The 115,238-nt window shown below is 40.0% G+C and overlaps 2 protein-coding genes across 2 annotated transcripts; one reads left to right on the top strand and one right to left on the bottom strand.

Annotated features, from left to right (window-relative positions):
• Positions 1-265: 265 nt before the first annotated feature.
• On the top strand, positions 266-1,850 carry VGLL2 (vestigial like family member 2; the record flags this gene model as incomplete). Its single annotated transcript, XM_026041843.1, has 2 exons — positions 266-778; positions 1,784-1,850. Coding segments are annotated over 2 exons (554 nt in total), but the record flags the coding sequence as incomplete, so codon positions are not given.
• Positions 1,851-13,805: 11,955 nt separating this feature from the next.
• Positions 13,806-86,249, bottom strand: ROS1 (ROS proto-oncogene 1, receptor tyrosine kinase). Its single transcript, XM_026041851.1, has 44 exons — positions 86,081-86,249; positions 84,099-84,152; positions 82,237-82,296; positions 81,564-81,590; positions 78,780-78,840; positions 77,956-78,104; positions 76,547-76,685; positions 73,628-73,829; positions 72,843-72,919; positions 70,573-70,695; positions 69,359-69,543; positions 68,128-68,225; positions 67,092-67,603; positions 66,413-66,625; positions 65,300-65,410; positions 64,586-64,767; positions 63,396-63,587; positions 59,949-60,049; positions 58,258-58,472; positions 57,774-57,937; positions 57,036-57,198; positions 56,126-56,388; positions 55,268-55,331; positions 54,473-54,675; positions 53,498-53,709; positions 52,534-52,817; positions 51,586-51,762; positions 49,067-49,284; positions 48,252-48,396; positions 45,135-45,367; positions 42,539-42,715; positions 41,378-41,552; positions 40,849-40,966; positions 38,412-38,599; positions 37,737-37,829; positions 36,917-37,052; positions 36,344-36,506; positions 36,006-36,070; positions 33,365-33,494; positions 32,244-32,341; positions 31,472-31,675; positions 30,184-30,318; positions 24,793-24,956; positions 13,806-13,951 (listed from the first exon to the last, which is right to left on the bottom strand). Exons 1-44 carry the CDS (start codon positions 86,201-86,203, stop codon positions 13,806-13,808), a joined length of 6,942 nt encoding a protein of 2,313 aa, XP_025897636.1. The 5' UTR covers positions 86,204-86,249.
• Between the last annotated feature and the right edge of the window lie 28,989 nt (positions 86,250-115,238).

Genomic DNA, 115,238 nt, shown 5'->3' with positions numbered 1-115,238 from the left:
TTTTTTTTTCCCCCCCCCACCAAGAGAAACCTGGAGCAACTTACTGCGGGTTCCTGAATAAGCCCTTGGTCTTCCATGGTCTGCTAGATGTTTAACTGGAAGGCATCTGTATTTGCACAGAGCAATTCTTTGTGCGTGGCATTTGCCTGGGGGATAAGGGGAACCGGAGGCCCTGTTTCTGAGTGAGGTGCCTGGCAAGGGGCAGGGGGCTGGGGAAGGATATGGGTGCTCCTGCTTATTTTCCCCTCCCACTGTCTCCCCCTAGACGGCTCCTTCCCCATGAGCCAGCGCAGCTTCCCGCCGTCCTTCTGGAACAGCACGTACCAGCCCTCATCCGTCCCCGCCACGCTGAGCAGCCCCCTGGCAGCAGCCGCCCACGGCGAGCTGCCCTTTGCCACCGCTGACCCCTACGCGCCGGCCTCGCTGCACGGCCACCTGCACCAGGGCGGCCCCGAGCCCTGGCACCATGCCCACCACCACCACCACCACCACCACCACCCCTACCTGGGCGCGCAGAGCGGCGCCTACCCCCGCCCCGCCACCATGCACGAGGTCTACGGCCCCCACTTCGACCCGCGCTACGGCTCGCTGCTCGTGCCCGCCGCCTCCGTCCGCCCGCACCGCCTCACGCCGGCCTCCGTGCCCGCGCCCGTCAGCCCGCAGTGCGAGTTGGGCAAGAGCGAGGCGGGCGCCGCCGCCGCCGCCTGGACGACGCCGGCACCCTTCCCCAGCGCCACAGGCGACGTGGCGCAGAGCCTCGGCCTCAACGTGGATGCAGGTAAGGGCTTCTCTCAGACCCCCTCGGGGGGACCTCTGCTCGCTTAAGTCACTGTTTAGGTGAGAGGGAGGTAGCCCTCGTGAAGGGGGATCCGTGGTTCTGCTTTGGGGAAATAATGCAGGGGAGAGACTCATGGGAGACACTGGAGCTCTGGCCTGGTGTGCCCCTTGGGAAGCACTTGGGAGGAAGGGGAAGGATAAGGGAACATCAGTTCCCCCAGCACCTTTGGTTTGCTGCAAATGTGCCCTGAAGAAGCGAGTCTCTTGTCCTGGTCCTAACCTTGCTCTTGCATTGAGGAGTAGCAGCAGGACTGAGATGCCTCAAGGGTTTGCTGCCTCCATGGGCCTCCGAGTGCTGACACTCAGGAGCCCATGGAGCCCTCCAGGGTAGAAGTGCTGACACTGGGGTCGGGCTGGGTTACTTTTTCCTGCCCCTTTTTGGAAGGAAAGCACAACGGTAAGCAGGTGCTGCCCACTGAGGTGCCTGGATGCAAGGTGGGGGCCGTGGTGGGGAGGAATGGGGTGGTGACAGGGACACAGGCAGCAGGGGCAGGTCGTTCCGCAGACAGGAAAGCCGGCGCTCGGAGGCATTGCTCCGTGCTGCAGTTTGGCTGCTCCATCCACCCTGGGCTCTTCACGGTGGCCTCGCGCTTGGCAAAACGGGCCGTGTGTCCGTCTCTGCTTTAGCTCGCGCTCTTCTCTGAGCTGCTGTCTTCCAGTGCGGAGGAGTTTCTGGTCTCATGCAGCAGTAATAAAGTTTGTCTTCCTCTGTCCTAAATGCCTATACCTATTTTTCTTCTTCCTTTTTTTTTTTTTTTTTTTTTTTTTTTCTCTCCATTCTCAGGTTTACAGCCTCAGGATAAAAGCAAGGATCTATACTGGTTTTAGAGCTGTCCTTCACTTCTCTTCTCTCGGCTCTCCCCTGTAGATCTCTGCCTGTTAGACATGGTGACATTCAGAGCTGAAATCGGGTCAGTTTGTAACAGCTTCTGGTCTTGGTTTGCAGCTCGACGTTACTCCTTCTGTGGTGGATCCCTTCTGAGCTGATCTGCTGCCTCCTGCCCCCCTTGCCCTTTTCCAAGCCCACTGTGGCCCTGCAACTCGGGAAAAGACAACGGGACTTAAAACAACCTGGCAATGCAAGGATGCTACTTTAGACTCGTTTTGGAGAGGGAAATACTTCTGTTGAAAGAGGAGAGCCAAAGACGTTGAACTTTTATTTAAACAAACTCTGCACCCAGGACTGCAGTCAGACTACTTTAAAAGAGTCAAATGACATTGCAGATGGTGATGCAAAACCACTGGTCTTCTTACAGGGGACAGAGGAAATTTATTTTTTTTTAGTGGTGTGAATATTTTTTTATGGCAGTGAAAATTATTTCTTGAAAGCAAAATGGGAAAACTATTTAGCAAATTTGAACTGGATTTTTACTTTATAGAAGTAAAAGGAGAAGAAATTGGGAAAACATGGACATTCTTGGACAATCAAAAAACCTGTCAGATCTTTCAGCTTTGTGGTTATGAGTGGCAAGTGTCTAGCTTGGGCCACCTGCCTTGGGCTTACAGAAATGCAGCTGTTCCAGGGACAACTGTTCATACTCCAGAAATATGAAAACCAAGGTGGCACTTCTCAGAGTTTGGCACAACATTTGCATCGGACATATATCTGTTGGTTTTTTTTTTTCTATGAGAAATAGTTTATTGTGAAAGAAAAATCCCATTAAAGAAGGGAAAGGGGAGAGAAATGTGAAGAAAAAGCTCCACCCCAACCCGACGGCCTTTAAGGGGAACACCAGAAAAAAAGGCACATAAGGGACTGTAGGTCTGGATTGCCTCTAATATTGCTCTTGTCTATGTGTTGCTGTCATTTTGTCACTTTAATTTTTTTGAAGAGGGAAATAAGATATCTATTTAAATGTAGGAAAGCTACATTAAAAGTGTCTTCTTCTTTCATCCTGTGTGCTTTTATGAGGAATTTGAATTAAACAAGAGGAACGAGGCAAGCTAGAAACGTCAGCTAGAAACCTATAGAGTGGATAAAGTGAATTATTTTATTACTTTGCATTGAACAGAAACCCTAWCTGAAAAAAAATAACCAAATATTATCTCAAGGAGAATAAAATATAGCAATAAAGGCAAAAGAAGAAATAAATGCAAGAGTACAGATGAAATTTTAACTATTTAGGGTGGTAAATAATTAATGACAACAATGCAGAAATGGCAATTACTCCCTCTACCTAAATGCTCGCTTTTTATCTGCAAAGAATATAATCTCATCAGCAGCATGTTTTGTTTTGTTCTTCTTTTTTAAAAAAGAAAGTAATGTATTTGAAGACTGACAAAGTTCAGTGTGTTCAGCTGGAGAGTCCTAACATCACCTTTTTGACACTGGGAGAAGCAGCTGCCCTGCAGTAAGAGATGCAGTAGAAAATACATTTTTGTGCTATGTCGGGTGAGTTTGTCACATCCCGATGCTCTGGCACAATGCAGCAGCGAAGATTTGCTGCTAATGTGCACCGCATTTGGCAATGGAGTTATGAATAGTTAACTTGCCTCTCCTAGGTGTCTAGGCTAACTACACCTATGGGAAACAATAGGAATCTTGATAGTGTGAGTGAAATAAAGCAGCATGAGTAAATATTAGGGGAGCTGGCAAGGAGCTGCTCTGGAATACAGCATATGCAGAGCATCCCCAGCCAGAGCCCCTGCTGCAAATGGCAGCAGGTGACTTGCTGTGACTTTTTCAGCCAAACATACCCAGGAGAATTTCTTCCTTAGTCTCCAATTAGACAGATCCCAAACAAGCTGCAAGAGGGCAAGTAAAGGACTTCAGGATTTATAGTGCCAGTTAAACCAAAAATGTTCAGAGGCTCCTGTTATGACAGCAGCAGCATTTTGCAGAGGAAAAGTAATGAAAAACTAACTTTGTTGTTGCAGAAGCTTAGGGATGACAGTAACATTTTGTTAACACCTGCTTGCTGTTTTTTAGACTTTGAAAAGTTTTTTAAAAAATCTGACTCTAGTGCTAACTGTCCTCCATTGCAAAGGTTTCTTTTCTTTTTTTTTTTCTCCTTTCTTTTTTATCCCCTCTCCTTTACAATTCCTGAGGAGGAGGACTGGATAATACAGCCAAAATGTATTTGGAAACGTTCAGTAAACAAAAACCCACCATTTACTTCATTGGCATTTACAATTCCTTTCAACTGTGACCATTTTGAGCATGAGAATTAATGAAACATAGATATGACCACTGGTATCACCACTTGCTCTCCAAGGTCTCATTTATTGCTATATTGTAAAAGCAAGTAAACCCCGAAGTCGAGACTGTGACTTGTCGAGACCGTAAAATAAAAAAGTTGAGACCATATCAGACACTTTAGAAGTCACTCTTAAAAAGTGCTCCTGCTCCGTCAGGAGCAATCTGAAAAATTACATGCCCTGCTCCGGCTAACCCTGCAGAGATTTGCTGCATGTAGGTTATTCTGCAGACCCATGGGTGATTGCCCCTCAGCACCAGCTTAGCTGCTTAATCATGAATGAGGCACAAAAGGAGCAGTTCCTTCATATATGTGTGTGCATATCTATTATGTATATATATATGTATTTGTCTTTTATGCCTCATGCTGGTCATTCAAGAGAAGAGCAGGACCATAAACGCCCAATGCTGCAGCTCCACACGGAGCTTCCCTGTGAAGGTGGCGCCTGGATAAGCGCCGTGGTGCTTGTGCTGGGAGAGCCCGCACACAAACTAGCCCGGCGGCAAGAAGCCCGCGTGTCTCCTGACCTGTGTGCCGAGCCTGGGCGGGAGGCAGAGCCGGGGCCTTCGTGGCAGTGCTGCGGCAGCGGGATCGGGCAGAGCATCTGCCGGGGCTGAGCGTGAGCAACCTTTAAGGGTTTGTAAAGCGAGCTTGGGCTAGATTCGCTGCAGACATTTCTTTCCCGTGTGGAAAATAACTGAAGCTTAGCAAAGCGCAGGGAAGGCACAAGGTAGACACAGTTGGCTAATGCGAGCTAGCTTTAAGATATTGTTTCCTACTTCCTGCCTTCTTTTCCAGTGCTTTTTTTCCATGTGAGCCTCTGGAAGAGGAGGCAGGGAGGAGAGGCAGGGGCTGAATAATCCTCTGCATCTCCTGCGGATTGTGCGCTGCCCATCTCCAGAGAAATGTATCTGCCCTGTCTCCTCCTTAGGTCAGTAGGGGCTGCCATCCCTTCTCACTTTCCCCTTTGAAGTCCTATTTAAGTTCATGACAAGCTCTAGCGAGGGCTTAAAGGTTGGTCCCTTCCTAGAACGGATGAAAATGCTACGGGTGGTTTTGGGTGCATCAGGAGTGTGTGAGTGACAGTTCTCATGCACCTTTTTCTGGACAGGGGTTGTAATTAACATGCCCTTTTGATGGCAGGAAGGCGAGCCAGCTCCTCCAGGGCACTGCGGTGTCCTGGCTGGCTTCCCTGGCCTGCCACCCAGAGGAGCAGTCGCAGCAGGAGAAGGAGATGGACTCTGCAGTGTGATTATTTGCAGGACTGAGGTATTTATTTGATAGGTTAGGTGATTTTTCATAGGGAGGTAGGAGAAATAAAGGGCAGTGAAAGAAAAGGGAGGGAAAAAAAAAGAAAAAAAAAAAAAAAAAAAAAAAAAGAAAAAAAGAGAAAAAAAAAAAAAAAAAAAAAAAAAAAAAAAAAAAAGAAAGGTGAAAATTAAAAAAAAAAAAAGAAAAAAAAAGAGAAGAAAGGAGAAGAAAGAGAAGAAAGAGGAAATGAAAATGTCATTCCTCATCTCAGATAGCCCTTAAGTTGTCCTGTGTCACCTGGCCCAGGTGTGCTGGGCAGCTTGCTCCTCATTCCCATGGACTCAACCTCCTCCCCGCTCCCAACTTCCTCACCCTTTTCCTCTGCTCCCAGAGTTCAGGGTGCAACCTGCCTCCACACCTTCCTCCATCTGCCCTCTCCCAAACCTGCTCCATCGACCTCATGCAAAAGGAAGCAAAGGGAAGGAGCTAGGAGGGATCCAGACTTTCCTGTCAGTGCTGCCCGCACGTATGTGGAGCGTAAATGTTCATGCAAGCAGCAGAATCAGGCAAGCACAGACCCTCTCCAGAGGAACCAGCGTGCTAGCTTCCAATCCCACACTATACCCCTGCAGAAGGGACCAAGTCCTACAGCCTAATGCAGTGGAACAACTATTTTTTTCCACCAATGAAGTCCTAAAGACAGGCCACGACAGCGCCAGCCGCACACAGACACAAATGATTATTCTCTCTTGACAGACCTACACAGCTCCCTCCGTGTATTTAACTGCAGCCGCACTGAGCTGGATCAGGAAAGAGACACTTGATAGCTGCTGTTTCCGTGGTTGAAATATTTGTGAAGTTAACGCATAATCTGAAAGCAGAAGCTAATAAATTATAGGGTGCTAATTGGGGCCGGAGTGGAGCCGTCAATCATATTATCCTAAACACACAGAGACCCTCATAACCTAAAAAGGCAAGAGAGGCTCCAGCCTCAGCTCCCAGTTGTCACTAGACATGACCTCCAGTGAGAGCACAGAGAGCCAAGGCAGAGAGTTTATTCTGCTAAGAAAACGCAAATCCTATGTTGAAAAAGGCACTTGGGTGTGTTTTTGTTTGCCCTCCGCAGGAACATATTTCCTAGGGCACCTTATGGTTTTGCTTTTCCACTTACCAATTTTGCCATTTGTGCAATTTTTAAAAATGCACAAACCATAGGAATATATAATGCTTATATTTGCATAGCCCTTAGAGTAAGTCACACATTTTTAGCCACAGCTCAACACCACTGCAGATAAATGTAACTGCTAAAAGCCATGTTATTGCTCATATTTTTTGTTTGTCTGTTTCTTATGCCCAGAAACATATGCATTTCTTAAAGGTGTCAGGTGCCTGTGATTTGAGCTAGAGCATAGTTGTGCAAACATGGTACCAATAAGGCAGTCTCAGCTCCAGTCACTCGATTGCCGTGGTTTCCTATGTCATTTTCACCAAGTTCCTTTTAATTTACTCATATGATATAAAACTGAATCAAAGAAGGACAAAAAGATTTTTGGTGACATTTTGCCCTGAGAATTAATTTCTATCTTGAAACAACAAGCAGGTATTTTAGAAAGCTTCCTGGGGGAAAATGTTGAAAAAATTAGAATCAACGCAAAAATGAGAAGTGGGAATCCTTGTTTTTAATGTTGGTATGACCAATGCATGCCTGCCTGACAACTGGACTGAAATAAACTCCTTTTCCCTCTATCTTTGCCTGGCTGCAAGAGCACAACACAACTAAGCGTGCAAAGACTTTTGAAGGTCTTTCTAAATGTGTCATTTCCCCCTCATTTTTGACACCTTTATTAATTATTTAATGTTAAAATTGACTGCTGGCAGGGAGCAGAACCAGTAGTCCCTTCTCATCTTGCTACCATGAAGACAAATGTCAACGTCTAGCCAGGTGACGCTGCCACTAAACCAAGAGCCACCTCTGGGTAGAGTAGGCAAGAGGACTTGTTTGACATCTGACTGTGGTTTCTAATGGGTCTCCATTCCCTGACCTCTCTCTGCAAAACAGGAGAGCAGAGTTGTTTGTCTAAGCTCATCATACTGTTGCAGTGTAAAGCCTTAAAGAATGGCAGCATGAAAGGAACAGGAAAATAACCTCAGTTTGCCTGTTCTCAAATAGGAACCAAGTAGCATATTAAAATATATTTGAAAAATGATTATCAAGTTATTATTACTTTCCAGCAGTAAGCATGTGGGAAAGCTCAGACAAGGATTAAGCCTGTGTCTGATGTACACTGCCTGCTCCTGCCTTCTTTCTGAAATTAGCCCCTGGTCACCTGCACAGCCTAATCTTCTCTCCTGTCAGTCAATGGTAAAATCCTTGCTGTAGCACACAGGTATCGGGTCAGACATGTCAGGTTTACATTTTGGAAAGCTATGTTCATGAATTAGAATCACGTAACTATACACAATAAATGAAGTGTATGGGACCATATGGACCAATGAACTATTAAAATCTGTGAAAAAGTGAAAGCAATGGGTGTAACAGTAATTGCACAGCTGTTGCTGGTCTCTTCCCTGTGTGTAGCATATTTATCAGCTCCTGAATACAATGTGGTGGTGTGAGCTACACCTTTCTTAATATCATAGTACTCAGACTTATAAATATCAAGCTGCTATATTGATTCTTACAGATTCTATCAAAAATGCTTGTATCTGTACTCTCTGCTAGCTGGACACCTTGTGAGTAAAAAGTATATCCCTCAGGATATGCATTTCTGGCACAATGAGTCTTATCAAAGCTTTCCCCAAATTACAAATCCTCTTTGTCCGCAACTATAGAATGGAGATAACGAAAGACCAGAAGGTACAAGACTGGCATCTGTGCCCACATGTTTGTGTACGTGAACCATTCCCCTAAATATGTTTGAATAGCTTCAGGTAGAGGAAAATTCTAGAATATGCTTAGTGCCTTCATCAACAGAATTAAAAAGTATAGAATAATATCTTTGTCGTGATAGCAAAGACAAATAAACTAGAAAGCACAAAGTTGGCATCATTCTACTTGAAGAGCACATAGGGCTGGATGTGTGAGTCAGTTACCATCCTTAGGGGTCATTATGATGTCAGATCAAAGAAATGGAGAGGTGTGGCAGAAGATACAATGTCATAAAGGTTAATTCTGTAACTTTTGTCTCTGTGTTAAAACAAAAAAAAAAGAAAAATGTTTAACATATTTGTGGCTGGAAATTTCTGAGAATTTACATAGGGTTAGTCCCTTTGAATGGGTACTAGAAATTGGGTGCTTGAAGAGAAAGACACCAGAAAAATTATCCGAATAGTGAGTTTCTGATGCTATAAATTAACATTGAAACTCCACTGAATTTCCTTTAGCACAAACAAATAGGTAGGTGTTGCTGCTTATCATACTACATAGGGGAATAAAAGTGTTTCAATGGTCTTATCTCTAACAAACACTAAATGGATTGGGCTGTCAGGCAAATAGAAGAAGAAAAACAAGAAGAGCCAGCTATATCAACAGCATTGCAAAAGGGCCTGACAGCCAAATAGACAGTCGTTATTTTACAGTAGAAGGCAGTCATCCACATCCTCCAAATTGAAGATGTCATCTGAAGAAGAAGTTAACACATTATAAAAAACGTTATCTTATACAGTATCAGTCATGTCACTGACAATAATGACAATATTTTGGCATAGCCACTTGGCCTTGGAAGCACTGGGTTTCTTGTTATTTATTAGAGTTAAACCATAATGCCAATTAGAAGTGCCAAGTGTCATTATAAATAGAGCCATGATAGTTTGAAAAATCTACTCGGCATGCAAGCTCCTGCAGCTTACTCCAGCACACACACATATGTGAGAAAACTTTAAAGAATCATCCAAAATGTGAATTAGAACTTTTTGGTTGCTAGCAGAGCTGAAGAGGCTCCTTCATGGACAACTATTCCTGTATCTGTTATAGCTCAGACTAGCTTTGTGTAGAGAAGAAGTAAGTCTGAGTATAGAAGGCTTACCCTCAGGATAAAGGTGAGGGGCAACTCTATTTTGGGGCACCTTGTGAATTTTATTAGTCTTGTTATCAAGCGTGCCATGGAAGCTGAGGAAAACCAGCTTTGCCTGTGAGGAACCTCCTGCTCTCAAGCCAGGGATCTGGCTAGAGCTTCTCAGGGAAGTAAGGCTACAGTGCACACAACAATTTTATATTGACAAGTTTCTTCCATAAGGTATCTGTTTATGATTGTAGGTTGTTGACTGTAGTCAGAAGCAGAAAGAACCAGGCAACTGTTTTTAAGCAGACTGGGTAACTGGTGTACTGAGTCAAATGTGAATATGGGTAGGTATTGCCTCGTGTAGGGGCTGAACACAGTAGACCTGCTATGCCATAAAACAGAAATGTTGCTACTGCAAATTTTACTTTAGTAAATAAATAATACCTACTGAATCTACCCCAGTCCTTCACTTTTATAAAATATTTTACAGATATTAATTAATTACCACAGCAACTACAATATGCATTAGTAAATAATACTCATTGGCAATAGTAAATATTCTTTATCCACTCATATGAATGTCAAATTTGCCCTTGAGAGATTAGACAAGTCATCTAAAGCCATTTAGATGTCCATGTCTGTTGAAGTATGGTTCAAAATTCAGTGCTTGACAGTTGAGAGCCTGGCACTAGTAGGTCGCCAGTGATATCACATCTGAAGCATGTTAACCATCAGGGCTCTAATATCTCACCAAGTGACTGCGCTGGCATCAAGCAGTAAGGAAGAGTCTGAGATGAGACACACCCCTGGATGCAGCCCAGACACTCACCTGAGCTTGCCTGATTAATCAAATAAGACAAATACCTAACAAGAAAAGGGAGATTAAAAACTGAAAACCCACCAGATTCTTAAAAGTGAAAAATCAATCTCATGCAGTTCAATCTAACTAATAGCCTTTGGAAAAGACACTTCTGCCTCACAAGCTCACAAAGTGCTCTGAACTGATCCAGAAACATGGAAAAGGATGCTCCAGCTGAAATAGTCTAACTGGATTTCCAAAAGACTTCCTACGAATTTTCAACTAAAGCTTTTTAAGTAAGCTAGATTTTCCATATGTGGAACTCCTCTCAGCTGGATACATAACTGGCTAAAAGATTAGAGAGAAAGCATAGACATAAACGGTCAGCTCTGGGAGGAAAGGGATTTGCCAGGAGAACGTTGCAGGAGGGACTTGCATTATTTGGTATAGTCAGGTGGCATTTGATGGGAAGGAAAGGACACCAGGATAATGAGGAGAAGGCTCAGATGTGAGGAGTTGCAGAAGGAGTTCACACACCTAAGTACCCAGGAAATAAAACCGCAGGTTAAGTTCAAATATATTATGATCCAAAGAGAAAATGAAGTAACGTGTCAAAATTATAATCAACTTCACAAATAAAAGAGTGAGTTCTGAGATGGCCACATTCACTCAAAAAAAAAACCCAAATGAGATTATGATATAGAATTTCTTAAAAAATATAATCTCAGAACTCGGATCAAAATGCATATAAAATAGAGGGGACAATTAAGAAAGGAACTGAAAAGAAATGAGAAAACAACCTTATGCCTCTGTATAAGGCATCTTGAATACTATGTGCAGTTCAGATATCCACCTCTGAAAAAGGAATTAAATTTTTAAAATGTGCAATACAAATAACCCTGCATAATATTCCCCCTCAAATGCTAGGTGACAGGAGAAATATTCACAGGACAGAAAGCAGCCTGGATCTCTGTACGGATAACAGTTTGGCCACTCAAGTGTGTCCATGCAGAACCTCACAACATGTCAGTTTGTAACCAATAACAGAAGAAGGAGGTGTCTAATGCTCTGAAAAGCTCTGATAAACCCAAGCCTGATCCATTTGACAGAGAAAAAGAAGTGCACCAGAGTCGTTCATAATGAAAATGAAGATTTTGCATATAAAAGGTTACTACTTAACCTTCACAAGAGTGTGAGCTACAGTTCCAACTTTTCTTGCACGTAGTCTTTTCTAGAATTTCATTAATAGCAAAGTAAAGCACTCTCTTGACATTGAGGTTTAAAAGTATCTTCCTTTGGATCTTAACTTCTCATATTGCTGGGATGTTGCTTTTGCATTGGCTCACATTGACTTAATTACATTTAGAGTAGCACTGTTATTCACATTTCTCTCCACTTCCAATTCTTATTTGAACAAAGATTTTTCAACACCATGCCAGGCATTAGCTCTGGATGGTTGATGTTTGTGAGGCCACGGTTTTACACTGCACTGAAATAACCACAATTTTCTTATAATGACTAAGTCAGTGCTTGCTGAACTCATGCCAAATCTTGAGAAGCTGAACACTGAGAGGCAGTTTCTCCACTGCTATTTATCAGCACAGCTTAACATATTTAACTTGATTTACAGCAGATGAAGATTGCACCCATCTACTTTATAACACTCTGTGAATGAAGCTTTTATTAAGACCCCTTCTGACTTGCTGACAGCAATCGCTACACTCAGTGCATTTATGATTCAGACTTCAAATGTCACTTGCTGATTCCTCCACTCTCTGCAGAAGGAATCTTCCCAGGAGGGGCTTCTCCTTTTATTTGGGTGTCTTTCTTTGGCTAACAAGGGAAGTGAGGAAGAATTCACTTTCTATATGGACATCATTTCCTCATCTGGTCTCACTGTCTACCTTAGAGAAGGTAAAAGACACCATATTTTGTAGTTTGTGTGTGTATAACACATGTTTGTATGCAGTGAACATATATATTGTATATCTTCTGATCACATTAATGTTGCCATGTGCCACTGACTCAGCTCACCTACCAACCCAGTTTCCCCACGTTGAATCAACTCTTGCATGACTATTTTCCAACCTAGACCCACTCAGAAGACTAAATCCACTCAAGTTATCATTACCATAGACATAGTCAAAAGACCTTTCAAAGGCACCGTCAAGACAAACTTCTTGACAGGATTCAAGATATACACGAAAGAAAAAGAGATTGTAGGAGTTCACATTGATGTTGAAAATCTTTGTGACTTGTTGACTGAGCAGTTTTGCTGCTGAGTGGAATTACACGTGAATGTGAAATCACTCAGGTGTGATGGCTGCAGAACTTCCTGGTTTCTAACTAATACACGGTGCTGCTTAGCAAACGTTGCTCCTGTTTAAGTTATTAAAATGAAAGGAATGGTGGTGTAATCAATCAATCAATCAACACTTGACAAGGATGAAATATTATACCTTTATTTATTTATTTGTTGGGCACTCATGGTATGACGAGCATAATTCAGGAAAAAAAGTGCTAAAAGGGCTGCAATTGTTACTGCCAATTCCTGTTTGTAGATCATACTCTTTATAGATGACTATGACAACTGATAAATACAATTATAGTCCATTTAATGGACCTTGTTGGAATTTTACAAGATCTTAATTCAAAGTCATTCTAATTTTTATTTTGCTTCACTAAACTCCCCAAAAGGTTTTTGGGGATTTCCTGTTCCACTGCGCTGTATCTCCACTTAAGAAACTTCTGAATCCTTCTGAAATTCATTGTGGTGGGACATTTTAAATATCTATAAATAGTGTTTCTACTTCCTGCCAGTGTCTCATATTAACACGTATTTGCATAAAGCATGATTCTAGATTACTGACATATTACTATTCATGAAGAATTCTTCCCCAAACCTTATTGTTGCCTTCTATTTAGCATTCATTTTTCTGTTTTGTTATGATATACTTTTATGTGATGTCCAAACACATCAGGAAAAATCTTTTCCCTTTGTCCAAAGGTGCAGTTTTATAAAAGGTGAGAGGAGAATAAAAAAAAAAAGGACAAGAAATGTGAGAAAAGAGGCTCATCTAGAGTCATAGACTAATTGCTGTGCAATTTAACATACAACATGATTGAAAAGCTTTTTAAAAAAAAATAATAAAATAAACTATTCCTAGCAGTGAAAAACTCAGCTACCTTTCTTCAGTTGTTTTCTGATTTGGAGCTCATAAAATCGCAATTAGAACTTAAGATTTTTTTTCAGTCCTTAAACCCCCCTTTTTTTTTTCTTTTCTTTTTTTTCTGCACAAGATTAAATATATTTCAATTGTATTTGTTCTCATGAGCCAGTGGGCCCTGCTGATAGAATTACATGCCAGGACTCCTTTTCAAGCAGGACAGTATGTGTGCCAAGATGTACAAAAAAAAAATGAGGAACATGTGGTGTAGTAAAGCTAATCAACGTAACTGCAAAATCATTTATCATCTGATTACAAGTTTTATTCCCTTAAACTATGAGCTGTGAAACACCCAAACCATAATGTTTAGAAAATCTGCATGTATGTAATCATCTCCTTATTCTCCTACGTATCATTCACTACCTTATGATACTTTCTAGTAGTCTAAATACTTCAGAGTTTTTTATTTTTTTAATAAGTCTTTATAAGTACGGCAAAGTGCACAGTGTTTTTCTTTACATATGCCCTATTTTGTAGAACTTTCTCAACAGACTTAACTGAGTTCAACAGAATCGATGATTCCCGCATCTTGGCTGCTGTCTTTGACGAGTACCAAATAATTTAAGCCTTCTTGATTCCTTGTTTCCATTAATGTGGCTGAGAGAATACTGTCCGAATCCACACATGGAGCATCACTATCTGCGTTTAGAACAAAAACAGACCAGTGATATACAGGCAGTATTAGAAAGCAAAGAAAGTCAGACACTTAGTGAGGAAAGTTTTTCTAGTGACCATATGAGGAGTGACTGATGATTCAATGATTTATTTTCTGCTATAGCTTGCATGGATTATACCTTTAACCAAGTTGTTTAGGGATGGTTGGTCATTACCATTCAAATACTAAAGCCATTAGGAATATATGATTTGCTTCTGGTAGTAAGGATGGCCTACATAAAATCAATGTGATTTTAATCTGTACCATAATACAATAATAATAATAGCAGTGTCTTGTAATAGAAACTGTTTGCTACCTACTAAATAATAGTAAGTTCTCTTTCTAGAAGATTTACAATATTTTGTCTATCTAGAAGCTTAAACTTGAAAATCCATCATGTTTTTCCCAGTTCTAATGATTTTTATTTGCTGAATCTATAACAAGGAATATCTTTTCTTTTTTCTTTTTAATGCAAAAGTAATTAACTAAAGGATCGAGTTATTGTTGTTGTTATTTCATGTATTTATTCTTAGTAACACATACCTTTTTTTATTACAGTCCCTCCTTATTTTACTTCCCAACTGGAAAATGAAGCATGTGACACTCAGGGTCATCTACTCATAAGAATAACAAGCATTGTACAGTTGCACCAGGCAACATACAATTTATTATGTCACTATAATCACTGCCTCCTCCCTCCCTAGCAAGTTACGAAGTCAGAAGTCTGTTCCAAATACTAGAGTCAATTAGGAAAGATTATCAGGAAAAATATGAAAGAGAATTTTAATTTAAGAAGCCTATTACCGAGATGAGGATTGGGATATAGAACAAACTGTATTCACATACCGCAGTGACTGACAGCTACAAAAAAATCATTTGATACTCACTTTGTCAGTTCAGGACTATTATGGCAATATTTAGTAATTCAATCCTCAGCAAGTCTTCACCAACCAGCTTTTCTTTGTACTTGCTTTTTGTTTAATAAACCTTTTAATGGAAACCCTCAGGGGCAAGCTGCTTTGGAAAAAGGCACGTTGGCAAATGCTGAGGGCATATTTGTAGCGAACTCCTAAGAGATAAACCTTAAAATAAGGACCCAAGTAAAACCGGGTATTTACAGACCAGACATATGCCGGCTGACCTGCCTAAGTATAGAACACTAGAGGAGCATTCAGATTTGTTTCCTGTATAAGTATCTGGAACTGATGAGGTGATGTTTACACAAATGTGAGTATGAGGTCATTGAGATATTTTTACCAGATATATAGATACATTACTAATTCTTTCCCCAACAGGTTTGAAGAACTACAGAAAATATAAAATATTATAACCCTGTTTTAGCCTTTATGCCACTGCATTTCTCATTATACAGAAAAAAAAAAGCTAAAAATCAAACAACTTGCCTTGCTTTTTGCTTTTTGAGTTTTGCATGCAAAATAAGCAAGAAAGACTATTTTTCCGGAATATGCATTTCCTCCTTCAAACACAAGAAGAATATAAAGAGGGTATCCTTTTCTCCTGTGATATGACACAGATAAGCTACATTGCCACTTTCACAATGAGATTTTGTTTGCATATGCCCTTTCCTTCACTGCTGTGTCTTCTCCTGCTGGCAGAGCACCCAGGCACCCAGGAAAGCTTAGTGCTACGTATATTGCTGTATACGCCGCAAAGTCTGTGCAAATATGTCAAATTATGGAACACGAGGCCTGTCTCTCGTGCAAGTCAGCAGAGCGAGCAAACGATTTTTGTACATTTACTTGTATGTTGTATGGAGAAGAATATACTAAAAATGAGCAGTTGAGAGGAAAAAAAAAAACAACAACAACAAAATACGTTGCTGAATTTCCCCCAAAACATGAGAAATAGAAGCAGCACCAATGCGAGGAAGCCATAGACTATGACCAGCAATGGAGAGAAGTCTGAATAATCTTAAAAATCCCTTGCCAAAAAACATAAGGATCTAAAGGAAGGTAGAGAAGCTGATGTGGTGAGACAGGTCAGCATATTCATTAAATATCATTATTTTCTTTTCAGTTTTAACATTGCTAAAATTAGTTGATTGATGTATAGTCATGCTGGGTTCTACGTGATTAAATGCAGGATAAACCATGTGATGTGATCCCCTCAGATTTCACAAGCGAAGCCTGGCTGAGCCAACAAAACGCTCTGAGAGGAGGCCTCCAAGGAGCACCTTCATGGAATCTGAAGTCGTGCTGGGAAGTCAACTCCAAATGCTTAAACCCTGCCGGGTTATCTACACTGAAGACTGCTGCACAGTGTAGAGTTACCCACATTAGCTTTAAACAACCTCCCTCAGGACATGCAGAAGGCCAAGTCCAGATCTACACAAGCCAAGCACACCGAAAAGTAGATTTCCCGAAAGCTCTACTCTGCTCTCACAGGTAGGTTCCTTCCTCAATGAACCCCAATGGCATGTTCAAAACTCTGCACTGCAGTTGCATAGATACCCATCTCAGGTGTTCATTGCACATGATCTTGACCTTTCTGGGCATTTTCTGTTTAAGTAAAACATCCTAGCCAAGCTACAGGTAAATTAAATACAACACACCTTCTTCAGTGGTGGGCAACAACTGAACTATGAACAACTATGGTGTTCTCTAAAGAACACCATACCAAGTGGCACAAGAAACTATGACTTCCTGGTTCATGCTAAAGAGGTGTGGAAGGCTTTTGTGTTTAATCTCCTCCAAGAAGAATGCTGCTGATCTAGAAAATATGTATTTACCACTTCAAATCTCAGCCTCTCAATCAGTTGTACCAAGCCAGCAATTGTGCCAACCAGGCCTCTCAGATGTGTCATGGATCCCACCTCAGGACAGGAAGCAATCAATCACAGAGTGTGTTTCAGTACCTGCTTGGTACACTGTGTGTACTTACTAAATGTTTTGAAGTCCTGTGTAGAAGGGTGCAAATCTTTAAGATATCTGCCTAAGTAGATGATTTGGGGAGAGTTTTATTTCAGAAGGCGACAACATATTAGAAAAAAATGTATCAGTACAAACATTGATTGATATATCTAGAGATACTATCAAACAGATTTAGAGATATTACTACTAAAACTATTTTGGAGACAGAACCTCAGTGAGTGCAAATTAATATAGCTCCATAGGAACCAGTGGGACTCCAGTGATTTACACTACCTACATATCTGCTCTGAGATGTTGATAATTCTAGGTAATACATTCACATACTCTTCTTAGCAGCTTTATAGGGGAAGGATCACTCATTTCAGAAGTGCAGTTACATTTCCTTTTTTTTTTCCAAATAATATCTTCTTTTTTTTCTCATACATGTTAAGTTCTGTCATTTTTCCCTTCCATACACTTTATGCTAGTGAACAAGAGACTTGTTAATTTATGAGAATAGTAGAGAGTGAATACATTCAAAACAAATGCTTACTTATCTTTGTTTAATAAATATTAAAAATGAAAAAAAAAGATTATCAAACCCTGATTTCCTCAGCTCAGCTATGTCAGTCAGAGCAAGGAGACAGTTTTAGGGATGCAATATTTTATTGAAACCTGTTGACCACCTGGAACTCCAGGTGCTGTGTTTGTACTTTTGCAAACTTCCAGTAAGAATATAATTAAAACAAACATATGTCCGTTTTAATACTTCATTCTGTATTATATATCAGTTGATATATATCTGTCTTTCCTGTCTAATGAAGCATATCATCTCACATAGCTTGAGGGTGACTCACTAGGCTTTGCCATAGGCGTGCTAATGACCCTAAAAGTAAGGATTTTTCTCATCTTGTATTCTCACAGCACTAATCTGCTTAAAGCATTGACTATCTTTTCATTTATCGTAATAGATTTTCGAAAGATAAATTTGTGGATAGAAATCTGTTTACAAAAAGCTGTCTTGAGGAATTAGCCATAAGGGACAGGATATGTCTGCTAGAGTAGTTTGTTATCATTTATTATTTGTTTTACTTCAAAGCACCAAAGCTTGCTTTGCCTCAAAGCATAAAAGATCCATTCTACATTTGTGATTACAAAATACAGTTTTATAAAAAAAAAAAAAAAACCTCCCATTCTCCAGGGCACAGTGTAGGATTCATTTTGCCTAGTTTTATTCATTCAGATCTTACTTTTCCAGTTTAAGCACTTTGCTTAGGTTCTCTCAGTAGAGGGAAAGGAGGGATAATTCATATTGTGAAGATGCTTAATTTACACTCTTATCTTCAACAATATTTACTAGCACAAAGTCAGAGCATGTCCTCCACATACACCCATAGTACACTCTTGTCAGCTGTTACTACTATAACATCATGTTGTCTTATGGAGTTATTCCTCAATCTACAGCAAAGTGTTACACTACTTTTCTAGCAACATCACCCTGCTCATGTGTGCTCTCAGGAAGCTAACAATATTTGTCTAGGGGACAAATAAGAAATTGCCACTTCAGCAAGTGCCCAGTTGCCTGCAGTGCTATAACCACTTGCTGTTTTGGAAGGAGCTTTTTTGCTGACCTCTGCTGGCTTTGGGTCAGCCACTCGCTAAGGAAATGGGGAAGAGGATTACTGACCTGCAGAAAGTACAAAGACGACTAGATACAGGGTTTAAGAACGGTCTCTTATCTGCACATCTGCTTTGGCAAAGTTTCCGTTTGTCCAGGTGACTACTTCAAATCCAGAGAAGTGTGCAGAATAGTTTTAAAAAGCAATTGGTTTTAGGAAAATAAACTGATGACACTTATGTGGGGAACAGAAAACAAGTACTATTCAGCCAGCAAAGACAGCAGAGATGTAGTTAAAGGTGAAATCACTAAACCCAGATTTTAATACCAAATCCTCCTCAACACAAAGGTTTGTACCAAGATTTTAAAGGATGTAGTGACTTTTTACTGAGCACTCTACTTGCGGAAAGAAAAAATACTCAAAGTGATTGGCTTTGGAAAGAAAAGCAAAACAAGGAGAAATTACTGAAGTCTGTTGTGTTTTCCTTCATTTTTCAAAGTGCATCTCCAATTTATGGCTTAAAGCAGATCTTTTTCATGCCAAATGTTTTTTCTTTTGCTCTTTTCTTTTTTTAAATATGTCTTCTAAGTAAAACAAAATGCTGTGGGCAATTACAACCAGCTTTCAAGGTTTTTTTGTTTTTTTGTTTTTTTGTTTTTTTTGTTTCAGTTGCTATTCATGTCCATTCAAGCCAAAAGCATTTCTCTCCCAAATACTTTCTTTTCTGTTCAAAGAAAGAACTAAAGAAAAACTGATTCATATAGTTTTACTAAAGAAACGGACCTCAGCACATTAACAGCTGTTTTATAATATTAATTTGATAAAAAAAAAAACAGCACAGAAGAAATACTTTTGGACAACAGACTTGAAGATGGAAGCTGTATCCCATCCACAAAAGGGCTACAAGATACCCGCAGAGCTCAACCCAACAGGCTGTCCTGGATCTCCTCAGGCTTCTTCCAATTGCTTTACATTTGCTCACATCAGAGGAGTCACTTCCAGCAGTAGCCAGGTAGTGATGTGACAAAACTTCTGAGCAGCTACACATTTTCTTTCTAGATCCAAACAGGGTTACGGAGAGCATTTAGCAGCAGAACTGGCAAAAGCAGCCCTCCTGGGCCACCAAGGCAAGGCATCGCTCGACCCTTTAATGCCCACTTGCCTGATGTAAGCAAAGAAGTTTGCCAGAGGAAACAGGTGTTTCCATCTATAAAGAGAACACATTTGGGAAATGAAAAAGAAATCATTGCTGTCTTGCAAGGGCATAAAAGATTTTTTTTTCCTTTTTTCTTCTTTCTTTTTTTTTTTTTTTTTTTTTTGTACAAGAGAAAAAAGCTCTCTCTGCAAATAGATTACTTTCACAGAAATTTTAGGACAATCATATTAGTATGCTGATTCATGGCATTTATTTGCTCTTTTTGGAAGCACAGTCTTATGTTTCAGCAGCAAATAGGGGACTTGGATGATTTGGGAGTTGATGCAGCATTTACTTTATTATTTCTGTCTAATTCAAAACCACTTAGGTAACCCTCCAGCTGGGAACTGCTTCCCTCACTCAAAATACATTGTTCAGGATTCTTGCCAGCCTATAGTCAGTGCCCTGGGAAAGCTCCTAAGAGCAAGGACAGCTTTGCAGAGCTCACATCTGCCCCGATGTAGAGCACCTGCAACAACCACTGGGACTGGATTGGGCTCCACTGATAAAATCAAGCAAAAACAGGGAATAGATGGATTTAGATGCATGACTGATATCCCTCCCAGTTGAAATCAGCGAGGGGAAGATGAGGAAGTACCCAGAGTCCCAGTAGAAATGCAGAAAGCATTGAGAACAGCTGGGGCTTTATAAAATACTCCCTGCAGTGCTTGTTCTGCAGTCAGATACTCAAGAGAAAGGGACTGGTGCTCCCCATGTGTGATGTTTGTAAAACTGGGGTTGGCTAGGGACCACTGCTGCTACAACCAGCGTGCTGCGCTGCTGCCTGATCTCCAGATCCTGGAAGAGGTCCTGCCCCCATAGCCAGACACCTCGACCATTCCGGTCTCCCACAAAGTCTGTCTGGTGTCCTTTTGCCGTCTCTGCTCTGTCCTGTTAACGTGATGCCCAGGCCACCAATGTGCTGTCCCTGTTAGCGCGCCCACACTTGCAGCGCCCACACTTGCAGCCGTGTGTCACACTGCGCCAGCATCAGCACTAATGAGAAAATCTGGTGTTTTTCATCTCTCCCACCTATGAAATAGTGCTAATAGCATGCGTTGACCTGCTAACGGTGTGGCTAAATACAGGTATGTGAAGATTCAACAGAATTTGGAAGATGTATGATCCAAAATAAGGCTAAGTATCATAGTTATTTTAAGGCCTATCATTTCACTTTGCTTGACATTTGGCTCTTTCTTTTGGAACCAAGTCTCTTGGTGAGAGCAAGCATTTCTTGGCAGGAGATTTATGACAGGAGTTTCATTACACACAAAGGCCAATGCCTGCATAACATTTTTGGAAAATGTTGTCTGGGGCAACCTATCATGGAACTGTCTTTTGGATTATTTATTTTGGCTGCAATATTTCTACTACTACTAACACAGGAGGTACTTCATTTAGTCCCAGATAAAAATGAATGCAAAATCAGGGTTATTCTTATCAAAAATGCTTATCTATTATAAAGCATTTTATACATTGCAGACCAAGACATATTCCATGTCCCCAACTATTTACAAATGGGTAATTAAGGAATGCATATTTTAGTCCAAAAGTCTGAATGAAACTTGAATTGCCATTCTTGCTTAAATCAACCATACTTCTGGAGCCAGCATTTCACTGAAATCCTTTGCAAGAGATTTACACTACAGGAAGACAAACAGTTGAACTAGTCTCTGGTCTGAGAGCTACAGAGCACCAACATGCATATATTCCTAATGAGATGATCCAGCAACATGGAAAGATTGCCAGCACCAAATACTGTGTTTCAGTTACATGCAGTGCACAGCAAATTCGAACAGGCTTTTTGAGGCAGCAGTTGAGGAAAGGAGACAAACGATAGGTAAACTATGAATATACAGGTAAATAAGTATGTGTGTTGTAGGAACATGCAAAGTGTTTATCAGAAGTATAGTCTTTTGTAATACACCTATTTGAAAGGATGATATAAAGAAAATTCAAGCTACAGTGATGGGCATCCCCAGTGTGACAATCACTGAAGGAGTTTGAAGAGAAATAAGGAGGAGTTGTGAGTGTTGAAGCATGAGACAAAGAAACAGAAGTATGAAAGAGGTGCCTCGATTTCTCATCCCAGTGCAATCCAGCAACGGGACAGCAGAGGAACAACAGTCATGCAGAGCCTATGGAATGGGAATCTGGAGGTGGGAACAGGGCCATTGCAGGGGGAAAGGGTAAGGCTAGAGCATGCCAGGCAAAGCAGACTCTGGTTCTGCAAACTATTGCCAAAGTTCTGCCTATATTGAGCTGCTTTGCTTACCAGATGGAGCAAGTTTCACCAAATAGCATATTATAAACATGCATAAGAGAGTCTAATTTCAAAAAGAGCTACTACTGAATCTAACCTACATTATGAAGTACCACTAGCTATTATTTAGGCTATCCTGAAAGCCCATTAGATGACCATGTTGTGTTTTCTATTGTAAATTATTTTTCGAATTTTAAAAATTAAAGCTTTTCATGGTAGATATCAGTCTCAATATGTATTTTAATTTTCAATAGCTTGATCATTTCTAAGAATATTATTTTGTCCCTGGCAAACAAATTACAGACTTTTAAAATTTTATTTTTTTCTTTGTGATATCTGTTATATGGGCAGAATCTGAAATTTTGGCAAATGAATGACTGCTGTGTTAAGAACATTTGTCATCTCAGTGAAAACAGTNATCTGAAATTTTGGCAAATGAATGACTGCTGTGTTAAGAACATTTGTCATCTCAGTGAAAACAGTTACTTGACTACACTGACCAATCTAACAACACAGGACATATGCTAAGCAGAGACTTTCACTATGTTGCATCTATGCCAAGCCTGGTCCACCAAAAGGATGACAACCCCCCCTTACATTTCAATGTTTACCCTGCTCCCAGCAGCACAGGAACAGTCTGCATAAGTCAGAAGTTTCAGCCCTACTGATGATTCAACAGCTGACTCAACAAGGTCATGGACAAACCGTTCTAGATGACCCTGCTTGGGTCGGGGACGTTGGACTAAATGATCTCTAAAGGTGCCCTACAACCTCATCCATTTCTATGATTTTAACCGATACTGATGCCAAAAGAATTTCTTAAATCCCTTAGGTTTTTGTGTGCTTACTGTCAGTGAAGTTTGGCAACACAGAGTAAAGATGTCTAAGCCCGGAAATCACATCAGTTTAGAAGCAGATGCAAGCAGCCAAGCAGCACAGCCCCATGTGCAATGGGTGTTGTGTTATAGCAGCCATCTAGACACTAAACAAATTCAAGTTGTTGCGTCCAAGTCCAATGTGTCAAATCATCCAGATTCCAGCCACCATCAATGGGAAAAATGGCAGAGGGCAGTGACTTTCATACTATGATACATGTCTAAAATATGAGAGACGTCACTCTATGGAGACATCTGTTTCTCCTCCTGACTAAAAAGATATCTAGAAGAATATCATTGACTAGAGTTCCTAGCTTCCTTCTGGACAGCTGCATTTAGGCAAGATAAAATCCATCCAAAATGTAAGGTCTATTAGCTTGGGCAAAGTGCCTAATTAATTGGCTCTACTTCTTTCCTGAGCTGATGCCAGGCTCAGCTTTGTGCCAATTTAAGTATCTCTTTTCCCAACTCTATTATTCAGAATGAAGATGCCCTTAAAGAAACATTACATGCACAAAGTTCTCTACTATAGGATAAAAGGCTGTGAAATCAGATGATAAAAAAAGTATGAAATGTTAGTTTTCCAGTGCTAATTTGTTTTGGTCACATTGTGCCTTTACTAAATTCTTTAACTTTAGAATGACAATAATTTTTCTCATGATCTCAACAATATCCTGCACTGGCTGCGTTGAATGTACACAGAAATTGTGATGGGGTCTGACAGGTTGACACTTGTAAAACTGCACTGAGAGATAAAGGAGGGAAAACTCATCTTTTACTGAGCATTAGATAATGTCTGTGAATTAAATATAGGTAGAATCTTATACAAAAAGAACTAATTATTTGTATAATTAAAGACTATACCATACCCAGAATTGACCAGGATGTTCTTTTTAATAATTCAAAAAGTAATGATGTATCAAAACTGTTGAGTTTTGAGGGTGAGTTCCCAGACCAATAACAATTTGTGGAAAAAAAGAAAAACTCTGAATGGAAAATAGGAATTTTTTTCACTAGAAAATCATTGTATACAAAACTGTTAAAGTAAATACAGTTTGAAATAACAATATTTCAATTGACAAATATCATTTTTATCAGATTTTCAGATCACACTATTTAATTAGTTTTCATTTTTTCCTTTATTCACTATTTAGTGGTTCATTTAACCACACAGGAATTGCTACAGTATGAGACAAGCTTCTGGTTCATGATGTTCAGGATGGTTCAGGCCTTTTTGGGACAGGCTCCTGTCTTTTCCATATTTAGAGGATCTGAATCACAGTTGCACAGATAACTTCAAATACTATCTAATTTTTGAAATTCTGTCTCTTCAAGCTTAATAAATAATCTTATAATATTGGACATTCTTGCGCCCTTAACCATATCTTCCCAAGTATCAGCATCTTTTATCTATTCACAGCATGCAGAGCCAATGAATGCTGTGATTCCTGACTAGGGCTATCATAGTTCAGGCTAGAATAGAGGCTTACTTAGTTCAGGCTAGAATAGAGCTTCCTTAACCTAATTTATGCTTTACCTTCAAGTCATTTAGTGAATCAGTCCTCCAAAGTAAGTGCCTAACTTCTCTGTTTGTCTAATGGAGTAAGGACAGATGCCTTTTAAAGTGGAATGGGTTCCCATTCAGAGGTTTTCAAAAGTTCTCCCGACTCTAGGAGGAACATAAGCACTCACTTCAGAATGAGATCGTGAGGCATCTAAAATTTAGGTGCAAGTTGAACATCTATGTGAGACATACTCAGTCTCAACTTCATAGGGCTTTTCTTCTTGGTGATCTTATCTGCTCTTTACCTAGTGCATGGTACCTAGTGGCACCTGATGCATCTTTGCAAGTCCAGTATGAGAGAGGGAAGTCTCATCTTTTCCCATTTTATAGGTAGAAAATTTGAGGTAGTGACAAATGCAATGGAAAGAATTGCTGAATCCTCCTTGCCACAATTCATGGGACAGAGGGGTGGGAAGCACAGCTGCTGGCCCAAACTCACCCTCAAAGGCTTCGTTGATGACTCCACTTGCTGCCTTATTATCTTCAAGGCAGTGGATGAAGCACAGCGGAGAGTGTTTTATTTCTTGCAGTTTGTCCTGAATGTGAAAGAAAGTAGGTCTGTTGTCAGGTTCTTGGGCCCAGCATCTTGTCATTAAATCACATCTGAAAAAAAAAAAAAAAGAAAAAAAAAGAAAATACAAATATTAAAGATAATTGAATCATTCATTTCCAAATACAAATCATTAAATCCTCTGACAGGCAAGTCACATTTTCAATGTTTGGAAACTTCATACGTGGTGCAATGATTTTCAGTAGCTGCTGAAAGAAGGAAAAGCAAATTTAAGGTCAGTTGTTAGAAGTATATACTTCAAAGGCTTTTAATTTTACAAATCTGGATATTTTTGAGATTGGGAGTAACTGTTACTTTTTGGGGGGAGAAAACGAAAACAAACAAAACCACCAGTTATTTACCAATAATACCTGCTCTTGCTAAAGAAGTCACTGGTATTTTCAGCAAAAGCAGATAAGGGAGCTCTAAAAACAGAAATGAACTTGAATTAGTGCCACCTCAACCTCAGAGGATGCCTGAGGCAGAATCCAGGAGGGAATGGGTTAATCTAGACTTCTGCCTCCAGTCAAAGGCACAAATGCTATGAGTTTCCTCAGGATTTAAGAAAATCCTTGCCCACCCTGCACAAAATCTTTGGTATCATTCAAAGAGAAAAATTGCCCTCCTTGTCTTTCTAAAGGATAGTGCTGATTTACATTGCTTACTTTAGAGCATGAACTGGCTGCACAAAACCAAATCTTCCAAAAAACAGGATGAAAATCAAGATGCAGCCGGCACCTGGGTGTGTTAGGTGTTCAGAAAGGAGAGATGTTTTAGGATTTCCAAATGGGGCCTGTAGCATTTGAGCAGTTAGTGAAAGGACGATTCAGGAAGCTGTTAAAGGAATGCAGAGTATTCACCTCTAAGCCCTAAGTTCAAATCCTCCCCTGACAAGCAGCATCTAAGACTTACTGCTATGTGATACCAGGCGTTAGTGAGTTATGTGAATTGAATTGGCTTGCTCAGGTCCTCAATTGTCCCTCTTTAAAGGAATGAGACTACTGTGCTTTCCCACAGATGGATATTTTACAAAATTCTTGAGGTCAACAGAGAGCATTTTTGACTTCTGTTTTTTTTTATAATGATATTTTTCATTAAAACTTCAGATTTGAATGAAAATCATGCTTAGAAAATTTGTTTCAGAGCTATTTTTCATTGACTTGTGCCATTATTGTAGCTCTGGACAGAGCAGTTCTCTTTTGATTTGTTTTCCAAACAATTCAATGAAATCTTGACAATGTGTTTTAAGAACCTATGAAGCGGTAGACCTTGAATTGCTTCAACTGCTTCCCTGCTTTCAACTGTACTAGTTGCTGATGTCACAGAAAATACAGATCAAAAGTATTAAATGGGACTTAAAACAAATTGAAACAGCTCAAGAGTTTTCAAATTGAAAGAGCTCTTCTGCCAGGAAAGTGTTGCTGCCACACTGAATTCTAAAGTCAGTCCTGACGGCCAGAAGCCAAACAATTTGCCTCTAGTCATCTGCATTTCCACAATGAAAGAGGAAAACATCAGTTCAGGTGCTGTGCTTAGGCTCTCCTGAGCTGAGCTGTATGCAAGCTGTAGCAATGTAATAAAACAGCATTAGAATTTAATGAGTACCCTTCTGCTTTTATGGAGAAAAAGAAATGGACAGCTCTAAGTCAACAGAGGAAGTAATACATACATCATTTAAGAAACAAGAGTATGACAAATGTGAGTTCTGCATATTTTTGCATTTCTAAGACCAACTTTCGTCTTTTTAAATAACTACATTTTTAAACAGAATCTACTTCACAAAGCCATTCAAGTTTGTTACTTACTGTTGCCAATAGTCAGAACTGGAATTTTCTCATTTTAATTATACTCCATATTCTTATTTCCTACATCAAGTTATTTGCTAGTTGGTTTGAAATATTTATATTAAAATTTATATTTACCACAAAGAATTTAATTCAGACAGGTTTTGGGTTTGTTTTTTTTTTTTTTTTTAATAACTAAAGCTCTCATCCCTTCTCAGCATATCTACAACTTTTGCAGTAACAGATAGTGTCAACGTGATATTTAGCTTTTAAGGCTTGTTGCGATAGCCAAAGTCTTAGGTCACATGGTATAAACTTTCACTAGCCCAGAAATGCATCAACAAAAGCTTGATCAAGAAAGTAAAAGCCAGACTAATATGCCATGCCATACATAAAAGACAGCTGAAGCACATTCTTCTATTTTTCTTTGGAGTCAGACATGGGCTCGCAAATAATGTATTCCCTCAGTGTGACAAAGACACTCAGAGGATTTCCCTAATTCATTGGGGAAGCCTTACAAGAAGAAATTAAAAATAACAAATCCAAGCACAACCACAGGTTTATAATAGGTTCTTAAACCTATCTGTGCACCTAAGCGTACACCTGAAGACTGGTACTTTACAATTTACTGGGTCTGGACAATAGGTAAAAAGTTGTCCAACAAAGTGGTCTCTGTGGAGAAGATCAGGCCTTAAGAATCCCAGAAAACTAATGAATTGCTATTGGCTACCTAATATGGATGATTAAAAGTGAATTATACCTGAAATTTTCTATAGGGGTATATGTGAAATGAGCTTAGTTCACTTGTGCTAGGTATGGATATGGAACACCTGATTCCTATTTCAATCTATGTGTGTTTACTTGTAGACCCCTTGACCTCCTTTCCAATTTATTACAAAACTTTACTTGCTCCATACTCCTCTGCATGAGGAGTGCATATTTCCCTGGAGCAGTAATTTGGGAGGAGAGAGGATGAACAACCTCCCTTGCGCCCCACACTCCCAACAACAATCCCACTTCCTTAATGCTGTCTTACGTCCCAAGGTTTCTGAGTCAGCCCTGCTTGCCCTTGCAACACAAGCCTACCACAGATTCCTGCACACTTCTCAGTTGAAGTAGCTTGGCCTTTGAACTCTCTTCCTATCAGTGATGGTTTGTTTTGTCAAATGACAAGGAGCAAGCCGAAGTGCCAAGGAGACAATTACCGACTGCTGATGTCCTGATGCAGGGCGGGAAGCAGGAATGTCAAGAATCCTGGCATGCCATTAATGACCAAACAAAGTAGCAAAAAGCTATTTATGCTACTGACAGGAGCTGCATGCAGGTGCTGAGTGTTCACCAAATGAGATAAAAGATGGTACAAGAGTCTAAGAGCTCTTTCAACCCCTTAGCTTTCAAAAACAGGGTGACTATGATTAGGTCCTGAATCCTACCAGTTAAAACATGCAGATCAGCCTTTAAGACCTTCCAGGTCCTCCCTCCTACACTAATTTTTAGACTGGGACTTAAGAACTACTTCAATCAGAGTTTTCAGGATTCTTCTGAAGATCTTGCCACTCTTTTTAAAGGCAGCTTACGAGTTTCTTGCATGGGCTTGAATAATAAACAAGTACATGGATATATTTTATAAGGTGTATTTTTTATTCATGAGACAGCTGTGAGGAATTTTTTGAGCAAAAAAAATCTCAGCAAAACAATATTGAAACCATAATTGCATCATTTTCTCTGTCATTTCCAGGTCTGTCTCTGCTCTGAATGCAAAATCCTAATATCTTCAGTTCTTCAGTTCCTCTGAGTAATAAATATATCACTTGTTAATACAGCATATCTGATATCCCTACATAAATATCCCTACAAGATAAATTTTTCACTAGATCTAGAACTTGGGACATTCTAATTGATGTGAGACCTATCAGAGAAATCAGGTTGGCCAACAACAGAAATATTTCTAAATCATTTTCTGAGTGGCAAGAGTCAGAGTTTTACTCTTTAACTATCTTCTCCCTCCATTCACAGGACCAGCTGTAAGGTGCATTACTGCTACTGCTTATGCAAAGTGGGTGATAAAGGAATGGAGACATGAAATTAGATATTAGTGAATTATTATGAGAATCTGCTTCAACTTTCTCCTTCATACACTTCTGGATAATATGTATTTGATACACTATATATACATACAAATACATATAAACACATTTTTTTTTTAATTGCATTTCAATTTTCACAGAAACACAGAATCACAGAATATTTAAGGTTGGAAGGGACCTCTACAGATCATCTAGTCCAACCTTCCTGCTCAAGCAGGCACACCTACAGCATGTGGCACAGGGTGGCATCCAGGCGGGTTTTGAAGACCTCCAGAGTAGGAGACTCCACAACCTCCCTGGGCAGCCTGTTCCACTGCTCTGTCACCCTAACAGGAAAGAAGTTGCTCCTCACCTGGAGACAGAACTTCTTGTGCTTCAGCTTGTGGCCATTACCCCTCGTCCTGTAGCTGGCCACCAGTGAAAACAGCTTGTCCCCTTCCTCCCTGCATTCTCCCTTCCTGAACTTATACATATTAATCATATCCCCTCTGAGCCGTCTCTTCTCCAGAGAAAACAGGCCCAGCTCACTCAGCCTCTCTTCATACGAGAGATGTTCCATTCCCTTAATCATCCTGGTTGCCCTTCTCTGGACCCTCTCGAGAAGCTCCACCTCCCTCTTATACTGGGGAGCCCAGAACTGCACACAGTACTCCAGGTGCGGCCTCACCAGAGCTGAGTAGAGGGGCAGAATCACCTCCCTTGACATGCTGGCAACACTCCTCCTGATGCAGGCCAGGATCCCATTGGCCTTCTTGGCCATGAGAGCACACTGCTGACTCATGGTTAACTTGGTGTCAACCAAGATTCCCAGGTCCCTCTCCGTGGAGGTGCTTTCTAGCAGGTCGACCCCTAATCTGTACTGGTGACCCAGTACAATTTTGTGCTCAAGACAGTTGGAAAATGAGTGTTTGTTCATCCAATTCAGTTAAAGACTAATCAGAAGTGCATTATCCCTCATTTCTTTGACACAGTTATCTTTTTTTGTACAGATACTTCGCAGCTATGAAAAGGCAATGTCTGCACTAAACAGGTTAAATTTAGAGATTAAAGAAAATACTCCAAAAGCACTGTTAATAACAATTGGTATTGTTGGCCTGTTATCAAATTAATACAGGATTCAAGCCCAAAAGTTAATTTATGTTATCTCTGAAATTCTGTTAAAAATAATAGTATGCATCAACCTTTTAACTTAAAGCTTCATTTCATCTGTCACTGAATTTCTCACAAAATGCATCCTCAGTCAGAGGTTGAGTTACCAGAAGAGCTGGTAGAAGGCTAATGGATACGCATGCAGGCTGTTTTATCTGAAGAGAAAATGAAGAACAGCAAGCTCTGTGTGGGTCTAAGTAGATATTTAAAATTATGGTCACTTGGTAATTACCAAAAATATTAAAACAAAGTTAACTTACAAGTCATCAGGACAATTGTTTGGAGATTCCAGCCTTCCTCCTGATTGTACATGGTGTAAAACTTCGGTATTAGAGAAACCTGGATATGGCTGTTGACCCAAGGTTAGTGTTTCCCACACTAAGATTCCAAATGCCCTAAGAAACACCAACAAATAGTTTTAATTACCTTAGTAATCATGAGCAATCTTCCTATCAGCAATTAACTAAAATATCTCAAACCTAAGAACAAAGTTCAGTTAGAAAAATTGAGAGTGAACAGTTCTGATTTTATGTGAAACAATCCCCGCATCCTTAAGCCAGCCCCAAGGATAGCTAAAGTGAATATGTGGAACCAAAATACTTTCCTAGACTCACTGAGGTATATTTTAGAAGACTCTGGTCATCTACAGCTTCTCTAGCTCTGCTCTTCATCTGAACATGTCCTCACTTGAACAAATGTTTAGGTATCTCTGGAGATGTCACTAGAAATGGAGAGAGCTACAAATTCTCCAAAGCACCACTCACAACGAAATCAGCACCTCATAGAGTTTGGTACAGAGAACTACATGGTTTTCTTAGATAAAAATGTAAGAGTGGTGGTTAAATGGTTAGGTTGCAAGGGCTGAAGACTTAGATAAAGGTTTGATGTGCTACAGCCTACACATAAGTGCTTATGTCTACCCAAATCTAAACATATGTGAATTTCAGATTTAAGGGATCTATTTTTTGTTTGTTTTTCATGCATTCTGTCAGGGGAGTCTCTGCTTCTTCACTGTTAAATCACTTCAGTTATACCACTGCAACAAAATGCTGTGACCTTACCCTTGCTGTGAAATCTGGGTCCAAACAAAGACCTAATTAAATCTATGAGCTTAAAAATAAAGAAGTGACTAGAAGAGGGTGCAACTGAAAAGGGAAAGTATTTGTCTGTAGGAAAAGAATGCCAGTTAATCTAACGGAAGACTGAATAAAAAGAACAAGAAGTTAATAGTCAATTCTCTACTCAAAAAAGTAACGAAAAGATTCTGTGGTCTTAGATATCGTTTGCTTGAATGACACTAGTTCTTTCCAGATAGAATCCAAAGTTAGAACCCAAAACATTAAGTAAAGAAGTATCTGCATGCAGGTGCTCTCATAGCGCCAAACTTTCCATTAGCTCATGAAAATATTAATTAGAAAGATATTTGCCTTAGCCTATAATAACGATAGAGGGCTTTATGCAAAATTGTCATTACTCTTGCAAACCATTCTTTTTCTCTGTGGGATTCGGCATTATTATTTGCACAGTTATGTGGCTGCTGGGACTCACCAGACATCAGAGCGATTAGTAAAGACACCGTCAATGAGGCTTTCGGGGGCCATCCATCTCACAGGAAGTAGTCCTTCTCCTCTTTTCCTGTAATAATCATTTTTATAGATATCTCTGGCAAGTCCAAAATCACCAATCTTTACCACACGGGAGCAGCCCTCATATTCCTTCACAGATACAAGGCAGTTGCGAGCAGCCAGGTCCCTGGTTTGCAAAGCAGAGACAAGAGGACAAGGTTAGTATCACAGAGTAACTCAGGTCAAAGGAATACCCTGGAGACCATCTGGTTCAAACTCCCATTCGAAGCAGTGCCAGACATGAAGTTAGGCCAGGTTGCACAGGGCCTCATCCAGTTGTTTTGAATATTATCAGATGTGGATGATACTCCACAGCCTCTCTGGACAACCTCTTCCAGTAAGTGAACCTGATCACTGTGAAGAATATTTCCTAATTTCCCTAGCTGCTACCTGTGTCCATCACCTCTTGTCTTCTCCCTGTGCTCCTCTGGAAAGGGTCTGGCTCTGTATCCTATAGCCACCCATTAGGCATATGAAGACCATATCCTGGGTCCTGGGTTCAAAGCTCAGAGTGATCCACCACATTGTGAGAGCACTGAAGATAATTCTAGCAAACTAGCACAAAATTAAATAGCACTCCGGGGCTTTCCCCTTCCCATTATATCATGACATCTTCCCAAGGAAATCTTCTCCTAGGTAATATACTCCTGATACTGTGGGTAGCCCTGGTAAGACTAAGGAAATAAGCTTTATACCTGTGTATGAAATGCATTTTCTCCAAATAGACACAGCCTTTGCAAATATCCAAACATATATCTAAGAGATCAGTCAATGTCAGTAGGGGACTCTGGAGCTATAAGAAAGGGAAACAGAATTAGTCATGTCTTCCAGCTTTACAGACTCAGAGAGAGACAGCATCACTATACCAATATGGCATTGTTTTCTCATTTGAAACTCATATGACTTTTCCAAAACACAGGCAAAACACTGGGAGGTGCAAAATCTCTGTATGTTACAAAAGCAGAAATCAACCAGTGAAACTACTAAATCATTGCCCTACCAGGCAGGGGAGCACATCTTGTTCTTTGGTGTGGGGCTAAGAATATCCCAGGACCTTCAGAATTGCCTCTTTGCTGTGTTAGAAAAAATGGGATCCTGCAAATTTTCCCTTCTTATCAGGTCAGGTTTGCTTACTGCTGTAGTTATCAATGAAACAGCTTATAGTGCATATTACCAAATTTTATACTGAGTGTGGACTTGATCTGATCATTCAAATGAGCTAGGCTATTGCTATAATGCTGTAAAATTTCTGTGCTGAGTCCTTTTGGTCTGCAGTGCTGTCACCAATATTCCTAATTTGTGTGCTGACTATGAAAAAAAGGTCTCCACTGAGAAAGACTTATCTCTTTCTCTTTTCCTCCTTCTTTCTAAAGCCTTTTGGGGGTGCAGATAGGGACAGTGTGTTCTTCTATACTTGGACTCTGCCTAGCACATTACAGATATTTCTGCTATTGAAAAATATATATATGTGTGTGGGATTTAATAGACCAAATATATGACCACCACTATTTATGGTCACTTTCAAAGCACTGTTCATGGTGTGCGCAGAAGGCAACTCAAAGGACATCTCATGACTGAAAGAAAAAAAAAATTTTTTGTCAGTGGTCTACTGATGTTCAATCCATTTCACAGCACCTCTGAATTCAAATTCTTCACTGGAACACTGAGGTCTCAGGGCATCGGGGAAAAACAAGGTCAGAAGCTGCAGACACAGGAACATATGTAGACATCAACAAGGTCTTTCAGGAGGAAGAAAACTCAGAAACAGTGGGCAGCTACAGGTTAAAAAACAGATCAGTTGGAGTTCTGGCCCTACCTTTTGCTTCCTGGCTCCTCTTAAATAGCTAAGTAGATCCCCTCCTTCCATCAGCTCCAGTATGAGGTACTGAGGTTCATTTAGCAGACACACTCCAAGCAACTTCAGAATGTGAGGGTGATCAAATTTACTAAAGGGAAGGAAACGACTGTGAGATTAGGTATGAAAAATTCCAGTCTGTTCATAGCTAATAACTTGCACTAACTGCCAGCAATGAATGAGCAGTCTGATTTTTACAATCCTGCCTCTACTAAGAGCATGAACTTACAGTGCTTGAATTTGCTCAGTCATGGGGAGAGTTCAGGGGCTTTCATTCAAAACACAGACTTACACTGTGCTTTGGTAGGCAGCCTAATGCATGTATACATATTAAAAACACTTCATCATGTTTCTAGGAAAAGGGAAGTAAAGCAAGGTAGCCAAATGGCATTCTCCACTAAGAATAACATGAAATGCAACCTCTCACTTAAAGAATCTGTAGTATTTTAATAGACTGCTTTTAGTACTGAATTCAGGCTTCAGTGTTTGATTCAAAGAAATGTGCAGAAAAAGGCAAAAGCAGAGGTGCACCGTATTATTTACAAGGTCCATAGAAGAATCATCTCTCACAGAACATTTTCAGGAAAAATAAAATATGCAAGAAGAGCATTTGGAATAAGCCGTGCTAGGTGCTGCCTTGTGTGTATTCAAAAAGACAGAGATTATGACAGAGCCATCAGCAGCCTGACATTTAGCACTTTTCAGAGAACAGGGAATATTTACAGGCTCAGGCCACAGTCAGTGGCCGGGCTCTCACAATCACACGCCTTGTGTTGGAGCACGGTTTCCACCTCCAACTGTTGTGTGAAAGGGCTCACACCAACACTCAGAGAAACTTGACTCTGCTGGAGGAACCAGTGGTCTCTGAAGTGCTGTCAAATGCACCAGGGTAAACAAACAAATAAAGAAGAGAAATATTTTTCTTCTGGTCTCTTTCAATTCTAGTAATCTTAGGTGTGGCCAAAACCTCTTCAACAAGAAGAAGGATTCTGAATATGGAAGTTCTCCCCCTCTCCTCCAGCACATACCTCTCAATCAGACATCCCCAGCCCTTGCAAAAACAATATCCCAGAAAGGAGCACCTGGCACTTGCTCAAGCTCAGCTCACCCAGTCCTTTCGGCAGTGAGCTGTCACTCAATAGCTCCCCAGGGATGGGATGGACCCAAGAATTTGCTACATGTATTTGGACACCAATGACTCGCCAATATGCAGGATCAAATGACTGTTTGCAGCACAGGTAACTCAAATATTTTCCCACTGCTGCACAGTAAAAATAGAAGCAACAAATAGTCCCCGCTGAAGAGAACAGTGTGCATAGTACTTGAAGCTGAGTTTTAATGTGCTTCCAAAACAGCAAGCAAAATAAAAGCTGCATTTAAAAAGTGAACATGAAGATTTGTGAACAATTAGGTACACTTGGGTTTCTGTTCTGTCCTTGGACTGATTTTACAGATACTATAGCTAAATATCAAGAAGTATCACTAAGCTCTCCAAGGGAGAATTAAATCCCTCTTCTTCAGATTACACACAAAAAAGAAAGTTTTAAAACATACAAAATATACCCTTTTTTTTTCTTGATTTAACAGCTATTGGGTATATACAATGTTTAAATTTTCCTATTCTTTTGGTTTCTTTATCTCACTGAATTGGTGTGCATATGGACACACAATACTATTTACATTTAAATATAATAACTACCAATTAAATATTTTCCCCAGACTTTCATTTTTGGATTATATTCTGCACAAACAAAAACAGAATTGGGATGTTTCAGAGATTTTTATGAGTTTTTTTCCTCAAAGGAAAAAAAAAAAAAAGTTAGGTAATGATATATAAGATTTTTATTTAATATGGAAACATAAACAAGAGTTTTCAAAACAGCAATTCCAAGCTTCTTATTTGTTCTACACTGTATAAAATCTTCCATTTATCCAAAGACGCTTCTAAATCTGCACATATAGAAGAGAAATCAGAGAACTGCAGATCTGCACATCTGAAAACAAAGCCCTGTTCTTAGTCTTACGATAGCAGCATTCTTAGCTTACGATCAGCTTATACACTTTTTGGAGACTCTGAAAAACTGGAATTCAAGTAGAAACACAGACATTGCCATGTAAAGCTCACAAACTGCTGGCAGGTAGTATCTGCTTTCATCCACCTCAGTAGAAGAGGTATGTGGCAGCCTCTAGTGGTAAACATGCACATTTTTAAATCAGATTTCCTCAGTAAGTTGAAATTTAAGGCATCATCTTGTGTTGATAAAATTATTTCAGTAAAATGGCATTAGCCAGATGTTGCCTGGTTATCTTTAACGACTAACTAACTTCAAGGGGAGAAAAGATGTCAATGTGCCACACTTAAAAATCCATTAAATTCACAATGTAAGCATGTGTAACCTACAATTTGTATCTGAAATTTTGCAAGTGGGTTTTATAGCTTTGCTTTAACCAGTAGGGATTTAATTTCTCAAAACTGAAACAGAAAGGCTCCCCAAAAGATCACAATAATTTGTTCAGAAGAATGAAAGTCCCAGTACTCCCTAGAAAGTCACAATCCTCACATGTCCTGGCTTTAAAGGCTGCCTGGTACCGTCACCCTCACCTCATCAAGTGTGCTTCCTTCAGGAATTCACTCTTCTCATGGTCTGTTGCACCTTTCTTCAAAGTCTGTTCAACACAAAACAAAGCAGCAATGATCCTCAGGATGTCACCACCACTACCATGCAGCATTAAAGTAAAGCTGTAGACACAGACTCATTATATATACTCAATATTTTTCAGGAATTATACAATAATCATCTTCACTTTAACTGAATTGCACAAAATACTGCAATGGAAACACCTAAAATTCTCAACTCCCAGTTCTGTGATATGATTTCTCAGACAAATTTGTTTGCCTATCTCACCCTTCTTGCCAGAGAATTAGGCAGCTGCGATTACCTTGACTGCTACTTTGGATTCTCCACTTCCATCTGCCAGGATATCCACTGCAGTCCCTTCATATACCTCTCCAAATGCTCCACTTCCCAGAAATTTGTGTAAGTTTAGTTTGTCCCGAGGGAAAGCTGGCAACAATTCAATCTCTGCTGGAGAAGGAAGAATGCTGCAAAACAGCAACACTAGTCACTTTTTAATAGTTAAAAATGTTTTTGACATTCTTCATCAAATGCATCTGCTATTGTCTGTCTCATCAGAATTTTTGAGGGGGATATGGGTGAAGCCCAGATGTTTTGGAAGCTATTGGGATACACCAGGTCCTTCCTGCCCCATGCACTTGCATTTCCTTTCCAAGCAAGCATACATGGTGGCCTAACAGAAACCAAGGCCTCCTGCTGCTGGCATGTGTGACAGTGGAGCTGGGCACTAAGAAGTTCTGAGAAAACCATCTGCAGTGCAGATGTGGACCTTAACTCCACCTTGATATGTCAGAGATGATAAAAACTGATAAAAAACAGTTCAGTGAAACTCTCTTACCTTTATTATCCTGAAAATATACTTGCCTCAAGGACATACCTGACAGCGTAACAGGCATTGGCTAGTCCCACTGTCTCAGTCACCTCCCTGAGTTGAGCTAACTCTTTATCTTCTTTGACAAGCACTATCTGTCCAGGTGAGGCTGGTTTTCTGGATTTCCATCGTTGGTGCCGTACTAGAATAGAAAAGCAGAACATCAGATGTTTCACTCGGGCTGAATAGCTATAGGTTATTTGCTACTCTCTTCATTACAACCTTCTATCAGCCTGTATACACAGGACATTTCTAGATATTTCCCTGCCAAAAACAGAGAACAAACAGTTCCTTGATCAGGGAAATCAAACCGCTGCTTCTGATTATAGCAAGTGTCAAGTCTGAAGGACTGGTGCTATGTCCCAAAGAGGGTATGAAGGATGAAAGGGCAAGTCCAGCTTGAGGCTCAACCTTCCTTTAGGGACAAAGTTGAAGGAAAAATTAAAAGGACCCATTAGTGAATAAATGCAGTACCTAGATTCCGAATTACAAGGTACAATTTTTTATAAGAAGAATTTTACATAAAACTAGCAGAGATCCCTCAGCATTCCTGTGCTCTCTCTGCAGGGAATTATTAGAAAGAAATGCCTGAGGATGGAGCAAGCTGGCATCCTGCTCCACATACTGCAAACAGAACCAGCCATTGCGAGACCCTTGAAGGATGGGAAGTCCTGAAATCCCCCAGTTCCCACACCAGGAACTGGTGGGAAGTGGTTCAGCATTTCCCTGAAATGGGGAAAAATTGGAATTTCATCATTTCTTAGCATTTGAACTGCCTATTATTGCTGCCTGGCAAACCCAGGCAATGCGAAAAACAACCACATACCAAAGACAAGCAGTATGGCCACTGTCGAACCTAGCACAACAGTTCCAATCGTAACGGCAACAGCAATGATGGCATCTTGAAAGGTCATAGTATCTGTTAAATGGAAAGGGAGAATTGGTAAATGATTGTGTATACGAACCATATCAATCCTCCTGAACTAAGCAAACCTTCCCTTGAGCTGCCTGATGTCTTCATCTACACAAAGCTCTCTTATAGGCTGTATATAAGCATCTATGTTTGGTCCAACTAATTCTCCTCCCCCAGATCAGGGCCATTCCTTTGGTGATGACCTACAGTGCATAAAGAAAATGCAAGTGCTGAACTGCTTAACCACTAAAAGTGTGTTTTTCAAAAGCACTTGCAGAGTGCAGGTCTAATAATCCTGCTGAAGGCAATAATTACATTCCCACGGGCCTGGCCAGCCTGGAAATCAATCTACCTTTACTTCAAGACTTATTTTGTGATGCAGAGTAGAGGGGCAAAGAGACAACCCAGTATAAACCAGCCTGGCAGCTGGGCTCACACATGGATGCAACTTTTTATCACCCCTTAGACACATAACTTTATCTGTGAAGAAATATTGCCATAAAAACAGCTAGTCTCCCTTCAGAAATCAGAGTAATTCTTCCGAACAAGGAGAGCTTGCTTGGCAGAATTCGGTAGAGCGGGACACACCTTCGCCCAGAATGATAGCCTCGCTGGTGTCACTGTACTCCCCGAGCCCCAGCACGTTTGCAGCTGCCACCCTGAACTGGAAAGTTCCTTCCACATTCTGGGCCTTCCACGTGCAAATGCTGGCGCAGGAGCCGTTGTAAACCACCTCCCATTGGGATTGCCTTCTGCTCGCATTGTCCAACTGCTTCCTGCAGCAAAACAGCATGGGTGTGTTGGTAAGGATGGGAGGGCTGACGACTGCTTCTCCGGCCACTGTGTCTTTCATCACACCTCTCTGCCTGTGTGGGAGCTCATTTTGCTCATGGGCCTTTGGCCGTAGAGCAGGAAATCATACCGTACCATCTCAGCAATGCTGGGAATTCCACATCTTCAGGCTGGCGTTGGAAATGAAATGTTAGACCCTTTTAGGCATAAAAAGGCTACAGCACTCTCTCACCTGCTTCAGCATGCACCTCACAGCCAAGATTTCAATATCTCTTCATTTAGTTTTGGGAAAGAAAAAAAGAGAAGAAGTATTTGTTTTGTGTTCCATGAGAAGTTTTTACTTTCCCAGGCCTAGAGTAATTCAGTGGCTCTTGTGCATCAAGTTTCACGAGCTAAACAGGAAGCAAGTCATTGGCAGTGAAGACACAATTCTTTAGCTAGCCAGTTTCCCATAGGATCTGCTGACTGCTGAGTATATTTCTTCCTTTCTCCATTGGACTGAGATTGATTGCTCACAATAAATTCAGAGCTGATTATTCACCAACTGAAGGAAGACTATGTATTTAAACTTGAAAGGCCATTTCTGAAATATCATTTCATGTCACATAGGCCTGTAATATTTCATGTGAAATGACCTCCATCAGCCTGTCAAACACTTTCCCTACATTCTTTAATGCAGAAGGAAAGGACAAACACTGCTAAACCAAAAAGATATGTGAAAACTATGATGTTCATGCCACTGACATAACCCCTGTGAAAAATAGGGATTATATTTTAAAGGTCTATGAAAATAGCTTCTTATATACTATTGGTCCGACTATACATTTTTCTACCTGTGGTCATCTAAAATGATCACAAAGTTCAATGTGAAATTCATCCCAAAACATCTACATATGCACCCTTGAACCACAGGAAAAAAAGCATATTTCATTAAACTACATAAACCTCCATAATGCATTACAAATTGCAGAAGATGAGTAAGAAGCTGGAGCCTGGAGAAGGCAGCAGCTAAATCACAGCTGTGACACAACACAAAAGACTATCCTTTCTCTACCCAACCAGCTGGGTACAAACTGGCTGTTGGCACATCAAAATTACCACAGTCTCATAGCATGCAGGTCAGTGCTGCTCTACACGCACAGGGCTGCATGGAGGAAGCTTACAGCAGCAGGAAAATATGTCTGGGTGAAAACTTATATAGGTAAAGTATGCCCAGCTCCACAGCGCTGTCAGTCCTTAACTTTCATAAGCACTTTCAGAGTTAAGTGAGGGGTAAAAAAATCTAGTTGAGTTTAGAATTTTGGTTCCTTCATCCCACATTTAAATGCAGATGTTTGGAGTCGATGATCTCGAAGGTCTTTTCCAACCATAATCATTCTATGATTCTATGAAATTATGCCATACGAATATCTCGGCAGAGTATCTTCAGTTTCAAATAAAGCCTTGCACTGGCTCCCTTCAAAACACTCCCACAGCATCCTGGTTAAAAGTTCAAAAGTCACTGGCAACACCAACATACTCTAATCTGTCCATTCAGCCCCACCAAGGCAGGACTAAGTGTGAATTAGCACTGTCTGGATGTCTAATGAGTACAATATGTATAGTCCCAGAGATCTCTGTTTACAGAACACTTTAAAAATCATCTAATCATCCTGTGTGGGTGGGAATACTTTATAATCCCTTTTGGTAATTGTACAACATCTTTACATAGTCTTCTGAATAATAAGATATTCCTCTATTTATTTTCATAGAGATTATTTACTAAATGCTTGAGAAATCTAAGTTGAAAGCATTTCCAAAGGCTTTTCTATTTTGCCAACATTTACCAAGATTGGCCTGGAAATCTTGTTAGCATATATTTTCTTCGAAATTTATAGAGATGATGGGTATTTAGTTTACCAGGAAAGAGACTCCATGATAAGGTCCATTTGAGTCACTGATATTTCTGTTTTCCCATCAGAGCCAAACTGAAAGCCCTTGAGATCTCAAATCTATATTTGCAAAATTGATTATTTGTATCATGCACACTTCAAATTACCATCGTTAGAAAAATTCATGAAGCACAATTTTAACACAACCATAATTTTAACAAACAATAACACTAAACTGCTGACAATAAGATTAAATGAAATTGCCTTAATTTGTATATTCAAAATGGAGAAAGCACAAATTGCTAGTTGGTTTAGAAAATTCATGCATCCTGTGCTAATGAGCACCAGAGCATGCAGCTTACCTGCTTTCTAAGATGTAGTAGGTCAGATTGCTGCCATTGTCTTTAGCTTTTTCCCACTGTACAGAGCTTTTAGTGTCTTCTGCTCGTTTTGGAACTCCTGGCTTACTGGGAACACCAGCTTTTGTCCAACAGAGGGAAGAGAGAGAATCGTTAAAGAAGGCTAACGAGTCACAGAGAAAGCTTAGATGTTCATGTGGGCTAGTAGAGATACAAATGAAATGAAGATCTAGATGAGTAATCCTAATGGGGAATGAATTTTAGGCCTTCTCTTTGCAATGTCAAATTTTAAAATTTTCATTTACACACAGGTTTTTACTAGTTATGAGATTATATGTTCATTTTAATTTCTTTCATCTATTCCCTCCATTCCACTTGGAAGGAATGCTCAGTTTCTTTCCTCCTATTATATTTGCAGCTGTGATGTGTTTTCAAACATATAGTTCTTATGCAAGAAAATTACCTTCTACATTTTACAAAAAGTCTGAAAAAAAAAGTCTTAAAACCTTGTTACCCTACACGAAGTGCTTACCTGTAGTTTTAAAACTTGTTGAAGAGGAAGTGCTTCTCATTCCTGTCACATAAACCACTTTTGCTCTTACAAAGTAGTTGGTAGAAGGAAGAGTTCCTGTGAGATTGCACATGTAAACAGGCCCCGCTGTGCAAGTAGTGCTTGCAGGAGAAAACCACTCACTTTTTGCTTGCCACTAGAAAAATAAAATATCATCATGGTCAAATTCCTCACTCTACTGAAACTGTCACTAATCTATTTCTGGATAGGTTAGCTACTTTGCCACTTTTTAATAGCATATGGGAAAGATTATGCATGTGGTGTTTCAAACACGCGACTTGGTCCTCCTAGAGACCAAGGGCACAAAATTGGTGTTTTCTTTGTTTTCAGGTGTCTTGGCAGCTACGAAGGACAACAGATTAAGTGACTCCTTTGCACAGCCAAAAGAAGCCTTCCCCTCGTTTATCTCTGTGCAGCTTGTATTTCTGCCTCTCCAGAATGCCGGCAAGTTCAGCTTGTCATGCTGTGGTGGAAAGGAAATGGTTCACAGGAGCTGACATTTGTTTTAGGAGAGACAGTTAAGTGTCTGATGTAGCTCTAATGAATCTGATTATCTATATTAAGGAATCTGTTTGATCCAATTTAGCACATGACATTTTCTGCGTCCACTGGTTCAGCCATTAAAATCTGAAGCTTCCATCCATGTTGCTATCACCGCAGCACTTTTTTCTGCCTTCCACCCTGCAAGGCCAGTTTGCTCTCCAGCATTTTCTTCTAACCCTTATCAAAGAAAAATAAAACTCAGATGCTACATTGTTAAAGCTGAAATCCCATTTCTCTTCTTCTTTGTGCAGAGCTCATAAAATTTGTAGCCACCAGACAGTTTAGCGGAGGGCAGGGAAAGAAGAAGGAAGGGACTACACTGAAACAGGAGAGCTAGGAGGAATTCTGGTGGGGTCATCCAGGATGTCCTTTGGGTATTAAATGCTGCAGCTGCAACTCCCCCTTGTTCCTGGCAAGCACTGCTTCCATCCTGACCCCTTTAAGCCACTAACGCTGATGTCACCATGCCCAAATTAGCCACCGAGACACTTCATACATGTCCTGCCAACCCATCCTCCTCACCCGGCAGAATCGTTAAGTTTGCTCTGATCTGGGAAAAGTACTAAAGGGTATTTTTACCTTGTGCAATTCAAACCAGAAGCTGGTTGCATTGACGTGCAGAGGAGCTTGCCATTCTAGCTGGAAGCTGGTATTTCTGGGCACAATGTTGACAGGTGCAGGTGGAGTCGCAAAAGTTGTTGCGAAGACAGGGGCACTTTCAGAAAACCAGTTCTCGTCAGGGTGAAAAGCAAGAACCTAGCAAGGAAAAGGATGAGCTGCCCAACACAAGACCAATTGGAAACCTGGCTTTAGCAACTCAGATTTTTTGGAAAAACAACTGTTTTCAGACAGGGCAATACTGAACCAATATGGGACCAAACATTTTAAGCCTTACAAATCTAGTGTTGCACATCTTCAAACTGAAAATTCATGGTTTCTAGGATCCTCTCTCCCTTCAAGGATCAAGATTCTCAAGATCCTCCTTTTAGATTTCTACGAAGATTCTTCTCTTTTTTAGACCTCTCAAATTCTTCAGGCTCTTAGACAGGCATGCAGATGTCATCATCCCATGCTGGGCACTTATAGAATCAAAAATACAAGGTTAGATGGGACCTCTACCCTCTGCCTTCCACTAAGCTGTGATCAAATAAAATAGATGTTTGTATGCATAAACTTTATTTATATGTATAGTACTCCCCATTACATCATCCAAATTACTGACAACAATAAAAAATTCTAATTAAGCATAGAATAGAATCCCTGCCATTAGTTGAATGTTTCTGAGTCCAAGAATGATAAACTGTGAAAATGACTATCTGACTGTCCGTGCATGCACCCAAGAGTAAATCTATACAGGGATCCCCTGTTTATATGGCTGTTTTTGAATATGTAATTCTGATGTCAGTCATGATATTCAGACACATGATTTAATATTTTCCTTTTTGTGTAGAATTCCTTTATCTACAAAGTGAGAAGTAGTATATTTTTCTCTCATGAATCCACAAGGGTTGTCTTTAATTTTTCCATTATCCTCTAGTTGGTCATATACCATTTTTTTTTCCTAATACAGTCCTACTAATAACTTCAGATATTGAAGTTGCACAAAAGTGGTCTTTCCTTTTTGAAGTTAACAGCTATATTTGCTTTCTAGTTGTCCTTTGGGGCTGCCCCTCAAAGAGTTCATTAAGGGGTGTAAAGTCATCAGATTCTGCTGATTTGAATATGCACTACCACTAGATACATGCAGTTGTCCTGAATACCTAGCCACAGGTTTCCTGTTTGTAACAACTTTTTCTTGTTATTTAGAAATTTCTCATGTGCCTCCACCTTCTTGATTTTATCACTGTGTCAAGCTATTCTTTTATGCTCATTCTTACGGCAATGGCTTGCCTCCGCAGGGAATTATTATGGGATTATTGAAGTCTCCTGAGCTCTGCCCCAGCTCTCTGCCTGAGTTACTGTCTGAGAGCAGGACTGACAGAGCAGTGATGCATCTATCCACACCTCAGTTCTCACAGTTCATAGCAACTCAACTCTGCATAGCAACTCAAGACACCAAAGATTGCACATGATGCTAATGTGGGAGTTCATGTGAACTGTGGCAGCTGAAGGATGGATATCCCATTCTGCTGCTTCTGCTAGACCTCCTGGTGTAGGTCTATTATTATATTTCCTATATATGAGATCTATAAAAATTCCCATTTCAACTTGGCAGTTGGCAGAAGCATATAGATCTTCCTTTGTAACTTGCCTGCAAAGTGGAAGCAACTACTTCTACTCCAGTTACAGCATCATATTTCAAAAAATCCAAACCCAGCAGGTTTGCAATCACCCTTCGATATTCTTTCCTACAGATTTTTCTTTGGAGGCCACCATATAGTCAGTCCCCTTATCTGCACTTGTTAGTGGCTGTTCATCACTGGTCAGCCTTTGTGAAAGAATCAACACTGATACACTGTTCTTGTCTGGAAGTCTGTGCATACTTTGTAATAGGCTTTTATTTAAAAATGTGACTGCTGCAAGAGAGAATCAACTTGTGTTCCATCAACAATTAATTCAAACATGACATTTCTGCAGATCTGTCAGAAACATTTCATTTTAAGAAACTGAGTTGAAGAAAAAAATATCAATACCCTTGCTCTCAATAAAATAAACAGAGTTTTCCTCTTCATTAAAAGTTTAAAAGATGTTTCTTTCCCAAGAAAAATCTTAATCGTTTGAGCATGTCCTATTTGCACTCTCATGGTCTGTTTACTGAACAATGCCTCATACTTCACAAGCTGGTTAAAGATCCAGGTTCTCTCCTTTGAAATAAGACATTTCCTTTTAGCTGACCAGCTCTTAGCATGTTGCATCAAGTATCAGGATAATTACAGCAAGATATAGCAGAAATTCCTACTTACTCATGGTCTGTAAAATGCCCTCAAATAGAAAAGATCTCAGTTTTAAGGATTACATTTGGAAAAAAAACAACTTCGGTTGGAAGAAGACATCATGCTTAGTTTTCCTTGGTCAGAAGACTGAAGGACTGAAAGAATTCTGCCAAGTTTTCATTTTATATTTTCAAAATGCTAATATAGCCTTACTTTAAAGTGAAGCAGTCTAAAGACTTGCAGGCTAATGAGAGAACAGGTACTACTTATCATAGAATTATTATGGCTATAACTAACTATACCTTCAATATATGTTTTGTTCTGGGCTGGAGTCCATGGACAGACCAGGCAAGTGTTCCATCTGGAAATTCACTTTTTCTCAAGGGTGTTGCTGGGACAGGAGTCAATAAGTTGACAGTAATTTGATAGCGAATGGATTCTAGAGGTCCATTTGGCTTTGAAGGTTCAGTCCAAGATATATTGATAGCAGTGTCAGACAAAACCACTATCTGAATGAAACTAACTGCTTCTGGTACTGAAAGAAAGAAAAATGAATCACAATTTAGGGAAGGATTTCAGGAGAGAGGTTTTGCTTGTTGGCTCATTTATTTCAGAGAAGTCAGGAAATGTCACTGAGGAAGGAAAAAAACACTATCCACACATGATCCATTTCCAGGAGTTATAGTCTACATAGACAAAAGCAATATTTTTGAGAAAAAAAAAAAGGCTGTTCACCTCTATCTTTACCTATATCTTTCCCTTTGTTGTCCTATCACAGAAGTCCTATTCTCAATTAGTTTCCTAATCAGCATCTCACATCTGAAATTAGCATGATGCTTATTTGGGTATGCACTAAAAAAGTAACCATGTACTATAACAACTGGGAAGTTTCTTCACTGATAGAAAAAGTTGAAAAAAAATATATAACTTGTAATACAAGTTATAAGGTATATTGTTGCAAAATAAATTATAAGTATTTTATATATTGAAATTATGAAAGACATAATGGTTGCATAGCTTGTATTTATTCCTCTTCTCTTTAAAAGGAATCATAAAATTCAATACATTTCATATATTCTAATGCAAGAGCACTTCCTCATATAACCTGAGATTGGCTTTAGACAGATAGCCTAAACTCATATAAGATGCCACTTTTTTTTTCAAAAGCCAAGCGAAAATAGATATCAATACAGTAAAACATCGTGCACCCAGCTAACATGCATGACTAGCTTCCTAAACTTTGGAGCTGCACTATGTCTATTTTCTGTTCTAAGAAATACAAATACAACATTATATTCTGTTCTGCCAGTCAAATGGATCACTAAGTAGTTTGCAAAAGAGAATCAAAGTATTTGCAAATATGTCATAAAAGCAGGATGGAATGGAAAGGACTATTAAATTTTACAGAGTCCCCAAAGATCATTTTCCATAAGTCCGTATATTTCTCTGCTCTTTCTTTTGCCCAATTGAAAATCCCTCAATTAAAGAGTCTTTTTTTCCCTTTGAGAAATGTTTCCAGAAACCAATAACAAATTTATATATATTTGGCAAAATGTTATGTAAGCTCTTCACAAAAAGCTGAAAAATACATTTCCTATGGATTGTTTGCTATCATTTATAACTTTGTTGAGAAATACATGCTCTCGCTTAGCTGGGCAAACAAGAAAATGTGTTGCTGGTCTAACGTCCATGCCAGCTAGTTAGTCACTAACAGCTTTGGAAAAGTCAATCCTCCTTCTGAAGTTTAGAGATCACAAGTTTTGAACTGGCTTATGGCATGCCCAAACACTACATTATAAATATTCTTTTATATTTTTCCTATTTAACTGTCCAACTAGGGAAGGGCTTAATAAGGTTTTGCAATATGTAGATTCCCAAGCAGGATGATGAGTACCTATGCTGTAATTTATGCTTTAGCTGTGAGACTGCAGACTGTTCTACTGAAATGTGCAGAAGTCAGACAGATTAGGAAAACAAATTTCCTGCTTGGTTAGCTAAAATATACGTGGAGTAAGAGTGACACTCTGTGGCAAGAGTAATGCATATATTTTTCCAAATCTTTTTTTTTTTCTTTATTCCTTCTACTTTACTATTTGTTGGAAATTTCAGATTAATCTAGGCTTTTCTTCATTTTGTTCCAGAACTAAGAAAAAGGCAGAGGGAGTTTATACAGCTTCAGAGGTGTTAAATAGCTTACACACTTCAAGAGGCTCTAGTAGCATCTGGTTACAATTTAAACTAGCAGTTGCATTCATGAAATTGAGAAAATAAGTGCCAGGACAGATAGACATTCTAGCTACAGCTGGTTGGAAGGTTTTCAGCAATTGCAATTTGCTACTGGAAACTGTCATTTTGCCAAAACTGAAAAATGTGAAAAGCTTTGGTTGATGACAAAATTTAAAAATGTTCAGAGTTTTGTTGTTGTTTTTGCTGTTCTAAGACTTTCTTTTGTTTTGATGACAACGTTTCATTTTATCCCAATCCTGCTTTGAGTTTCATGCTTCATTTTGACTCGAGATTGAAAAATTCCCTATCAGTGGCATGACTCAGTCTCCCATTTCACATATTACCTTTAAGTCTTTCCATTAAAAGTGCATACTGATGCAAGATGTCCCAGTGTCTTTGGCAAGATGAAAATAGGGACTTCGGCACAAGTTTGCTAAATTACTCTTGCCTAATCCATTTTCTTCCACAGAAGTTCCATAACTGTTTTCTGCCATAAGTAGAGATGCTTATTGATGTATTCTTATTATTATATTTACCTAAACTCCTAAACTATCCAGTCCTTTCTATGGCCTAAAGGACACAATTATCACACAGGTCAAAAGCTCTACTCCCAGTTTTCCCATTTGAGTGTGAAATGAGCTGAAGGATCACATCATAATTATAGAAATGGACCAAAACCTGCTAATAGCCATTAGGCTTTGAGTTGTAAAAATGAACTGATGTCTTTTCAGCATGATTCACAACAAAATGAAACTCAGCAGGGGAAGAACTTATATTACCCTAGAAATTAGGAGAGCAGCGCCAACATTGGCAGCCAAGAAGTCTTAGTATCACATAAATCCCGTCCCCCGCTCCACCTACCTAAACTCATATAACACATGCATAGAAGCACAGTTTATAGAAAGCATGGCCCAAGGCAGAAATTGCCATTGTTTAGCTATTTTTAATCATAATTTATCTTTCCTTAGGACATCAACAGCTAAAAGCAATAGAAAACATACACATTTCTTGAGACTCAGATTCCTCAAGTCCACTCTCTAAATCTTTCGGCAGATTACGTTTTGCCAATTACACATATTATATTTTACAGAGAAAATATCCCCACTTTCCAGTTTGTGACCAAAACTAATGCAAACTTTTCTTTAACTGGGAGGAAAATTCCAGTTGAAATCAGAACAAAGTACAAAACAAACCTCCATAAAGAGTTGTGGCAATTATCTCTTTTCCTACAGGCGGCTGTTCGGAAGAACTGGAATAGTAGTTTTTAGTTGTAACTTGTATGGCATATCTTGAAAATGGCTGTAGGTTGTCTATGATAGCAGTAGGCTCTTGAAATTCCTGTAACTTGGAATCAGATAGTACGTAGACATTCTTAGAAAAGAAACGGTCACACATCACACTGATCAATTGTCAATGAAACAGGAATGTTAAAGTTAATACAGTAGCGTTTTGTATTCTAATACAATTTAGTGTGCATAAAAAAAAGATAAAATGACAGTTTGGGAAATGGAAAGTACAATCCTAATTATTCAAATTAGGAGATCATCTAAAAAAGCTGAAGTTTTAGTAAGCATGGCTGTGATACCGCATTGTATGGCAGCTAGCACTTAAGCAGAAAACAGTGATGTCAAAAAAAGAAGAAGAAAAAGTAATAGAAAAAAAATACTAGGGCAAGTGCAAGTACCATTAAACACACAGTCAAACCATATAGCTGCTGGACAGTCTCAAGTGTTATTTAAACTGATTAATATCAACCACAACTTTACTTCTTACAAGTAGAAATCTAAGACTCGTTTCAACAAGATTTTAGCAAGGGCATGTTAAAAAGTGGAGGAGTGTTGCACAAAGGAAAGCTAAGGGATCTATCATTTAAACAAAGAACACCTAGCAGAGATGAGAGGTGCTGCTGGATACATAACAGCGGGAAAAATGCCTAATAGTAAATATATAAGGGCTGATATAACCTCCCCTGTCAATATATGACATCACATGCCTTTTTGTTCCATACCAGTGTTCTTTGCAGTATGCCAGACAAACGGTAGGTAGGGCTCCTGCGGCTCTTAGTCACTTCTCTGAGAAATATCAGATACGTCAGCGTAGGCTGGGATATGCCAGGGCATAGCTGCTGCGGCGAGACAGATGGCAAGCTTAACACAAGACTGGTATTCGTCGCATTAAGAATAGTAGGTTTCTCAGTGTCTGGTGTTAGACTCAGGCATCTTTTATCTAGAAAGACACCCCCAAAAATTCAAAAATATAATTAATGCTGGAACAATCCAAATCTGCATGTTTTTCTACCTCCATTTGTACAGGAAAGTATTGTCAGAATGTGCTTCCTTTAGCTTCACATTTATAAACTGAACAAAACACGAACGAAACATGTACCTGGATGTGACATCCTGGATTACCCTGGTGTCTGAAAAAGTAAATGAGTGCACATGTCTTATAAATTGATACCGATTTACTAAATTATTTAAATTCTTCTTTAGGTACCTAAATACCTTGGAAATCCCAATGTCAATGGCTGTGGTATCAAGTATAGACTGTTGTGTCCAAACTTGCTTGCAAGAGCAAAAGCAGATTTGCAGAGCAGAGGGCAACTTTCCCAAGCAATGAAGTTTTCTCTCTCTTTTCTTCCAACGGACTCTCAATTGTAAAGCTCATAGTAACAGGAAAAGGGGAAAAAGGTTTTGGAAGGAGAAATAACGTTTATGGGGAGAAAAGAAGAGAAAAATACCCTTCAAAATCATACAAAAGGTAACAGAAGATTAGGCCCTCATTATTATATGTGTATTTAATATATTAAAATGGACTTGATGCCAAGTTGAAGAAAAAAATTAGTGCACTTACATGGGGGAGGGCATTAGGAAAAACGTTTGCCCTGAGGCCTGACCAGCCTCATTGTGGAGACCTTTTGACCCTACGTGAGCAACACTGCCATTCCCACCAGAGGCAGGTTCAAACACATAACGGAGGAAAACAACAAAATCTGTTTGACAGAAATAAATGTAAGGTTGAGTTTTTGTCAGTTTTATAGCTTCTTAGAGTAGTAACACTCCTTTGGGAAAAATCCCAGATGGAATAAAGAATTGAGTCATTTTCAGAATTAAAGTTTCTGTCAGGCAGTTCCTTAGAAATATGTTTACCCTGACAAGAAAATCCTTCACTACATATTCAATCCCCTTCTCCCTAATCCTGCAGAGAAATCATTCTCTCACAAAATCTGTGACAGGACAATAATTTTCACTGAGTGTTTCTGATGTGTTAAATGATCAATTGACATCACATCTCTGGATAGCAATTAAACAGGTTAGAATGAAAGAAAACTCTAGCACAGCCGCATGCACACATCACGAAAGCAATAAAAAGCATGTCAGTCAACCCAGCTGGTCTTTGCAAACATCATTTTTTTCACATATGCACCATTTGGTTTCAACACTGAGGAGAAAATAGGAGTTTTTTCTGTTTTACTTTTTTCATTTCTTTTCCATTTAAAAATCTATGCAGATTCTTCTGTGCATTTTTCCCCTTCCAGAATGCCAAATCAGTGTGTTCCTCTAAATATCAGGAGTAAAGAAGAAGAGCTCTGAAGTGATCTCTGAGCACTGAACTTCACAGCTTTCCTCCCTCACCAGCTAGGCCCACATAGCTTGGTGTTGCTGTGGGAAACTCAGACCCTGAATACAGGGATAGGGACAGGGATGCTCTGTGACAGGGCCAAGACAGACTCCTGCACCAGTGCCAAGCCCACACAGACCTCATGTTGTTCAGCTTGCTCAAAGCGCTGTTAAGAATAGCCTGGGCATTGGTCAGAGCAGCTGTGTGCAGGAATAACTACACTGGACAGTCAAAACAGCATGAAAATCTTTCGTTCCAAAGAAGACCATCCCGTCAAAATATTCTTCTGCATTTTTTCCAGATTCTTAAGCAAATTTATTTTAAAATTATGTATATATTCATATATTCAGTACGCTAGTACGTATTTGAAATCTCCCCACTTAGAGGCGTAATTGTCATAGGTACAATAACTTGTAAAACTAATGTTTTGTTGTTGTTGTTATCCTTCTATCACTGTTTGTTTAGAATACCAGGAGCTTTAAGTGAAGCTTGGGTCTATTAGCATGTAAACTGCAATTGCCTCTCAGGCATTTCTTTTCAAATCACTTTAATAATCAGAGTTCTTATCTGTTTGGATGCACCTACATTTGTTTTCAGTTTTGCACTCTTCTGAGCAATAACAGAAATCATCACTGTAATGGGGATCATCAGCAACAAAACAAAACAGGTAGATTCTAGTGCTAACATCCTGGGGCTTTGAAACATAGGCAACTTTTATCATTATGACTTCACATGTGATCTCACACAAGGCTGGTCATTATTTTCATCTTCTTAACTAAGAGCTGTTTTCCTCTTGAATGTATCTGCAACCAGCAATTATATTTTGCATAAACACATGTACCATCATTTGCAACTCAAATGCATGCTCTGAAACAAATTTTTACATTACAAAGCAAACAAACCTGCTACCTGGATATGGTTGTGCTGCTGTGCTGTAGGCTAAGATTTTCAACTTTTGATTTCCTCTCTTCTGAAAATAGAGCTTTTTACTTTCTTTATTTGCTCGATGAATTGCAGTGTATTCCTTTGTTTCAGCACTCCAATATATAAATTCCTTATCTACAGTCAGGCTGCCAACTTTCATATCTGCAGGAAAACATTGTATATTTAAGTTTCAGAATAAATCCTGAACAATTTTAAAAGAAAGGATGTGTATTTGTATTCACTGTGATCCAGCACGCATGAATGTCTTGATCATACCATGTCTTCACAGATCTTCCCTGGAAACAACATATTTTCTGATAGGTCTCCCAAAGCTGAGACACTTTGTTATTTGGGTTTACAAATGTGGATTTTGGGGCTTTTCATTATCACTATGAGAACTGCAATTTAATCAACACCACAAATCACATAAGACAAGAATGAAAGTCATCTATAGAAATTGTCATCATCTTTCCAAATTGACAAATGAATAGCTCTGCCATCTCCCAGGAATAATTAAGGCAGTTCCTTTGGTGAAAGGGCAACTTTACATAGCACTCTTCTATGACAGGATCAAAAAGTGAGCACAAAGACTAGGGTTTGCAAGACAGTCAACAAAGATGAATTGAAACAATGCTCTACCCAGCATGTAGTGCCCTCCTATGTCTAATAATAAAGCCTCCAATACCACTTTCAGGCATAGCCTAGTATTGTATCTTCTTATAGACATAAGCTGTAATATGTATATCTGATATTACACTGCAAAATAATGTGCTAAACATAGAACATAAAAATTTTTGTATGTCTTGCTCGCAGAGGAATCAATTTTCTAAAGAAAGTATGTCAAAATGCTATTTTACTGAAATGAACATTATTTAAGGTAACGGAGACAGTAACAAACATGAACTACCTAGTAACATAACAAAGCAGTCTGACCTTGAAAATCTGGTATACTGGTAATTCTGGAGCAGTGGCAGCCATCCACGTCTGAGGCCCATATTTCATCCTTTCCTCTGATAAACAGCAACTGAGGCTTCTCAGAGTCAGATACATCGATAGTCATAGGTCTTCCTAGCTCTGCTTCTGCCACGTTACAGCTGCAGTTCCTCATCTGATCTTCTGCTGGTACATGTCCCAATATGTGGTGGATGGTGTCATTCTTTATATCGTAATAAAACATCTGGCAGCCATAATCATGGACTTCCATCCAGTACAGACGGCTATCAAAGGAAATGCATTGCTTACAGTAAAAAATTGTTGACTTGCACTATCTGAAGAAAATAAAGTCCTTTAAGTGACCATGGTCACAAACTTCCATAACATCTATAATAAAACGACTCCTGCAGAGCACTTTCAGACTGATTCTAGATGTTTTGCAGGGTATTTTTCAACAGAAGATCAAAATAACTGATTTTGCTGAATAAAAATATTACTTTGGTAAAGCATTGGAACAGGGTGTCCATGGAGGTGATGGAGTCACCGACTCTGACAGTGTTCAAGAAACAAGTAGATAAGGCACCTAGAGATGTGGTTTAGCAGGTATGGTAGTGATGGGTTTACAGTTGGACTAGATGATCTCAAAGGTCTTTTCCAATCATAATGGTTGTATGATTCTATACAGAAAACGGGTTGCCTGGTATGGACTTCCATTTACACCACTTAGATAGTGATAGTCTTTCAGTGCGCATGTGTTACTTGATGGTTTAACAGATATATTTTATAACAGATATGTTTTTAAAGCTACATATAAAAAAGCTCAACCAAAAGAACAAAAGTAGAACTATATTCGGATCATCCTATGACCTATAAATTGCAAAATACTCATTAACTGTAGAAAGCTCTTTTAACCATCCTGATTCAAATACATTTTAAGAATATGTATTACAAATATATGTCTTACCTTAGGAAAGGATAGACCAACAAAGATGATACAGTTGAATTCTTGTTGCCCAGCTCTATATTCAGTGCTTTTAAATATTTTGTTTTGAGCTCAAGATCAATAAGAAACATTTGAGTTTCATTCCATGATGTTCTCAGGGCAAGAAAGAGATGTCTTGCAACCCAGTCAATTGTGAAGGCGGTGACATTGTGAAGAAACACATCCTTGAAAAACTTTAGAAAAAAAAATATTATTAAAACTGCTGGGAAGAAGATTTTTTCCATTTGATTAAAAGGATATTAGGATATTCTGAAATTTTATTTCACAAATCATTTCTACTTGGTACAAAAAAATCAAAATATAAAAAGATGCCAGAGAATAAATTATTCAAATATTTTTATAGAAATAAAAAATGTTGTTTCAATAATATCAACTGTTATCTCTATTTTCTTGAGTTAAAATGAAATTAAATGGGGGTTGATACTAAAATTAAACCTCTTGTTGTTAATAATGTGCATTTGTAATTAAAATATTTTTGCAATAACTTGTCAAAATATTTTGGCGTTTTCCAAAAGAAAAAAAAAAGGAGCAAAGAGGACATATATTGATAATATCATTTACTTCTAACAGGAAAACATTTCACATGATATGTTTTGGCCTGTTCTAACAGCTATTGATTAAAAAAAAAAATCTGAGGTGTAAATTTTATTATATTTATTTTTATTGTCTTGCTAGAAAGATAAATTATCCAGTCATTGCTTTTTTTTAATTAAAATCTCTTACCAACTGTCAGTAAGAGTACTGCATCTTTCCAGTCCTACTATCTGCACTGGATTTTGACAGTTTAAACTTTTTTTTTAATGTTTGTTTTTCCCTGTTTTAAATATGCCCCTTTAACTTCTTCAAAACATAATTAGCGCCAAAATAATGATAATAGCAGTCACATGTTTTCCTGAGTTTCTTTTGTTCATTTCAGAGGAATGAACAAAAAAGTACCTGAGACCTTGAAGTACTCTGTGTATTCAAAAGAAAAAGTGAATCCCCCAGGATATAGTATACTGTGTTATCATTAGCAGTATAACAGATGTCCTTTATATTTTTATTTGCCAAAAGTTCCCATATGGTACGATTATTGTCTACGTCAGTAAGAATCAACTTGTTGGCAGAAATGGTTATAAGAGTTGGAACAGGAAAAAGATCTGGAAGGGAAATGGTACAATGGAATTAATGGAAAATGTTCTAGACAATAGCAGTCAATTGTAATAAAAACAAAAGCAAGATAAAAATAAATGCTGGCCTGCACAAATCATATTTGATAATACGTCACAGTAAATATATGTCATAGTAAATAGCTCTACACATAAGGTAAGCTTGATTTTGCCTCCTTGACATGACATGCAGACTCCTAAGAATTTTTCAGAGTCATTGTGGATGATTATATAAGAAATTTAAACCTAGTAAAATATATATTTCCTCTCTTAGTCACTTTTCACACCCCAATTAGGAAGAGTCTAGTAGTCTGCATATTAAAGACCAGAAACTGCTGTTCCAGCCTACTGTAAGGTTCCTTAGAAAAATTAATCTATCACTGTTCTGAGAAAATCTCAAAAATCACTAAGTTGAAGCAAGTTGTAAGAAATGTGCTAATCATTTCCTGTAGAAAACTAGTAACTATTTCCTGCATACTGCCTACCATAGGGTGAAGCAAACATTGCTCAGAGCAGGAGACTATTGAGTTCATCAGCTATTTCATACATACAAAGTGCAAGAAGAAATCTGCATGGTCCATACCTGAGGAATTCCTCTCTGCTGTATCAGACAACGGTCCTGGACCTGCAGAGGTGAAAGCTCTCACCTGTAGATAGATGGGAAAAGATATTAAGTATGTTATGCAGCAATGCTTATGAAGGACTTCAGTCAGAACGTCCTTAGTGGCAATGCTGAGAAAAACACAAGCAGATCCCCTGCTGCCCCAGTGTAAAAGGTGGGAATATGCACGTCTGAAGGCTGTAGTTGGTCAGTTCAAAGGCTGTTTTGAAGGTTGGACAATGGCTTTGGAAATGACTTCCAGAAGCAACCCAGAGAATGACAATTCATGTTGCATCTACAAGTCAGACGATAAAGGAAGCCCGAAGGATCTCTCTCTGTCCCCAGACTGGAGGAATCCCCACTGTCAGGTGATGCTCAGACCTGTGGTGGTCTCCAAAAGCAGCTGACCAGCCACACACTCTTGCTTTTGTAACTCAGCATCTTTTGAGCACACGTACTGCATTCTAGATCTTTTATCAGAAGAGAAATGTGGCCTCTTGCCAAGATTTAAGATAGAAGTCTCACATCTCAGACATCACACAAATCCCTGCATTATTTTAGCAGTGAAGGTTCTCTAGAACTGTATCTGTTTTAATCTCTATCAACTCAGCTACTAGCAGTGGCTTTTGGCCTAGAAAAGTTCTTTTTTGCTCAGACCTAACTTTATGTAATGAGCAATACAATGTATAGAAAGGTTAAGCTAGGTGGGTGAGCTGTGAATCAGCAAATGAGTGGAGCCTAGAGTAAAAACACTATTATTGTCCCAAAGCCAGTATCATCTCCTGAACACACACGCCAACTGTACCACTAACATCTGATAAGCTGAGCACTGTTTCATACCTGAAACCTTACTGTGAACCTGGGAAGCACATCTTTGAGTGAGAAGAGCATCGAAGTGGGTCCGATGTTACTCATGTTCCACGCTGGGAAAGTGTCAGCAGTGCCATTCTGATGCAATAGCTGGTAGCAAATCTCAAACTGTGTTAATATCCCATTTGCCCTTTCAGGCCTATCCCATCTGAATTCCACATGGACTTTCCCATTGTCTTCAAGTAAGTTATTAGGTAACACGTATATTCTAGGATTTAGAGGGGCCAAAGGAACTGTATTAAAAAACAAAACACAGATCAAAGTACTTCTGTTAAAACGTACACTTGATTTCCTGATTAAAACACATACTCTGTTTCCTGCTTAGCTGATTTTGTTTTGAGCCTGAGGTCCATGGCCTTAATATTACAGAGGTGAAAAAGTGGTGAGATGTAAGTTAGAGAAGACCATCTAAAACTTCATAGTGACCCCTTCCTGTTTTGTATCATCATACAGATATCTGATTTCAGTTCACTACCCACAAAAGTGCTGTGTGACCAGGCAGACTCAAATGAAAAATTATACACCGAAGAAAAATGTCTATACCATTTATTAAAATCTTAAAAAGAGCTTTAAATGCTATGTGCAGCCTTTGATGGTCTGTGTAATAGATCTCCATTTCTCATTCTTGCTCTTAGTCATAGGTATGTGGTGGATATTGCCATGTGCTTTCTGCTCCAAATTCTGCTACTACAACTGTGTTCATTTACATGTGCAACAGATAATTGCCAAAAATATTTTAAGAACATGCCCTTGCAGCTCCACTGACAGCTGACTAGTCCTCAAAGCAGCTCATTTCTCTCAAGACAAGGTTCTACTTGTTGACGTAGACCTCGCTCTAGCACACACTAAATGTTAGGAATGGGATTTGAAATACTGGTACCTCCTTCAGGGGATCGAAGGACCACGGATGTTGTTGGTCCTTTGCCCCAGTATGTGTACGGAGTGACAGTGAAATTGAAGAGCACAAACGGTTCCAACCAGTCAACTTTGTAGGATGGAGCTGTCAGATTATGGGGATGGAGGCAACGTTCACTCTCCAAAGACTGTAAATGGAACAAAATAAAAGGAAACAATTTTTTTTTTTCTCTCAGGAAGACCTTGAGTTTTCCAAAATTCCCCTTGCCAACACTGGTTAATTAAATCAAGGCAGAGCTTCTCTTGCTGTTTCACTAACTCCTGTGGCACTGTAACAACATACAGCAATCTGCTAGCAATCTGCCCTTTGAGTTGAAAGTACAGCCTGTCAAATGTGCTAAATTTAAGTGTGGGTGAAGCCCAGAATTAACTCTCAGGCAAAGGTTGTCCCAGTGGCAGCTCAGAGGACGCTTCCATCTCCAGGTTTCTCACACGCCTTCGGGCCCGGGGAGCTCCTTGCTTGGCAGTTCGCACACCAGCAGCCAACCCGCACCTACTGCGAAGACCCTGCTTCTCCAGCATGGTCCTCAGTGTCAGAGAAACAGGACAGCTTGCTTTGCATTTACAGTGTAGTTAAGTTGCTGGACTGATTCCTAAATTCCCCAGAAAAAAAGAAACTATATTTATGTTTAAAAATAGATACACCAGGAAATAAGTGCAGTAATATGTATCGATAATAGGAAAAAAAAAAATGCATAAATACTCTCTCTTGTAGAGATTTCAGTCCCACACAGTAGAAGACAGTTCCCCATTCCACATTTGTGGAGGCACTCCAAAAGATGTGAAAACTTGAAGAATTCCCTTTAATCCTAAAGGAAGACTCTGGCACTGAATCTGGAATCACCTTTGGTATAAAGGAAAAATTTCCTGTCCACAAAGAGAAAGGGAAAAAATAATAAGTGGAGTTTAAAAACTCCAAACTTAAATAACATGAAGGTACTATGAAAAATCTGGTAAAATGTCCATAAATAGAAACAATGGTCTATGAGTAACAGCACAAGCTATTCTATTCAGGCATACATAACAGCTTTTACAATTGTACTGATCTGGCTATAATCTGATACATTTATTAATAAATTGCAGTTGTTCATATCTTTAATCAAATGGCTTTTAAGAATTTTAAGAATGAAGAATTACAGTTTGTCAGGAAATATCTTTACAGAGTTTAGACAAAGAAACTAACGTACCTGGCAAAGGTTTGAGTGATTTATGAACAAGGGTAAAGGCTGCGAACTCTGCTGGTTGTGAAAAGGGAATGCTAATGCTTTGATTGACTTCTTGTGTCGTAATGAACTGAAAACCATTAATCCAGAACAGCCGTCCGCTGTAATATTCCAGTGGACTCTGAGATATTTCTGAAGTACTCCATGCTGCAAATTCTGTGACTCTGGCATTACCACAACTGTGAAAACACATATGACATTAACCAACTGAAAACAACCCATGTAAAGAGAACATGATTTATGCAATGTTTAGCACATTGATGTGTTTTTCTTCCTATTCAAATTCTTCATATTGATGGAGGAGGAAAGGAAAATAAACCAAAAGTCTTAAAGTTCTCTCCAGCAGAACACTTTTCAGAATAATATTTTGCAGGAGGAGCAAGACCAAGTGCTTCAGTCCTTTGGTTTCATTAGAAGATGATTGTAAAATGTCTCAGTGTCCTAAAAAAAAAAAAAAACCTAAAGAAAGTATTCTGATGAACACATGTAGGAAATTGAGTATTTTGAAAAATCAACCCCCTTCCTCTCAGGATTAATTCTTATTTCACTTGCTTCATTAAAGTAAGTCCCCAGATGAATTTGACCCTGCTATTTTTCTTGATAGCAATTTTCTTCTACCAATATCACTGGTGATTTGATCCATCTTGTTATTTCTATGTCAAATCTTAAAGGCCTTCTTTGATCCCAATTTATCTTCTGGGTAAGAGATTAAATATATTGTAACAGGCATCATTTTACTATTTTAGAAATGTCTCTCAGCTTAAGACACATGCTATCCAAAGCAAATTTGGAAAAGCTTTGACACACCATCAGGTTCATTAGGATGGATTACTTCTAATCTCTCTCTTCTGGCATACCAGAGATGATTTATGGCTGGCAATTGGTTCACAATAGCTCTGCATATTCTGGCTAAAACTAGTCAACATATTTTGATTCTTTAAATGTTTACCATTGACCACCAGGAAGTTTGAGATAGTCAGAAAATCCAGCTGATTCCACATGAAACAGGTTTGCAACATTATGAACACACACACATAAATACCCTTAACTAATGTTAAGAGATTTAATCTGATGTTTGTAGAAAAACAGTTACTCTCCATATGAAAAGGAGCAAAATACAGTCTAAGGAGCTGCTCGCCAACACTGCAAAATAGTTTCTGTATGGTAGCCTTGGCACATACAGGATAAAAATATCCTTCTCATGGTCTTATCTTATACCTGAAGATCCAGAAGAAAGTCCACTGAGCGCTTACTGCTCTGGTGGAAGAGTGGCATTTATTCAAGTCCCAAGCTCCACGAGAGACAAGCAAGCTACAGATTGTGGCATTTGGAAAAGTGGCAAATGTTATAAATGCCAATACAAAAGAGAAAATAAATGGTAATTATTTCATAAAATTAAATTTAAAAATTGATGAGCATGGCCTCCGTCATCAAGCATCCTATTCACTGTAAAACCATATTAACAACCACCTCATAACATGTAAGTTGCCTTCAGCTACATGTGTCCATCAGCTCTTTCTTTTTTCTGTTTTTGTATTAGCATTTACAGGTGCTCAGCACTGGATAAAAATCTGTTGTTTTTTATTTATTTAAGACAGAATTGAAAAAAAAAATGAAATTACAGACTTTCCCACCTGTGCTATACATTTACTTACCTTTCTTTGCAAAGAGCTACTCTGTATAGGTTTAGACATAAACTATCTTGCACAAGCCAATAAAGAAAATTGTAAGTTAGATCCAAAGATAGACCTACCACCTAAAAAAAAAAAAAAAAAAGAAAAGGCAGATTAAATACTTCTGAGAGAGAAACTCTTAGACATGGATGTTCTCCAGATAGCATCATTACTGGATCTTTGCTGGCAAAAATAACACTACTACAGTAACAATTTAATCTAATAGGAAAAGAGGCAGCCCTAGAAAATAATCAAGTCCTTGATGGATCCCTATTTATAGCAGCTGATGATTTTCTAGATAGCATTTTATGAGCATCTGTTACAGTGTTCATCCCTAAAGCATCTGATGCCTTCAGATATTACGGCAGGAGTGTATCAAGTGGTTAGTGAAACTTCCCATCAAAATTTCCAGAATCCCTTTGGTATTTTAATATTCTTTGTCCGAAACAGATGGTTGATATTCAGTCTGAAAGTCAGGATCCCTTTTTGATAGAAATACTTCATACCTTCTGTCTTTTTTTCCAGAATTGGATTTTATGCATAGAATATTTTAATGTGATCATTATTTACAGAAAATAAATGCTAATTTATTTGAAAAATACTCAATTTAAATGTGAAATTAAATGATTGTATTTTAGTAAAATGTTTATTATTAAATAATAGTCAGTGAAAAAAAATCTTCCTTTTATTTATATCAATATTTCATCTTCAGTTAGACTAACTACAGATTTTTTTTTTACTTTAAATGTACCTAATATCCAAAATAAAGCTTTTCTTGCCTTTTCAGTAAACAACAGATTCAATACCATATGCAAAAATAATAAAAATCAAACATCTAATAATGTTTTGTGAGTGACAAAGAACTTGCTTTCACAAATTAGACTGCTATATTATGTTCAGCACATGTCATTAGCTGAGCTTACAAGCTGGTATGTGCTTTTCTGAAAATGTTTTCTTGCAGCTCTCAAACCTTTCATTCTCATTTCCTCATCCAAAAAAAATGGTTGTAGCTATTCTTTTATACGGTTAAATTTCCATTATGGATGCAAGGGGAGCCTCTTTAAAAAAAAAAAAAAAAAAAAAAAAGGCAAAAGAATAACCCCACACCTCTTCATTAATAAGCTGGCAGAAGATGTTGACAGAAAAGCAAATGTCATATCACTTAGTTGTCTGTTAGCCCTTACGTAAGTACATTCTCGACATATTTCTGTTGATACTGTATGTCAGGAAATAAGGTTTCTATGATTGCTCCTGTAGGTTTTCTTGTTAAAAAAAATCTCACAGTATGCATGTGTTTGAGTGCATATTTAGCAAAGCATACACTATTTTATCCCATTTAAAATGTGGGAGCCTCCCTCCCACATTCATCATCAATTATGTTTTCCTAAATCTACCTCGACTTTTATTTATTTATTTATAGATATTTGGGTCTTCTCTTCACCTACTTTCCTTCTGCAACTATTTTATTTTCCCACAGACATATCCCTCTTCCTTCTCTTTTTCCCTGTATCCCTATCAATAACAGACACGAAATATTTGTACTATTCACATTTGAGGGTTAGGCAGTAATGTAATGCCTCCCTTCTCTTATACTTCAAAAATAGACAGACTTTTTTTCCATGTCATGGCAGGTATTAGTCTCTGGATATGACATACAGTTGGGAACATGCAATACAACTCCACATCATAAGATGCAACATATATCAAGCTACTTGAGATATTCCTTGACTAGCAGTAAAAAGAGGAAATGTTTAGAGGGCTCTGGCCCCACCTGCACACAGTACACATAGACAGAGCTTCCCTACAGGTTACTTATCTCGTAGGTACATTATATGCCCTAAACTACGTATTTAAATTCTTTGGATATTCAAGGCCAAATCCTAATCTGTAATATATCAAAGTAACTGTCAAAAAATCTATCAAGTTATGCCAACAAGCACCAGATAAGCTGTATGACTAATTGCAAAATAATTGTCATAAAAAGATATTGTTCCACACAGAGAAATATCCTTTAAAACTCTGCCTTCATATTCATTTAGGAAAACATAGCAGGGATCTAATATTCCTACTACTCAATTTTGGAGCTAAAAGGAGGTGCAGCTATACAGTGTTATACACTGCTGAATATCCTGTACTGACCAACTGAATGGCTATTCTTTATTAGAAAATCACGTAGTAAATTCCAGCACAGATCCTGCTTTGTAGAAAACATTCTCTAATTAGTGATAACAGCAATTAACTATTATATCTGTGTTTTAATATTAAGGCATGAGGTACTCATTCCTGGATAAAGGACTCCATCATGCAAAGGAAATGCATATTTCTGCTTATACAAACATGAACTCAAATACTTAAATGGGCTCAGCAGTTCCACCGCAGAAGTATATCCTATTCTATTTTCTTGTTTTGATGGGTTTGTTTGGGGTTTCATTTTAATAAATAAACACCTGTCAGCTATAGCTGGTCACTGCTCAATCTAGACATCTTTACTTGGCTTTTTTCCTGTATGCATCACAGCAGGAGGCTGAGTTCAGGGAAGTCGGTGCATAGATTAGGGACGCGTGGCAGCGTGGAAGAAGGAAAAGAGGTGTTTGTTTGTAGGAGGTGTGAATGAGTGGATAGTTGAAGGCTGGTAGCACTGACATAGAAGAAGGTGCAGAAAAAAAAAGCACGACAGCAGGAGACAAGCAGCCTTCTTGCTGCCAAGGGCCTTGAAGCTGAGGATAAAAAATCCGAGGCAATTTAGAGAAACAGGTAATAGAGTCAAAAGAGAAGGGCAGGGAAGGTGGCTTTAGCAGCTTAGATTGAACTACCAGTTGTCAGTTCCTCCAAGCAGGTCATCCAGAAGATACGTGGTAAGTTACAGGGTGCTGTTGGCTGGGAAAGCATACGTCTTCCCAGGAAGATGTCTCACCTCCGTTAAGGAAAGGCGAGAGGCTGGTCCTGGGAAAAAGTCACCCTTTGCAGCACAAATATTATTCTTTATACATGAAAAAGGGGTTTTCCTATTCTTCTGTATTTACATTTCCAAGGACAACAGGTTCCACACCAGAACAGTCTCCCTGGCTTCCACCCAAATCCCCTCACAGAGAGAAGGTATGGGAGGCCTGCGACACTGGCTGACCTTTCTGTGTGCTAACCACTCATCAGAGACTCAGCCAGGCCCTTTTCTGTGCATGCATGCATGTGTGTGTGTACGTGTGAAGAAACAGCAGCATCTTTTCATTTATCCCAAAAAGACTGAAATGTCATGGAGCACAAGACTAACCAAGAGACACAAACCTCTGAAGTTTCAACACAGCCATTACTTGCAGGGCATGTTTTGTTTTCTGTATGGAACAAGGTGATTTTGATAACCATAAACACTGACTGTATCCTAGAGACCTACTCATTAAAAAACACATAAAACAGCAACAAAAAGGCAGTCACCTGTTTACCAGAAAACTGCAGCTGTTCTTGCAACATAAGGTAATGCTCTCCATTCAGCCTCGCACTCTCCACTGAGTACATCGTGGCCCAGTAAAGGTAACCATTTACTGAATCCACTACAAGATCCTTTACCAGGGACACAACACGGGCCACAACATCCATATTGCCTCCCAGTAATGATTTTCTGAAGATCTAGGGAAAAAAAGAATTGCTTTTAATATCACATATACATTATCAGCCTTTTTTTTTTTTTTTGTAAATATATGTTCAAAGTACCTACTTTGAACATAGGCTTGAGACCTGAGTCTTTATCTCAAGCCTATGCAAGCTTTAGACTTTCAAAGCCAAAGAATTTAAAGATTTTACATTTGAAATAGAAGAGGAAGAACAAGGCAAAATTATTAGTTGATGTCTGCCAGGAAGTAACAAAAGAAAAAAAAGTCAAATTTCTATCCCTCTAGTTTTTCCTAGTTTTGGCAGCCTTCTGTCTGACTAAGTTTCTCACCCACTTCATATTCACTATTCACAAGTGCAAATGAGGGTGCAAGGCAGCGTGAAATCTGGCCTTCTAGCTCCAGTTTTTAAAACAGCTTCTGACTTTGCACTTACAAGAAATGAAAGGCATAATTCGACAGCACTGCATAAATTAGCACTGCAATTTTGAAGTCAAATACCTTTTAAATAATTCACATGTCAATATTCCTGATATAAGAGCATACAAAGTGCAACTATTTTTTTTTAACCAGCAGGTATCTGCAAAGTAGCACATTACAGAGACTAGTCTTGAAAATCCCCATGTAAACAAATCACATTAAATTTGCTACATACATAACGATTAAAATAAAGTCCATCTGCTTCTTAGACGAAAACAACTTGGCAATCTCCATTTTCACTATATTCACTTAGTTTTATAATATTGAATTCTACAAAACTATTGGCAGAATTTTGGGGTAGTCTGTTTTGGACCAGCAATAGTGAATATGAGTGAACTTTTTACTCCAGACTTCTGCATAACTGTAGAAAAACTCACAAGGGAAGAAAAGTGTTGTGTACGTAGCAAAGGTCAAAACACAACTCAGATTGCAAGAAACAGGGATTTCACAAATCCTTACAAGAAGTAAGGTCTTCACAAATACTGTTTTACAGCCCTTCTTACTAGCTTCAGGTTTTAGAAGTGCAATTCTACCTACCGTATTTGCTTTGCCAGCCCAATACAAGCATTGGCCGAGCCAGTCATAAGCCAGGAGCCTTGCATTTCTGATGTCAGACACATATGTGTTCTCAATGGTACCCGCTCTGCTGCTCAGTGACCAGGTCAGAACTTCCCCCATGGAATTGCTCCAATACAGAGTATCATTATACCAGTCAAGATCTTGAAAAAAGAAAGGAAGATATTAAGCATTTTACAAATATGCTAATTTAAGCAATAACAATAAAAAATAAAAAGGAAACAGATGTCTCATAGTTTCTAGAAATCAATATAAACACTAAGTTTATATAAACACTAAATACCTAAGTACCTAAGTTTACTAGGTACTTTCCTATAAGAACCATATACTTGCATACACCTATCTCCAATGACTATGTATATTGATTATGTACATATTATGTATATATCGGGATTCTGAAGGCTCAGCTTCTGAAGCCCCAGAGAGCTGACTTCAGTTCTGCTATAGCTGTGATGAAATGACTTTCTCTAAGGATTAATTTGATCTATAAAGCAGAGAGAGAAAAAAAAAAAAAAAAAAAGATGGGCATGGATTGACTTACTGAAGTTGCTTTCACTTAAATTTGGACAGCTGTGATGAATGCTTTTGTCTTTCTGTTCTATTGATTAAATGTAAAGAGTTCTGATAAGTGCTGACAAGTTGGCAGCAGCAGCACTCAGCCTGGTCATTATTTACCTGAAACATTTCTTATATCAGAACAGAGGAATTCTCCTGGCCCATAGCTATCCAACTGCTGCTTCCAGAGCCCTTCAACCCCAACTGCCAGGATATATGGTTCTTCTTCAGCTGATAAACACAGAAAAGTGCAATCATGAATACCAAGAACAATTCATTTGTAATATTTGTATTCCAATACCAGGGTGACTGTTTCTAGAAAGTTACAGAAATACAGCTAAAACTCTTCCTGCCCTAAAGAATAACGGAGGAAGAACAAGGGCATGGAAGTATAATAGTCTGAAAAACAGAGATTTAAGACGGGATAATTCCAGAAACCTATGGTATTTGAAACCTTATTAGATGTCTGCACACCACCTGTGGGTTTGGACCTTGCCTTACCCAAGTCATCGAAAGTCATGCCAGATCTCAGGTGCCAGTTCAGAGCATTGTCAATTCCTTTACTTCTCTCAGACATAAGTTATTACTGGTAAATAAGGAATCAAAAAATATTCCAAAATGTATAACCTCAGATATTGTGCAGACATCAATTTCCCCCATTGTCTTTGCTAAAACCAAGTATTCTCGGCTATTTCTTTCAGTGAATCTGAACTATCCCGAAAATTGTCATCCACCCCAAAACACTGATCAAAACAAAGACAACTATTCTTGTCGCTTCCTCACAGAAAGTGTTTAACAGAACACATAAAAGCATAAGGCCTCTCATATACATGTTTAGTTGACAGGATGTCAAAAAATGCATATGTTATTACATGTACACTAGAAAAATATAAATAAATATTAATAATACATAATATCAGTATATTTAGTGTACTAACTATAACTAGTATATCATTACTGTTAGTATCATAACTATCATTAGCATATAATGCTATATACTAATATTAGTATGTAATAAAATACGGTAGCCATAGTTTGAGAGCCTTACTGCTTTAACTAAATGCTAACTTAATAAGCTCACATCCTTTAAAGTTTCTAAGAAAACATGATAATGAGTTTTTGGTTCACTCATTTTGAATTCCTTATCCCAAGTTCACTAGGTGGACACTTCATGAGGCGGGAAGATCTACTGACTCATTTTCCATTTGTCTGGGGTGAAGCAACAATTCTCACCTTCTTCTAAAGTCATGCCTAGAAACACCTCTGACCAAGACCCCTCACCAGCAGGAGACACGGCTCTCACTGACACTTCATATGCTGTGAAGCTGGTCAGCCCCTTCACTGTAAACTTCGTGTTGCTAATGTTTGACATGACTTGTTCCTCATCAGAAGGGTACTGAGATGATACTTTCACATCGTAAGTCCAGTTCTGCCAAGCGGATGGACCTGTGAGAGGTGACCACATTATCACAGACTAGGTGACTAAAGCAGGAAGCATGCAGTCTTTGATAACACTAAGTTAGAGAGTCATTTCAAAAAATACCAGTATCAGAAAAATTAGGAAAAGGATAGATTAAAAATTACCTTCCTCCAGGAAAATAGCAAGAGTAGTGGCCCTTCCCCCATGAAATGAACTCATCTATAAGAAAAAAAAATTTCCCAACCCAACATGATGTCATTGTTTAAACATATATGCACATAGGATAGAGTCCAAAGGACATTGGCTGATCATACTGGCAAATCTTGGGTTAAAATTTTTACAATGAGGTAATTACACATATTCCAGAAGGACAGACTATTAAAGTCATTAAAGTCCCATGACCAACAAAGCCCTGAGAAAAAGGAAAATGAGGAAGTTATTCCCATTATGAAGCAAAGGATTAGACTTTCAGGAGGAAGCATTTAAACTTACTGGTCCCTATAGTGAGCTCAGGTGGTCCCCAGCTGATCACAGCTTGGTTCGATCCAAAAAGCACCGTGATGAGACGAGGAGGAGTCGGCAGAGGAAAAGGCTGAGTTGATGCCCCATAAAAAAGCAAGTTGCCAAAGCCAAAGTACTCTGGATATGCCAAGCTGCAATCCACTATGTACTCGTTAAAGCTGGAGCTTCCCCCTGGAGAGACCTCCTCATGGAAAACTGCCCTGCCATCTGTGACAGTAAACATGTTGTCTTCATAAACAAAGCTTTCCATGTTGTTCAGTGGCACGTGAGACCGCAACGTGTGAAATTCCGACCCATCCAGAAAACCCGACACAAAAGCCTGCTCTGTTTCGCTGAAGAAAATAAGTCTCTTGGTCTGGAAGTTGATGACAAAGTCTCTCAAAGTGCTTGATTGCACAACTGGTGTAGCTGCAGAGGCAGCCTCGGGGAAGAGCGGCAGGTTTGCTCTGTATATGCCATCGTCCAGGAGACAGAAAATGTACCTGGCCGCGGAGCACAAAAGACCCACATAACTATAACACAAGAACTGTGTGGATGAGTCACAAATATTTTAACAGCTCATAGGCATACCCATCTTTACATATACATCAAGAAAATGCTTTTGGTTCTATCACAATATATCCATTGAAAATCAAGCACTTTTCACCTGGTGGGTATCTGGCTGGTGGCTTATTTGAGAATATTCTGTGGCAATATCTCAAGTGTTAGATGCAGACATTTCAAAGGGAAAAAGCCTTATATTCATGAAGCACTGAATGTCTTAAAAAGCAAATTTCTGTATTGGAAATTCTTTATCTCCCCTGACAGCACCCGTTGGAGAGAAAAGAAAGCAATACAGCATGGTGCCATGGTTTTCCTGGCTGTTTTATACTTTGTTATTTGTTACCATTGCGGTTTTATTTGGGTAAGGGAGGAGTTTGAAGCAGGAAATAGATGATTAATGAAGAAAAAATGGATCCATGTTTTATAGAGTTTCTGACAGGGAGTTCTCAAAGAGCTCACTTACCCATTATAGGGATCAGCTATAACCTTCCGAGGGGATGTAAACGAAAGGGGAGTGACGTCTTCAGCTGCTGTGCAGTTCTCTAGAGGGCAGACATGTATCTAAGGAATGAGAAAGTGGTCATGCGTTCATAAGGAACTCTATAAGGAGCAAACCACCTGGGCTGAGAAGCCTCCAGGGACGCAGGGCTGGAGAGGAAACACTTTGGGGTCACACTCTTAGGTCCTTGCAGGACTCTTAGGCTCCTGAGTTGTCCGTCATCCAAGGAGAGTACCTGCCCCGTGCAGCAAGCAGGACTCTGAGAACTTACCCCAAGGAGCTGTCAGTCGCTCTCCTTTCAACCTCCTCTCTCTAAGCTGAGAGGGGAAACCTGATTTAGGGGTGACGGCAAGTTATGGATCTGACAGGGAAGGCACGAGAGGGAAGGAAGCCCTCTGCTAATCCCAGCAGTAGTACCATGGGACTTTTCTAACCTATATTGGCCTCAGAAAACTCTGCCATCAATTTGTTCATCTACAGCTGCATTTGTACAGCTGTCTGGCTACCTCTCTTCTTGCTGCTCTATGTTCCCAAAGCAATAAATGAAAGATCAGGAATAATAAGAGAAAATAAAATCCCCTACTGCCCATTTAGAGCAGCTTTCTTGTCCTCAGTGTGTCGGAGGAGTGAGAAGGGTGTACAAAGTCAGGCCGTTAACATAAAGGATGCTTTGTGGGGATTCGATTTTACCAAGTGTAAGGTTGTGATCTATATTTTAACTTCAAGTTGAAACAGCTATAAGCTGAGCTGTCATCACTGGGGCAAAAATTCTTTCGCTCTTGAACATTTTTCATTTATGAAGAGTGTTATATTCACTGACTAGTTATCACACCACTTTTCTGAGACACAGTAGGAAGTGAACAGGCTAGATGGAAAGGAAAGGAGCAGAAAAAGTCACTCGGTGTGGGCATGCCCTGGATAGGATAGCTAAAACACAAGCTTTTTCCTTCCAGAGGAGGAAAGCAAGACAGAGAAGCAGAGTTCTGTATAGCCCATTTATTTTAATTATGACCTGGTATTCATGCTTATTCCTCTATTTTAAATCTCAGAATACGAATATTATTAAACTAAAGAATATGTTTCTGTGATTATATTTTATGTGTATGTATCAATATATGTCAGATTTTCTCATGCAAAATAAATCACAGTAATGACTCATATAAAGTATGAAATTAATTAAGTCCTGGAGCCGTACCTTTTCATTCATGACAAAATATATCCTGTGGTACAGCCAGTCTACGGAGATTGATGTAATATTCCCCCAGCCAGCATAAAAGAGTGTTAGGTCAGACACATCAGACATATTTGCAGCACCTTTCATCCAGATTGAATTTCCCTCAGAAAAATAGACAACTTGCCGATAAACATTCACAGAAATTCCTAAAAATAGAAATATATGTGCACACATGTAACGCAAGAAACAAATTTCATTTTTTTCGGTTATTTTTGTCTAATTGCCTTAAAATGAGGTTCTTTTCCATCTGGAATCCAACATGACTGGGGAAAAAAAAGTTAAAAGTTAACTCTTTCTCCTCCATTTCTAGTCTTCATTCAAATAATAAGAAAACTTTTGTATTATATGCAAGTGATACTACAATAGACAATTGCTCTTCAGAAAGGTAATCAGAGACAGGATAAATAACAAGCAGGGCAGTTGACATGGTTTCCCCTTCCCCAGGGCAAAGAGATGCAATTTGCATCTCTTCACAGAGCACCATTCACTCTAATTCGGGCTGGACATTATCTGTACCACAACATTGCTATAAAGGGGTATTTAGTCTAGGGCACCATTCATTCTGCTGGCGTCTTTGTGGCTCTGTGAACTATGGTAGATAACCTCAGATTTCCATATTGTCCCCAAGGACCAAACACAGCAGCAGTGCAGATAAGGGAGATTAGAGTCATGGCCAATTACAGAAAACATGTCTGTCTGGTGATTTAGACCACTAAATGCCTACTTACAAAACACTTTGCCTCAGACCAAACAATGCAGCAACTTACTTAGCCACCATCTTTTGTTATTTCATGCAATTTAATCCTTTAGTCTGAACCATTTTCCTTCCTCATATTCATGTTGAGAGAATACAGTTATTAATAATAGGGAAAGATCTGGGTTGTCTTCATCTTGTCTCAATTTAGATACCTACTGTGTAGGTTCACAGTGTTCAGTCTGTTCAGTTCACCACTGAACTGGCTGCTAGACTCAGTGTAGGGGAGGTGGCACATAAGCAAAACAACTCACCCATCATGAGGTCTATCATGTCAAACAGGTCAAGTCTTGAAAGTTTCTAGTTCTCCCCACTTGCTATAAAAGGAAGCTGGAGCCTGGAGGAGGTGCATTCTGTCCTTGGCAAATATAGAAGTCTAAGCTCTACTTAAGAGAGAATGAGAGCGCCTCATCAGATTTACCTGTGATATTGTGGTGTATCACATCATTCTGCAGGCACTGAGCTGTGTCCAAGAAAGATTCCATGTATCTCTTCCTTAAAGACTGGTTCCTAGACAGGAAAAGCCATTTTGCTTTTTCCTTAACTAACAAAAAGAGAAATTTATAATTAAGGCAGGTAATTGAAACACAAAAATAACCAAGATATGTTATAAATATATGTGCATGTATGCATGGTGACTGACTAAAATTAAATCTCTCCAAGTGTCAGAAGTGCATTGAGTTATTCACCATTACAGTGCACCCAGATTGTTCACAAGGGATGAAAACAGGCCACACATTTCAGATCATAACGTCCTGCAACATGAGTCCCTCCTGACAGGGGGGACACTGCCTTTCACTGCAGAAAACAAGACCCACAGTCTCCCAAGAAAACAAAAGCACAAAGACAACCTTTTCACCCCAAAATCCAATGAAAGTGGCATATTTATCTCCCCCAGACCTCTTTGAAAATCCCACTCAAACAATAATATTATGCTTGTTGCATTAATTTTAGAGACCGTTACATTATTTTAGGTCTGAATCTGGCTAATTTCTGTTTCTAAGCAATCCTCCATATTTGCTTCTTTCCTCTAGTTTAAGCAACTCTCTGTTATCAGCTAACATTTCCTTCTACAGGTAGCAGGGGATGGATCAACTGCTACCTTCATTATTTCCTGGATAATCGAAATGGACAGAGCTGCCTATGTTGCCACGTGATGTACTTAATGCAAGTCATTTTGATAATGATCTCACTAAAGCAGAGTACAAGAAATTAATATCACTTCCCTATTTCTTTTCAGAGACATTTCTTACCAATAACTTTCCCAATTCAGGTCCCAAACCCTTGAAGCTCAGTATCTGATATAGTAAAAACACTTCTGAATATATTGCAGGCAGGAAGGGTGGTTCCAGTTTACATTATCACAGCAGGAAAGCACATGGCAGTAGAGCACAGAGAAATGAAGATTTCAGTGGCAACTAATAAGGGCTTGAGTTCTCCCACCACCTTCACCAGAAAGTGGGTTTTTGTGGGGTTTTTTTTTTTCTTTTTTTTTCTGTGTTTTGGGTTTTTTGTGTGTTTTTGTTTGTTTGTTTGTTTGTTTTGGAGGGAAAGTGATTTGCTTGGGTTTTAAGTTTAATTAATTTGTTGCTAAATGGCTTGAATTTGTGAACACAGTCAGATATACCAGTCTGGATACGTCAAAAATGGCACAAGTGCTTATGGCTCAGGCTCAGCCAGTCCTAGAATAAAGTTCTATGGGCTGTACAGATGAGCACATATTAGTGTGTTAGCTAATATGAGTTAATTACCGATTAAAGTCACATTTTAAAAAATACTAATAAAAATATAAACTTAATTCCTCCAACCAACAGCAAAAGACAAGTGATTTAGAGACAGAATTAAAGTGTCTGCTTGAATTTGGGTAAAAGTTTCCGAGTGTTTGACAACCAGAAATCCACATGGATTTTCCCTTACACTTTTATCTTAACACATACCTTTCTCTAGCAAATAACTAACATTTCAAAAATTCTGAGTGGTACCTATAGAATACCATTTATTTCATTAGTAATAAGTAGATGTAATAACAATAAATACAAGAATGAAAGAGCATCAAAGAAAAAAATGATATCATTTCACAAACTTGGCATGAGACAACTGAGAACTTTTTATAAGAGATTCTAATACAACAAACTTAGTAGTATTTGAAGACATATGTACAAGACATACCCGAATTCAGAATATTTCAGAATATTTCAGAATATCTAAGGTTGGAAGGGACCTCTACAGATCATCTAGTCCAACCTTCCTGCTCAAGCAGGCACACCTASAGCATGTGGCACAGGGTGGCATCCAGGCGGGTTTTGAAGACCTCCAGAGTAGGAGACTCCACAACCTCCCTGGGCAGCCTGTTCCACTGCTCTGTTACCCTAACAGTAAAGAAGTTGCTCCTCACCTGGAGACGGAACTTCTTATGCTTCAGTTTGTGGCCATTACCCCTCGTCCTGTAGCTGGCCACCAGTGAGAATTCGTTCGGGTCTACCAGAAATTCAAGTTTTCACTATAATGTGTACTCTAGCAATGTCCACAATCAAAGAGCAGAACTCTCTCTGATGTAATATCAGCTCCCAGTATATGACTCCTCATTGTTTACAGTCTAAATATCACTCTTCTTCCAGGTACACTGCAACCCAGTGAATGTGACTTTGCCCCCAGGAACAGATAGCAATAAGGAATCTGATAGTCTTGTACCTTTGGATTCTGGGGTTGTGATATTGGCTTCTGCAGGTGGTCCAGCACCAGCCTCATTCACTGCTACAATACTGAACCTGCAGGAAATCAAAACAAACAACTAAAGAACAACAACAGCAAAAAATTAAAACAATTTTTTTTTTTAATTTGGGGTAATCTTTTGAAACATTGCCTGAGAAACATTTTATCAAGCATTAGAGCTGTTACAGAAGTACTCCTCATATTCCTCTTTTAAGAAAATACGTACTTAAATAATATTATCTGGGAAACTTGCAGTAAAAAGATAACCAACCAGAAAATGGGCTTTCCAGCTTAGAAGGCTGGGCAACAACATCTGGCAAACAAAGCTGCCAAATGAGGTCTTGGATTCAGAAGGGCAGCCTAGTTTCACTTTAAATGAAGGTGCACATTTACTTGTGAGAGCAGAACGCAGCCCCTCATGTTCAATAAAAATGACAGAAATTTTCCAGATGCTTAAAGGACTTAGGAGGGTTGTTCTATCCTTTCATGAATACACTGAAAACATGCAACATGAGCTTAAAAATAAAAAGGCTTCAGCCTCTCGTCCCTGGATAAATTGCTTTTTCCCTCCTCCTCATCTTAATTATTTCAGATGAGATGGCTGTTCATAGGAAAGTAATTCCATTATCTGAATGAAAATGCACTTGTTTTTGGCGACAACTTAAATTGTTGCCCTTGAGAAGTGGTGTATTGGCATACTCTGTGCTATCCAGGCAAGAGGTACTACAGACGTGCTTGGCCATGCTGATTACTGCTTCTCATACCTGTAGGTGTTGTTTGGCAAGGTGGAGTAGAACTGAAAGCTGTGTCCCCTTGATGCTCTCAACAGTTCATGATTTTTGCTGCTCAGGAGCAAGTTATACCCAACAATCAATCCATTGGGAAAAAGTGGTGGGGACCAGCTGACTTCTACAGTGTTAGGACTTGAACTCTGAATGTCTTTAATGACAGGGGCTGTAGCAGGAGCTGCAAAAGACAAGTAACTGAATCAGAAAGGGCATTTAAGACATTTTTCATTTTCATTTTTAAAGTCATGTGTATTAATTTTTGCTAAAAATATGATCAGGAACAGCATTAATTCATATATCTTATATCAGCTATTGAGAAGTTAGGTGTTAGTACCAGCACTGTTTCTGAAAGGTCATGCAAAACAGCACATTGCAAAAGGCAAATAATTGGGTGCATAATCTTTCATCTCTTCACTCCCAAATGTGTGTCTCGCTCTGCAATATGTGAGAGAGGGCACAACAGGAAGAGTCTGCCCTGTGAGCATGGTCTTTGGTGCTGCATCTTTACCACGTTTTCAATGAAACCTAATTGGTACTTAAATAATGATCTTGCTGTAAAAAGAAAAGAGAAGACAGACCTAGCCTTACGAGATGATTTATTTCATTAGTAGCAAGTAGATGTAGTAAAAATAAATACAAGAATGAAAGAGCATCAAAGAAAAATGATAGAATTCCACAAACTTGGCATGAGGCAACTGAGAACTTTTTATGAAAGTCTAATACAACAAACATAATAGTATTAGAAGAAGGCTCTTAATTTCTCACAGAGCTATAATCTGCACTAGATTACACATGGGAGCCTGCTGGAAGCCAAATCTTCAGGTTCTATAGAGCTTTCTCTGTATTGTATTCTTTGCTCAGATGGGTTAGTCACAGTTCACTAAGTACAAACCCTGAAGTTTTATTCACTCCTTCAACCCTCAGACCTGAAAATTTGTTGTTTTTCTTTATTTTCCTAAACAGAAGATGTAAAATATAAATAATGTAAATAAAAAATAAACAAATAAACAAAAATAATAGTTTTCTTTAGGGATGTGGAACAAAGCTTTAGTAATTATTTCAATATTAAGCTCTGTGAACCTGGAAAAGAAAAGCATTTGAAAGCATCCATCTTCTCCAGCTTTTCTAAGGGATTATGTTCATTATGCCATGGAATATAAACTGAAAAATTATGACACCTTCCCTAGTGTCTCATTCAAGAGCACATCTAGTTCTTAAAATAGTTTTGTTTGTGTATCATCAATAGAAAGGAACTTATATCTTGTAAATTGCTTCTGTGCAAGATTCGTGATCGGAAACCATTTCTTATCTCATTTTTATGAAATGCTGATAACACGACCATGATGTCACATGTTTTCTGTAAGTACCAGGAAATTGTATTAAAATCCTGTGCTTTTTTTTTTCCCCCTCATCATAAGAACACTAACATCTTTTTCCCCTTCTTGTCATGATTCACAGATTCACAGAATATTTAAGGTTGGAAGGCACCTCTACAGATCATCTAGTCCAACCTTCCTGCTCAAGCAGGCACACCTACAGCATGTGGCACAGGGTGGCATCCAGGCGGGTTTTGAAGACCTCCAGAGTAGGAGACTCCACAACCTCCCTGGGCAGCCTGTTCCACTGCTCTGTCACCCTAACAGGAAAGAAGTTGCTCCTCACCTGGAGACGGAGCTTCAGCTTGTGGCCATTACCCCTCGTCCTATCGCTGGCCACCAGTGAGAACAGCCTGTCCCCTTCCTCCCTGCATTCTCCCTTCCTGAACTTATACATATTAATCATATCCCCTCTGAGCCGTCTCTTCTCCAGAGAAAACAGGCCCAGCTCACTCAGCCTCTCTTCATACGAGAGATGTTCCATTCCCTTAATCATCCTGGTTGCCCTTCTCTGGACCCTCTCCAGAAGCTCCTTTCTATACTGGGGTGCCCAGAACTGAACACAGTACTCCAGGTGCGGCCTCACCAGAGCTGAGTAGAGGGGCAGAATCACCTCCCTTGACCTGCTGGCAACACTCCTCCTGATGCAGGCCAGGATCCCATTGGCCTTCTTGGCCACGAGGGCACACTGCTCACTCATGGTTAACTTAGTGTCAACCAGGACTCCCAGGTCCCTCTCCGTGGAGGTGCTTTCCAGCAGGTCAACCCCTAATCTGTACTGATGCCTGGGGTTATTCCTCCCCAGGTGCAGGACCCTGCACTTATCCTTATTGAATCTCATGAGGTTCCTCTCTGCCCAACTCTCCAGCCTGTCCAGGTCCCTCTGGATGGCAGCACAGCCCTCCGGAGTGTCGGCCACTCCACCCAGCTTGGTGTCATCTGCAAACTTGCTCAGGGTGCATTCCGTGCCCTCGTCCAGGTCATTGATAAACAAGTTGAACAGCACTGGGCCCAGCACTGACCCCTGGGGGGCACATGATGTCCTAATTAAGGAACATTGTAAGTCATTTTTGTCTCTAACTGTGTGCAGTTAGTTTCCAGCTTTCTGTTGTAGTTCTGCAGACTTTAAAGTATGAACATATTATTCAATGTGTCATAATCAACATTTTAGTAGTTGTTATTTTTTGTTTGTTTTGTGTCTATTTGGGGAAGTGTCTGTGTATTCTCTCTCAAAAATATTCATGAAGGTATGCAATTTGCCCTCAGAATTTTGACCATTCACTTTCCTGAGCACATTTTTAAAACTGAAAGCAAGAAAGAGTCCTCCTTTTTTATTTCAAATAAAAGAACTTGTAATATTTTAGCTCAGTCTTTTGCAGCTATTGAGCAGACAAGATATATATGCTTCTGAAGATTAAGCATCAGTGTTTTCTATTAAACAAGCAACAAAGAAACCTAAATGTTTGTGATATGGTCCTGGAAGTTCTTATTAACATATAATGAAATGTTAATTCATTACCTCCAAAAGCATGTGTCCGATAACTGGGACTTGATGGAGAATGGAGCTGCAGCTGAGATGTGATGATCCATACCACTCGAAACACATATTCCGTGAAGGCTTGAAGGTCTTTGACTGCATATGTAGTTTCAGATACTACCTAGACCAATGTATACACACAAACATTGCTGTGCAGCATGTTACCAATCAAAACCAGTCTGATATAACTACATACATAGGGAAGTTGATGGTCATCACATTAAATTTAAATAAGAAATTCTGAGAGATGATTTCAATAGACAAATTCTTTCCTTCAAAACTTTTCCCCCTTCTCTTTTCTTTGGAACAAACTACCAAATCTAAATTATGATTCAATGGATGAAAGTTTGGATAAAAGTAAATTTGAGGGCAAGGCAAAAAAAAAAAAAAAAGGCTAAAATAATTATGTGCAATATGTTTGAAGGTTTGATCTGCTTCCTAAAGTCTTAAGATTCAAAGGCTTCTGAATATCCTGACAAACCTATGTCCTTATTTTACCACCAGTTATTTCAAAAGAGCTTCCTGCTTAATGAAGGATATTTAGCTGTGATTTTCAACACTGACTTGTAATGCTCCATAAATTGATCTGATAGACATGAGAGTGAGATAATAAGCATGCAGTTGACACACAAAAAAACATGATGTAAGAATGATCATACACAACAAAGGTCCATCTATCCAAGTATCATATCTTTGACAAGAGGCAAAATCAGATATCTAGGGAAAAGTGCAAGAGCAAAGAAAGCCTGCAGGGATATATCTCCAGAATACATTCAGTCTTGACGTTTTGTGAGCATGGACCAACGGGTAAGAACAACCAAGTTTGAATTAAGCAGGACTCAGGTTTTGTCCCATTTATTTGTCCAGTCACTTTTTGAACTCCTCTGAATTTTAACATCCTCATGTGTCAGGATGCATCTCAACACCTTAACTATACATTCTGCAAGGAAATAGTTTTCCCTGTATGTTTTAAACCTGCTTATTTCTATCAAGATCCCTAGTTCTTACACTGGGTAAAACAGGAAATAATTGCCCGCGTTTTAGCTTCTCCATGCTACTCTTGATTTCATAAACCTATGCCATGTGCCAAACATAGCAACCATTTTTTTTCCTAACACATAAAGCAACAAGCAGAGGCAATAAGTATAGCCAGGGCACTAGAAGTACACAAGCAATCTTAATACATTTCAACTTTCTTAGCCAAGTGTCATTCACATTCAGCCACAACTGCTTTAGATGCTGGTCTTTATTCTTCTCTTCCCTCCCATCATTTTAGATCTGATTGCACTTTGTTAATAGTTGCCATTTTTTTCCCAGTGAAAGAGGAGTGCATTATAAATAAAACCAAGAACCCATTTCCATGCAAAAGAAAAGGAATTTTCTTTCTGTACCTCTGTGTACCTCCAGTCTCCAGGGAGCTGGCTGAACTTCCACTGGATGATATATTTCACCCCAGAGATGTTAGCTGGTTTCCACCCTAAAGTCACATTGTGGCTCCCAATGGTAGATGCAAATGGTGCTTTAGGCTTGTTCAAATAGTCTGGAGAGAAATAAAGTATTAATGGTAAAAAATATATTACCTTATACTTTAGAGTCATGAAGCCAATAAAATTATAGAAAAGAGAGTATTTTAAAAGTTGTACAATAAATCATAAGACACAAGGCAAACACAGTTCAATAAGTAAGCCAGAACAAATCAGAACGTGAAGCTCAACACTAATAAATGTGACTACAGCTCTACACATGGGTAAAAGCCACTTTAGCGAAAGGTACTTATAAATTTTTGATGAATAGAAACCTAAAGAAGATATGAGAGATTTAAAAAGAAAAGGGTTTTGAAGAGCCTTTTTCAATAGAACCACGTTGGCCTATTTTTTCCAAGTAATAGGAGCTTTAGTCAGTGACTGCAACAGAAACAGTTAGATCAAAGAGGAGTGCTTTACAAAGTACCATCTTAAAGAAGTGAAGTTGGATTCCAAAGGTCACAAGTTCACAGGGAAGTTTAAAAAAAAAAAAAAAAAAAAAAAAGCAATTTTACTGTAAGACAGAGTTATATGAGTTATATTAGCCACAAAGAAAAAAAAAAAAGAGAGGGTGGTAATTTTTGATGAATCAACCATGATTAAGACAATCCTGATTTTGATCAAAGAAATCCAGACAGTGAAACTGAATCTATCAGATTGTTAATCAGATGGAACCATATATTCAGACTTACTCTGTACTTCAATCCCATATGCATCTTCTGCACGACTACAGCCAAACTTGCAGGAAACTCTCTGTTTAGGATACATAACTCACTGGTTAGTTTTGAGTTCATATAAATCCTGTGGAAATTATTACATTCATTTAAAAAAAAAATAGGAGCATCACAAAATTCTCTCCAAGAAGTTTACTGAAAATCACTCCAACATTTTCCCTAGCTATTAAATTAGGGTCTTAATTGTCCCCTCATGGAAAGCGCAAACTTGGGGCAATTGAAGGTGGAAGCAAGTTCTGGTTTTAATACTTTGGTTTTGAGTTTCACTCTTTCCCATTTTTAATATTTCCTATGGACATACTTATGAATGTACCATGAATGTATGTACGCTTATGAATGTATGAATGTTCTGAATTTTCAAAATAGTTGAAAATTATACTTTTTCAGAGCAACTCTGACCAACTCACAGTGCTTTGTTAGGAGTTACTCAGCCTCAAGTGTAACAGATCCCAGGATAGTGAGCTCTCCACATTCACATCCTAAGAATTCCAAAAGTTTTCAGTTTTGAAATGGGAAATGTATAGGGCTACTCTGTCTTATAGGCAAAGAACTAAATTAGAGGTGGTAATGTTTTATGAAAGGATTCCAGTAGGTTAAAAGTATCTTACAAGACTGAGGATCCTGAAAGTCAGCGCTCAGTTTTTTCTAGATAGGCATTTTATTTGGGCTCATTTATTCTGGTGAGCGATTGGCCTATAAATACTTAAAGTTTGCTTCATATAGCAGCCACCCTTCAAAGTGGTGATTAACCTTTCCATCCTTCAAAAGCAATTCATGATATTAAGTGATGGGAATTTTTTGATTGCTCTCTTCCTTTGATGCTAGGAGACACACTTTCCACGCCCCAAGGAAACCGGCAAGACAAGTTTTTCCTATTAATTCAATCACAGTTGCAGCTGAGATATTTATAGAGTAGTATTTATAAATCAGGGAATATATTATATAAATATATTCTGATATACATTATCTCACATCTAGACAACGCATGTGAGCATTTGAAGAAGTTTTTCATGTGTCTTCATACTCAGAGAAATAAAACATTTCTAAGTAAAATGTCATGATATTTAGCAGGCAAAGTTTGGAGTATTAGCAGATATCAGTTATGGTCTTTAAATTGGAGCTGTTCTTTACATTCAAGAAATGTTTATTTTATAGAGGATGGTGTCTTCAGCACTATGTTGATTCATAGCACTTTGCACTTCTTTCAACATGAACATTTCCAACTACTTGTCTCTTTTTCTTTTTTTTTCTGCTTTTGATCTTTGTCAGAGCCACAAATCCCATTTTTGCTTAAAGTAAGAGGATTATTGAAGCTCCTGCTCTTAGAACTTCTGAGCGAAATTTGCCATCTGCTGTCCCTGAAAACAAGAAATCCTCATATATCCACATATCCACACATCCAAAAGAACTGCCCCTTTATGAGCCAGCTTGGGTTGCCCTTTCTCATAAATCTTCCCACTGAATTCAGCAGCACCACTCTCTCTCCAGAAGATTAATATTAAACAGGAGTAATGGTTGAGAAATGGGGTATAGAGCTAGAAGAAAGCCAAGCCGATAAAAAATTGTCCCCTTCTCGTGTCTCCTCTTCCGCCCTACAAACTGCCTTGACCTCTACGTGCACTGGTCCGACCGCATAGGAGGACAATTCTGTCAGCTTATCCAGCAGAAAGATAATCCAGCAAAACACCCCTGCAGAGTTAGTGAGTTAAACTAGCATGCTGTGTGGCCAGAGAGGAAGATAGATAAATAAATAAATCCTGTTACTTCAAAACTTGATTATTCCTTGTACTGTCCCTACTCTCCAAAGCAAACATGGAGTAGATTTTTAAATCACAGGTATATTCAGAATTTCACAAATAAAAAAAAAGTAATCAAAAGAAAAAAAAAAAAATCAGACATATTTTCCAGCTGCCCAGTATGTTTGTGCTGTACTTGGGTTTCTCTCCAGCTCTTCCATCACCAGCTTTAAGTGTGTAGCTCTCATGCAGACACAGCTTCCATACTGAGGTCTCCATATTCCCAACCAGAGCCCTGCAATCATCTCATCACCATCCCATCCAACACAGCACACTAACATGAAGAGACCCCAGAAAGACACTGTCTTTTTAGCAGCAGCACTTTGTTGACTTGTACTTACTGCTCTAAACGCCAGGCCATCTGCAACGCAGATGGACCAGGCACTTTACATCTTGGCCTCACACATTTTTAGGTCTCTTCGTTAAGGGCAACATATTGGTCCTTATTGAATTGCATTTTACTTATTTCATACCATTTCTCCAGTCAGAAGAACGTTTTATATTCTAGTCTAGCTCCCACTTTTTTCCCCCCACTTCCCTGCAAGCTGGTCTCACATTAGACTTAATAACTATTCTCTCTAGTTTATCTTTCATGTTACTAATCAAAAACTGAATAGAACAAACCTTCTGTGAGAGCCTAGAAAATAGTTTAAATAGGTCTGTGCTGTGTTCCATACCGATATGAGACTGCTTTAAGACAATATTATTTTTAGACATAATTCTTCAACGCAAGCATGTCCTTATTTACCGTGCTAGAAAGATAATATATTCAAATATTTGTCTCATTCTTCAGTTTTATAGAGTGCAAAACAATCTGAGGCCTAGATTCATAAATTTGTATATCTTGAATTTATTTCTTAGCCTTGTATGAACACTGTAAGTAAACGTTTAAAGAAAAAAAATACATGATTTTAAGTATGTATTGATCTGATAACACCTAACTTACCTCACATTCTCTGGTGTATGTCTTGTTCTGCCAAGAGGCAAATTGGAAAAACACAGAATTAGCATACATATAAATGCAGAGTATTTCAAACAGATAATATCAAAGAATTACAAATTTCTTACGGTGAAATGTACACTACAAAACATTCCCATTGGTAAATAATTAAAGAAGGAAAACCCACACCTGAAAAATTGCAAAGTCTTAACTTAACAGCTTAAAATTTTCCATGGCTGCTGTCCCAAATCCATGTCCCAAATCCAATTTTGGTTTGGCAAAAGCAAAATAAACTGGTAAATACATGTACATATCTACATTTGCATGTAACTTAGAGATAGATCTAAGAAAGGTCAAATCCTGAAAAGCACCAGTTCAGTGCCACTGCCTCAAAATGTGGGTAAATGAGCTGGCTTTAGGGATCTCTAAACTGTCCCACATTTTGACAATTACAGCAAAAGTTTTTAATGGTACAAGTGACTCCAGTAGCAAGAATTGTGAGTTTTCAAACAGAGAAACTACAAAAAAAAATGGATCAAAAAATAAAAGGACATTAAATATTTAATCACTGAAACATTGGTCTGGTTACATTTTACACATTTTGCTTGCCTATCCTTAGATAATGCAATTAATGCATTTGGGGTAAATGCTGTAAAACCACAACTAAGGCAATACTCACACACTGCAGTGGGCAGTTGTCTTGTAGCACTGCATTCCAAAACTGACATCCCTCTGTGCACTGCAGAGAAAGATGGTGACTTTAAAAAGGACTTACAAATACATACTTTTAAAGAATAGGGATGTTTTACTGTTAAAGGGATGAGGACTAAACGTAGGCAACTTGAGTTCAGTTTCCAGCTGCTGTATGACCAACTAATGGTCATACAGCATTTCTCCATGCCCTGGATCCTTAAAAAAGTACATATATATAAAACTATATGTAATATGCATACTATATATATATTATATATATACACACACACATATACAATATGTGTATTACATCTCACACGTAACACAGAATATATACATATTTCTATATGTATATATGTATATAAATTTAGGATTTATAACACTTTCTTAATTCAGAACATTTTAACAAGAGTATTAGCTCAAAAAGAGGGTAGTGGAATTATGATATATAATGTCCTTCAAATATGGAGTAGAAAATAAATATCCTCTTAGAAGTTGTTTTGTGCGAAGCAGTACCTACCTATTCAGCTCTAATAGGGACCAGTCCTGTCACCTGTAATGAGAAGGCTGAAAGGGCTGCAAGATGCCTGAGAGGACTATGACTCTCACCTGGGGACAGCACTTACCCTGGCACAGGCCTTGAGAAAGTGCCAGTGGAATATCCCAGGGACACAGGGAGATCTGGCCAGGCCAGGCCACGTTCAGCCTTACTCTGGGAATGAGGAACCATTGCTCCATGTCACCCTCTTGTACTTTACCATTTGTTCACTGGAGGAAAGCTACCAAGTTGAAAATACAAGGTTTGTGTGATGGACAGCCAAGTCAAAAGCTGTACATTGAAGCCCCTCACTGTCCAGCAGGCATGGCACAGTCTTTAAAAACATGAGGTTTCAAAGATGCAGTATGTATCATGTGACGTGTATTTGAAGTAAAATGTTTCTTTCTCAATCTGTTCTTTTCTTAAACATCTTGTGCATTTTTCTTTTAAAATGGACTGTAATGGCTCTGGAAGCTGGGAGGTCTGGCATCAAATATTGCAAAGTTTCAAGGAAAAAAAAAAGGAAATCCAAAATAGAAAGAAAATAGACTTGATAACGCTGAACAAAGATATGTACTAACCTAAAGAGGCAGGTTGATGTTGCTACGTACTGTCATGACAACTCTGCCTTTTATGGACCCAGGTTCATAAATTATCCAACCTCGTTAGATACCAGCTGCTGAGAGGTTGCTTCCCTCTAATCTCTGTGGAAAATATCAGTGAACTCTCCACAGGTCTTCAAAGAAGAGCTACCTGCACAAATTGCATCTGAAAACTGAACTACAAGAACATGAGCTAACACCCTTACAAGGAGGCTTTTATGCAGAGCTCATGCCAAGCTGAGGAACCCTCCTCCATAGAGGCAAACATTTGAAGTCCTACAGAACTCTCAAAGTTTCTACGGTTGTCATTTTACTTTTCCTCCCACCAAATCCACGAGAAAGCAAAATAAGTAATTCTTCCTTGTATAAGTCCAGTCGAATATAACAATGTTTATGATTTGCATTTTAGAAGGAGTATTGGTTCTGATTCATTTTCTCAAAAATGACTAGATTGTGAATTTTATAGATCACATATCTCAAGAGGACTCACAGTAGAGACTCACACTCTATTACTGAAAGCCTTCTTTAAACAAAGAAGGGAGTTGTCTGTTCAATAATTTCAGCCAAAACTAAGCATACAACTTAATGACTTGTACTGGACAAAGCTGCACACATTTATATGGAGTTTTTGATATGATCATTTTACCTGGGTTATTCAAATAGTAATGACGTAAATCATAGCTAATTATAAAGCAAACCATTACTCACCGCTCCTGTGATGTCACTAACATTGCAAAGATTATTAATTCCAAGTTCTCCTTCCTATAAGGAAAATACTTTCATTTTTAAAGAGCCAAAATATTTTCCCAAAATTAATTGATTAAAATATGTTAAAACATCAGTTCCTTGTACAAGCATTTTCCTTGACTAATGTTTCCCCATATGAAGAAATTTTTTAGTGACACAGCAGTAACTTTTTGAAAAAGAAAAAGAAAAAGAAAAAGAAAAAGAAAAAGAAAAAGAAAAAGAAAAAGAAAAAGAAAAAGAAAAAGAAAAAGAAAAAGAAAAAGAAAANAAAGAAAAAGAAAAAGAAAAAGAAAAAGAAAAAGAAAAAGAAAAAGAAAAAGAAAAAGAAAAAGAAAAAGAAAAAGAAAAAGAAAAAGAAAAAGACCTGCCAGAAGCAGCTCGTGTTAATTAAGTTATCTCAGGTAGCAATTGGCCTACATCTGGCCTACAGTGAATCAGGATTCACTGATCACAAATGCTTCATAACTTTATTGGGCATAAATAACAAAGCCAAGTGGTTTAACCTCCTAGGAGCAGAAAGATTTTCCTTTAAGCTAAATGCCTTTTGTCTGGCCTCCTTTTGAAGGGGATTTATGCGGCCATATGGTGACCGAGCTGCCTTCTCTTGCCAAAAGAACTTCAGAGCAAAGGTGCCTATTATTTTTTCACCACATCATTCAAAGTGTGTAAACCCCCTCACGCCCCTATGAAGTGCAAATGATTTGGGGATGTATCTAACAAAAGCCAAGAGGATGAATGTTAGGTCCTAAGCTTGCTCCTGCAAGCAGGTAAGAACATCCTTGACAATACCACTTGTAGCAAGAAATTTTCAGCACACAGGGTGTAACATGACAGCAGTTAAGAGCCTCAGCCTCATGCAAAGTAGTTGCAAAGCAAACACAAGCAGGCAAGCATATTTGGAGAAGAAAAATGAGCTTTATAACTCTCAGACTCCAAGATTATCTTTTTTCTCTTGCTCACTGAGGATGAATACCATTTGCCTGTCTTTCAGATTTGATAGGAAGAGCAAACTATTTCTTTTTCTGAATTAATTTAAGCTTAAAGCAAAGAATCCCCTTATTATCACATGCTAGGCTCCAATCAGGGATTGCAATTAGCTCTTTCACCAGAGGCTCCGAAGCAGGTTTAAAGGAAATGTTAGACAAATATAAGAAATAAAATAGAGCAGGTGAGAGTCCTTTGCAGTAGCTTTACAGAGTTAATTAGCCCCAGGGCACAAAATGTCCCTTTCACAGAGCAAAGGTACATGATCTTCTAGACAACACCAACATCTAGGGCAAATAAAAACAAGCAGGTAACTTTTGAAAGTCTGAAGCAGAATTACTGTTTGGATTTCAGAGCTTTTGCTTATCTTTGTTATGCATCAGGAGAAAGAAAAGAATAAATTCCACTCCACTACTCACAGGAACACTAAGAAAGCATAATGTTAAGGTTCTAACAACTTACTTTTCTTCTTAAAGATAAAGCCACAATTAAAAGCACGGACAATTTAAAAGAGAAACCGGAACTAGTTCAGGATCTCTAAATAAGCCTTTGTGCGTATGCATGTGAATTTATAGTTTTCCTATCTGTATATATGAATAGTCATAGACTAGACAGGAATTCACAAGTAAATAGACTATTCACAAGTAAAACGAATATACTGAAAGAACAAAGCACTTCACCCTTCACGCTATGCAGGATCTCGGCATTTACAGTACTTTCAGCAACTGCTGGAATAGAAGGGACAAACAAAAAACGTGGCAGTCTGGTTACCATGATTTTTTTTTTTCCTTACAAGGTGCTTTATAAACTGAAATATAAAACATAACTTTTCAAACTCTGCTTTTACTCAAATACAGACTTTAAAAACAACTTCAAAAAGCTAGCTTGTAACAGGAAATCTGACAGAACTAACAACCACATATGTTTCAAAAAAATATGTATAGTTTTAAAAAACTTACCAGGTTACTTGTACATAGATTTTGACAATTTTTTGGGTAAGTGCAATACGCTGCAGAAATCCATACACAGTAAAAAATAGCAAGTCTGTTTAGCGGGAGTTTCCACACAAAAATGTTCCTCATAACTTAAATAAGTGCATCTGGCAGTCTGGGACTTTCCTTGATCCAGCCATACAAATTCCTTTAAGTCCAGATGACGGAGACCCAACTGCAGTTTCTACATGTCGATTTATTAAATATTTTTAAAATCCATGTTTACAATCCATTCCTCCTACCACTTTTCAGCTTCCTGGCGCGCTTGTCTTGGAATTGCACAACATCTATTTCATAGTTTCTTATTAAACTGCTGAAAGGAAAGAAGTGACCAATGAAACTCAGCGTATCTCCTTACATAAGTGTCATTAACATGAAGAGGAAACTAAGTGCAATGCTTTTAATCAGGTGCTGCAAACAGCAAAGCAAAAGGAGAAAAGTGGGAGAAACCTGGCCTGAATTTCATTTCTACCACAATTAAGCTATTTCTAAATATTCAAGAAGCTACAACTGAGAAAGTTTATCCTCATGAATAACTTTGTTATAGGACCTATAGTAACCATATTGTTCAGCACAAATATGTTAATTAATTATAATTTTAATGACTATTTCCAAATGTTAATCCCAATTTTAAAAACAAAATACTAGCAGATTCCTCTTTACCTCCTAAGACAGTGTAGACGCAAACCAATTTACAAAGGAGTTGCTAGATGAGTAGGTACAATTGTACTAGTAACTTTGTGCTCATATTATGAAAGAAAACTGAAGTTGAGAGATAAATCATATATCCAATGCAGAGAGTGCTAAATATGATGGAGATTCATAGTAAAGAACTCAGTGACAACACAAGTTTAAGATTTGTCCATCTGCCTTCATCCTCCATTCTGTGGCACTTCTGCCCTGTTGTACTGGCATAGCTATCCATAGCTTCATTTTGTGAACAGGATCAAGAAACTGATTCAGCTTAAATAAATATATTAGCACATATAAAAATATGCATGCTCAAAAATAACATAGTATTTTGATGGTCAATTTAAGTTGCTCTTTCCTGTCATTGCTACTGAAAGAGGGGCTTGCTTTCTTCCATACCTAGGTACTTCATCACCTTCCCCAGCCCCACTTTCTTGCAGAACAAACATTCACATGGCCGTGCAATGAACCAGGATGAGAATTTGGTTAACACTAACTCCGTAACAACAGAAACAAGCCAGTCAGTATTAACCAACGCAGGTTCCTCTGGTGCGGGTCACGAGCCGCTGTGGCAGCACATGGCAGACGAGAGGAGCTGAGCTCACAGGGGCAGAGCAAAGGTTGGTCTGGGCTGGGGAGAGCCAATCGATACTGCTGAGCACATAGCGCCAGGTGGCTTGAAGGACTTTGTGAAACAGGCTCCTTCCTTTCCATCCATGTCCAGCAGCCTCCTTAGGCATTGTCTTGGCCTCCTCTCTCTTTTCCCGAGCGCTCCTAGGCAAGAGTGACAGGGGCTTTCAGCTACATGAGTAACGGAGAGCTGTCACCCAGTCTGCTTGTCACCTTTTCTCTCAGGAAGAACACCGCACTCTCCAACCCACCAGCAAAGCTCCTCCAAGAGGAACTCATTAGCTCCAGTCAAAATGAGCCAGGTTAGTCAAACTGGTTTAAAGAGGAGTTCTTTGGCAATTCAGCTTAATTTGGCTGAAGAAAGTTCACAAGAGATCACAGGAGCAGCAAAACTTAAAAAGGAGCCAGTGACAGGCATCTATAGCCTGGGGTTTCTTCCAGAGGCAATCTTGCTTTAGATCTTTAGACCAGTTCAAGGACTCTCAGGATTTGGCCTCTGTGGCTGGTAAATTAGATGTGCTCAGGCCCGTATCCTGGCACCCAGGCCAGGTGGCATTGAATAGCTCGTATCATCTCTTAAAAACTCGCTCACACTCCAAAAGAAGATGGCCACAACAAAAGTGTCTTTGGAGAATAGTCTCTACCTTTTACTAGCTCCCAAATGGTTCCTGGAAATTGTTTGGGTTAGTGCTGGCATGAAAAAGAAAAACCGTAACAGGGATCTTCCTAACAATTTAATTGTTGATCTATGCAATCACTCAGAACCTACTGATCAGGAATGCTCACGGGCACAGCTTTGATTTACTAGTTTAGATATAGCCTGGATAAACATATGCATCTATGTTCAAATCTTGACAACAAAAACATATCTTCTGGAATTGATTTTAGTTATTCAATACTTTGTTTTAATTAAAAAATTCATTGGTTATCTCCGTCATTCTTTCTGGGGTAACTCCAAAGACATTTTAGTATATCTGTATAAACTCTGTAAGAGCACACAGTGCAGGAGCAGCCAAACTGTATCTTGCTTTTTACAGGGTTTGCTGCTTCTCCCCAGCTCTATTTTAGGACCAGTTACCCTCCACCAATACCTCATCCTCCATGACAGGAAACAGAAGGAGACGCAACGTCAGATGCATGTCCGTGTCAGATGCCCATGAGAACAGCTGGTGACTGTACTCTTAGACTGCCAAGAACCACACTGTGACCCAGACGCACCTCTGAGCTGGATCCTCTGCTTCATAGCATTATGTATAAAGGGGCAATTGGCTGGTAAGAGGTCATCAGTCACCTCTAGTAGCCAAACACAACATATGGGATCACAGAGCCAAAGAGACTCTACAGCACAAGTGCATGGGATGGGACAGGTAGATCACCCTAGCTCCTACTGTCCTGCTGGGAGGAACAGACAGTCAAGGTCTCCCACAGCAAGATCTTCAGGGGTCTAATGCTATAAAATTACAGGATATCAGAAACCTGGAGAAGGTATAGATGGGGCTTGGGAACGCTTGGTTTATAGGGAGAGTAAGGCTGGGACACTGGGGGATGCGTCCTGGGTTTTTGGGGGGACATATTGGGAGGCGTATTATGCAGGGATGAAAAGGAGGGATCAAGTCAAGAACCTGGTAAGGAATGCAATGAGAGCAGAGCTAACAAGCTGAGGAAGAGAAAGTTTGGAAGTCATATAGAAATATTGGCATTTTGCCCCTAGTAGAAGGAAATCTGGCTACTATATTAAATATTGCATATGCCAACTTGTATATGAAACAAAACTTCAGCTGTGCTAGCAATCAGTATTTCAAGCCCAAAAAAGGTTATGTACACTTATTGCTATCAAATATATTTAACTAACATTGTCTCTATAACTGGGAAGATTTGTCACTACTGATGCTGACAAATCTTATATGAGAGCAATTGTATATTTATATATGAGTACTTACTTATGCATATGTTACACAAACAGGCTCTCATTCCTGAGTAGAACTTCTAAGCATTACTGCAGTATAACTTGTTAATGAAATAGTAAAATCTAAGACATTATTCAAAAGGGCAAGTTAGGAACCAAAACCTTTTTTTAGACTTCAAACACTGATTTCCACCAGGTGTCACTGTAACATGCCATAAACCAGGATCTTCAAAGGAAAAAAAACACTGAAATTTCCCTTCCCTTATGTTCCTTCTAACACAGTGGCCAAACAAATACAAGCAGTAGTCTAAGCCTCCAGATTTGTCACCTAAATATCAAGAATTGCCTTCAGGGAGAGAGTATTTATGGGCTTTAGAAACTGAGCTTTGAAAAGAGAGTTTGTAAAATCCATGAATGGTAGCATATTATTTTGCTTATTATTTTTAAGGACATCTCTTCCATAAACACAAAAGCAGGGACTCAGACTCAGAGAGAAAAGTCTCAGTACTTGCAGGTGCCCCAGTACTTGCAGTGCATCACTTCCTTCATCCTTAAAACCAGCATGAGGAGACCAAATTCTAGGATCTGTGAAGGGGTAAAGCAAGGAGAGACTGTCCATCCCACTGTCCTGCTGGACAGAAAAATGAGACAGAAAATGGCAGCTTTTACTTCTCAGTGTTCAACAACTTTGTCTCCTGGGACTGCCCTGAAGAGATCTGCTGATCCAGAGCACTTCGTAAGGGTGACAGATCTTCACTCTGTCCCAAAGACCACAGATTATTTTCATTTTTCCTCCATCTGTGGGCTCAAAATTGCTCAAGAAAGAAAATGAACAAGGACCCCACCGGCAAAGAGCATCTCCCCACTGCCCCTGCCTCTCTCCCCTGTTACTTGTTAGTACAACTGCTCCAGCAGCTGCTTGTCTGGCAAAAACAGTGGAGTGACCAGAGAAGAGAGGGAGGAAAAAAAAACACACAGGAGAAACCCCTGGAGTCTGGCTCAAGATTTATATCTCTCTCAGCAGATTAGGGAAGTGGTGAAGGGGAAAAAAAAAAAAGAAAAAACAGACTGTTAAATTGGATCAAATTGGAAAGACAGTCATGCATGAGATACTTAGTTAAACCAGTCAGGAGACAGGGATTTGTTTCTATCGATCTTCAGTAATGATGACTGGAGAAATGTCTCTTTAAATGATGTATGATGATGGATTTCAGACGGGGCAAATCTGAGCTGTGGAGATTAACAAGAACAAGAGATCTAGCAGCTAGGCAAGGATAGAAAATATAAGGAATGTTTGAAGAGTATTGTGGATCTATAAACTGTATGTTGTAACTGGTTACAAGAATTACCCTTAAAAAAAATCCTTAGTTGTTTCATAGATCACACCTTACTAAATGATATTTGTGTAACCATCTTCCAGGACATCAGGGACGGGGGAAAAAAAAAAAGAGAGCTCGCACAAAGCAACAACAAAAGAAAATCCTTTCTGATAGGTAGTCAAAACTTGTGTTACCCTTTGTAGTGTTTTAAAGGAGACAAGTTGCCAAGATATTTATAATTCTTTAGATCTTCAATCTTTTGGTTTGTTTTAAATAACTGTGCAGTTTGAAAATTGAAAAAAAAAAAAAACTTCAGCATATGCAAATGTTAGACAGGACAAATGGCAGGATGCAGCCTCTCTGGAAAGGACTGCATGGAAAGGATTTGCAAAGGTTTTTAGAGAGGAACAGAAGGAAGAGAAGATTGCTTACTGCAAAGGCAGTGAATTATTGCTTTGAGCAAGATAAGAAGGTATAAAGCCAAGATTAGAAGAAAAAGACAAAAGGAACAGAAGCTATAATGTAGATTACATGATCTCTGTAGAGCTCCTCAGAATTGTCCGGTGCTCAGTCTGCATAAACATGTCCCATAAAAGGCAGCACATTCAGCACCTCGTGGTTTCTCTGGTGTTCTAACATACTTGAACGTTTTACCACCTGGTACTCTCGTAAAAATTAACATTTCGGCCAGTAATCCAGAAAAGCATCCATTTGCATGGAGCCTGTGACAGCCTGAAAAGCTGCAAAGCCCTTGGTGGGGGGAAGCAGCAGGGGCTGGAGTCGACCCTTTTAATCACTTGCCTGTGCAAGAGGAGCACGCGGGTGCTGTGTGGATGCACTGCGAGCTGACCTTTCAGCAGCTACCTGGAGTTTCAGGCCCACTGCCCGGGCACACAATTCCAGGCAGAGAAGTCCCATTGCCTATAGGGATAAGTAATTCTCCAAACAAGCACAAGCAAAATTGCTCATAACCAGGAGTGGGAAAAAAAAAAAAAAAAAAAAAAGTGTAAGGATAGATGTACAAAACAATTTGGATGTTTAAATCAATTTAAACCAGCTCTCCAAAATGTTTTGGGGCCTCCAAAAGACAAAATAGGTACCTGCACTGCTGACCCTGTGCAGTTGCATGGGATGAGATTTCTGTCCCCATCCTCCTTTCTGGGATTTGACTGTAAAGTCTGAACCAGAAATATCTCCTAGGATAAACATAGTTAACCACTAAGAGGAGAAACTCCCAGCAAGGTAATGCTCATGTTTGCCAACAGGTGGAAAAATGAAGGCTCTTGGGGCATAGCTAGCAGAAGGAAGGAGTGGAGGGAAAGCAGCAGCCCTGCCTGGGGCTGGTTCAATCTCACAGAGACTAAGGATATACAGAAGATGAGGATATACATCCTGGCCAAATCAATTTAATACTTCTACAAACAAGAGCAGTCCTGCTCCTTGGCATTTTCTCCCCGCTCCATGTTCCTAGACCTTGCTTTCTCCTACCCTCCTCTAACTGTGCAGCCCCCTCCTCCCCGCGCTGCCTCTAATGCTTTTTCCTGACCCTTTCCTGAGATAATCTCACTCACTGACACAGCAGAAAGCTATTCATCCTGTCAAGAAAATGTTCTGCTGCCTTGCCGAGCAGAATTGGCTCAACACACCAGGTGAGTACAAGGAAGAAGGGAAGAGAGGCCAAGAAAAGTGTCCTGTGACCCAGCTGCTCTGAATTGTCACTGTAACAGCTACTATTGTTAACTAAATTTGGGTTTAAGAATACAAATACGTCATTGTCCATTAACAGAGGCGAGCCAGGGGAGTGGGGATCTTGCTTGTGTCTCCTGATGTGTTTGAGGGCTGTTGGCCACAACACAGCACTGACCTCTCTCTGCATTACTGTCATACAAATATAATAATAGTTGGACTTTAATTGTGAGCACAGCTGGGCTCCTCAAAGATTTGTAGCAACAATAACATGTTTAAACTGTAATGACAAATACTGTGGCAAGGTAAAGCAGCATAAGAGAGGGGAAGCATTAAACAAGGAGTCTCATACTGGCCCATATATTTATCCTCCTAAGATTAAAGATGTAAATTGGCTGATGAAAAGTGAGTCATTTTTCTGATATTGATCATATGCACATGTACCACTTCTAATGGTAAAACAAGTCAGTGGGGCTCACAGAATGGTCAAGGTTGGAAGGGACCTCTAGAGATCACCTGCCCAAGCTACTGGAAAGGGAGAAGCACTACATCACAACAGAGAGAATTACTTATTTTTGTAGCAAATGACACTGCAATAGCTATTTCTGAGGAGGTCTTTCTGTGTTTCTTTTATTTTCTTTTCTAACAAAGTCTGGGATATTGACTTGGATTTGACTTTTAGCAGAGAAAGCCTACTCTGGAGAAAAGAATACCATGCCTTTCGCAGTAAATTGCTACCCATAGTAGAGACTGGAGAAAAGACCATATTCTTCAGCTTCCTCAGACATTTGTATTCACAGTCCTGTGTAACAAGGCACACCCTCCCTACAAACAACTTATATGTGGGTTGAACAGCTGAGGAACAGGCTCAAGCTCCCCATTTCCTTCACAGCACTTCAGATTAGGACAAGAACTAAGTGGAACGCAAAGGCTCTGGCCCAAGCTAGACTGCAAAGTAGTAACACTGCCTTCAATGACCTTTCCAGGTCCAGAAAGAGCATCCATGCACATATATCTAAATGCTGTGTGCCAGCTGATATTAGTTTACTGATCTTTTGCAGACAGTTTTCAATACAGGTGGCACATGACAGAAATGATCTGTATGTGGATTTTTATTATATCAGTAAAAAACTAGCTATAAATACTATTGTTGTGTAGCAACAACTTATCCTTTCCTTGATACAGTGGCTGTCTGCAAATATTATCAGTATTTCCTGATTATGGTATCTCTGCCATTTTTTTTTTGTTTGTTTGTTTGTTTCTTTTGCTTCAGTGTTTGCTGTTTTATTATATTAATGCAGTTCCACAAATCAAAACAAAGAAATCTCTGGGACATTTAAACAAGGAACAAGGACCAGTAAGAAAAATGCTGTTTGAAAATACAGGAAAGTGAGTGAAGGTTCATGGTCTACCAAAGCCAGAGGAAATCAACTCGGGATGAGCTGCCTGTCCTCCGGCAAATGTTTCTGGTCAAAAGGAGATTGAAGGGCTTCCTGCTCCTGCTCTGTTTGGTCCAACTGACAAATCTAAGAGTCATAATTCACTGCCTTCCCAGACCTATCGCAGGTAGTAAAAGTGCATACTGTGGTACGGAGGAGATCTGACTATTGTTTTGCTTGGCTTTGCTTGCTTAGATCTCAGTAGATCTAATGACACAGAAACAGCCATATGAATGAGGGAGAGGAACCAGTTAATGCCTTCAGAGTGAATTATGGCCCATTTGCTCTCTGTCTTTCCAAGCAAAAGCTACCGAGTCAGTCAGAAAGAGTTCAACAGTGTTAACAAGAATCCTGCTAACTGATTAGCATAGTGCACTTGTGTCTGAAACAGTAGGTCAGCTATCTAAAAATGCATAATTACAACACTATTCAAATGTACCCTGGAGAAGACTGAGCCTAGAAGAGGACAGCAGCCTCCAAAGAGGTGCTGAGTCCTCTCAAATGCTAGATAAGCACAGTGCCGAGTAAGAAAGTTAGAAGCTGCAGGGACTCAGCCCTTCTTGGAGACAAGAAGCAGGTTTTCATTGCTGGACTATATCAGGTAATTATTGCTGGGATCAATTTTCCCCCAGTTTGAGCAACCACAAAGCACACCTAGCTATTCACTAAGGGAAAGCCTGTCCCTCTGCCACAGGTGCAGGCAAAGAGCCCATGGAAAGCATTCCATGTAGGCAGTTGGTCCTTCTGCACCAAAGCCAGCACCATACTCAAGAGGAGAAGGGCATATTTCCTTCAGTGATCACGCTGGATAAGGAGCCAATAACTGAAATCCATGATGAATTTAAGTCTAGGTGAGAGACCTAAGGGAGCTACACGTGCAAATAATGGATCTTAGAATCCATCTTAGAGGCCTTTAGGATTCTTCTCCTGAACCACTAGGTCAAAAACAGCTGGTTGCACGGTATGTGCCTTGCATAAACTAAAAGTGCAGTCCTCAGTTGAAAAGTAGGCAGAAGAATGTCCAAAGTTCTTAGTTTGAGAAGGAGCATTTGAAAAATGATACTGTCCACATAAATGGACATAAAAGGACATACCATTCTTATGTTTAAGGCATAAGAACTCCCAAGCTACTTCTCATTTATTATGCTAAGATGAGTAAATGTTTAACATCACCCAACTAAGTTAACTCTGTTATCCATTTATCCTTGACAAGAAAACTATGGTGGGCATACACTTTTTTCCCCCACATACAAGCACAGTAATTTGTTGGATGCTGTAATAAAAATGTGACAGTATTCAAATTCAAGACTCTTTTTAAAAAATATTTTAAAAAATAGGACAGATTTACTTAGATGATTTTTTATCTTTTTTTTTTTGCGTGTAATAATCAGGGCTTAAAAGCAAGTGACAGTGATCCTTTAAACTATATATACAGTTGTAATTCACAGCTGTGACACTTATGAATTACAGGAATTTGACCTTGTAATTCATTGGTGTAATGCCCCAATGCTATGTGGAAAAGTTGCACAAGAAGCTTTTTCTCCGCACATAATGATTATTACAGATTTATGACCCATGCTTCCACTATGCATAACTGGCTTACTTCTGTGGAGCTCAAGAGGAATGTGGGCTTTAATAAGGCCCAAAGTGAGCGAGAAGAGGGGGAGGGAGCACAGACCCACCCATTACTAATTCCTAAATTAATAAGCATGATTCCCATTCCTTTCTCTTCAAAGAAATATACTGAATTGAAAGAAAAGCATCTTGGGACTATCTTCTTATCCCCTAAGACTTTCTGCTGAAATTCATATTGCATCCTGTAAAAAAAAAAAACTTGGCATGAAAGCTTGGAATTAGGAAGAAGAGCTAGATCTAGTGTAAACTCACTGGTTTCAGTCAAATTAGTCTGTCCTTCAGATCACACTTGTATTTGCTTCAGCTTTCTATATTCTTACTTGCATAGCCTGGCATACGGTGGCAGATAAACCAGTGTGTAAACTGCCCTCTCTGCTATCCAGAGGAGTAATGCCACACTGAACTGAGAGTATCAGAAATGGCTGAGCTCTGTTAACTGGCATTCACCTCCCCACTCTTTTCATGAGCGTTTTTTATGAGAAATTATTTACTGTCTGTATAGAAAAAAAACATATAATTCAAACATAATTGGTTATTTCCCTAAATTGCCACTACTTGTTCCAAATATTGCACAAGTAATTTCTTAAATTTTACTCAGAAGCAGTCTTATAAACATGAAAAAATTAAAGCTTCTTGTTTGTCATAAAAAAGAAAAAAAAAGAGACCGACCACTATGCCAACTTATCTACTAACTCTTCTCTGAAAGCAGGGTTAAAACTTACATACTACTTATGGATTAAAGAGGAAAAGCTGTTCTTTTCAAAATGTTTGAGAGTGCACACGAAGACCCTTTAAAACAACTATAAAAAACTATGAGAGTTTTATCACTGACAAATTGATCAAGAATACTGTCAACTGGTAAGCTATAAAATAGTAGGCTCTGTTTTGACAAAGAATGTCATGAATCTTTAGATCATAATATTTTTCCAGGCAACCTTAAAACAATATGTCTAAATAAAAAGGAACATTCTGCCCCATATTTCTTTGCCGAATTTAAGATGACAGTATGGCATTAGCGCATTTGTTGGCACTTGCTTGATTATCCTCAGAATCGGGATGATTAAGAACTTTACTTCATTCTGCCTGAAAACAAGAAAAATTATGAGATGGGACTCGCAAGGCAGCTGCACGAAGCCGCTGCCGCCGTGGCAGGGAGACAAGCGATTAGTCTTAAGCTTGATCTCATAATTACATCATAAAAGGTGACATGATTGGATAGGTTACAGTAATTAGAGTGATGAAGGGGGCCCATTCATCCCCGCTATGGCTCTCATTAGAGCTACACCCAACTGGAGTCACTGCAGTGAATGAGGCTGCGGATCCGCTTTAGCATCCAATTATCCCAGGTTCCTCCCGGGCCGGGAAGAACCAGGGTACCTCCTTCCTGGGCCAGGTCTGTTCTCTGCTGCTCGAAATAAAGACGAAGCCTCAAAGCAGCGGGTTTGGTTTTGCTCCCAGAGATGAATGCCCAAATTTATTGTCCATAATTTCTTCATCCATGATTTGTGGACAAACAGGATATACGGTGGCTCGCAGCCCGGGGTTTCGGCTGCCAGCGCAGTTGCACCAGCCCATTGCCAGGGCCGCAGCCCCGCAGCGCGGGTGTGGACCTGCTCGGCTGCAAGTGGAACAGCTTCAGACAGATCATTTCTCAGTGATCGTCTTAACAGGTGAGCCCCAGGTAAGGGTGTTTTCTGTTGTTGTTTTGGGGATCTTTTTTTTTTTCTCTGTCAGATATTTACCTGGAATTTCCCTCAAAAGCAGTGAACTACTCATCTGACAACATCTGAGTTATTTGCTCAGATCTACTCTAAAGAAAGTGGAAATGTTATTTTACTACCTATTTTGCAGCACCTTCTATGCACTTACTTTAAGGAATGCATTTTTACATCCAGAGGACATAAGCAGTGAACAATAATGGAAGATATTGCTGTGCGCCCCACCAGAGCCACAGCTGCCTTTAATAAGAGAAGCTCCGTCCTGCAGTCTGCTACAAAAGGAAAAGGCCCTTTTCGCAGCAGCAATCATACGAGTATCCAGAAGCCTGGGGGTCAGCTCGCCACTGACTGGTTTATTGGTATGCAGGCCTTAATACGGGAAGCAGGTACACAGGCTGAAATGCTGTCACTGCTCCAGGAGCACGGCCTTGGCCTCCCTGATATGGCCACGGTGAGCTACTGCACACGTTGATCTTTTTATTTTTCTGCTTTTTTTTTCCCCATCCTGCATATTTCTGGTGCAATACTGCACATGAGTACACTGAGGCTGGGTGACCAGCATATTTTGTTCTCAACTTTATCCTGTAAATCTGTGACACTACTCGCTTTGCACTGATGAAAAATGCAAAGTGTGCCCCACGTATAGAGACTGCAAAAGGCCTCCTCAGCAGCAAGCTCTCCTTCTGCTAAGTGACAAGATTAACATACCTCTCAAGGTCTGGATTTGTTCTTGCACTTTGTGTTGGATGACCTGGAGACCTCTCCACTTCATTTGGCCTTATGATTCCTCCCCTTTCTCCTGCAAAGTCAGCAAAGGAAGCACTTGAAACTTCTGAAGAACAAGAACTTTCCTGTTAGCCACACAAAGGCAAGGCCGCTCCAACGTGCTGAAATTTAACCCTCCTTGTATAAATTAGGCTTTGGGTTTCTCTTTCCTAGAACAAATATATGAAAACATGCTTTTGAAAGAAAGAATGTACACAGTGTCAAGTTTGCAAGATAAACTTAGGTAAACGCTTCAGTGTGTTTTTCCTTCCTTTCTCCTGCAAGAAACTACTGACTAAACATGAGCATCAGCACCCCAGGCATGCCAGAGTCTACTCAGATCTGCTTAGAAGACCTTTCAGTGCATATTTCATACAGAAATGGCAAGAAAATAAAGCCATGAATCTGTTAAGACAATATAAGTCTAGTTTAAACATTTTGCCTAGCATATGGTCATACTAACCATCTTCTTGAATGATTTGACTTCGTCCTGAAAATCTTGTCTTGGTGTTTGTCCAGAGCCCACTGGAATAAAAACCTGTTGCTAATTTGCAGAGGGTTGCACAGTCGGTGTAAATAAAGATCATACAATGAATGTTAGACCAAAAAAACATTACATCTAGTTGTAGGTGAGTCAGCTAATACCACTTGCATTAAATGTATAAAATATTTCTGATCAATGTGTGTGGAAAAGCGATGATAAAAGAAGAGCACACGCTCAAGCTGAAAGGTCTACTATTTGCATCATTGGATGAATCCTGTTTCTTAAAAATAAAGTGTTAGTGACCTAAATCGTATATCATTCAGAGAGCATTAAGCAGTCTGAAGTGACCAGGAAGTTTTCATGCTATACTGCTCCCTTTATGTGATCTCATCACAGGTTATTAGTCAGGCTCCATGCGTGCCTTATTTCTACACTGATGTTTTGCCTTGACCCAAAATCTCCAGTATTAAACAATGAGTTAGTTTGAAAGCTGGTTTCAATTCTGCTTCGTAAAGAAGGTAAATTTGAAGAAGCACACATGAACCAACGTAGCAACGTGACAGGGGTTACACAGGGTTTTGAGTAATAGCTTTGGGAGCTGTGGACTACTTCATCCGTCTTAATGATTACTTAATCGTGGAAGCTGACAGCAAGTTTCTTGCCTACAGCATATTGAAAACTGTCAGGGAGAGGGCATGATAAAGTAATGTGAATTTAATAACAAAATAAATAATACAGAAGCTACTGTGCTGCTGGTGTCATTTGTTATCTTACAGAAGTCAATAGAAAACCTGTTCTGCCCATACCTCCTGGAAAAGGTGCTGAGGTTTCACCTGAACACTGTACACACTTGCTACAGCGAACGTGTGGCCCTGGACAGGCCACCAGCTCCCGCTAGGTCCCCAAACCATGACAAGACCGAAAAAGCAGGCTGCTCTTCTGGATGGGAACTTCATTACCAGCCAGCAACAGAAAACACGTATTTTACAGCCCAGATCTCAAGGGCATGATTTACTGTTTGACTACAAATTGTTGGAATAAAAATAACAATGGAGCAAATTGTTCTCTAGCTACTTGTCCCAGGAGATATTCCCAAGTGTCTAATACCCAGGAGCAGGAGAATATTCCTTTCCCAGGCATCTGCCAGCACATCTTCCTTTTCCTGAACAGCTCCTGACACGTGCCAGGCAAAAGCCTCCTTGGCTTTCCCAGGCTGCTCACTGCCTGGACAAATGGAACAGAGCAGGCGTCACGGGACAAGCAGGACTGCAGCTGAGAGACAGTGTTGTTATTAAAGGAGATATTCCGGATGTCAGCATATCAGTGCAATCCCCAGCGCAAACCCCACACATCACTGACTGGTTTACATTGTCTGCTGAAACTGATACAAACCCATTTACGCTACCATGTTGTGATATTGCTTTTCAATAACTGCCGCTCTTTCAGAAGTGATTATTTTGTGCCTCTTTTTTTACTTCCTCTCCCTTATGTTTTCATCATTTTGAGTCTTATTCATAGGCTTTGAGGCAATACTGGGCATTGGAGAAGCTATTTTACATGACCAGAGTTTTTTTTTTTTTTTTTTTTTTAAACCAATTCTTTTTTTTTTTTAATTTTTTTTTTTTTTTTGTTGTTGTTGCAAAGTTTGACTTTCTCATCCCTTCCCCTCCACAATCTCCATAGTTTGTAATGAAATTATTTTTGATGAAGAGTGAGGCCAGGCTGCTTTCACTTACCCAGCCATACTCCTCTTTAAAAGTCTCTCAGTCACCTGGCTCTCCAAGCAAAGGATCCACCTTGGCCTCCTTCAGCCACAGGGATGCTGGCAGTCATGGATGAGGTCTGGTGACATCTAGCCTGGCTGTTAAATTGCCGCAGTAATGAATGTTCTGCTCTGCCTTGCACCGTGTCTTACATCTAACTGTAATCGTAGTAAACTGTAACTTTGATTTTCAAAAATCAAAAATAGAAAAAAACTATTTTAAATGCTTATACCCAAAATATAACATATGGGATACCTGGTAAGAGTATACCTGATAGCACAGGCACACTGTTTGAAAAGTTAAACAGCAACAACACATAAATATTTATAAATACTTACATTGAAATAAAGGTCTACTAAACTTGACTTTTTCTAGAGTATTATCAAGCCTAGCAATTATCTGATGTGTCTCAAACACACAAGTTATTTATGGACTACAGGTTCATTGTGGCAACACAGCATTTCCCACCTGCAACCCGTGCAGGCCGGCAGGCTCAGGGCAGCCCTGGCCCACAAAAGCTGCCTAAGGGGCTACTCTGCATTCCTGGGACTCACTTTGTAGGCACAGGTCTCCCAGTACTTGCAACCACATCCTCACCACGCACCAGTGACACATCCCCAAGTGAAGGTGGAGGTCAGCTAACCTGGAGAGTCAACTCCACCCTCCTTTTATTTAAATTAATTGATTGATTGATTGAAAAAAGTGGTTAACTAGCTTGGAAGCGCCTTACACTGATGGACTGCATGTGTGAGATGCAAGTTCTCCCCTGGGCCAGGTTACTGGGATGGGAAGTTTGAGGCACTATGGGGCTCTGCTGCCTGCAGAGCTTTTCCTCTTGTCCCTGCCCCACTTGTGTCCGCGGCAGCTCCGTGGGCTAGGGGGCAAAACAACACGGTGTCCTTACGGATAGAAATGTATGTGTCTATAGTCGTGTCGGGCGGCGGGAGCCCGCGCGTGGGGCGGGCGCGGGGGCGGCGCCGCTCCCGGCGGCTCCCAATGGGAACGGCGGCGCTTCCCGGCCCCGCTTCCTCTCCCCGCCCCCTCTCCCCGCGCCGGGGCCGCGCAGGAGGCGGCGGAGCCCGCGCGCCGGGGGCAGCGGGAGCCGCGCGCGCGGCACCTGCGGGGCGGCCGCCCGGGAGGACGACGCGGAGCAGGAGGACGAGGAGGAGCAGGGCAGCAGGAGCGGGCGAGCAAGGAGCGGGAGGCGAGCGGGCAAGCTGCGCGCTCGCCCCGGCAGCCGGAGCCATGGCCCCCGCGGCGGGGGCGCGGGCCGCCCCCTCGCTGCTGCTCGCGCTGCTGCTCGCCGCCTCCGCGCCGCCCCGGCCGCGCGCCGAGAAGCTCGGTGAGTGCCCCGGGGCGCGGCGGGTGCCCCGGCTAGGGCTGGCCCGCCTAATCCCGCGCGCCCGCCCGCGCTGATCCCCGCGTCTGAGTAGCCGCGGGATTACGGCGCTGACCGGCCTCGCGGTGCGCGAGTCCCGCGCGTTTCTTAAGCCTCCTTAATTAGGCGGCGGGGTGCGGGTCTGCATGGGTGGTGTGTTCAAATGTGTATACACACACACAAATATATATATATGAGTATGTGTGTGCGCTTGCTGTGAGCCCAGCGAGCGGGGCGAAGTGCCGTGGAGGGCCGGGCGGGCCGTGGCCGGGCCGCCCTGTTCCCGCGTCCCGGGACTCGCAGCCCGGGCCGGTGCCGAGGCGGCCGCGGCTCCGCTCCGCTCCTTGCTTCCCTGCGGAGAAAGGGAGAAACAGCTCTGCTCTTGCTGCAGGAAACTTCTGTAGGGCTTCCGAGGGACCTCACGAGCCTCTGTATTTATTTATTAATGCTGCTACAGCCGGTTTAGTCTCCCGGCCCAGGTACTTGCCTGTTCGCCCTGTGTTTTTACGTGGCCAGCAGTTGCACTTCCTGTGTGATTCCAAGCACAGCTGACGACTCTTCCCACGGCGGGATTGCAGCCTGCGGGCCCTGGGACACCACGGCCTTGCGCATCCATCTTGGGAAGTTCAGTGACAGCCCCCGGCGGAAAAGTGAGCGGTGAAAACTTAAGCATGAAATAAACTTGGTGTCAGGCTTAGCATGAATTAATAGGGAGTTATTTACTTATTTTAAATACAGCTTCTATATATGGAGGCCTGTGTTAGGGTTCCTTCCCCCACTGAAGGGAATAGCTGGTATGAGTTGCTTTTCTGCTTGTTAAGCTTGATGCAATAACCTTTTATTTTTCCCCTTGAAGCCTTGCTGTTCCAGACCCTCCATATGTTTCCTTCTTTTGAGGCTCTTGCTTGATATGGTACCAGAAACACATATGCACTAAACAAATTTCTTGCAATCTCTTCTTACCTCTCCCCAAGTGCTTTGGCTTTTTTTGGTTTCTTCCTTCACCAGTCTTGAATGTGAAAACTTTCTCTTCAATGTCACATGGAGACTCAAAAATTGTAAGTTTACTGAAGTTTCTAGGTTTGTGTGCGTGTGTGACAGTGAGTATGAGTCCTGCCCCTTAAATGTATTCCAAAATAAGTTGGTAAGGGCACTTATGTTGTATTCATGTTTTAAATGCTTCTGGCATCAAATCAACAGCACAGAAATGCATAGGAATATTTTTACTTGGTTCTCTTGGAGCAAGCTCAAACTCACAAGATAAAGTCTGTCTAGTGTCTCGAAAGCAGAACAGATTTTGACCTGTATCTTTCCCTTCAGGGGGAGAGATATTTGTGTGTTTACTTTTTGATTCTGTCTTATAAATCAGGAACCAAGTGTTATAAAGTTGCGCTAGTGAAGAAAGGAGATAAGGATAAGTGGATACAAACTTCCTGTTGCAGGAGCTTGTTGACTTGATTTAAAAGTTGTAAGGGAGCACGAGAGCTGCCAGAGTGAATCAGGCTCGAGTTTCAGCTAATTCGGTATCTTGTCACCACTGGGGTCTCCCACCAGCTGGTTCAGAGAAAGCTGCGCTGCTTTAAATATAATGACTTAAGAATAAAGTAGTACCGTGTTCTGGCTTCTCTTGAGCTGCATGTGCAGCCTGTCTTCTTCCAGAGCAGAAATTATGTGAATGACCGGATCACTTCCCTCCTTAGTTTATTTCAAGGACAGAACAACCGTGGAGCTCTTGTTATATCTTGTATTCTTTCCCTTAGTTTTTAAGTTAAGGAAGAGCCTCTGTCTTTCACAGTGCAAGTTCGAGTTGTGGCTCTGATGCTGCATGGCGAGACTTGTATCAAGAGTGTGACTGTGCAGACGAATATGTCAGCTCTCTCTTCTCTTAAATACATTAAAGATGCATTTTGTCTGAGGACATCTGTGAAACGTGGAATTTGGTTATTCATAGGATGGTAAGAGGAAAGGCTGAGTGGTTAGGAAGCTGTCTTTAATTATATCATATTTCTAAGGTTACTAGGTCTCACCTGGGGAAAGATATTATATCTATGACTGTGTATGAGTAATAAATGACTTTGAGATTTATAGTAAAATGTTGCTCTTTTCCCTTTCTATCCTGTTGCAGACTGATCTTAACCTCTCTTTGATTTCAATTGCCAGTTCTCTGCAGACGGCTCCAAGATATCCATTGCTCCCTGTTTACCTGGCCTCACACAAACACACTTGCCTTATCTCTTCCCTAAATCTTCCAACAGTCCAAATTCAAGGTAGAAAAGAGGGAAACCTGAGTGCATTATCTTTACCCTTTGCAGTTCTCTATTTTTTTTTTTTTCCGATCTCACTGAGCGAGAACAACATTGAACAAGGTAATTTGGGACAGCAGATATTCAGAAATGTGCATTTTTCTCCCATTTCAGTTCTGAACTCTAACCCAAACTCCAGCTAGTAGGGCTTAGCCAGCAGTTTGGTTGTTTGGAGGAAGACAGATGAGGAATCAGATGAGGGTTTCTTCTTGTTAGGGACAAGATTTAAGCCACTGCTTTTGCTATAACCTGTTTATTTTCTGATAAAACACAAATGGAACCAGTTCATGTGTGATTCACAGATCAGGATCCAGATGTGAATTTGTGCTTCAGTATTGCTGAGTCTGTTGACACTTCCACCCAATTCCTGGCTTTCTGCTCACAACTTGGAAGAACTTATTCTTCCTTTATTTGTCAGCAGACTCTTAAATGCTTTGAGGCAAGGCTGTTGGTCAATAACAGCATACGTAGTAAAGGGATCCAGGCTTTATAAATCTAAAAGCGTTGGAAAGTGGCATGTATATTCAGATGCCTATAGGGGCTTATAGAGAACATATAGCAAAGACTGTCAGCTAACACGGATCCAGTCTGCATGCTTGATTCCAGCAGTTTAAAATGCAGATAGCAATCATTTTTTTTTCTGATGGTGCCAACCCTCTCTTCCCGCTCCTTCATGCTCCTTTTCTGGAATATAGTGGGTACATCTTCGGTTTGTTTGGATTTTCGTCCTTATGTCTGCTTCCTTCCTTAGCTCCCTCCGTCTTGCATGGTGAATGCAGACTAGAATTGCTGAAGGCAGAGGCAACAGTTTCCCAATTATGACTCATAAAAAAGTGTGTACCCACCATATGAAAACTGTCATATTTTCTGTCACGCAGACTTTGCTATAAATAGTTCTAAGCCCTTTGATGTGAATGACCAGAACGAGGCTTCTCTTTGAAATATTCCCTCTGAAAACCAAGCAAAATCAGAGACAAGGAGGCAACTGGGAGAACCACTGATGAAGGAGGGAGAATGAGATGCCTTGGGGAAAGTTGCTTATTTCCTGCGCATAACATGCACTGCTGTTGACTTAGATTTCATACAAATTATCTGTTGAGCTACATATGCAGGAAAGCCTTCATTTATACCCATCAAAACTGTTCCGTCTTTGGTCTACTGGAGCTATGTATGCAGCATGGTAAAAAATAGTTCATAGGGCACCAGTTTTGAGGACAATTACACTGCTGTGCAGAGAGCTACTTAAGATGTATCTCTCTGGCATTTGGGTACTAGAGGTAGCGTAGCAAGTGTGTCTGAGCTCAAGTATCATGGTCCTGAGCGGTGGCTGGAGTCTTCAGCACAGACATCCCTGCAGGCTTGAGGCTGCCTCTATCGTATCAGATGCTCTCCTGTGGCATGTACTCATCAACACATGGGCTTGCACCATCTGCTAAGAATAAAACAAGCCAGACAAAATCAAAATAAAATCCTTCTGACTGGATTCTGTGGAATGGCATTGGATCCTGATTATCCACAATAAAAATCTTAATGCATAAGGAGGAGCGTGTGACTTCCTCAAAAGACTTGATCAGAATTGCAGATGGAATTGAGAAACTTTAGACTGGGGCAATCTACCAGTGAGTTTTAATTAAAATAAGCTTGTCTAGCTTTAAGAGGGTATAGATGTCTTCATTTTTGCTTGTAGAATAGATTGTGAACCAAATTGCACTGATCCTCAGTGAAAATTGTAGGATGTTAAAGCCACGTGCTTGATGTTGGCTGGAGGGTCACACGCAGGGTGGATGCTGGTAGCTGTAGTTGACACCCCTTTAATCTGATGTGTCTCTAGCTGTTATGATCCCCGTGAGTTGGGAGCGGAGAGAACATTTTGTTGCTTCCTTTCTTTCTTTGCTTGTCATTTCTTTTGGCAGACTGTGTCTCTTGGGTATTTCTGCCTGTGGCAGCGGGACTTTCTGCTGCTCCCTGAACAGTTTCCCATCCCAGCACAGCCCTATTCCCTGCTTCACTTCCCCCGTGGGATCAGGCTCGTGTTTAGCTACTTGTGTGGCAGCTCCACTCTGCTTAGCTAGAGCAAAGGAGGTGCGTGGCCAGGCTGCGCTGGCTTTGCCTGCTTTCAGATCGGTTTCCTGAAGTCATTTTCAAGCTCCCTGCTTGAAAATTGGAAGGAAGGAGAATAAATGGGGACGGCAGGGCACGGTAGGGCTGGAAGCACAGCTCCAGGGCCTCGTGCGTGGCTAGGACCTTCGTCTCAGTACATCCTGGAGCCGCTTAGCTCCTGTTTACCCTCAAACTGCTGCCCCGATAGTAGGGACGCTCTGCAGGTAGGTAGGTAGGGCCTCCCCATTGCATCCTCCAGCTCCTCATTTAGTGAGCTCCCAAACATTGTTTCTTTCTACAGCTGCTGCAGAAACCTTGTTTCCATCGCAGCTTAAATCTGAGATGTTTGAGTTTCTCGCACCTCCACCGCAAATTGTTCAAACATTGCTGGATTTCAGCCTTAACGCTCCGACATTAACATTGAAGTCATCTTGATGTCATCTTCCAGATGTTTGCGTCTGCGGAATAAAAATTGTGTTTATTTGCCTTATTTCAAATTGTGAAAACACATGGGGAGCTCTGGATGCGGTCCCGTGCCTCGTACAAAGCCCCGTGTGTCCTGTCGGGAACCAAACAAAACTTTTCTTCACGGCGTGGCGAGGACAGATCCCCAAACACTGGGCGCGTAGGTGGGTTTGCGAGCGCACGCGGACAGAGCGCCTTTGTGGGGCTGTTGTCGCAGCTGCGGCCGCTCCGCGCCGGGATGGGATGGGATGTGCGGCTTCTGCTCAGAGCTGCCCCAGGACGTTTTGCTCTGGTGTCACGGGATTTCAGGGCCCGGGGTTTCCTTTGATTCCGTAGTCAAGCGCTGCTTGGCTTGGAAAGTGAGCTCGTGACAAAGACGGACTGCTTTATGCCTGGAGAGTGAAAGAAGGTATTTTGACCTGCAAAATAAATTTAGAGATTCTGAAAGTTCCCCATATGGAGAGGATTTGGCAGCCAGGTCTGGGGGTCATGTGGGAGGTGTTGCCCTCCCCGTTGTCTTAGCTTGCTCCAAAAAGTAGGAGCTGGTATCATCTCATATTTGCTGTTTCAGCATGGTTGAGGGGATTTTACATCAAAATGCCTGAGAGCTAGGGGTCCTGTGCTCACGCCGACTGCTTTAAGGCAAAAATTCAATGCATAAGTTATAATGTGAGTGTCATCACATATTATCAATGAGCAGTTAGGTAGGCCCAAGTGATAACGTTTTCAAAACCAAGAGGGAGTCCGCGTCAGATTTGTTGATCTAATGGCATTTCGCCGCTAGTTACATTTGTTGTCATTAAAATGACATATTTTAGAACGTGCTGATTTTCAGAAAGTGCTGATGTCAGGATTTTCAAAACTAATCTCATTCTTTTCAATGGAAATTCCACCCCGTCTTTTCTAGATGCAAAATGTATTGAATTGCAAGAAATTAAAAGCTGGGAAATGGCACTGAAGGTATTTCTCCTTCAGGTAATAGGGAGGGAAAGTGTTCAGGCCCTCCTGCCTGCATTGTTTCAAAACATGAAAATAAGTTTGGTGGATACTTCTCCTAATCAAAAAACTATAATCAAACAAAATATGTGGTTTTTGAGTAGTATGCATAGGGTGGCATGAAACATTCTCTTCTGTACTATTTTTCATGTCTATTACAGCATTTGCAAATATACCTTTCACAGACTCTCCTGTTAAAGTCACAGAAGAATGCAAGATTGTCAGAAATCATCACAACTGACATGATAAAACTTAAGTAATAATGCAACTTTTTTTTTCTTTTAAGTTCACACTAAGTAGCTGTGACCACAACAGATTGTAGACAGCATGAAGTTTACTGTTCTGCAGAGATTCAGAATTGCCATTTTTGTTAATGCTGTGGTGATGAGTATCAGGGAAGCTGCTAATGTGGGTATGCTGAGAGGAGAGAAATTTTCTATATATAATATTATTCAGTGTTACATTCAGGTTGGAAGCCTGAGCACATCTTTGACCACATATTATCAATCTGTTGGTCTTTTTGCTTCCATTTAGATGAGGCATGCAAGGAATTGCTCGTTGTTAGACTGCAACAATCATTGTGCAGTCTAGTTTCCTAGAAATATTGTTGGTTGAATCAAAGGCAAAAAAATGGCAATTATCATTTCTACCACCAATTATTGTTTTTACCATAAGCCATTCTTATCTTGAGAAATGTTATTTACACCTCAGGGATAATAGGGGGTTTTCATAACATGATTGACAAAAGCAAGGTATTTTCTGTTCTTGCTTACTAACAAATTGCATATTTAGTCTAGCCATACGGGCAAAAAGGTGACTGTCTGATTTTGTTATTAAGCCATGTTTGTTTGCAAGAAAAAAACGCCCAGTCTTAATCATTAAGTCAATTTTGGCTGACTCATATCATGCTGACAAGAAAGTTTATATATATATATATATATATATAAATAAACATATATGCACACACATGTGTGCCCATATAAAAATGAGGTTTCATCCTATTATGTTCCAGCATTTCCTTTTATCCAAACTAATGCTGTTTTGAGCTCTAATGTGGAACAGTTCTGCCTCAGCCTTTCTTTATCCTGATGTCTCTGAATTTCCTGTCCCTGTGATTTTTGTCAGTTCCTAACACTGCTTTGAATTTTCCTATTCCTGTGCATCCCAGTATTGGAGTTTGGCCCTGAGCTTGCAGCATATGTTTTCCACGGAGTCCAAATTCAGTGCAATATAATGTAAGTTAATCTCCAGTAAAGAACAGCAAAAAGAAGAGCTTGGGAAAAAAACAGATGGAGAAAGTAGAGCAAACAATTTGCATATACATATATATATATTTCGTTAACTGCTGCATATATATGTATATATATATGTAATGTATGTCTCTCAGTTAAGATTAGCATTTCCTACCTCACCTGAGAAGCCCCTAATAAAAACCCAGCAGTTCCATATCAGCAGAACCAGAGGAACTGCCCAGTGCCCTATCCCTTGGGACGTTACCGCGGGAGCAGCAGGGGCTCCAGCCCCACTTTGCCCACACTGTTGTGCCAAGCAGAAGGGATGAGAAAGAAACCACTGTCTGTGGGATACCTGTTCTCCACAGCCTGCGCACGTCCTGAGTTATTCCACATTTGCAGCTGATGGAGGAGCTAATTTCCTGTCTATTTACAGTCATCCTTTGGGGTTTCTTTTATGCCTGTGGTTGCAGCAAGTGCTTGAGCACTGAACTTCTCCATGTCTTCTCAGTGTGCAATGCTCAATGTGGGCATGCATGTTAAAGTGGGGCGGCGCAGGGATTTTTTTGGAAACCTGGCTCTTTAAAACTCAACTTGGGTCCCCTTTCACAAAACCATACATTTGTGGTTCCTCTGAATTTTTGATAAATACCAAGCAATAATTAAATGATCTTGCTTTTGATTGTTCTAGCAGCTAAAAAGACATCAAAGTTTTCTCACACCCACAAGCTCAAGGCTGCTGCAGTCAGAATGCTGAAAAACAAATTCCAATGACTTATTTCTAAGCAAGCTTTGTGTGTACTACTCAAGGCCTGGAAGCAGCAACTAAAACATACTTTTAGTACTTCTTTCACAGACTATGATGGAACCAGGGGGTGATTCTGGAAAGCAAAGGCAAACTTACTTCCTTACTGTTTCTGTGTATTTAGTAGAAGAAAAAGTGAGAAAACTGTAAATCGCTATCTAAATTTTTATGTAAACCTTGTCCCTTACATATTGCAGAATCTTGTTCTCCACAGAATGCAGAAAATTCTTAATCTTGTGACTTCATAAATAACTCACAGAGCAGGGACTGTCCAGCTGTAGCTGCTGTTCTCTTTCTGAGACCATTTTCCACAGTGCCATGAATTGTCTTGTCACTGCATTCTCATGCACAAGCAGAGCTAGGTAGTGTGAGGCCTCTGGTATGCACAACTGCTGCTCGCTCTCCAGAAAGTTCATTGACTAAGGGACAATTAATCTTCTATGGAAAATTGGAAGAGTTTTGAGTGAGAGAGCTTTGGGACCACTTTTGTGTTACTTTAAGGGAGACTTATGCTATTAATTTATAAGGTTGCAAACCTGAATGCTGAGTGTAAAAATTCCCTCCTTCCAACTGATGGAAGAAATTGTTCATGAGGATCTATTATTATCATTATTATTATTTACTTTTTTGCATTTGACAAGCCAAGTAAATAAAAAATTGGACTTTTTTAGTCTTTCTCCTCTGTAAACTTCTGCATAGGTGAGAGGTTTCTGGAAGAGCAAAGGCTCCACATGCTGTTTGTGGGAACACAATCAAATCCCTGCCATTAGATGAACACAGCTGTAAGGCACTCTGGGCTAGCTATGAATGTCTGTAATATCTCAAATGTCTTTAGTTTATGGAGAGCACTGAGGAAACAGTGATAAAGTTGTTAGCTACTTTGCTAAATAAAGAAGCCGAAAAGGCTGTCGGTGATATTTTGTGTATTTGGTGGTGGCTACTGGAATGACTTGTGACGTGGTTGAGGCAGGGCTCCTCCTGAGCCTGTTACAGGAGGACAAGGCGGGAAAGGCAGGTCTGAGGTGCAGCCTGAGTGGCCTCAAGGGACATTACAGCGAGGCGCAGAGTAGCGATCTCTGATTTATAGCCCTGCTGTGGAACCAATTTGAGATCATTTGCTGCTTTTTCACTGGCACTTTAAGTGGCACATTACCCTAAACAGTGTCTGTGACAGGGCGGGAGAAATGCGCTGTGGTTTGTATGACCTCTTTCTCCCTGTGCATCCCTTTGATGTCGGTAAGTAAATAATTTGGTGTACGAAATCCATGCTCGACAATGTCCCTTTGTTCCTCCTCATGCTCCACCTTCTGTTCCTGCTCTCTGGCCTCCTCCTGCCGCTCCCTAGTTGCTGCTCACTGGCTTCAGCAGCCAGCTACAAGGACTAAAATGTTTGTTGGGGACCTCTCGCAATCCCATACAATCCAAAGAACATTTCTACAAAATATGTGGGAGTATCTTGTTTTGTTTTTGGGTGGGGAGAGAGGTTCTTTCTGGAGCAGGGCGTGCTGAGAAGTGGTGGGCTTCTCTTAAGATGCAAAATGAAAAGCACTAATTTAAAGGTCATGGCATATTGCAGTAGCTGTCTTTGATTGTAGACTTGCCTTAATTTCCAGTGGCTTCTTTCATTATTTGAAAATACTTTCTGCAGGCTTCCCAAAATATTGCCAAGAACATAGATCTGGAGCCCAGGGGGTGGGCTGTGCCTCAGGCTTGTGCCGCCCCCTCTCCTTTCTGTTGTCTCCATGAACGGGCAGGTGAAGATTTCCGAGATCCATCATTGGATGGAACAGGGAGCCACATGGACCTCATCTGCAGGGAGATCCTCCCTCTTCCTTCCCTGCATCCGTGCAGAAAGAGCTGAAGCTCTTGACCTAGTTTTGCCAAGGAAGAGGTTAGGGATGAAGTGCCTAATTCTGGAATTTGCTCAGTCGCACAGCAGTGGAAGTGCAAGCTCGGGTTATGCTCAGGTCACAAGCCACTCGTTTAGTGATGGAGGTGCTTGTGACTGTGCATTTCAAATCAAAGTTTTGCCAGACCACGGCAGCCAGCTCGGGTGGCCTCCAGCAAAAAAATCCCCTGGGATTTCCCTGGGATTTCCTGCAATCTCGTGGGGGCAGGGAGAGCACGGGCTTGACTGGAAAGGTTTCCACTTCTTTGAGCACTTCTTTGGATGCTCACCAATTTGTGGGTGTAGGGTGAAGCTCTGTCAAATGTGGGGGAAGAGCTCTTTCTGGGCTCAGTTTTTACTGTATGTCTTCATACAGCACAGGCAAGGCTTGGGAAAGCAAAACGAGAGGAGTTAGTCCTTGCAGGGTGATTACCTATCAGCAGAGCTCGCAAAGCCACATGCTCCACAGCAATTTCTCACCTTGGCCATCTCCAGCTGCAGTTACAGCTCTTCCGAAAATGCTCTTTCCTTGCTCCCTGTCTCTGTTTGGGCTGTAGCGGTTCCCGGGAGCAGAGTGGAGCAGCACCGCGCCAGGCGGCTCGCGGAGCTGCGGAGCAGCCATGTACGTGCACTCTGCGCTTAGGTGTGAGCCTTTCCAGGGCTGGAGGGGCTCCAGGCGGTTATTAATTGTGGGGTGAGTGTGAATCAGGACGGAAGAGGCGGCTGCTTTCTGCCAGGACGCGGTAGCAACACTTCTGAAGGCACACTTTGACAGAAAGCTCTGTAGCTCTTTCGTGGTTGGCAGGATAAGCTCTGCTGTGTAAAACATGTAGCACGCAGGCTTTTAATAAAGTATTTGACAACAGCTTTTGCTGCCGTGGAGGGTAATATCCTGAGTTTTTGGCCCATTGTAAGGGGGAACAAGCCTGGTAGCACACGTGTTTCTGGTGACATGAAGTCAGGCCCTGGGAGAGACAGGGCGAGGCACATGTGAAGGCAGCTGGTTTGGGATGGCAGCAGGGGCTTGGAGGGGGCTGTGGTATTTTCAGAGCTCTCTCACTGCTGCAGTTCACAATCAGCCCTTCAGGTTTTGGTTTCAAGCGTATGCGTCACTACTAGCACAAGCAAAGTCCAGGTGAGAGCGATGTGCAGTGTTTGCAGGAGCAGATGCTGCCTGTGGTTTTGGGGGAGCTATTTCCATGATCTCCTACAGACACTATTTTTATCTGTATGATAAACAGGCGTAATTCCAGCGTTACGTGAGCCTTGGTGCAACCTGAGCGCAGGCCAGCAGGCACCCTCAACCCAATGACTACCATCCTGAATGTGGTTCTCATGCCTGTGGGAACTCCCTTTGCAAAGCCTGTTTGATATGCTCTTAGTAAGGCCTGGTGTAGTGGCGATATCTTATTAAGCCTGAGCATGTTTAGACTTCCTGGTTGCCAAATAACTTGGGCTCAGATATTTTGCTTTGCTGCAGTTCAGGGAGTAATGGTAAAACTTGGAGGTCTGAGGCAAGACCCAAGTCACAAAATGGGGTGATAGAAAGTAGTTGTCAAAAGTAATGGTAAATAAAAACTTAGTGATAGCAATAAACCCTGTATTGAATTGACTGGTTAAATATATATTTCTAGCCAGAAGAGCTGTATCTATAGAGAAAAAGAAGACTTGAGGTATTTAACCTGTAGTCTTTATGAGGACAAGTAGCTGTAGTTCAAAACTGAGAGGTTTGAGACATGACCAATATATATGTCTACTGAAAATCAAAATGTTATATAGAAAATTGTGAACAAGACTGTCATTAGCTTTTTCGCATCTAGTTTCCTATTGAAATGGTGTAATTATACCTAAAACTTTTTCACTATACTGTGTTTAAAATCTTTCTTTAAATGAATTATCTGATCCTGAGTTTTTGTCTGCCTTCCCTGTTACCTTCAAACTCCGTCTGTAGGGTGCATTTCCCAGCAAATTTTAGTGTCACCTGTTCTGGTAATCTTTAATAGCCGAGAAATTAAATTCAAGACCATAGTCAGGCTTCTCTATAAGGACTCGTACCTACTGAAGACTCAGCATGACTTTTTGGAGATTACCTCAGTCCTTGTGACAGAGCAGCTTTCATGGTGACCTTGTCCTTTGAGGTGCGTGGGCAGATCGGAGGCAGCAAGCGGGGTTATGGATGAGGTGACACTTTGCTTGCCTCTCCTCAGCATGAATATTTGGATGACTTTCCTGCCCAGCTTCCACAAGTGAAAAGTCAGGAAATAACTTTTATATGTCCTCAACACAAAGGAACTGTTCTGGCTTTAATTCATTTCAGCGCTGGTTCAAAGAGAAAATTTGAAAAGGGAGTTTCCCTGGGAACAAGACCTGGAATAACCCCCGCAGAAGAGGACGTCAGGCTGGGGCCTGTGGTGCCGTTTTGCCCATCCGCTTGCGGCAGGAATATAATAGTCTGTGACCTGTACAGTTGTCAGGGTCTCACCAGGACCATGGTGTCTTTTCAGCTTTTTTGAGACAACTTCTATATCACAAAGGATCCTTGACATTGTTTGGAGGTAGCACAGGCTGGAATGTAACTTGACAAGGATAAGAGAAATCAAAGGCCAGGATTTTTGAGTTTTAGAAAGTTCAGCTCCATGACATTTTGTTGTGCTTGTGTAACTTTTTCGTTTACTTTCTCTTTTTTCTTTCCCTTTGAGAATAACTTGCATGGCAAACTCCACATTGCAATTAATCCTTTTTTCCCTAAGCCTAACTAAAGTAAATGCTTACATTAGAAACATACAGTTTAAATAACGGCCAGGCGCGGTTTATTTTTTACCACATACCAGTCTGCTGCACAGACAGCAAGGGTGTCTTGTGCCCCCCACTAGACTAATCCTCCCTGTACCTCTCTCTGGGTGCAGGAGGTTGGCAGCACGTACACAGCATCACTCTTAGTATTTAGATTCCTACAGCAGAAAGCTCCCATTGAGAAGGTGATTTGCTCAGAAGGGCAGTTTGCCTTTTATCATTACTATTTGCCTATGCATTCAAAAATCAATAGAGCTAGGATAAGGATATCTTAACAAGAGGTATTCTGAAAAATGTGTGAACAAGGAGATGTGAAAAAAGTGTTGTGTGGTGATATACTTTTGGATCTGTTTCCTCTTCTCCTCTATTCCAAGCATGAATGTACAACAGAATTAAGTAGTGAGCAACAAAGCTGGTAATAAGGATAAAGCTTCAAAATAAATGTTGCTGCCTGTGACAGGGCGGTTGAGTGAGTTGCATGAAATGGCAGTGTAATTGCACAGCAGTGAGGCAAAGTTGCATCGCTTGGAGCTTATTTCTGCAGTGTGCCGCTCTCCCTCCACCCCCGGCACGTCACGTTCCTTTCTTTGTCAACACTTCATTTCTAGCTGTTCACCTTGAAACAGTCTTATCAAGTCTTAAGTGTGTTCCTCCTAGGAACTGTGGAAGGGTATTCAGGTAGTAATTAAAAGGGGCAAGTCAAACAAGTTTTAACCAAAAAAAAAAAAAAAAGGAAAAAAAGAAAAACTTTAACCAAAATATTTCTATTTCTATTTAACCAAAATATCCGCAGGAGCAAAGTGCTTGATATTTAAAGGATAGCCCACCTCTTTGGGTTTCTTTATTTTATTGACATTTTTAGGACTAATTTTAATTTTTGCAGTAAGAAAGGATAACGATACATAAGGCCTCTATGCTCTGACTGACCTAAAACCGACTGTGCTTTACGTGCACATACACAGGACAGTAGTTCCACTATTGCAACCGTTTCCATTATTTAGAAGCTTTATCAGAACGATTTGCCTTAAAATAGACATTTTGAGTTACTAAGACACTGTGGATTGCTTCCTTTGGTAGTCACAGTCCCTTATCTGTTGCCTGCTTCCTTCCCCTGGATTCCTTCCTGGATG

This window comes from Nothoprocta perdicaria, unplaced genomic scaffold, assembly GCF_003342845.1.
Source record: "Nothoprocta perdicaria isolate Ctin4 unplaced genomic scaffold, notPer1 scaffold_296, whole genome shotgun sequence".
NCBI classification, from domain to species: domain Eukaryota; kingdom Metazoa; phylum Chordata; class Aves; order Tinamiformes; family Tinamidae; genus Nothoprocta; species Nothoprocta perdicaria.
This window is presented reverse-complemented; position numbering and strand designations above follow the sequence as displayed.

Excerpts from the sequence above, each read along its gene's own strand:
- ROS1 (XM_026041851.1), bottom strand. The coding sequence starts at position 86,203 with ATGAGGAACATTTTTGTGTGGAAACTCCCGCTAAACAGACTTGCTATT. Across the intron at positions 70,696-72,842 it reads CACAACCCCAGAATCCAAAG|TTAAGGAAAAAGCAAAATGG; the intron begins GTACAAGACTAT and ends TCTTTTTGTTAG. Across the intron at positions 67,604-68,127 it reads ATAGCTGATCCCTATAATGG|GTACATTTTCTGTCTCCTGG; the intron begins GTAAGTGAGCTC and ends CTCCGCGGCCAG.